Here is a 144,179-nt window from a genome sequence, read left to right on the forward strand (position 1 = left end):
CTTACCTTTTCTTAAAATATCTTGGCCATTTTGTTTGGAACCTCGGGTCATAGTTTAATGGACTAAGAAAAATGTATGCCTCTTAATGAATTGGTTCAGCTTGGGGCATACGTCAATGCAACTATTATTATTAATGCTTTATCTAATGAAAATATTTTGTCATTGACTCCTATTTTAAGTTTCATTGTGAAATTCGTATCATTCAATTATAACAATTCTTATAAGAGGATATTTATCTCACATCAATTTTAAATGAGAGTTGAAGTGTATGAATGAATGAGTATGTAATATTATTCAACAATTTAAGTTTTTTGATAAATAAACAAGCGACTATCTATTATAATTGATAATAAAATTAGATTTAGTTTCTGATCCAGTATTTTGCCGGACACCAAATCCAAACCCCGAGTACGCATGGTGGCCCCATAATAATCCCTCCGTAAAACGTGTTATCTTTATTTCCGCGAAACTTCCAATTCTGCCGACCTCTAACTTTTGGGTTGATGTGGAATTACGAAAGTGACATTTTTGGTTTTCTTCATCATCCAACAGATTTCATTGGTGAACATAATAAATGAGTAATAATAATTGACAGTTGGGATTGAAAATAGGACAAATCATTTGGTTTCTTTCTTTGATCATGAACTAGGAAGGTGATGGTAGATTTCCCTTAAAATAATCCATTCATTTATATCTTTTTAACGCAAAAAAAATTATTTGACTAAGAAACATCCAAACATTTTTTCTCTTTTTTCTTCTTTTGGTTTTTGGAGCAAGTTTCTGTCTCAATTTAAGTGGTGAGGAAACTTCTATGAGGATACATTTAAAGGTGTTTGGCCAATTACTAAAGCATAAAAGGGAGACCAGGAAAAGATTAGTCTTGCTCTACTGCCCAGCCTGTTTTTTCATTCGCTAACTCACCTCACTGTTGATTGGTATGTGACTTCTTCTTATATATATATATATATATATATATATTGCAAACTTCAATTTAATTAAGTTTGGTTAATTAATTGCCCTTAATTTTACTAAACTTGGTTGGTTGTACATTTAAGCTCCCACTTTTCTGAATATTTCCCCTTAAGTTTTTTATGACTGGTTGAGCATTGATGTTGTATGTTTGTGCATGCTCTCAAACTAGTTTTCCAGTTCATAAGAAAAACAAAATAGAATTAAATTTATATTCCTATATGTGTGTGTATGAGTCCACAAGAACTTTGTGTAAGTGAGATTTAGAATGATAAAGGGATTCATATGTATGCATGTATCTATATATATATATATATTTGTATTTTCTTTTTTCTTTTTGGTTTTACACATCGTGATGCAGACATTTTGTGAGGAGGCTTTTGTATCAGATTGAATTTATCGGAAATTCGGAAATCAAATTTTGTTTTACCACACTTGGAATCTAATTTAATTTTATTTATTTAGTTTTTTTAAGGTCTCTTATGTCCATTTTAGTTTTGAATGATTGGTTTGCAGTAAGAAAGAATATGGTAAGAAGAGAAATAACTGATGGTTCATTTGAGTATCAACATGGCTTGAATAACTGATGGTTCATTTAAATTTGATTATATTTATTGTTGAAAATTTCTTATAATATATTTTGGAAAGATGAGCTATGTCTCACTCAAAAATTGAGCTTGGATACTTCTTCAAATTAGTATGTGCCGTTGAAGTAGTTTCATATTTTAATATTCAATGTTGGTGATTAGCTCCCTTGCTTTTAAAAAAATATAACGATAATAATCCACTTTAAAAAGTGTCATCTTTACATCGAAGAAACTTCAAATTTTTTTTTTTTTACTTTTTAATTCTCTATAGAATTCCAATTCTGCCGACCTTTGGGATGACTGAACAGAATTAATTGATATGGAATTATGAAAGTACCATTTTTGTTTTTCTTCATCATCCAGCAGATCTCATTGATGACCATGAAAAATAAATAATAGTAATTAAAAGTTAAGATTGAAAATAGGTAATTTGTTTTTATATTTATAAGCTATTTGTTTTGTTTCTTTGATTATGAACTAGGAAGGTGGTGGTTGATTTCCCTCCAGATAATGCATTCATTTTTATCCCCGGATAAACAATTATTTGACTAAGAAATTAACATCAAAGACTAGTATGGACAAATTATTTTTTATTATAAACAATTATTTTTGTTTTTGGAATAAGTTTCTGTCTTAATTTACATGGTGAAGAAACTTAAATGAGGATATATATTTAAAGGGGGTTGGCCAAATACTAAAAGCAGAGAAGACTTGCTCTACTGCCCAGCGTTTTTCATTCAGTGACTCACTCCACTCTTGATTGGTATGTGACTTCAACTTAATTTAGTGAATTAATTGTTGTTCTGAAAATTATTGCAATCCTATCACCATTTTTATGCCTCTAGTTTTGTTTAAATAAAGTGGTTTTCTTGTATGTTTGTGCATGCTCTCAAGGAAGTTCTCTGGTTCATGAGAAAAACAAAATAGATTTAACATTTATCTTCCTATATATCTGTGTATGTAGAGATATAGGTAGATTTTAGTCTACAATATATGTATATATATGTGTGTGTGTGTGTGTGTGTGTGTGTGTGTGTATTCATTTTACAATTTTGGGGTTTTATAGATGGTGATTCAGAAATTCGAGTATGGATCAGACTGAATTTATTAGAACATCAGGAATCAAAAAATTTTAACTTGGAATATATTTTACATTTTTTTTTCTTCCTTTTTTGTAGTTAGTACTTCATTTAAGTATCAACTTAATTAGCTTGTTTAAAAAAACCATCCCTCTTCTTCTGTGTTTTCTGAATCAAGTCTTAACCATATTTGTTCAAAACCTGGACCATCTTAAAATCTCAACAGATACTAGCTCATACATTGATTCTCTTTTTGTCAATAATAATTCATTTTTTCAATCTCAGAGATGGAAAAATAAATAGATATCTAGATTAGGACTTGGAAAAATACCATAGCAAAAGTCTGATTATTGTGCAATATCCTCCAAAAATTAGTCAAGCAAGCGCGATTTGAAATTCTTTTCCCATCTTTTTCGCAAGCAACAAAAATCCTGTTCTTTGCTTCAGTGCATAAGTTTTACATCTATTCAATATCATTATATATGCTTCACTGTCATTTTAGTTATGGAGATAAATAGTTTCATTCATCTTTAAAAGACTTGCATACAAACTTTACTTTATGTTTGAGCTATCTGTATCTCTATACCACTGCTCATTCATATAATAGTACTGGTAAATAGGTTGACTCATATGGTTCTAGTTGCCACAATTACATTTACAGTTTAGTTAACTGTTTAAAATTATATTTTCAAATTTTGATTTTAAAAACTCCTTTTCTTAGATTTTTTTTTTTTTCATAGCTGAGGATTTGCGTAGATCATTGGTGTACAACAATACTAATGCTACCAACAGTTGCAAATAGATATATTATGAAATTGACATATTACACATGAAATTAAAACTAACAAAGGCTAATTAACATTCAGAAATGCAGTCAAATGGTACATTCATTATAAATGAGCATACAGCCGGATTGAATAGTAGTATTGTTTTTAATCTCAGAGATGTCCGATGCCTACTACAATCCCCCTCCATTAGAAGTTAGTGGCGGGACAATAGCAGCTGGTAAGTTCCTACACAGAAATGAAGAATTACAAGAGAGAGAGAGAGAGAGAGAGAGAGAGAGAAAAAGAAAAGAAAAAGAAGAAAAAAAGAGTAAAGAAAATGAGTACATTTTGCTTGGTTTGTAACTCTGAGGACACTTTTCTATTTTCTGTATTTTTTTAAAACAGAAAACTGTACAAAAACTTTATTTGGTTCAGTTTTCTGAAAACTCCGTTTTAAGATAAATGTCTTTTATAGTTATGTGAAAACAAATTTATGTTTCTGAATTCTTGAGAACTGTTTTCACAGTTATAAACTAAGTAGGTGTCATTAACATCAAATTTGAGCCTTAAAAGTCACCATTTTCGAGTTGTTTGAATTTGCAGCCACAATAGTGAGTTTGATAATACTGGCAATTATCAGCATTGTTTTTGTCTATTATGCAAAAAGATGAGAAAAGCAATTATAACAGAACTACAAGCAGCAGTTGCTCCACCACCACTCAATGCAGTTCAAGTTTGGCAAGTTGATGGACCTACAATGCAGAGGATCCTAGAAGACCTGGCAGGGGACAAACCGGTTCGATTCACAGCTCAGGAGCTATGTAACTTCATGAATAACTATTCAACAACATTGGGTTGTGGTGGTTTCGGGATAGTTTACAAAGGACAGTTTCCAACTGGAATGAAGATTGCAGTGAAGGTCCTCAACAGGAGCTTAGACAGAACAGCTCAAGAGCAGTTCACTGCTGAGGTTGCCATTATTGGCAAAACCTACCACATAAATCTAGTCCGGCTCTACGGATTTTGCTATGATCATTTCATGAGTGCATTGGTGTACGAGTACATGGAAAACGGATCACTTGATAAGTACTTGTTTAGTGACACACAAGTAATTGAGTTGGATAAGCTATATGACATTGCAATTGGCACAGCCAAAGGCATTGCTTACTTACATGAAGAATGCGAGCAAAGAATCATTTACTATGACATCAAGCCCGGTAATGTCCTCCTCGACGGAAACTTCTATCCTAAGGTTGCAGATTTTGGCCTAGCAAAGCTTTGTAATAGAGATGACACTCACATAACTATGTCAGGATATAGGGGGACTCCCGGTTACTCTGCACCAGAGTTTCAGCTAAAAAATTTCCCTATTACCTATAAATGTGATGTTTATAGCTATGGTATGTTGTTGTTTGAGATAGTAGGAAGGAGAAGGAATGCTAAAATTGGTTCTACTGATAGCCTGAATTGGTTTCCGAAACATGTTTGGGACGAATATGAGAAGAACGAATTAACAGGGATGACATTGTCTTGTGGGATTGAAGAGAAGGATAGGGAGAAAGCAGAGAGAATGTGTATGGTAGCATTGTGGTGTGCTCAAGACTCGCAAGAGGCTAGGCCTCCGATGAGTGCTGTGGTGAAGATGCTGGAGGGAGGAGTGGACATTAAGCCACCTCCTAGACCATTTCAATACTTGTTTTTGGTAAGCATGCTTAATCCTGTGACCGGTATTGGCAACACTTCAGACTACTCAACAAATGAGGGAACTAATTCGTATTGGTACAAGGACTCGACTCCAATTATGACCAAATATGAGATACAAATGGCTAGTTCTTCATCAAATACTCGAATCTAATTTTTCATATGTTGGTTAAAGATTTTAGATATATATTAATGTGATAAATTGTTCTTTTTAGTAGTGGATATGTTTGATATTTGGTTTAATCTTAACAACCACATTTGTCTTTGGGGATTCATGGTACTTGTTTGCTGAGGCAGCACCTGTGATATATATATATATATATATATATATTTTGGGGAGATTGTGAAAAATATATATTTTGTAATTGGCTAATTTTGTTGTCAAAACAAGTCCGATCGAGTTGTAAAATTTCGGTTTAGAATTTCAAGATTGAAGATCAGATACGGATTTAAAGAAGTTCAAGTGTTCGTACTTTGATAAATTCCAGGATGTTGAGAATAATGCTTTAGGAAGTTTTGTGAGTGTGTGAGAACCCTTAGCAAGTTTTGGAAGTTTTTAGGGAGAAATTACATTCTGCCTAACTTGAACTGGTTCAAAAATTTAGCGAACATGTTCAACATCTGAGTGAACAGGTTTAAGAATCAAATAAAATCTTCAAAATTCACTCTGGCCGTCTTGAACTGGTTCAAAGAATCCTGAACCGGTTTAAGGCTTCAAATATGCTTAGATAACTTTAGTTTCCTGATCTGGTTCGATTCCTTTTTCGTCTAAACTTCCTTCCAAAATCCTATGCACGAATTTACCTTATTTTCAAGCATATCTAGGTTTTTGAAAGTCTATATAAACATGTTTTCTCAATTAGGATTTCACAGCTTTTTGCATACAAAATTCAGATCTAATTGAGAGCCATCTTTAAGAGATATTTTTATTTAGAAAATCAATCTGATTTTTCTGATTTTATTTTTTTGAGCACACACATAAACATAAGAGTGATTTAGGAGTGTTGTTCTCTATCTCATCGGAATTGGAGCATAATTGAAGATTCAGAGATTCCGAAAAGCAAAATTCATTTTTTTTTACAACAAATTCATATTTAAAGAAGAAAGGCATTTAGATCACACTTTGAAGGGATTAAGGTGTTTTGCGAAGTGTTGTTGATCTACCAGCAATCCTTCTAAAAGGTTAAAGGAGTAAGTCTAAAGTCGAAAGCTGTTAGACGGGGAGTCGCAAAGCCAGGGATGTTCAACAAGTTGGGGTCTTGTAGAGTGAAGGGGTGTGAGCCTGAGTCATAGTTTGGTGTACTTTACTTCATACATAGTAGATCTTTTTTACGCTTAGGATAGCGCACAAAACCTCAGGGTTTTTCAATTGGTTTTTTTTTGCTAAAATCCAGTGTCACTCTAACTTTACACATTTATTTTTGCTTTGTGGTTTAATTTTAGTTTTATTTCGGTAAAATTAATTTAAACAAAAATCAGATAAAAGAGCAAGTTGAACCTATTCACCACCCTCTAGGTTATTTATCCATATTATATTCCACAACCATTCTGCTGTGTACAACTCACAGCACCTTGATTCAATGTTGGGAATACTTGTAACATTTGTAGCTGATCTGTTCTTTTACAGCCTAGATCTTTCTAATTTGTAGTACGATTATTATATTTTATTGGTTAATTTTTTGGATTTTGTATACATGCATTGTTGTTCAAGAAGCAAGGAGAGTATTAAATAAGATTAATCCTATTTTTGGCTGTTATTAATGCATACTTTCGAGTGAACATTTTTAAAGCTCTCTATCTAAAATGTTCCACAAATAAAAAGCTCTTCCTAAGCTCGTCCGTATTAAAGTTGGAGTTGGTTCGAGCACTAGGCTGGTATACATATTTTTGTAAAAAAATAATTTAAACTTGAACATATTTAGGACAAAATTGGTAAAAACAATTTTAATATTGACTGTAACGACCCAAACCTGGGTCTGGATCATTAATCGGGTCCCTACCTGACTCGTAAACACCTAAGGGTAAAATGGTCAATATGAACCGTACAAGGCATTAGAAGCTTAAATGAAGTCTTAGAGGTCAATTCTAACCATTTTGAATCATTTTTTAAGGAGAAAATCAACCCCAATCACTAATCGGGTCAGTAGGGTAACAAGGGTAAATCAGTCTTTTTAGAAAGTTCATTGTATTGGGGAACTTATAACTGCCTTCTAGGCCACATGTGGTCAGTTAAGATCTGTGACGGCCCTGGTTTTGCAACCTAGTACGTCAGTGATGACCCTAAAGTTGACCCGGTAACGGATCTAAAATGCTAAAGCAAAAGATAAACCAAGGTCTCTAGGGATATAAATCATCCCTAAGATACCAAGGTGATATTCCATGAAGTCACGGAACTTAAAGAGAGTGAAATAATAAACGAGAGCCAAAACGGGCAAAATCCGTCAATCAAGGGCAAAATGGTCAATTTATAACTAAGAAGAGAAATTTGACCCTAAGCAAGTCAAATAAGGTCCACACAACCTAAACTAATCATTTCACAACATTCCAAGAGGTTCTAAGAACTTTGGACAAGAATCCCACAAAACGCCCTTTCCCGGTTTAAGCGAAAGCTGACACCATCTCACTAAAATATGAATAACTCTCACTGTGATTTGAATCTGAGAATGACATTTGTACCATTGGAAAGCTGACTCAAAATATTTGAGTTTAGGCTCAAGAATCATCCTATTTGGTTTAGAAATGAAGAAGTTATGATCGTTTGAAGTCAGAACAACAGTGCTGTTTCAGAACAAAAGAGTTATGAACCTGAGTCATTTAGGTTGACCGAAATGGCATTTCGGTCGATCAAAATGAATAGAAAATGGCCAAAATTTTTGGAAAATGGAGGAAATCATTTAAGTCGACCGAAATGATGAATCGGTCGACCGAAATAGCCCTGAACAGTACTTTTGGCTACTGGAAAGTGATTTTTTTGGTGCAATGAAATTCCCAAAAGACATCGGTTGACCGAATTAGCATTTCAGTCGGCCAAAATGACTCAAGAAGGTACTGAAACACCTGCTACATGTCAAAAACATTAAGGTTTAACTCAAGCCTCAAATCCCCTCAGGAATTGGTTCAAAAACAAAGGTTTAAAGCTGATTTTCAAGGAAATATGAGTATGTGAACATGTCAACAACCTTAATTTGAATAATTGAATGTAAAACAATGGCTCATAGCTTCATACATGTCAATTACAAGAATTTCATATGCCAAACCTCCAAAGTTGGTTTAAATACGCTTTTAAAAGCAAAATATAGTACCAAATGAATACAAGTGCTAAAATAAGCATGTTTGGCCCTTGGCCTCATGTCATGCATACAAATTAAGCATCAAAAAGTGTACTTAGGTACACATTACATATTTCTAAGGTAAAAATAGCATTTTACACCAAAATAATACTACATGCTAACATTTGTATGTTTTTCCAAAATGCTTCAACGTATCAAGGCAACTTAGGGATGTGATGTATCCCAAAACAAAGTTTCTTTACTTGTAAAATAATCCAAACAACTAGGGTGAGTAATCAAGTTACTCGTAGGATGTGATGCATGTGCATATCCTATAGTTTCAAGTATAATGTGAACCAAACATAGATCATCACAAGGGTGCATTCCACCTAACGTCTATGTTTTCAAGGTACTCTAAAGGATCATCTCAAACTATACAATGATTGAATTGATAAATACATAGCATCCAAGTGCACATAAACAAGTATTCTAACCGCATTGAAACTAATATCACCAAATCACAAGTTACAAGAAATCCATGATTTACAACTTGAAAAGAAAAAAAAAATGCGAAATCAAATAATGGAGAGACTAGGATATGTGGCCACGAGACCATACAAGTTATTTTGGGTAATTATAACCCACAAGGTACGACCTAGTGCGTACTATGACTTAGGAGAATTCTTATTCTCCGTACTAGAGCCAAACCATACCTATCAAATATTTCATATCCTTACAAGCTTCCAAAAGTCAACAAGTCCATGACATTTATATCATCTCAATGCATGAAACTACCTACCAAGCACAAGTAGGGTGAAACCACACAAACCATGCCTCTATGGTTACATGTCTAAAGTGGCAAGTTAATGATACAAGACATCATGTTACATCAACTTACTATCAATGTAGGCTACTGTTACTAATTATGCAATATAATAATCTTCCTACAAATAATTACAAGTACCACATACAAGATTTTCATACTAACTCTCAGTGAAATCTATCTTACTTAACAACATATGTGCAATTTCAAGATATTCATTATAAACCCTCAATGAAATTATAAGTATTAGACAAATCATTAAACAATAATCTACCTATACAACTTAATAGTCATATACATGCTTTAAATCTACAAATCCTAAGTTAAGCATATCAAATCTCTATTTATATGCGAATACAATAATTAAAGAAGCATGTAATCAATATATATATAGCTCCAGTATATATATAACCTAAAGAAAATAAACATACAACCACCCTTACCTCAATAGAGAATTGAATCTCTATAATCCAAAGCAATCAAGCTTAAAATGGAAAACCAATTCTAGGGTTTTGTAGAGGAGAGTAAGAAGAAGCTAAAGTATTATAAGCTCAAGGGTCTAAGGTGAGTGGAAGGAGGCCAAAAGTGAAGTCAAAGCTCTAAGTCAAGCGTTTCCTTCAATGGAGGCTAGGTTAGGGTTTGAGAGAAAAGTGGTGAGGAAGATATAATAAAGTGAGGTGAGTGGAGGAATTAGCATTCCTCCACTCATTATCTGCTCTTACACTATCTCTCACATATACACATAATGCAAGACCAAACACGAAGCTTACACTTATCATTAATCCATGGATCCTTCCTAGGCTTAATCCTAAGCTTACACTTGTCAACCATCCAAGCCAACAAGTGCACCTATCCTAGGCCAACAAGTGGGTGAATCTCCACCCTCCATGTGTCATCATACTAAGCCTTCAAGTGGTTCCACCACAATGTCAACAAGTAGTTCCACGGGAATGTGACACTTACCACACTTTTCAAAAATTACAAAAAGGTCATTTTCTAAAATATCTTCCAAATTAAATTACAAAATGGTCCCTAAGACGAAAAATAATTACTTTATTTAACTACACTAAAACCCCAAAAGTCAAGAATATTTTCAAGAAGTTATGCATCCATGCCCTTTACAAGAAAAGTAAACATCTAGTATGTTTTTCTACAAAAGTAAAAATGTAGATATCATAGAAATTAAATATCATGGATGTATGCAAAGCCGAAATCAAATCCGAGTACTAAAAGTGAGGTTATATAAAGAAAAATGATAAACGAAAAAAAGACGAAATAGGAAAAAAGACGAAAAAAAAAATTATCAAAAAAAGAAAAGAAGGAAAATAACCAGGTCATTACAGGATCATTTAGAATTGAAAGAAAATAATTTGGTTCAATGTCGCCCGATTTAGGGCTAAAAAGGGTTTAAATGACATTTTGGACCATCCAACTCGCATCCGGATGTGACTATTGCATCTTATACATCCTAGGGACCATATAAGACCTATACGGTGAAGCTTGGGCCCAACCAAAAAAAGTTAAAAAAAATAGTGCCTAAACCCTAGCCTCGAGCGCTTGTGGTGTGTCTACGAACGCTCGTAGGATACCCATGAGCAACCCTGCGTGCGCGATGCATGCCACGTGCGAGGACCCTTGCCAGACGAGCGCTCGAGCTGCCTAAAAAATTGGGGCTTTGCCCCCTCTTGCCCCTGAACCTATTTTCAAATGTTCACTGGTCATTTTTTACCTCATTGCCCCTTTCCCAACCCACAAGCATGCATAAATGCAAAACATAAAACATTGAAATACATTTTTGAATCGTTTTTCATTTACAAACTTCAATGTATATACGTGGTCATAGTTTCATCACTTACAAACCCAAAATGAATTAAAGGTAGTTCAAAAGATTATAAATATAAGTTCAGACCCTTACAGTAATAATTACAATGCTTTATAAAAGTTTACATTGACTTAAGTGTCTAGTACAAAATATTATAAAATGGTGCTCCAGTCAACCCTAACTACGCTTATGAGGGTCCGTCATCAATCGCGCCATTGCCATAACCTGAAAAATGTTAATGAAAGAGGTGAACACGGCGTCTCAGTAGAGTTACCTAAGGCGTCAACTTTGGACTCCCTTGAGCCACATAAAACGTATATATGAGGAGTAAAAGATAGCCGGGCTTATGCATTGGGGATTTTACGGGATTTAAACCACATTTCAATCTAATCAATGGCATAGATATAACTTAGGCACAATGGATGCAAATGCAATGCAATGCATAACCATTCTTAAGCTTGGTTTCAAACCAACCCCAATCCCCCCCTACACTAACCAACTTTACCAAGGCGAGATTGATACTATCCCTGGTTCTAAATCCAACAACCATTTAGAGCCTAGTACGAACATTATACGTCCTACATTGAACCGTACTCCCTCTAGGTTAAGTTAGCCCTGGGCTCGCGATACCTGGTTCTATTCTAAATTCCTCTTTTCTGCCTATTCCAAGATGGCTCACTTTTCATTCTTATTCAACTTTCTCCCATGCTAAAATGGCCTAATGTGCTTCTCATTCAATTCTCCCCACCATGCCATGCATATGAATGCAATTGCATTTACTTGATTTCAACTTCACATGTATGATGACCATAGCATAAACACAGCATTTCCAATACAATGGCATTTTTTCACAATTTAGCTACAAGCATGGTACTCATCATAGAAATCAATTACAAGCATATCATTTGCGATAACATGCTTATCAAATAAACCACAACATTTCGCATGAAAACACAATTTTTTCAACACATATAAACGTGTTTTTCCATTCATTAACATAGCAACATCATCATGTTCATAACCTTACATTAGAGAATAAAAATTAGAGAATTCAAAGCATAATTACTCAATGAAAGACAAAGAACAATGCATTAAGAAAATCCCTACCTCAAATTAGTGCAACCAAACAAGCCCCTAAGCCAAGCCAAAATTCGAAATCTTCCTAACCCTTGCAATATAGGTGCCAAATGGAAGCCTTCTCCAAGCTCTTCCACTTTCCCTTCTTCCTCTTCCTCAAATTCTCACCCTAATCCTCTCAAATCCAAGCTTGAAACATTGGAAACATATAGTTGTATAGATATAGAGAGAGAAGGAGGACGAAAACTAAAAAGAGAGAAGAGATGGCGAAGTGGGAAAAGAAAGGGGGGTTGGTTTTCCAAATGGTCCCATAGCCCAAATTATGTCATGTGTCACCTTGTGGGTGATTACTAATTCTAGGCAAGTTACCTTCTTGCCCTCCTTCATCCTTTACAATTCCCTCCAGGTCTCTAAAATATCTCTTCTAATATATAGATACATGTATATGTATATATGCGTGAAAAACCACAACGCTTCTCAATGCAAATGGCAAAACTAGGAGAAATTCCCGAATCCGAATATCGTACCGACTTCCGAAAATTTTTAAAAATTACCCCGTTAACTCTAATTGACTTTAAATGATTAAAATGCACTTCAAAAATGCTCGACTCAATAAAATGACCTAAACAGCCCTCAGGGCCCGCGTGGCACATAAAATAAATGAAATAAAATTTTTAAAAAATTCAGAAAAATTTAGGACATTACATTAACAAATACTTAACAATCATAATAAAAAATTTGTAAATATTTAAAATTATCAAAAAAAAAAAAGGAAAAATTTTAGCTAATAAAAACATATTTATAGATATAGTTATTATTAATTCGAACAGATTCGAACTTTTAAATTTTATTTATACCCATCTCCATCTTATTAAGATGATTCAAGACCTGTCCCAATGGAAACAAGTCTACGAGTTAAATTGACATCAGTTGCCACATCGCTTGTATTCTCAAATTTAATTTTAGGGTAAATGACACTGACTTCCCTTGAGATTAGAGCAAATTACATATGAGTAGTCAACGTTTATTATTTTGACTCTCTTGATATTACCATGTAACAAATGATGTACTTTTGTTAAGCTTGCTTAATTGATGGTTATTCATTTTTTTTTTTTTTTTGAGAGAAACGATTTTGAGACCTATGAGCCATCTTTGGCGATTTCTTAATGATTTTTACTTCTTCTTGGAATTTCATAGCTATCTATGGCTGTAAATTGAACTTATTTTGACTATGAATGGTGTAATTGGATTTAATATGATGAATGAATAATGAAATTGAATCTATTATGACGTATAGATACTATTTCATTGTTGTTTCCATTTAAGTGAATGTTTTGGGTTAGATTTTAAGTTATTTGGATGTCATATATATCATGTTTGGTACAGGTTGGAATATTTTTTAATGACCTTTCATGGGACCAAAGTAATGTCCATGACCATTAGCACTCAAATTAGGTCTTTTGGGGCCATTTTTTGGATTCTAGTCAAGATGGACCAGTTCAAGTAACTCTCGAACTGGTTCAAGTATGAATGTTGGTTCTGGAATGAGCTATTGCCCTAGTTAAACCGGTTCAAGTGCCCCAGAACCAATTGACTTGGGTAGATTCCAGTTTTGGAGCCCCATCTTCGAGCAACAATAACTTCTTTATTTTATATCCAAATGGATTGAGTTCAAATTAAAGCATTTTGAGTCAAATATCCAATTATACCAACCCCATATTCAGATTCCCATCATAATGAAAGGTATGTGTGTTTAAGTGAGACAATGTTGGTTTTTCTCTTGAACCGAGTAGGGGTATTTTTGGCAAACACTAATGTCCTTAAAACCCTCTTAGAATGTCATGGAATGACTAAAATGGATTGTATAAACCTTATTTGACTTACTTAAGGTCAAATTATTCCTCTTGATGTAAAATGACCATCTTACCCTTAGTGTATCCTCGGATTTGGGCACGGACTCGGTTAGCGATTCGGATCTACGGATTCGGGTCATTACATGATAGGTATTATCAGTTTGCCAGTTGAGCTTTTTACCTTGACACAGCTAGTACTGTCTACTATTTCATTTATATTGGTTTCCCAATAACTTTTGCCTATGGAGAACCAATCGACTAATACAACACTAAGTTGTATATTGACTATCTCTTGGTCTCAGGTTCATACTTGGTCACATGATTTTGTAATTTGACTTACGATCATGAAGGAGGGTGATGTAGATGATCATGTTACAAAAATATGCATAAGTCTATGCATGATCCTAATGAAATGAGTTTCAAAGAAATTCATTAATACTTTAACAAAAATTCTAAAACACTCACCAACCTATCTACCCATTTGTTCAAGCTTTGGCTATGATATTTTTAGCTTCGAGATTTTTTACTTTCTTCGAGTGGACTTCTGTTAGGCCCTTGCAATTTCAAGTCTTCTTTGTAAAACTTACTTGACATGATGTGTTCCGTGGATACTTGGATGGTGACTTGTTTGTCTTAGCTTCCAGTGTTTCTGGCATTAAACTCAATGTATACACTAGTGTATAAAACACTATTAATGGTTAGTTATCATCAAAAGTATTAGATTGCGCTCAAATGAAATCCTTAGGGTCAACAAAAATTATTTGTACTTTTATTTTACTTTTTAGGAATTGAAAGTAAAAAATAAGAAGTAATTCTGATTATCGATATTTTTTAATATTTTAATATGTGTTCTCAATTGTATTTTTCTTAATATTATGTGTAATGCAATGGGTCTAAATGAGTAAATGAGCTTTATTTATCAATGAGTCTAAATGGGCTCCTACTAAAATATTACTTTCAAGGTTCCTTAATAAAGAAAGACACTATTGTTAAAATAATAATAATAATAATAAATAAATAAATAAATAAAGACATTATGAAATTCTCAATTGGGCTCCTATTTTTCTTGGGTCTAAATGGGCTCTCGTATTTTTTTTAATGGGTTTAAATGGGCTTTTTTTTCATCATTTAATATGTATATGTCTTAATATTTAGAGTTTAATTTTAGCAATTTTCTTAATATTATTATATTGGGTTAATTCCACCTACACCTCCTGACGTTTGCCTATATTCCACTTACACTCCCTCTAAATTTCAATATTCCATCTACCTCCCTTGAGGTTTTGGTCTATGTAACAAACTACCCCCTTCCGTTAAGTAATTGACGATGTCAGCATGAACAAATCATTACAAGGTCAATTTTGCCCTTATAATACTTGAAATGGCATTTTTAACCTCACTGACCATTGCAAATTTACAAAATTACCCTTACCTTATAAACTCAAAAGGACAACTGTGTCCTCATATCACCTTTGCAACCGCGCTTCATATTGACAAACCTTTGCAAATCTCATTGATAACGGTCACCACCATCGTACAATCCATCCCAATTTGAAGAAATTTCTAATGGGTATCTTTCAAACACAATACATAAGGATACAAAGGAGAGGAAGCAACGTTGCTACCATTGCATCACCACCATCACAGACAGCAGGGGAGCGCCTTCAAGCCCTGATTGTCTCTACTTCACCGGCGATGGTTACTACAAAGGCAAGCCGAACCGAAAGCACCACCATCGGAGTCGATCAAAATAGCTTAATCGGCACCACCATCTCCAACCCCACAGTTGGTAGCCGAAATAAATGGAGAGAAAAAATAAACACTCTTTCAACCACAAGCAACCACCATTGGAGCACCACCATCTAGTCCATCCCCATCCCGGCTCCCGCAATCGGCAACACCATTCAGTCCATCTCCATCCAATAATCGACACCACCATCCCCACCAAACCAATGGCAAATAACATATTCAGGCAAAATCGACGGCTATAGTGATTGTGATGAAAGGCTGTGACTATGAGGTTGGGTTTGTTTGGTTGTTTGGGTATTGGATTGTGTTCGGTGTTGAGTGGAGGGCGGTACATATAACAATCTGTGATACCCCTTGGATCCGATATACAGGTTAATCAGGCCCAGGCCCAAACCCGAGGGAAATATCAAATAATTAATATTTAATGAACACATAATACAAACTGAGATAATAAGAAATAAATAATAAATAGCTGAGATGAATTCTAATTGAAAATCCTCAAAAATAATTATCAAAATCCAAACTCCAAAATAACTTCATAAAGTTAACAACTCGAGAATCCCTCAAATGGACCCCTAATAATAAAGTCTCAAACTGGAAAGGAAAAACTGTAATCCAAATTCAAAGCTAAATAAGATAGTAGTCCTACGTAGTAGGAGGAATGGAAGTCCGTATCTGCTCTGTACGACCAAGCTCTAACCCTGGAACTGACGAACACCTGAAAAATAAGAGAGTGGGTCACGCCCACATGCAAGTCCTATTCTACTACAATCCAAACAGAAACCCGATACGCAGATACATCCTAGATGGGCTCAATAATATCTAGAGTAGCCCATATATGTATAAGTACATACTATAGGACGCTCACTAGTCCAAAAGGTCTGTTTCAGCTTGAGTAGAGATACCATGCAAATCATACATAATGTGGTTATATGTATCTAAACCTACCAGGGAACAACACCTTTGTCCAGTTATCCATCCTAGGCGATATACGCACCCTAACCATGATCCTGAGACTCAGGCTCATACCATGGTACCATAACATAGTTATATAAAATCCGCACTCCTAATACAAAATATCATCCATCTGTTATAGTGGCCTGATATATGTACAACAAATCATCCAGAAGCCAAAATAGGTCATTCAATTAGTTTATTGACATGACATAAGTATGAGTTGGACTTAACCTATATCGTTAATCCATACTTCAATCCAGATTATGTAGGACTTAGTATTTGAACTAATCCATACTTGGTATGGCACCATCCCATACCGGTGCATATAATCCTCTAACTACACAAGTCTGTATAATTAACAATACAAGGATAAACACCTATCAAGTATACTCCTGAATAAGCATAAACAAATTCTATTATGTGTACGACCAAATTATGCATCCAATATAAGATCTGTAAATCCTATTCCAGTCCTTTAAATTGTTAAACTAAAACACAACATTTACCTCATCCAGTCAGTCCATAGATTGATGCAGTTTATATAAATTATAACATCCAATGCTCCAATAAAAGCATAAATATTTCAGATGATAAATTATGCTCATTACAGTGCTGCAACATGATTAACAATAATAAACCATGTAAAGAAAAGAAATTTCTAACAAAACCAACAAACAATTTAAGTTAACTGCTCATATTAAACATGCAGACTTATTATTTCACTACGTATTGTTACATTCATTAGCATATTGTTGAAATCATGCTTCCCAGTATTTCCACATGCTCAGAACAGTGATTTAGATCATAGACTACAAGCTAAACAACTTAAAATTAATCCAGTCGGCCAAACAGAACCCCAAACCATCGAAAAACCAAGAAAATAAAGAAAGAGTCGTCTCCCAAAAGAGGGAGCCGGATCTCCCCTTGGTGGAGCCAGCTCCACCCTAGTCAGAGTCAGCTCTACCCCTTGTAGAGCAGGCTCTACCTTTGTGGGAGCCGGCTCTCTCATCCCTAGAGCCGGCTTCCTTTGGTGAGCCGTCTCTTCTCCGTTGAGGGCCGTAACGCCTTTCTGGTTGTCTTCTTCGCCTCCAACGACATGCAAGATCCTCAGTACAGTTTTAATATGTGTTCTAAGGTTCAATTATAGTTCCAGACTAATCATAAAGCAGTAACAATCCAACCATGACAGGGAATTAAACACCAGTTTCAAGTAACAACAGTAAGATTACAGTTAGAGATTTGAAACAAAACTCAAAACAAAGTAATTCAATGCAATTACATACCATTTAAACATGCATACAAGTTATATTTTAGCATCAGATTAATCCCCTGGAGTCTACTTTAGGCATGCATAGAACACAGGCTTAAGGGAAAGAACAGAATAGAGACTTGCCTCTGATTTCTGGTTAGAAATCTAAAACTATCGTCTCTAGCAACTCTGGCAACGTTAGTTATTGTTACCCACCTTTGCTACTCCTAGTTCAACCCACAAGCACACGCCAAACTCCTGTCCTTGATTCAGCCTTAGCCTAAGCCAAAACCCTAGCCTTCCTCTTTTATCTCTCTCTGTTTCTCTCTGTATCTCTCTGTTTTATGTGAACAGACTACGGTTGTATGTTTTTTAAAACCCTAAGCCTAACATAACAACATATTTATAGACTTAGTAAATCTACAACCCTAATCCTAATGTAATCCGGAGAAGAACAGACTATTGCTAAGTCGGCAGTACATAAAACCTAAAACCCTAAATAATTAAACAGTTATAATACATAAAACCTAAAACCCTAAATAATTAAATAGTTATAATAAAACACTTGAAGACACCTAATAAAACAATTTAAACCATTAATTGAATGAAGACAAATAGTCAACCAATTACACGTCATTAAAACAATAATTCAATAATTTAGATAATTTAAAACAACAATTAAAACAACAATAATTCAATAGTTAAACAAATAACCATTTAAACAAGCAAATAATTAAAAATGCAAATTAAATACTTAGATAAATACCAGGACTATCCTTTTAAGAATTAGGGGTATTACATAATCAAAGGAAAACCAAATTGGAAGCTTCAGTGATGATCCAACTGAACTGAAAGCTCCATTAGCAATGAGCTTTAACGACCCACGCTGACCAGTTTCAATAGGAGTTCCACCATGACAATAGGATTTTTATTTTATTTTTTATATCATTACAAACACCACCAACAGCAATATTCGGTAATGCACGACATCGGTCACCAAGGAAGGGGAATGTGTTAACTGGTATCGGGAATGGATCAATAGGTTTGTGAAACGGAATCTTGATCAACATTCTTCACCTTCTTTACCCCGTATTTTGTCAGGAATTGGAATGGAAAGAAGCATGAAAATCCAGTTGTGTCTCCGACGGACAACTGGGTTTTCTGATCTTGGTCTAAGAATATGTTAACAGGTCTGTGAATGAGGGTTCGTGAGTGGTCGAGTGGACGACGAGATCAATGTGTTGCTTGGAGGATGGCGAGCCTTTTTCCAAGTGTTTAGAAAGTGAACTTTTTAATGCGAGAGGTCGCTTCGCAAGGTCAAAATATGAATGTGGTTTCGGAAGCTTAGAAGGTCAAATTTAAATTTATAAAAACCACTACTACAACTAATGAAGTATAGTGAGTAGGGATCGTCCACAGAAATTATACGTGCTGGAATTTAACTTCGACTCTAGCGTATCAAAAGATTGCAAAGGAGTGTTGTTTATTTGATTACACTAAGATGCAAAGAAATTAAAATGCAATTAAAGTAAACTAGTAAGAGATATGGATTTAAGAGATATAAAGAAAGGTCTTGGGACCTATTGGAATTACCACCAAGCTTGTTCACCAAACCACACACTTTCAACTAATTTGGGGAAAACATTCTTGTGAACAAAATGTGACTACCAATTGCAATATTAAGCATGGACTATCAAATTAAAGAATGAATTGTCTACCTAACCGACAAATAAACTAAGTGTAGCACAACCCATCAATTCTAAACATGACCCTTCAAACTAGTCACAATTGTAGCACACATCAATTTAAAGAATTATGGAATTTACAATAATAAGCCTTGGAAAATCAAAGCAAGTAAAGATTGTCTACCTACCTATAAATATAAATTAAATTGTAAAACAACCCATCAAGAATAAGTATAATCCATCAAATTAATTGACAAACCCATCTAATAAAAACCATGTCTAGCCATCACTAGATTCTCAATCAACCACACATGGACATGCAATTAATATAGAAAAACTAATGCAGAGATCAATTCCCAAATAATCACACATAAGACAACATGTAATTAAAATCGAAAATCAATAGAAAGAATTAATCCATATGAATCATGTGAGACATAATTCCCAATTTAATCACACATAGGCATGTAAATAAACTAGAGAATTAATAAGAAGAATTAAACCATAGAAATCATAGAAATATACCAAGATCCATTAAATTCACAAGGTTAGAACACTAATTACAAGATGTTATTCCCCAAAAAGTATGAAAAAGATAGAAGTTTAGATTATAAACTTGGGGCTCATCCAAGCCCCAAGGAGAAGTCTAGCCAATCATGGAGAAGGTAGATGTGATCTTGGAACCCTCAAGGGCAATCCCCAAACATGGCTCAATCTTCTTCCGCTTCTTCTTTGATGAATTCTAGAGAGAGCGTGTATAGATCTAGAGATGTGCCTCCACTCTTCTTTTTTCTTCTAACCCTAATCTCTAACTTTTCTAGAGAGAAAATAAAAATTACAATGTAAAAGTAAAATGATAAAAAGCTCCTTTTACAAAATGGTTCAATTCCCTTTAAATATAAGGTCCTTTTCTTAGTCACTAAGTCAGAAATATAGCCCAAAAATATCTAATCCCGCAACTTTTTGATAGGTAGAAATCGGCGCGCTCGGGAATAAAACAGCTCACTGCCAGCACATTTTCGATCGATTAGAGAAAAGTTAAATCGATCAGAGTTCGATCGATCTCACTTGGCAACTTTTCAATATCAGCCTCTTTTTGCTCCAGATCAGCCTCATTTTGCTCTAAACTCTCTCCAAGACTTAGTTTAACTCCAAAAAGGCCTTAAGAAGTAATTTTTAGCTCGTTTTAACTTTATTGACCTAAAAAAGGAAATAACACGAAATTAGTCTAAAATGAAAAAATAAGATAGATAAAGGTCCTAGAATACTCTAGCTTAAGGGGTTTAAAAGCGCACTTTTCAGCTCTCATCAGAGGACTCCTGTGGGACTGTTCGGCGGGAATGAAATGTTCGATGTGAGGTGGATCATGAATGTTGCAATACTTCAATGGAGGACGCCGACGAGACTGTTTGGTGGGAATGAAAAATCAAGCGTGAGGCGGACTGTGACTAGGCCAGCGGATAAAAAGGACGGCGATGCTCTGAGCTTTGAATGGTTGGCAATGGCAACATCCTACTGGCGCTAAAGCTTGTAATTCCAACAATGCCGACAAAGTTACAGAGCTCCGGTGAGTCCATGGCTGTCTTGTACTGGGTTTCACCGAGGTAAATCAAGGAAGCTTGTAGCGTCACCGTACTAAAGCACATTATTGGGTCATTGTTTGCCCGCACTTAAACACGCTTGTAGCTTCACCGGACTGAAGCACGTTGTTGGGTCATCGTTTGGCCGCACTGAAGCATGCTTGTAGCTTCACCAAACTGAAGCATGTTGTTGGGTCGTCGGAGGAGGTTGAGAGGGGTTGTGGCTATGGCTTTTTGAGATAGTGGTGGCTGTTGAAGAAGAAGACGGTGGTGGGAGGAACCGATGGTGATGGAAGAAAGGGCCTGTTAAATATTCATTTAAATGGATAATTAAAGGGCATTTTGGTCTTTGAATTTTATAAACAATCTATGGATAGATATTCATATATAATTGATGGGTAAAATTGTAAAATCACTAAGTTCCGTTAGTAAAGTAGACGGCGGTTACACACAGGGGAGGTAGGTGGAATTTTGAAACGTAGATGAGTTGTAAGTGGAATATGGCCAAAGGTCAGGGGGTGTAGATGGAATTAACCCTAATATTTTTGTTCTCAATAGGCTTTATTTTCTATTCAGATTTGGGATTGTTTCAACTGTATTAAAGGGTTCAATTTTTTTTTTTTTTCAAACTCACTATAAAGAAAGGCCCATAACTAAAGGGCTTTGAAAAATTGAGCATTCAATAGCAATTTGTAATACCCATTGGGCTTCTGTTTTTTCATGTCCATCAATCATCAAGAGACTGCATTCTCAATATTTCTTTGAATTTGAATAAGAGGAGTCTCAATTTTTTCAAGTAATCTATTTTCCTCACCTGTCAGATAAAATACACAGTTGCAAAATTATTAGTTATGCTTAATAATAATTGAGAAGCTTTGCAATCACGTGTCTTTGTACTTTTTTTTTTTTTTTTAATCACAACAAAAAAACTCATACACCCACATTGCATTTTAGATAACGAAATTCCTTTAAATCAGCCTATAACTTGTATTCCCTGTACATTGTAATTTCCACAAATATTTTGATCAATATATTATAATAACACAGAAATTTCTCCAAATTTTGTTTATGTACCAACTAAGTCTGGTCAAAGGTCAGGAGTTAGTGTGGGTTAGAGTACAAACTGTCAAGGGCGGAGCCAAGATTTCATTTGAGAGGGGGCGTAGTGTATTTGACAGAAAAAAAAAAAAAAAAAAAAATCATACTCCATCTCTAAGTCCAAGCACTTTGTGAATCCTGAGAACCAAAGAAAACAAGATTTCATTTAATTAATTCAATCTTAAACTAACAAGCAAATTAACAAGATGTTTTTCGGTAATGATAATGAAAATTTCAAATATTGTATACTGCATACATGTCAATTTTTAATAACTATTAAACACGCAAAAATTCACGAATCACGCAAAAAATTGGTTGTAAACTTGTAATTGTAAATTGCAATTACTGAGTCCATTATGTCCATATATCATATTAACTAATAACTATTAAACATACAACATATTGTATACTGCATACATGTCAATTTTCCAATGTGCAAATTAACTACTTAGTTTCCTGACTCCCCTTTAATATATTTTATGGGATAAATGAACAATAAACATTTGTAAATTAGAACCATAATTTTTAGAAATTGAAACCCTAAATATTAGTAAATTGGAACCATAATTTTTGAAATTCAAGCCCTCAAAAGTCAAACCCAAAATCGTTGACACATAGTATAAAAAAACCACATATTGTAAAAAAAATAAAAATAAATAAAAACTAAATTATGTAAATTATATAATTGTATAAAAAAAATAAGTATTACCTGTAAATTGTATAAAATAAATCAGGTATCTAAATTGTATAAAATAAAATAAATTTTACCTGTAAATCAAAGAGTGGATCTTTGATCTTTTCTCCTAAGTCCTCAACGGAGATTTGGAATTTCTTTCCAAAACTAGATGAAAACTGAAAGTTGACTTAATGACTTAGGGCCCGTTTGGATCGTGATAGCGTTTTATGTTACGGTTTGGTATGATATGAAAACAACCGTTTTGGTATTGGTATGTTTTTAATAGAAATCGGATCCATGTTTGGTAACGTGTTTTTTGTTTTTGTTAATTGTATATCAAAAATATGAAAACGCATTTGCTAATGTCATGCATTTAAGGAATTCGAAAACAAAACACGTTTGGGAAGTTAGTTTTGTTTTCAAAAATTCTGAATCAATAACAGAACACCTGTTTGGTAAAGACTGTTTTGTTTTTGTTTTGAATAATTATATATATGAATACAATTATAAGTTTACATGTAATAGTCCATTTTTCTTTATAATTTGAGATAATTTGTTAAAATAAAAAAAATAAAAATATTCTGCATTAAAGAGTTGGGGAAAAAAAAATTATGAATAAATTTACATGTATCAATAAGAGCATGTGGGATATTTATGAGGCATATACATGATTAGTGGCAATCAAAGTACAAATCTAACTTTGTAATAATCTTTCAATGAGAGCGGATATTTGCACTCCATTTATCTTTTTCTTTTGGTTTGCGCTCCATTTAACTTTGTTTTGTTTCATATATATATATATATATATATATATATATATATATATATATTATAAATTCATTATGAATGAGAGAGAGAGATCCTTGTAGTTGAAACTAACAAGAAGTAAAGCCAAAACGTTGATCTTCTTGATTTGGTCAAAGTTGAGATTTGGTGGACATTGAAGCTTGTGAATGGGTTTACTTCACTGAGATTAGTTTGAAATTTTCTGTTGGAGATCCTTGAAAGTGATAATATTTTTATTATTAACTCATGAGACCATTTCCCCCTTTCCTAAGTATTTATTTTGATAACCAACTTCTAAATATTTCATACAATCTCCAACCATAACTAGAATTGATAAATAGGAATATTGTTAGAAGCAAGCAATCAAGGAAGCTAGACATGAAACGACAAGTTTTTTTGGTACATCACAAACTTAATAAATTGTTGTTGCACCATTCACATATATACTTGCACATATAGAGAGCTAGACATTCCTTTAAAGTATGCATGTGTGTACATACACACTTCATTATACTTACATAAAATGTACACACCTACATCTAGAAATCACTAAAATTCATTCTATAAAATGTACACACACTTCTTTATACTTGCATAGGCCTCCATTTGATTAAGTTAGAGATCACTAGCTTCCTGGAGTTGCAGCAACTAGAGAATGCTTCCTATAAATCCCACTGGTGCCACTGCCCACAACTTACTGCCATGTTCTTCAACTCCACCATGAAACAGCAGCATTCTACTAAGCCTGAAAAATTGTTATATGTTTCACAGTTATATATTTTACATTTTTCCTACCGTCATATATTTTAAAAATCCATTTCAAGTTTAAAAAATCAACCACATGCCTTTTTGGAATAAGAGTTTAAATTCCAATTTTTTTTTTTTTTCGAAAATCCGACATGGTTTCCCCTTAAAAATGGACATTTCCAAAATTAAACCTAACACAATAAACATAAGGGACACCGCCCACAAAATGAATTCAACAAGGGACACCGCCCACAAAATTAATTCAACAAGGGATATTGCCCACAAAATTCATTCAATCAATTCAATAAGGGACACCGCCCACAAAATTAATCCACAAATCCAAGTAAAATTGTCCGTTCTCCTCCTAAACTATTCCAACAACCACAAGATATATCTAACCTTTTTTCAGGCTAAGTTGCAAATTTGGAGTGTAAATAACCTCATGCAAAACCAAACACATGAACAACATTAGAGATAAACAAAATAACACATGGTAGGAATGAAGTAATTTAACAGTACTAAGTAAGATTTTAATCAATCATAAATAACACACCAAACCACAAGTTTTTTTTGTACATCACAAACTTAATAAATTGTTGTTGCACCATTCACATATAAACTTGCACATAGGGAGCTAGAATTTCCTTAAAAATAGTATGTGTGTACACACACTTTATTATACTTACATAAAATGTACACACAACTGGAGATCACTTATATTCATTCATAAAATGTACACACACTTCTTTATACTTGCATAGGCCTCCATTTGATTAACTTAGAGATCACTAGCTTCCTGGAGTTGTAGAAACTGGAGAATGCTTCCTATAAATCCCACTGGTGCCACTGCCCACAACTTACTGCCATGTCCTTCAATGTAGTGCCAGTTCTTCCAATAGCATATATGGATTACATGGTACTGGGTTGACAATAGTTTATGATTTTACAAAAAATGATATAAGAAAGCATTAGGAAAAAAGAAAAAAGTGAATTTACACTCAAAAGCAAGACATTAACTATAGTAGCAAAATATAAACCAGAGTTAGGTTTTCCCATGGAACAGCTGCATTCTACTAAGCCTTGAAACAACAAAATTCCATTTCAAGTTTAAAAAATCAACCACATGCCTTTTTGGAATCAAAGTTTTTTTTTTTAATTTTCGAAAATCCGGCATGGTTTCCCCTTAAAAATTGACATTTACAAAATTTCTCCTAACACAATAAACACAAGGGACACCGCCCACAAAATTAATTCAACAATGGACACCGCCCACAAAATTAATTCAACAATGGACACCGCCCACAAAATTCATTCAATCAATTCAATAAGGGACACCGCCCACAAAATTAATCAAAATTAATTCAACAAGGGCATCGCCCACAAAATTCATTCAATCAATCTAATAAGGGACACTGCCCGCAAAATTAATCCACAAATCTAAGAAAATTGCCTGTTCTCCATCTAAACTACTCCAACAAGCAGAAGATAAATCTAACCTTTTTTCAGGCTAAGGTGCAAATTTGGAGTGTAAATAACCTCATGCAAAACCAAATACGTGAATAAGATTAGAGAAAAACAAAATAACAAAATTGTTTATATAATTCTAATTGATAGCAGCAATTGATGCCTTAGAATTGAATTTGTGGACTGACTTAATTCAATCTTTAGGTTTCTAACTCCAACTCGTGTATTCTATGTTTCCAAAGGTAGTGACAAAATTTCATTTGATAAACTTTGGTTGATTAGTGAATGCAATTAGATCAAAAGCAAAAAATTTCATGATAGCATTAGGTTCCTCATGCAACTTAAACATATTTTAATCTTTTATAGATACTAAAAAGATTGAAAGAGATTGTTGAATAAGGTAGACTAGATAAAATTTTATTCTCTTAAATTTTTTACCTTGTATGTTAGTTTGTGAGAGCAGTTAACGTAATTTATATGTTGATTATAATTGCATATATTTCTGATTTCAAATGGATGCCTCTCCTCATTGCACAACAAGCATGAATTTAGTTCATTGCCTAACAAAAATCATAAGTATGCTCTGCGTCTCAAACTAGTTATGGTTATGATCATGTAAATTTAATCTTTTAAATTTTTTGAGTTTCATAACGAAACCGACATAATTAATAACTTGAGATTGTGTGGTCAACTATCTTTGGATTTATAAACTTTTTTTTAAGATGTGCATTTTAATGAGTTGTCTCGTATTTTGAGATTTAAGTATGTATATATACATATATAATCAGTATAAAAGAGAACTTGTATTAGAAATAAGCTTATACGAGTATTTTTTAATTCTGCTTACAATTTAGGAAGGGTGGAAGTTACAAAATACTACTCCACTGTAAATATTAACCGGCTATCACATTTTTCATGAGATGCTATTTATAGTCAGAATTTTCTATTTTATAGTTCATATACATATAAAAAATAACAAGTCAACAATTACAATCTTTAAAAAAATAAATAAATAAAAGAGTCAACAGGTTACAATTTTGGGAGTAGAGCGGAAGAGAGAATGAAATGAGCAGGGGTGGAGCCAGAATCTGAAAGTTAGGGGGGTTAAAAACAAAATTTAAAATTGAGAATTTACTGGAAAAAAAAAAAATAAAAAAAATAGAGTCATTAACCAGTGCAATGGCTATCTCAACATGTGTCATTAAACAAAACTGGAAGCTTAAAATCAATTAACCGAATCAAAAGCAAGAGCGGCATCGTCAAGTTTTGAACCAATAATGAAAACGCAATAAGATCTAACAGTGAATCTAAATTCATAAGAATCAAAAGCAAAATGAAAGAAACTCAATTATTACCCATAATGTTATAATTCTCTATAAATAACAACACAAAAAGATATGAAAAATAGAACGTTGTTGCATCAATTTCCAGTTTCTAGTTTCTGATTTTCATATCTCTGAAAATTAGTTAAATTAAAATTTTAATTTAAAAAAATTTATTTCTAATTTTAAAAAGGAAAAAAAATTCCCTACATAGATCTGAGAATCGAGAATACCAATAACATAATTAAAAAAAATCCACATACAGAAACTGGAAATCGAGAACTTGCAGATAAATAAATACAGTCCTAATTAGGGTTAGGGTTTGGTAGTGGCGTTACCTGCAGCAACTTCAAAGACCTGGTTGCACAAAAGCCTCGAACTACCTCGCACAACGACTGAACTGAAGGGTTGAAGTTGAAACCCCAAAATCGCGTCACACAGATGCCTGAAAACAGAGAGAAATGAGACAACAAAGAGGTACGAGAGCCACAACTGAGGAACAGATCGCACAACGACTGAACACATTAGGGTTGAAGTTGAAACCCAAAAGTCGCGTCAAAGAGATGCGCGAAAACAGAGACAAATCAGACAACAAATATAAATCTGAGAATCGAGAATACAAATAACATAATTAAAAAAAAAATCCCACATACAGAAACTGGAAATCGAGAATACATACAAAGACCTACTTGCACATAAATAAATACAGTCCTAATTAGGGTTAGGGTTTGGTAGTGGTGTTACCTGCAACTCCTTCAAAAACCTGGTTGCACAAAAGCCTCGAACTACCTCGCACAACGACTGAACTGAAAGGTTGAAGTTGAAACCCCAAAATCGCGTCACATAGATGCGTGAAAACAGAGAGAAATGACACAACAAAGAGGTACGAGAGCCACAACTGAGGAACAGATCGCACAACTACTGAACAACATTAGGGTTGAAGTTGAAACCCAAAAATCGCGTCAAATAGATGCGCGAAAACAGAGACAAATCAGACAACAGAGAGGTACGACAGCCCGACTGGTTTTATGTTGGATCTACAAACTCTCGAATTTCTGCAAGCACAACCTTTGTATATCAAAGGTAGACATGAATCGCCCCAAATCGCCTCTCATACATGCGGGAGAAGAGAGAGAAACGAGAGGCACAAATGACCTAATTAGAGAAAAATTAGATTTTATACCTCATATCACCGCTACAGTGTTTGGTATCACTTGATACCAGCGCTACAGTGTTTGGCCCAATCTGATATCGCCGCTCTAGTGCAAAATCAACCAACATTACCAAATTCTTGATTTGGGTTTTGGCCCAAATCTAGTATTGTTTTGACACTATTCAATACCACATCAGCCCACACCAAACGAGATATGGGCCCAAAACCAAAACCAAAACACCAAAACCAATATCATTTTGGCCTTCCAAACTGGCCCTTATACTTTATGCCTTCTGGAGTTGTTTTTTACGGAATAAAGAATGCAAAAATTGTTTTCCAAATAAACCAAAAAGTATGTCTAAGTATCAATGCATCATTGAGTGGAGAAAAGGTCATTCAATCATTAAAATATTATTTATATTAATACAAAATAAAAAGAATGAAAGCACATGGAGACTGGAGTTGTATTGCAGGTATATGCCGAATCAGCCCTTGGTGTATTATTATTATTTTTTCTTCAATGGGGGCATATTTGAACTTTAAAAAATATATATATATATAATAATACTAAATTTTTTTTTTTAGTGGGGGCATGTGCTCTGGCCCCTGCAAACTGTACTTTCTTGGAGAATTAAGTGTACTTTCATGGCAATGGCACCTTGAGATCACTCTCAGAATTTTTTTGATAATTTTTCTGAGGCAAGTGAGATATAAGATTGCGTCTGTTCGATACTACTATCATCATTAAAAATTTCTTATAATTTTAGAAAGACGAGTTATATATCTCACTCAAAATTTGAGTTTCCAGACATTTTCAAATTATTGTGGTTGAAGTAGTTTCATATTTTTATTATTCAATGTACGTTGGTAATTGGTTCCCTTACTTTTATTTAATTAAAATTCTTAGCCCTCTTTTGTTTGGGTCATAGTTTAATGGAGTAAGAAAACTGTACGCGTCTGAATGAATTTGTTCAGACTTGGGACATACGTCAAAATAATAAAACAGAAAAAGTTGATTTGACAATTATTATTAAGGATTTATCTAATGAAAATATTTTCATCATTGACTTTGACTACTACTTTAAATGTGAACGATAAATTCGTTTCAACGACAATATTCCAAGTAATCCTTTTTAAGACGCGTTATCTTTATTTCCGCGAAACTTCTTTTTTTGTGGGTTGACTAATGGGAAAATTGATATGGAATTACAAAAGTGACATATGTTCATCAACCAACCGATCTCATTGATGAACAATAATTGACAGTTGGGATTGAAAATAGGACCATTTTTTTTTATATTTATATTTCATTTGGTTTCTTTCTTTGATTATGAACTAGGAAGGTGATGGTAAATTTCCCTTAAAATAATGCAAACAATTTTTTTTTTTTTTTTTCTTCTTTTGATTTTTTCTTCTATGAGGATATAAGAAAATTGATATGGAATTACGAAAGTGACATATGTTCATCAACCAACCGATCTCATTGATGAACAATAATTGACAGTTGGGATTGAAAATAGGACCATTTTTTTTTTATATTTATATTTCATTTGGTTTCTTTCTTTGATTATGAACTAGGAAGGTGATGGTAAATTTCCCTTAAAATAATGCAAACATTTTTTTTTTTTTTTTTTTTTTTCTTCTTTTGATTTTTTCTTCTATGAGGATATATTTAAAGAGGTTTGAAGTCCAGGAAAGGATAAGTCTTGCTCTACTGCCCAGCCTTTTTTCATTCGCTAACTCACCTCACTGTTGATTGGTATGTGACTTCAACTTCTTCTTCTTATACACACACACACACACACACATGTATATTGCAAACTTCAATTTAATTAAGTTTGGTGAATTAATTGCCCTTAATTTTACTAAACTTGGTTGGTTGTCCATTTATTAAGCTCTTACTTTTCTGATTTTTTCCCTTTATTTTTTTGGTGAATGGTTGTACATTGATGTTGTATGTTTGTGCATGCTCTCAAGCTAGTTTTCCAGTTCATAAGAAAAACAAAATAGAATTAAATTTATATTTCTATATATATGCGTGTGTGTGAGTCCACAAGAACTTTGCGTAAGTGAGATTTAGAATGATAAAGGGATTCATATGTATGTATGTATGTATCTATCTATATGTGTGTGTGTGTGTGTGTGTGTAATTGTATTTTATTTTTTCTTTTTGGTTTTATACATGGTGATGCAGACATTTTGTTGAGGAGGCCGGCTTTTGTATCAGCTTGAATTTATCGGAAATTAGGAAATCAAATTTTGTTTTACACTTTTACCACACTTGGAATCTAATTTAATTTTATTTATTTAGTGTTTTTTTAGGTCTCTTGTGTCCATTTTAGTTTTGAATGATTGGTTTGCAGTGAGAATTTGGTAAGAAGAGGAATAACTGATGGTTCATTTGAGTATCAACTTGGCTTGAATAACTGATGGTTCATTTAACTTTGATTATATTTAATGTGCTATTTTCTTGTTACTTCATATAAGTATTAACTTAGCCTTTTTGCGTACTGATCAACTGTTTCTTCTATGTTTTATAAATCAAACCCTAACCAGGTTTGGTAAAAATGTTAAAAACCAGGAACATCTAGAAATGTGTCTCATACTATGCCAGTGACTAAGGGACCAAGAGATTCTTATAACATTTATTCTCTTTTTGCCGATACTAACTCATTTTTCGATCTTAAGATATATAAAAAGAAAAAGAAAAAATTGAATTCAAACTAAATACTTGCATACAAATTTTATTTTATGTTTGAGTCAATCTGGCATCTCTCTGTACCACTGCTCATTCATAGGTTGAATCAAATGGTACTAGTTGCCATAGTTACATGTATAGATATTTTTCGATCTTAAGATATATAAAAAGAAAAAGAAAAAATTGAATTCAAACTAAATACTTGCATACAAATTTTATTTTATGTTTGAGTCAATCTGGCATCTCTCTGTACCACTGCTCATTCATAGGTTGAATCAAATGGTACTAGTTGCCATAGTTACATGTATAGATATTTTCGGCATGAAGTTAAAACTAACAACAAAGGTTAATTGACATTTAGAAATACAGTAAGATATTACATTCATTATAAATGAACACAAATGAACACAAAACCGGGTTGAATAGTTCATATTGTTTTTGCTCTCAGAGATGTCCACAGGCGTCTCCAACTCCGACAATCCTCCTCTTCCATCAGGTATTAGTGGTGGGACAAGAGCAGCTGGTAAGTTCCTCCATAGAAATGAAGGATTAACAAGAAGAAAAAAAAGAAAAAAAAAAAAAAGAAAAGAAAAAGAGTAGCATTAATTTTCATTGACATCAAATTGAGCCTTGAAAGTCACCATTTTGGAATTGTTTGAATTTGCAGCCATAATGGTGAGTTTGATAATACTGGCATTTATCGGCGTTGTTTCTTGCTATTGTGCAAGGAAGATGAGAAAAGCAATCATAACAGAAATACAAGTAGCAGTTGCTCCACCACCACCACTCAATGCAATTCAAGTTTGGCAAGTCGATGGACCTACAATGCAGAGGATCCTCCAAGACCTGGCAGGAGACAAACCGGTTCGATTCACAGCTCAGGAGCTATGCAACTTCACGAATAATTACTCGACAACGTTGGGGCGTGGTGGTTTCGGGATAGTTTACAAAGGACAATTTCCAACTGGAATGAAGATTGCAGTGAAGGTCCTCAACAGAAGCTCAGACAGAACAGCTCAAGAGCAATTCACGGCCGAGGTTGCCATTATTGGCAAAACCTACCACATGAATCTAGTCAGGCTCTACGGATTTTGCTATGATCATTTCATGAGTGCATTGGTGTATGAGTACATGGAAAACGGATCACTTGACAAGTACTTGTTTAAGGACACACAAGCAATTGAGTTGGAAAAGTTATATGACATTGCAATTGGCACAGCCAAAGGCATTGCTTATTTGCACGAAGAATGCGAGCAAAGAATTATTCACTATGACATTAAGCCCGGGAATGTCCTCCTCGACGAAACCTTCCATCCTAAGGTTGCAGATTTCGGACTAGCAAAGCTTTGTAATAGAGATGACACTCACATTTCTATGACAGGATATAGGGGGACTCCCGGTTACTCTGCACCGGAGTTTCAACTCAAGAATTTTCCCATCACGTACAAATGTGATGTTTATAGCTATGGTATGTTATTGTTTGAGATAGTGGGAAGGAGGAGGAATGCTGAAGTTGGTTCTACTGATAGCCTTAATTGGTTTCCGAAACATGTTTGGGACGAATATGAGAAGAACAAATTAACAGCAATGACAGTGTCTTGTGGGATTGAAGAGAAGGATAGGGAGAAAGCAGAGAGAATGTGTCTGGTAGCATTGTGGTGTGCTCAAGACTCGCCAGAGGCTAGGCCTCCAATGAGTGCTGTGGTGAAGATGTTGGAGGGAGGAGTGGACATAAAGCCGCCTCCTAGACCATTTCACTACTTGTTTTCGGTAAGCATGCTCAATCCTGTGACCGGTACTGGCAACACTTCAGACTACTCAACAAGCGAGGGAACGAATTCGTATTGGTACAAGGACTCGACTCCAATCATGACCAAATACGAGATACAAATGGCTAGTTCTTCATCAAATACTCGAATTTAATTTTTCAAATGTTGGTTAAAGATTTTAGACATGTAATACTGTGATAAAATGTTCTTTTAGTAGTAGATATGTTTGATATTTGGTTTAATCTTAACAACTTCATGTGTCTAGCTTGGAGATCAGAGTATTTGTTTGCTAAGGCAGTACCTGTAACATTTGTAGCTCATCTGTTCTTCCATGAGTGCCTAGATCTCTCTAATTTGTAGTTTGATTCTCATTTTTGTAAGATTAAAGCTATTTTTGGCTGTTATTAATGCATAACATATTTTAAACTGTGTTTCACAAATAAAAAGCTCTTCCTAAACTTGCCCAATATTAATGTTGGGGCTCTTCCTAAACTCGCCCGATATTAATGTTGGGGCGGATTCAAGCATCTCGTAAGGTTGGAATACATATTTTTGTAAGAAAATAATTTAAACATCAACACATTTAAGATAAAATTTGCAAAAACAATTTAAATACGAACAAAATACTTAACAATCATAATAAAAGAATATTGTTAAAATTATCAATAAATAAATAAATAATTTTTTTATATAACTAATAAAAAATATTTATTGATACCATTATTATTAATTTATACAAATTCGATACTTGTCCAACTTTAAACTTTATTTTCACACCGTCTCTAACCTTGTTAAGAAGATTATAAACCTGTTTCAATAGAAAAAAAGTCTCACACAACAAGTTAAATTGATATTGGTTCCCTTAAACTCAAAGAGCTTGAATTCTCAAATTTAATTTTTTGGATAAATTACTCTAACCTCGTATGAACTTTGAATAAATTACACACGAATACATCGTTCAACGTTTATTATTTTGACCTCTATTGAGATTTGACGCATGTGCTTAACAACACTCCTTATATTTTCTTCTCAACAAACCTATTGACTAAATTTTATAAAATGACAAGTTTACTCTTCTCTTATATGAAAATCATGTCATTCCTTCTATGAAAATCAGGATATTACTTGACTTTTTACACTCAAAGTTATTTTTCGGCCACTTAAAAATGGAGGGAGGTTAAAGTAGTAAATGCTGAATGATCAACCGTATGTAATTTGTCAAAACTATAGGGGATATCAGTGTAATTTGTCCAAACCAGTGTGTACAGCCTTGTCATTATACTGCAACTTGCATTTGCAGCAGAAGTCACTCCCCAGTCCCCTCCGAGATGAATTGGAAATGCCTGCTTGAAGTAGCCTGCACAAACTTTTCTCTCTCCACTACTGGCGTCGCAAACAATGTCCACCATTTTTAGGGCTCGCCAATCCGGTGGAAAAATGGTGAGAGACAGGCGAATGGCCGCTCCGAAAAGCCCTTACGACCGCCCAACTCCTCCCCAAAACCACCCACATTGGTTCACCGGACTCGTTTTCCCTGCAACGCGGATGATCGCTACCGGTGCAGGAAAACTTCTCTCCTCCGTCCTTCTCGACACATCGTCATCTTCGGACAGGGATTCCGGTTCTGGTATGCCAATGCCAACCCTCTTCAATTTCTTATGTTGCATTTTGGTTTCAATTTTCACCTTTCGTTATCTGCATATTTGTAGAACAAATAATGTGCTATTAGAAAATCGAAGGACTTCACTGAAAAACCTACTTTAGAGTCAAAGTTGCTATTAAGTCACAGACGTTCTGTAAATCTATACCGTGAATATGTATGTATGCCATGGTTTGCATTTGCAGGTGTAACGGAATAGGTATCGGCATAATGTAATGGAATCAGTTTCTCTTAATGTAGAACCTCTAATACTTCCCTTAGGTGCTGCCAATGAGAATCTTATGATAGACTGTAAATAAAAAATGTCATCGAAATACACCATTACAAACTTCCCAATAAATGGCTTCAAAACTTGATTCATCAAACGCAAAAAGGTGCTGGGTGTGTTTGACAACCCAAAAGGCATCACCATTCACTCGTAGAGCTCATCTTTCGTTTTACATGATGTCTTCCATTCACCACCATTGCGAGTTCTGATTTGGTGATAACCACTCTTCAGATCAATTTGGTTGAAGACTTTTTCCCCATGCAACATGTCATCTAACTGTGGAATTTGGAAATGATAACTTAATTGTAAATTTGTTGATTGCTCCATTATCAACACACATGTCGGTATTTGATACATGTCCAACACAGACATCACATATTCACAGAATTGTTTGTACTATTACTTTTGCGGCTATAATAAACTATAATATGAAGTTGCCATAACTTTTAAGCCCTATTTTTCTTCTCGTAATTAGTATGCATTTTAGCCTTTCTATATGCATTGACACTTAATTTTGTTTTCATGCTTGCAGAGGATGACATCGACAATGATAGTGATGATAATGATATGATTGATATCCCTCCTCTTGAGGTTGAAGAATTGATTAAGGTAACTAACTGTGCTACTTTTATGTCTCTCTATTTGTGTTAGCTCCATGATTATGATTTGAAATTGAATGATGGACAAACATGCTTACTCATATGTGCTCAAATGGCAATGTATACTCATAATTATACTAGCCATTTTTTCAGGTTCATGATTAAATACTATGATTCCATTTTTTCTTTCTTTTTTTTATTTTTTATTTTATCATACACCAACTGCCCTATTATATTACTTTTTAAAAGTTATTTCTAATGACTATATAGTATGTTACTTTTAAGGAAACTAATCTACCTTTCCTTACTGGTGGTCCATGGGTCTACAATCTACATTGTATGTGTCTACACGAACCTAGCCTTTTTTTTCATTATTGTATAACTAATAAGCTCCAATCCTAACTTCTCCTTCACATGTTGATCATTCACCCTATCACTTCTTGTCACTTTGATCATCCATCTCAGCATTCTCATTATAGTTACATTACTTTGTTCTTGTTTCTGTTTTATCTGAGAGCTGGCCTAGTGTCCGTCTTGTAGCTTTTCCTCTATACTTGCATGATATTCTTTATCTCATGAGACACGACTAGCTTGCCTCCATTTTATCCATTCTGATCTATTTTTTTCTTCTTCTTTTCTTTATAAATAAGATTTCATTAAAGAGCACTCAAAGGGGAGCATATCTTAAGAATAACTACACACAAAAGAAGCCAACTCTATACTCTATATACTCTTTATCCACAAAATCTACAAAGTCCTCCACAGATTTGCAAGGCTGCCCTTTAGCCCTAAAATAGAGAACTCAAATTTAAATGCTTTAACACCGAAATTTCCAGATCATCGAAGGACCTCATGTTCCTCTTGCATCACAAGCCACACCACGTACAAAGAGAGGCTATCCTCCAAGCATCTTGAAATTGTCTTCCCATTGTACATTCCCTGCAAGCCTCAAGCAGGATCATTACTTATAAATAAAAAATAAATAAAAGGAAAAAAAAAACCGCCTCAAGCATGCTCACCTTGTAAACTGGCACTACTCAATGCACACCAAAAATAGCAAAGAGCACAGCCCAAACATCCCTAGCTATTGGGAAATGCAAAGGAGATGATTCACGGACTCCTCATCTCTTTTGCACATACAACGCCAATTTATTACAATCTGGTGCCTCGTCCTTAAATTGCCTAGCATCAAAATCCTTCCTAAGGGTGCTGTCCATAAGATAATACTAATAATAATTAAAACAAATCCCCCCTTGAGGGGGACTCTTGTTCTGCAAACTGCTTTCTTCCAATTCTACCACTTATGTTGTCATCTATAAGGTAATATGCCTCGTTAGCTGACATACTTCACAAAACACTTGCTATGATCACTCAAAGACACCTGAACGGTACTTATTATGACAGTATATATATTTGAAATAACGGACAATGATATTACTAGTATGATGCACTTATCAAAAGACAAAAAAAAAAAAGAAGCTATTATAAGGCAGCTCTGATTGTACATTTTGGGTCGTGTATGAGAAAATAATCTTTTGGCATTATTAAATATGTGGCACTTACTTTATATTACATCAGAAGAACGGAACTTCATCAAGAACAGCCAAGCGCTTTAGGAAGGAGCCTCACCTAACTGTTGAGAAGAGTGAAACGAAGCGTGCAATTGAAATTATTGAACCGCTACTTTTGCAGGAGACCTTTTCAAGGTAATTGCGAAAAGCTGTGTCTCTTCACCGTTCTGGTTTTCTTACGTGTGAAGTCTTTTTGGCTGCATATTGCTGATTCTATTTTCTTTTATCTGTTGTTTGACTGCTAGGATCTTGTTTGCTTCTTGTTGTAGCTTTTCTTCTTTCCATTTTTGGCTCTACAAATTCATGTAGTAGCATAATTAATGTATCTGATAGCCTTTTAGATTGAAGTATTCTTATTATCTTTCTGCATCAAGCTTTACATGGCTTCATTACTACCTGCTAGAAATATCATGGTTCGTAACTTTCATAAACTTGTATTGATTTCATTCACTTTTGGATCAATCTGAGTAGAAGCCCAAAATGGTTTTTCGCAAAACCTTTATCATATATGATTTTCTGCTTTCTGCTTTCATCTTTCATAGTATTTTTATAATTGCATGAATTTGTTTTATTTTCAAGTCAAGGGGCCATTTTTTGGTGCAGTGGCAAATTATTGGTCTGGAAAGAATGAGGAATGAGGATCTGTTTCGAACATGAGTGCAGCTATTTTTGTGCAAAATAAATATCAATCAGTTAGGTCTGTCTTTGGTTTTTTGATGATAATCTTGACCTTTATTACAGATTAGGATTTGAAGGATAAAAGGAAAATGTGGAATTAGAAGAACTTAAATTGGGGTACAAAGGTTCAAAGATTAACAAGGGTAAAAGTGGAAAATCTAGAAAAGTTGGTTTGTTCAGACGAGACAGAGGTTCAGACTAATGAACCATCCAGATGGTGAAATATCTCCATCATCGCATGCAACCCAACCCTATATAATAAGTGCAGGGAAGGAAATAGGAAATAAAAGGAAAAAGGAGATAAGAAGGAAAGAGATAATAAGATTGGTCTACCTTTGTCCCAGTGGCTTTGGGTCTTAACTCTCAATTCCTAGGTCAACGTTTTATGACTGGTAGACAGCAAAGAAAGGGGAAAAAAAGAGAGGAGAGATTAAGAGAAGCTAGAAAGAGAAGAAAATAAAAGAAGAAAGAGGAAAACATCAGCGGATAAGAAAAGAAGGCACACACTCCAATGGGTTAGGAACTTCTCTCCTAAATTGCTATTTCCATTCTCCCAGATTATATGTCTTGCCTGTGTGCTTGTGTTGTCTATTTTGTTTATATACCTTGCTGGATATATGATTGTATTTCTGTTGAAATACATATTGATTGTGTTTTAGGTTTTGGATGATCAGGGCTTGAAGAAATAAGAGAAAGAATAAGTGACCAATGAAAAAAAGGGTCGTAGACCCACATATTTATATGAATGATAAGTAAGAATTACAATAACATCCCACGTTATAATTTTTTGCTTATTATGCCTGTTACAAGAGCATTTTCACATATTCCACTACTTCCCCTCAAGTTGGTGCATACAATAGAAATAGAAATACAAAATATTACTACTCAAACCCTTAGAGAACACATCCTTGACTTCACGAAGGGCATTTAAATCACTCCATTATTTAACTTTTCGTTGATAAAGTGTTTGTCAATCTCAATATCCTTCGTTCTATCGAGTTGGACCAGGTTATGCACAATGCTAATGGCTGCTTTGTTATCACAATATAGTCTCACAGGTCCATCATCAATGATACCCAAATCACTGAGGAGGGGAGAGGTTCGGGCCCGGGTGTGGGCAAAAAGTATGTGAGTGTGTTTCTTGCCAAGGTAAAAAAAAAATATAAAAAATTCTTGCAACCTCTATCCCAAGAAAATACCGTAAATTCTAAGTCTTAAATCTCAAACTTTTGGGCCAAGTGAGCTTTCATCTTGAACACCTCATCAGTATCATCTCCAGTCACCACGATGTCATCTACATATACAATGTGGACAGTCATCTTGCCCTTAATTCGCTTGATGAACATGGTATGATTGGCATTACTTTCATACCATCTTGTACCCAAAGTGGATCACGGCCTTGTGAAATCAGTCAAACCAAGCCCTTAGAGACTTCTTCAAGCCATGAAGCACCTTCTTTAATTTGCATGCCTTTCCTTCTGTAGGATTTGTAGAATGTTACATATCTACACCCACATAGTTATATTAGTGATAAGTAAAAATTACAATAATACCCATTAGGAATGATAGTAAATACGTTTATTTTCCTTGCTGGATATATTTATTTGCTTGTGTTAGTGATTTCATTTTCTTGCATGGTACATTTGGAATGGTAGTAAGTACATGCATAATCTGTTGTCTGTGCATGGGCATGGATGGATGTGCATATAGGTCTGGGATTTGAATTACAAGGTTTTATCTGACTACAAGGATTGAATGGGAGTTAATTTTGTTCTGAGAAAGGCATACATCAATTTAAATTTATAATTTTTTAATATATGTGATATTACATTCATGAGAATTTGTAGTTCATATGATATTTCTTATTAGTGCATAGCTGTTTGGATGTCTATGATTTTGCAATATATGTACGAGTTCATATGAATTTAGTGTTGTGATTGGTTGTTAATGTTGGATTGTAGTGGTCTTGGCTACAAATGAGTTTGTATGAGTTTAGTGGTATTTGGCTCTGAATATTGGATTAGTTTGGCATTGGGATGGATGAGATTTAGACATGTATTTGTTTGAGATGGATTGTGGCAGTTGGTTAGAAAAGTGACAATTTGCAGTGTTAGGATTGACTCCTGGAAGACCTCAGGGGCGGTGTGTTAGGGATGACTTCAGGAAAAGTTCTCAGGAGAATGATCCTGGAGAAAGATGCTTGTACAGTTTACTTGGAGGATAATGTTAGTTGCCTTGAAAGGTTTGGCATCCCAAAAAGATCCGTACTGCAACTCTTCTTTTAGTGGCTCATCGTGCCAGAGGATCTCTCCACGTACAGTGAGAGTCACCACCTGCTTTTGTGGCACAAACCAATTCTTAGCACATTATATTGCCATGTCCTTGTCACAACAATGCCATGGACTCTAAATCCACTTCACATCATATAGCTCCATGTATTCCGATCCACAGTACAACACATAGGGTCTCGCAGGCGATAATTCCATGTTGCATCATATGGTCCCATAGACCCAAATCAGCATCACAACACAATCGTTCTCGTGGGCAAATAATTTCTTGGATTTGACTAGTCATTTTGTCAACGCGAACATATTGCATTAGATCCACTTTGCATCATATGACTCCAGATCCACTTCGTCCTCAATTATGGTTCAGACTTCACATCCATGGCTCACAAAGACATCGTACTAAATACCCCAAAGCTATATGTTGACAATAGACATGGTCCTCTGGAACCCAATTAATTTCCCTTACATGCAATCTACCATAGAGATCACAAGAACCCTGATATATGTAATACTCACAAACTCCAATTAACATGCTATTCTGATCATTCACATAAACCTTAACATACACAATTAGTATCACAAGCATCACATGGAACCCAATTAATTTCCCATACTTGCTCCCAATCACACACCACTATGGCCCCAAAATCACACCCAAATCCATTGACTCAAATTTAATTGCACATTCTATAAATTTAGCCATAGTTCATATCATTACATTGATTAATCAGCCTTCTTTAATTTTCCTTTATGTGATTACCCAACTGCAAGCCTTAATTGAATTTAGTTGATATTCTTAATCTTACTACGTCTTTACCAAGCTTTCATATTATGGACTGAATAATTTATTCAGGCTGAGTCCCGATCGGGACTGATCCATGTTGCTGTGCAATTTGTGAATCAAATTCTTTTTCTTTTTTTATTTTCTGAAAAAGGTTCTTTTTAAATCAAATTTGGAATTGTGTAATCACCTATTTTCCATTTTACTTTCTGGGCCACTTTCAGACTGATTCCAGTTCTGATGGTACGTTGAACATTTTTCTTTGGGAAGGTGATGGTATGATTGTATGCTAATGAATGTATGCCGTGTTTGTTAAATTGTGGATCCTTCGGAGGGGAGGAATATTAGGATATCTGGTAAATGTATTCCTGGACTTAGGCTGTACTTCACAGCGTGGTGGGTTGAACTATTAAAGTTCTAACTAATTTCTGTCCTCCACTTTTTGTTACTTCAGATTTTCTGTTTCGGTTTTATTCCTTTAATGCCTAGGGTTAACTGCAAAAAGCCCCCCGATATATAGGGTTTGTGCAGAACTAGTCCCTACTTTTTGAAAATGTGCATTTTAGTCCCTAAAATTCAAAAAAGGTGCAAATAAACCCCTCTGACCACATTTTGTCAAAATTAACATAAAATAAATTTAAATATCCTATTTTGCCCTTTTCTCTTCCTATTCTACCCTTTTCTAAAATAAGTTATAAGTCCCTCTGAAATTAGGTTTGGAGGTTTCAATTTCTAGAGGCAGTGGAGAATCTGATGTGGGTTCGGTGGATCTGGAATTTGGAATTTGGAATTTGTATTATGGATCTCAGGAATTTGGAATTTGGAGACGAGAGAGATGGAGGGATGGTGGGAGCGAGGGGGGCGGTTTGGTGGCAGGCTAGAGGTGGTAGTCGATGGTTCGATGGAGGAGGCTGGCGGAGGTTTGACAAGTCGCGGGGTTGAGTTTTGAGACGAGAGAAAGGGAGTGGTGGTGGGTGCCAGCGACGAGTTCTTTGATGGGGACAGAGACGGAGCCGATTTTTTAGTGGCCGAGGACGCTGTGGTCGGAGCGGAGTTTGAAGAGGAGGAAGAGGTCAGTGGGGTTAGCCAAGTTTCCGGCTATTTTCATGTTTGCCGATCTTCTCTTTTCCGGTTACTTCCATATTCATGGACTCATACAGTTGTCAATACCATATTTGCTTTCTCTCTACAATGCTACTAACAGAAAAATCTGAGATTACCAAAAATAGAAAAAAAGAAAGAAACATATCAGATGGCAAAAAAATTGAAATCAAAGGAAGAAATATACGTGATCTCATATTGGAAACTTCTCAGATTACCAAGAATTGAAAGGAAGAAATAGACATAATTATTGCCAAAAATTACAATTAAAGGAAGAAATAAACACATATATGTGTATATATATATGTATGGATATATTATATAAGTATAGGTTTTGCGTGAAATCAGAAGAGAATGAGATCATTTGGGCAAAACGACTCAAAATAGCTGACGGTGAAACTGCATCCAAAAGGATATGTTATTTATTGTCAGTTCTTCCACTCGATTTTGTAGCTAATGCCTAAAGAGAAGTCAAAAAATGGATTTTTCCCTCAATATACCAAGGCAGCATAAAAGATTCTTAATTTTTTTGTCAATCCGGAATCACGATTGGGGTAGCATATATTTTTAAGGTTTCAGGTTTTAGCTCTTTTTACCTAACTAAAGGCTCCAAAATACATCTAAAGAAAGGATCCAATATCTATGGGAGTGAACCAGGTAATAGCTGCTAAAGCAAAAAAAATACTGCCAAAGCCACACAAGACATAACAGCGAAGGTAGATAATAAAAGGGTAAAATGGTCATTTTACATAGTCTGAATTTAAAATTATTATTTTATTTTACTGAAATGAGGGTATTATCGTCATTTTAAGTCTTCAGGGGGCTATTTTCACCAAATCAATAGTATAGGGGTGTTTTACACTACACAGGGACTATTTTGCATTATATCGATAGTAGAGGGGTTTTTTTTGCACTTAACCCTAAATGCCTGTTGCATTATGTGGATGTTGTGCTGGTATTCAAGATATCAATCCAAGTAAAGACATAAAAAAGAAAATATTTGAACCTACAATCAAGGCTGTGAGACGGAACCTGAAAGTCAAGGAACTGAGAGACAGGCTACTCTTTCTGTACTGTTTAACTGCCATTAGCTGTAAATCTGCACTTCACCTTTCAAATTGCATAAACTTAATTTTGAGATGTTTATGGGTTTCACTCTGCATTTTGGTTTACCAGATGAAAATTGGCTGGAAAGAATTAATATAAATGTATGTCTGGTGTTAAGTTGTACTTTATCAAGGTGGTGGATTGGGATGTTGCCTGGTGCAATGGGATTCTTGGACTGTCAAGTGTGAGTATTCCTGTTCGGATCCTGAGAGCTGCCACTTTGTGCAAACAATGGCAAAGTTACGTCTGTTTCCAATTTTCCCCTCCCTACACCCTTGATTAACTGTGACCACACTGGGGAATGACCCTTTTGTCTATGCTCCACTTTTTTGTTACTTTAAATTTTCTGTTTTAGTTTGTTTATTGTTCTGCCTTTTGCATTAAATAAATGGGGAACTGCTATTCAAGATATCATCTTCTCATGTCTGTGGGTATGCCTGTTCTCTTGTATATGTCTGCATTGTACATTTTCATTAACTTTAATCATGCAGGCAGCAATTCGATCACTTTAATCATGCAGGCAGTAATTCGATTAGTTTTACTTATTTCTCTGACAAGATTATGTTTTTTTCTGCCTATCCTGCACTTTTTTCTTTTCTTAGCTACAGTCAAACCTTTTGAATTCTGAATGGTATTAACCTTTGACCAGGGAAGAAAGTGACAGACTTATAAAGATCATTAATTCACGAGCTGTGGATTGTTCCAATATAAAAGTGGGACAGGATGGAAGACTAAGTGAGATACCAAGCAGAACAGTTGCCAATGGTATTTCTTTTCATGGACTCTGAAAACACAAAGAAAGACTAGAATTCTGTTGCACAGTACTTATATACGACTAATGGTGTTAATTATACTGCAGATATTCCTGGTCTCTGCAATAAAGCTGTCATGGAAGCAAAAAAATGGTTAGAGGAAAAGAAAGAGGGATCAAGTTCAAAATCAGACTTGGATTATGGAACCTGTACTTTTAATTTGGTTGAGCAACCACACGTTAGTAACTCCGTATCTGATATTCTAATACCATCATATTCTCTCATGTGCTGCACTAGGTTTCAAAGATTTAGTGTTATGTTAGATTCTTGTTTTCCTATAACTGAGATTTGTGAATTCATCTTGTGACGGATCTTGGCACCTTGGGATCAGAGGTTTTCCTTTTCATTTTGTTTTTAATTTTAATTCCAGATACTTGTCATCTTGTTTAGCCCCCATTGTCACTCTATAGAAATATTTGTGCTGAGTATTTAAAATCATCTAAATCTTGATGAATCTTTAATGCTCATTTTTAATCATAGTTTCCCCTATTTACAGGCACGGCAATAATCTCGTTGCTTGCTTGAATTATATTTCTTAACTCTTTGTCCATTGATGCATATAGATGCATGATGTATTTGGGATTTTTGTTTACTCAGTCCCTCCGTTCCTCCTCTCTCTTATAGGAATGGCAAACTTTTTTACCTTGGCAAGAAACTCACACACTTACCCACTTTGCCCCTGAGGGGACTTGAACCTTTGACCTTCTATTTTGGAAGGTGAGGAAGTGCCACTAGAATTTAAATAAGACCTTGGTGGTGCATCTTGCTTTCTTAGAAGTATAATTCTTCACCCTTTTTTTCTACTGCACAGTTGTTCTAATTAGAATTAAAATAAAGCCTGTTGCTTGGTCTCTTCAGGCTAAAGGTTGGTTGGGTATGTTTACGATGACCTTTTTTGCATAAATATGTTGCATATTTATTGAAAGTTCTGGAGCTCGTGGTGTTGGACTTGAGTTAGTCATTAACTCCTCACTGTTAGTGATTGTTTTTCTTTTATTTATTTTTTATTATTATTTGGACTTGATTTTTTATTGTATTTCTCACTCTCTTGAAGGAATCTAGCAGGTAGGGGAAGTAATGGGATGAGTTTCACCATTGGTGTCTTTACCTTTTGCTTACCACACAGTAGAGGCATAGCATTACGATCGCGATATGCCACTATGAAACAACTTGTAAATTAACATATTTTTCTATTCAGAAGAGAACAATTATGCATGGACATGGTACAGAGTCTGCTGACAATTCTGAAAGGCCTTGTTGCCCTGTGAATGGTCTCTTTAAGGTTAAAAACTTAGTGTAAGGTGTATGCATTAATGCATTAGGGACATGCCTATTGGTTAGTATTGTAATATACTAGAAAATTGTTCCACTAATGGAATTTAAAATGAAAGAGAAAATATTGATGAGCAACAAACAACTTACAACATATTTAAACAGTTTCTCAACTTTCAGGAGCATAGGACCCATTGCTTGGTTAAATGGTAAAAGCTTAGCAGATAAGTGTGAGGACACCGAATTTAAGTACGAGAGGAGCCACTTTTTACTAAATAATGTCAAAGTTTAGGCATATCTCCAGTCTTCCACTCTCAACATCCCTCATAGATGGGGCTAACCTTTTGTCAGCCCTCTCAGGAGGGTGTAGCATAGCTAGAAAAGAATAATTTTTTAAATTGTGGAATAAATTATATGAAATTTTGCGTGCTAAATAGTGAGTAAAGAAAATGGTTAAATATGTAAGAAGGTAAAATATAATTTCGTGCAGAACTTTTTTAATACAACAAAGCCATACTGTCATGTTTCAAATATGTCCGATGGGCTATATGATGACTACTTTTTCATGGTTTTAATTATAGACCATGTGTCTTTTCTCCTTGCTTTGATCAATATTATTTTATGGCCTGTGTCTTGCCTTAAACTTGAATCACATTCCACTTGTGGATGTGCTCGCCATTGTTTTTCATTCCCTGGGAGCGTATTCTCATCCTGTCCTCACTATATGCATATACTACCACTATCTCATATGCACAAATTATTTTCTTTTCTTGCATGTCTGCTCAACTATTGTACACCATCATTTTATCTGGTCTTTTTATAGACATTAATATTCTTGACTGCTCAACATTTTGTTTCCTAGAGCATCTTTGGTATTGTGGCTGTAGCCTATAACAAGTGTAGTACAATTTTCCTCCACTTCTATGGGAATTCAACTTTAAAGACATTTTAGAAGTACATCGTTTTCCACTTCATCTATTCTTCATGAATTTATTTATCAATGAAGATGAATTGTTGTTTACTAATTGCTCTCTACTTTGTCATGGATGATTGATGGAAGAAAACTGAATTGCCTACTAATGGTATTTCTTGGTTAGTAAGCTTGACTATGATTTTGTTTATAATCCTGAAGTTATATTTGACCTATTTCTTAGTCTTTTTTCTTTAAACCTTTATGCTACGACTAGCATGCATGAATGAAATGAAGCAGCCAGAGCAGGAATGCAATGCATCATGGAATTGAACAAGAATGATACATGAACAGAATGGCCCTTTTATTCCACTGTTTGGGCTTTTTATTCATATTTTTTTCTAGCAACCACAACTAAGAGAGATATAATGAAATGTTTGGGTAATGAGAAAGGAAAGTAAAAAGCTTTATATATATATATAAATTATGATGGTAGAATTTCTTTAACATATACACACACACACACACACACATTTATATATCCTGACAAGAAACTCACACACCGACATGCCCCTATGGGAACATAAACCCTCGGTGGATATCATGATGAGTGGAGAATAAAAGAATAAGTACTTTAGGGTGATAGAGACCCCTTATACGGGTTGGACTATATTGAGTGACATAGGAGAGCTCACAAAATGGACTTAAGTAATAACATTTTTCATCATCATTAGATAATGCTGTGAGCAACAATGTAGCTGAAACAACACATAAAATGTTCTAAATTTACCTATTACGCGAAGTTTATTTCATTTGAGCTGATGTTGTCATATTGTTAATTTACTTGAACTAGTTGAATAATTAACATAAACCAGTTCTATTGGAAAAATTGAAAATATTTTCAGTAATATTAATTTTTCTCAACTATGACATGAATTGTACGTCGGATGTCGCTGAACATTTAAGTGTAGAAAGAGAAATATACCAAATGTTGTTCCTTATTAGTGGGATTCCACCTATGAACTTTAGAAAGTAGCTGTGAAATAGAAAAAAGTTATAGATTCATATTAGTTTGAATTAATTCAAAATTATTGCAGGTCTCCACTGCAAGCCCCCGAACAATTGGACAGGAAGGTTGTAGAAATTTTAGAAGTTTGTTTTATAGAAAAATTTGAAAGTACAACAAAGGATTTTCTTCATTACCTCACATCTTGTCAGTTACTTCATTAGTTAACCAAGATTTGTATGGCATACAAATATCATTCTCAACTGGACATATTTGAAACTGCAATGCAAGAGAAATATTAGGGCTTATCACGGATCGGATCGGTTCAGTTCGGTTTGGGGATAAAGTTCAATCCAATCCAGTCCCCATGGATTGGTGAAATTTGAAACCGAACCAATCCGTGGGGACCTTCAATCCGAACCAAACCGATCCGTGAAATAACGGATCGGATCGGTTCAGTTTCCGCGGATTGGGCTTTTCAAACAGCTCAATATGGTTACACTTTATGGCCATTAAAATCTCAAATTAGTAATTAAAAACCTGTAATGACTAATGACTTTGGTGACCTAGGGTTAACTTAAAGTCTTAAATAATGAATTTTAAAAAAGAAAAGAAATACAGTAAGTATATATATGGTTATATATATATATATAGTATTAATAAATAATTAAGGTAATGGTTCGGATCGGTTCGGTTAACGGATCGAATCGGTTTTTCCAGCGCCCAATCCGTTAACCGAACCGCGAATAGCGGATTACTATTTTTCTAAACCATCACCGAACCACGAGATCTGAAAACCGAACTGAACCATACGGATCAGATTGGTTCGGACTAGATTGACGGATTATTTGCTCACCCCTAAGAAATATGACAAATATTGGAAAAATTATCATCAGTTTTTGGAATTGCCTTTGTGCTGGACCCAAGGTGTAAATTAGAATGTCTAAATACTTATTTAGATTTGACAATTTTAATTCTAACTCCTGTAAAAGAAAGCAAAACTATTTTAATTATATGAGCATTGTAAGAAAATGTAGGTCAAGATAGGACACCTTCGTAGATCACCTCAGGTTCATGATCCTCATAACATTCCATCAGATATAGGTTATACAGGAGTAGTTTTTGGTTGGAAAATATTCATAAGTAGAAGAAAGAGGTCAAGCAATGTTTTTGCCTCCTCAGAATTACGACGATACCTAACTATAGTTGAAGAGGTTGATGACAAATTATTTGATAGTTCTGGCTGGTGGAGAGTGCATGGACCCTGTGCTATCCATCATGGCCCATGAAATGCTAATGGTTTTGCATCAGAAGCAATCTTTAGTGCAAGTGGAAGTTGATCTCTGATTATTATTGCAAATTGAATCGGAATGTATAGAAGAACAAATTTGCTTGAAAGATTTGCATCTTGCAGAGAAGAGGATGCAACAAGCAGAGAGACGCAAAACTTGTGAATGAGTTGGCACACTTGAGATTATCACAATCAAATGTGGATGGAGGACAACTCATTAGAAGAATAAAACTTAGTTGGGGAAAGGCTCTGTTTTTTGTTGTCGTTGTTGTATATACATATAATTTTTTTTAAGTATATAGCTTTAGCTATGTTTGGGAGCATGGAATCATCGTCTTGGAAATGGAATTTGAGCAAAATTTAGTTTAAACTTTGCACTGATTTTTTTTCAATTCTGAATCCGAGGCACCAATTCCATATTTCCATGCTTTCCAATGCAGCGTTTGTAAATTTATAAGTGTTAGAATATTTATATGTAAATATATATTTATGTTGGGGTCAGATTGTATTTAGATATAGGGTTTGTGGCCATTATGCAAATAGGCCTTTCTTGTATTGTATATTTACCATTTTATGTTTAGGGTTGAATTAATTAATGAAATATAGAGGCAGCGCCTCCATCTTTGCACTCTCTCATTGTATCATCTCTATCTCTCTCTCTCTCTACTCTTGCATTTTCACATGGTATCAGAGTGTCATCGGTCCGATTAGTGCCGTTGCTGTTGCGAGTTGCATAATCGATGGCTAGGGTGTGTACTAGCTTCGAGAATCAGTTGCGGCTGTCAAGTTTTTTTTGGAGTCATTGTTCCTCTGTTGCTTTGTCGGTGGTACTCGTTAGTGCCATTGCTGTTGACTTCATTATCACTGCGAAAGTGAGTTCAGAGTTTCATCGTCGGCTGGTTCGCGATTGCTGTGCACTAGCCTCGCCACCGTCACCTCTCAAGAACCCCGAGAGCAACAGCAGCGGCGTCATGATTTGATGCCGACGAAATCGATCACCGTCTGATTTGGGTTTGCCCAGCCCTTGAAATTTCTGTCAGATCCTGAAATTTCCGATCTGTTTCTTCGTGTCGCGACCTCATCCTTTGCTATTGCTGGAGTTCCCTTGCAGTCGTTCATTGGTCAGTGGCTGCCGACTCGGTTCTTTTGTTTCTGGCCCGAAGTTGCAGCGTTCGTTGAAGAAGAAGAAGTGGTTGGGTGGTGTTTGGCTGCAGTCGTAAAGTTATCCCAACCTTGGTTTACTAAAACTAGGTTTGCAGAGATCGGGTTTTGGTTCAACCCGGTTCTGTCGACTCGTTTTTGGCCCCGTGCACTCTATTTCTTCTCGGGACAGTAAGTTTTTTTTTTTTCGGTTCATCATGTAAGACTCTTCTCATCCCTTTCTTTGCCACGACAATTCACCTCCTAAGGCTTCTGTATTGCTGCCTAATGACAACGTCGCAATATCCCGAGCCGAGATCCATGCTTTAGCCCATTCGACACAACCCACATCTCTTGACAGTGTTGCCACTTTGCCCAAACAGGTAATGTTATGTGTTTTTCGGAATTCCAGTCTTCCTCTTTGTCTTGGATTCTTGACTCTGGGGCATCTACCCATATAACGGTAATCAACCTCTATTTTCTGTTTTTCAAAAGTTTACTTCTCCTTCTTTTGTTACTTTAGCCGATGGCAGGACTCGTCCCATTATTGGACAGGGTACACTTCAATTAACGCCTTCCATATCATTATCTCATGTGCAACTTGTTCCTCAGTTTCCTTTCAATTTATTATCTGTGAGTAAGATTACTGAGGCACTCAACTGTTCCGTGACCTTTTACCCCTCATTTTGTGTCTTTCAGGATCTTAAAACAAAGATGACAATTGGTGGAGGCATTGCGAAAAATGGTCTCTATTACTTGGATTGTGAGTTGCCTACTGGTGGTACTGCCCTCCATTCACAGGTCTCTGCCAATGCCCACCAGTGGCATTATCGGTTGGGTTATCCATCGTTAAGGTACTTAAAGGCTACCATTCCTTCTCTTGGGTCAGTGTCTACTTTAGAATGTGAGTCGTGTCAATTAGGCAAGCACCATAGAGTCTCGTTTCCTCCCCGAGTTGATAATCGACGGTCTTCTTTATTTGAATTGGTACATACTGGCATTTGGGGTCCTACGCGTCATGTGAGTAATTCAGGTTTTTCATATTTTGTTACCTTTGTTGACGACTATTCAAGGATGACTTGGCTCTTTTTAATGAAAGACCGGTCTAAACTTTTTTCCATATTTCAATTATTTCTTAAAGAAATTGAGGTCCAATTTGGCTACGTTATAAAAATTCTCCAATCTGATAATGCTATGGAATATGTCAAAGGTGTTATTTCTACATTTTGTGAGTCTCGTGGTATTTTGCACCAAACTTCTTGCTCTTATACTCAACAAAATGGCGTCGCAGAACGGAAAAATAGGCATTTAATTGAAATAGCTCGGACTTTAATGATCCATATGCTATGAAGCACGGACACTCCTCCTAGGGGTCTCGTACCTGTGTCGGACACTTTTCAAACAGGCGTGTCCGAGGCTCTGACACGTGTCCGACACTTCTGTGAAGTGTCCAGAAATTATTTTTTATTGGACATGGGATGGACACGGCTCAAACATGGGTGGACACGGCTCGGACACAACGGGGTATATTTTGTAATTTTTTTTTAAGATAAATGGGGTAACTACTGTAATTTTTTTTTTAAGATAAATGGGGTAACTAATGTAATTTTTTAGAAGTTTAAAAGTAAAATTTTGAAAAAATAAAATAACAACTACAGGCAAGAGTACTACACAATAAATTTATTTTCTCTCACTTCCTCTCTCAGTCTCTCCTCTTCTTTAATTATCTCTGTACATGAACAAAACATTTTTTTTTTTTTTTTTTTTTTTTAAAGTTACATGAACAAGACTTTGTGAAAGACTGAAAGTATAGATGTTTATTCATGCACATATTTAGCCTATTATAACTATGTCTCTTCTGCACATCTTTGTTTGGAATTTGGATCAACTTTATTTTTTCATTTATTTTCTATTTTGTCTAGTCTATGTTTTTCTTATAACAAAGATAAAATTATTGAAATTGGTCATGTTATTTGTTGTTGTTTTATTTGCAATTTTGTATTTATATATACCTGTTTGTTATTAAAAAAAAATGAATGTGCAAGGCTCTACTAATTATATTTTGAATATATAATATATATATATATATATATATATATATAATTTTAAAGGCGTATCCCCGCCGTGTCCGTGTCCTATTTTTTTTTAAAATTTGCCGTGTCACCGTATCCGTGTCGTGTCGTACCCGTGTCCCGTGCTTCATAGTCCATATGCATCTTCCAAAGCCATTTTGGGGCGATGCAGTTTTAACTGCTTGTTATTTAATTAATCGTATGCCATCTTCCGTTCTTAACTAGAAATGCCCTTATTCTGTTGTTTTTCCTACTCGACCGTTATTTGCATTTACTCCTCGTGTTTTTGGGTGTGTGTGCTTTGCTCACATCTTACGTCCTGGCACTAATAAATTGTCTCCTCGTGCCATTAAGTGTGTCTTTATTGGGTACTCTCGGACTCTCCTCGTGCCATTAACTATGAAATGTTGGGACCCTAACACTCGTCGTGCTTTTGTGTGTATGGATGTTACCTTTTTTGAGGACACTCCTTATTTCTCTGCCCGTGGTTTATCTTTAGATACGGAATTGTTGCTTCCGCTACCGGTTGTGTCTACTTCTTTAGAGTCTGTCACACCACAACCTCTTCCAGTGTCACTGCCACTTCAAGTGTATAGTAGACGACCACGAGTAGCAGCCCCCTAATTGTCTACTTCTATTGAGGCTCCTGTTGCTGCTGATAATCTTCCTATTGTCTTTCGCAAAGGTACTTTATCTTGTGTTACTGCACATCCTATTTCTAACTTTGTCTCATATAATCATGTTTCACCCACTTTATCTTGTTTTTTATCCAAACTATCTGATATACTTGTTCCCAAGACTTTGCAGGATGCTCTTTCTCATCCTGGTTGGCGACAAGCCATGATCGATGAAATGGATGCTCTTCATTATAATGGGACATGGGATCTTGTTCCCTTACCCCCTGGTTCCAAACCGGTTGGTTGTAAGTGGGTCTACACTGTCAAATATCTCCACGATGGTTCTATTGAGCGTTTGAAAGCTCGTCTTGTTGCAAAGGGGTACACACAGACTTATGGTGTTGATTATGATCAGACTTTTTCCCCTGTTGCAAAGATTTCTTCTATAAGGGTCCTTATTTCCATTGATTTTAATTGACACTGGCCGTTGTTTCAATTAGATGTGAAAAATGCTTTCTTACATGGCGACTTAGTTGAAGAAGTTTATATGGAGCAACCACTTGGGTTTATTGCTCAGGGGGAGTATCGTCATACTGTTTGTCGCCTTAGGAAGGCCTTGTATGGATTAAAGTAATCTCCAAGGGCTTGGTTTGGAAAGTTCTCTGCGGCAGCATTAGCATTTGGTCTTAAGAGATGTCAGACAAATCATTCGGTGTTTCACCAGCGCACTAAAGCTAGTTTCATTTTCCTTGTGGTATATGTAGATGACATTGTGATCACAGGTGATGATTCTGAAGGTATTGTTAAATTGAAGTTGTTTCTACAAAATTAGTTCCACACTAAAGTCTTAGGTCAACTAAGATATTTCTTGGGTATTGAAGTTACTAGATCCACAGAAGGTATAAGTTTATCTCAAAGAAAATATGTGTTGGATTTATTAAAAGAAACAGGTATGTTGGGTGGTCGTCCTGTTGATGCTCCTACGGATCCAAATACAAAACTCTTGTCAGATGAAGGTGATCTATTTGATGATTCTGGCAGATATCGACGGCTTGTTGGAAAATTAATTTATCTTACTATCACTCGACCGGATATCTCATATGCAGTTAGCGTTGTAAGTCAGTTCATGGGATCTCCTAGGATGCCACATTGGAATGCAATTCTTCGGATTATCCGATACCTCAAGCAAGCTCCAGGTTTTGGGTTGTTATATAAACCAAATGGACATCTTTGGATAGAAGGTTTCACAGATGCTGACTGGGCTGGTTCTCCCTCAGATAGGAGATCTACTACAGGCTACTGCACATTTGTTGGTGGAAATCTTGTTACATGGAAAAGTAAAAAGCAAACAGTGGTAGCACGATCTAAAGCTAAAGCAGAGTATAGGGCCATGGCCCATACCTCTAATGAGTTAACGTGGATACAACACTTTCTTGAGGAACTTGGGTTAATAGTCAAGATTCCTATTCCATTGTTCTGTGATAACCAAGCAGCTGTTCACATTGCATCGAATCTAGTATTTCATGAAAGAACCAAGCATATTGAAGTTGATTGTCACTTCATTCGAGATAAAATATTGAGCGGGAACATTTCTACTCTATTTGTGAAGTCTGAAGATCAATTAACTGATATGTTTACCAAGGCTCTTGGTCATTGTTAGAATGTTTATATATATATATTTATGTTGGTCATTATGTAATTACCCATAGTTGTTGGGACCATTGTGTAATTAGGTAACCTTGTACAATTAGGTTATTTGTTTTCCTTTATATAAGCCACTGTAGGCTTAAAGGTTGTGCAAGAGATATACAATACATACACAGTTTAGCTCTCTCTCTCTCTTAAAATCGAACATGGTATCAGAGCAATATGAATTCATGGGTGTGGGAAATGTCAAGTGTGTTGTTCTTGTATAAGATCGGAATTGCGATTGGAATCGCGATCGTGGTGTTGTTCTCTCTGCCGGAAGTTTGGTCGCCGGTCGGATTGAGAACTCCTTATTCGTCGTCCTCAGATCTGAAGCCTCATTCGTCATCGGCAGATCTGAAGCTCGTGTCGTTGCCGTTTTAGTTGTCAGCGAGCTCGCCGACTTCTACCGTCGTTAGTTGCAGCGGTGAGTTCAACGATTCGTGGTTCCTTCTTGGCTGGAAGTTGCAGAGGTTCTGATTCGGTGTGGTTGATTCGTCTGCTACTTGTAACTGGGTCGCCGAAGCCTCTGCTGTGTTGTTCCCTGGCATCCGTGAAGGTGTGAAGAAGAAGAACCGTGTTTGGTTAAACGGTTATGTTGTTCCAACCCTGGTTTACTAAAACCGGGATAACACAGATCCGGTCCGTTTGACCAGGCTCGACCCGGGGTTTCCAGATCCGACACAGATCCTACTCGTTTTCCAGATCCGACCCAGATCCCGATTCTGCAATTTTTCCAGGTTCGTTTTTTTTTTTTTTTTTTTACCTTATCCATGGCCTCTAGTTCAGACTTGTTATCTTCTACCTCCTTCAATCCTCCTTTGACTTCAGTTAAGCTTAATGGCAAAAATTACATTTTATAGGCCAAGTCAGTGGCCATTTTCCTGAAGCATTAAGGAGATGATCTGAGCATCCCTTTGTTCCCATGAACTGAAATCAGCATCACTGCCAAGGAGATATGGACCCGACTCCAACAATTATATTCCGGTGCTGGTAATATAACCAGAATTTATGAGGTGTGTAGACAATTTTTTGACCTCCAGCAAGGGGACTCACAGTTTAGAAGAATACCTTTCACGGGCAATGAGTCTTTGTGAAGAAATGAATATGTATAACCCATCACCTCTGATATGAAAAGCATGCAACAGCAACGTGAGGATTTTAATGTTATTCGGGTTCTCACAGGATTGTCACAAGAGTATGAACCTATTCGTGCACAGATTTTGGGTAGTTCTGCACCTCCCTCTCTACCTGATATGTTATCCAGACTCCAGCGGGCCACTTTATCTAGTGGCGCTTCAGGGGGTGCTTCAAGTGGTGTCACTACTCCACCTAGCAGTGAACGTTCTGCCTTCGTTGTGAACCAGGGTGGCTTTCAGTCTTCTCGTGGCAATGGTGGTCGTTTTACTTGTGGCCGTGGCCGTGGTCGAGGCAGAGGCAAGGACTCAAAGCTTTGCACTCACTGCGGTCTTACTAATCACACTGTCAATTACTATTGGGATCTTCATGGGAACCGCCACCTTCTTCCTATTATGCACGTCAAGTGACTTATAATGATGGGGATTCTTCTCTCTCTGCCACACCCACTGCTCCACATGTGGCTGTTGAGACTGCTATGGTCACGATTCCCCGCGATGAGTATACTCAGTTTCTGTCTCAACAACGGCCTTCCACCTCATCTTCCATGGGGTCTTTGGCCCAATCAGGTAGTACCCCTGCATGTCTTTTGTCCTCTAGTTAGAGTCCCTGGATTCTCGACTCTGGCGCATCCGATTACATGACTGGTAGTTCTCATCTCTTCTTTAATTTTCAGTCTGTTCCTTCCTCTCAAAGTGTTACTCTTGCTAATGGATCATCAACTAAAGTTTTGGGTTTGGGAACTATTCATCTTACCTCTTCTATGTCCCTTTCCTCTGTGTTATATGTTCCTCAATTCCCTTTTAACTTGTTGTCCATCAGCAAAATTACTAAATCTCTTAACTGTTCCGTTACATTTTATCCCACACGTTGTCTTTTTCAGGATCTCAAGACGAAGAAGAGGATTGGTACAGGACATGAAGTAGGTGGCTTGTATTACTTCGATCTTGCACCATCTCCCACGGTTCTTCAATCATCTTTGTCTTCTTTCCAGTGGCACTGTCGTCTCGGCCATCCATCACTATCAGTTCTGTAGCGTCAAGTCCCCAGTCTTAGTCATGTTGAGTCCATGTCTTGTGAAACATGTCAGCTTAGTAAGCATTGTCGTGTATCTTTTAAACCGAGAGCTAATAATCGTGTAGCTAGTCCTTTTCAATTAGTTCATTCAGATGTATGGGGACCAATAAAACATATTTCTATTAATGGATTTCGTTATTTTGTGACTTTGTGGATGATCATTCTTGGATGACTTGGTTGTTTTTAATGAAAAATCATTCTGAGTTGTTTTCTATTTTCTAAATATTTCGCAAAGAAATCAAAACTCAATTTGGGTGTTCCATTAAAGTTTTACGTTCTGACAATGCCAAAGAATATTTCTTGGACCCTTTTGAGACTTATTTTCATGCCAAAGGCATCATTCATCAATCCTCTTGTACTTTTTCTCCGCAACAAAACGAAGTAGCTGAACGTAAAAATTGTCATCTCCTGGAAGTCTGTCGTGCACTTTTATTTCATATGCATGTTCCCAAACGATTTTGGAGTGATGCTGTTCTTATGGCATGTCATCTTATTAATCGAATGCCCTCGTCAGTGTTAAAAGGTAAATCTCCTCATTCTGTTCTATTTCCCGACTCCGTATCGTTTAGTCTGACTCCACGGGTCTTTGGCTGTGTGTGTTATGTCCATAACCTTGGACCAGGTCTTGATAAACTCGATCCTCGTGCCACTAAGTGCGTTTTTCTTGGGTATTCTCGCACTCAGAAGAGCTATCGTTGTTACAATCCTCATTTTCAACGCTATTTCACTAGTGCTGATTTAACATTTTCGTAGTCTCTCCCATATTTTTCTGCTTCTACTCCTCTCGATATTACTTCTGAGCCACTTATACCAACGGTTGCATCTCCGTTTCCTGCTTCCGCACCTCCTCCCTCTGTTGTCCCATTGTAGGTTTATACTCGACGACCTCGACCGCCTACTTCGTTCCCTCCATCTCCTTCAGAGTCTTCGGATCCGACGCCTCTACCTGATGATTTGCCTATTGCTCTCCGAAAAGGTATTCGATCGTGTGTTACTGCACATCCCACTTCTAACTTTGTCTCCTACCGTCATATTTCATGATCTTTATCTTGTTTTTTATCCAAAGTATCTGCAACTTTTGTTCCCAAGACTTTGCAGGATGTTCTCTCTGATTTGGGTTGGCGACAAGCCATGGTGGATGAAATGGATGCCCTTCACCGTAATGGAACATGGGATCTTGTTCCCTTACCTCCAGGCTCCAAAGCGGTTGGTTGTAAGTGGGTCTACACAGTTAAATACCTTCACAATGGGTCAATTGAGCGGTTGAAAGCTCGTTTAGTGGCAAAGGGCTACACTCAGACTTATGGTGTTGATTATGATAAGACTTTTTCCCCTGTTGCTAAGATTTCTTCTATTCGGGTTCTTATTTCCATTGCTGTCAATTGTAACTGGCCATTGTTTCAATTGGATGTCAAAAATGCCTTCTTACATGGTGACCTGGTTGAAGAAGTTTATATGGAGCTACCACCTGGGTTTGTTGCTCAGGGGGAGTATCATCACACTGTTTGTCATCTTAAAAAGGCCCTGTATGGATTGAAACAATCTCCACGGACTTGGTTTGGAAAATTCCCTGAGGCGGCATTAGAATTTGGTCTTAACAGATGCCAGACCGATCATTTGGTATTTCACCTGCGCACTAAAGCTGGCTTCATTTTTCTTGTGGTGTATGTAGATGATATTGTGATCACAAGTGATGATTCTGCAGGCATTGCTAAGTTGAAGTTGTTTCTGCAAAATCGATTCCACACTAAAGACTTGGGTAAACTTAGGTACTTCTTGGGTATTGAGGTTGCTAGATCCAAGAAAGGCATAAGTTTATCTCAACGAAATATGAGTTGGACTTGCTAGAAGAAACGGTTATGTTAGGTGGTCGTCCGGTTGATTCTCCTATGGATTCAAATACAAAACTTGTGTCTGATGAGGGTGATCTATTTAATGACCCGGGCAGATTTCGTCGCCTTGTTGGGAAATTAATTTATCTCGCTATCACTCGACCTGATATTTCATATGCAGTTAGTGTTGTAAGTTAGTTCATGGGAGCTCCTACAATGCCACATTGGATTGCTGTTCTTCGGATTATCCGATATCTCAAGCAAGCTCCAGGTTTTGGGTTACTATACAAATCAAATGGTCATCTCAGGGTGGAAGGTTTTACAGATGCTGACTAAGCTGGTTCTCCTTCAGATAGGAGATCTACTACAGGCTACTGTACATTTGTAGGAGGAAATCTTGTTACGTGGAAAAGTAAAAAGCAAAGTGCTGAAGCTGAGTACAGGGCAATGGCCCATACCACTAGTGACTTGACATGGATATAACATTTTCTAAAAGAACTTGGATTGACAGTTGAAGCTCCTACTCCATTGTTCTGTGATAACCAAGCAGATGTTCACATTACATCAAATCCTGTGTTTCATGAGAGGACCAAACATATTGAGGTTGATTGTCACTTCATTCGGGAAAAAATATTAGGTGGGAGTATCTCTACTCCATTTGTGAAGTCTGAAGATCAACTAGCTGATATGTTTACCAAAGCACTGGGTCATAACCGGTTAAGGACTATCTATTCCAAGTTAGGATTATTTGACATATATTCTCCAGTTTGAGGGGGAGTGTTAGAATGTTTATATATATATATATTTATGTTGGGTCATTATGTAATTACCCATAGTTGTTGGGACCATTGTGTAATTAGGTAACCTTGTACAATTAGGTTATTTGTTTTCCTTTATATAAGCCACTGTAGGCTTTAAGGTTGTGCAAGAGATATACAATACATACACAGTTTAGCTCTCTCTCTCTCTCTCTCTCTCATAAAATCGAACAGTCATAATCGGTTAAAAGCGATTTGTTCCAAGCTGGGATTATATAATATATATTTTCCAGCTTGAGAAGCAGTGTTAGAATTTTTATATGTAAATATATATTTATGTTGGGGTCAGATTGTATTTAGATACAGGGTTGGTGGCCATTATGCAAATAGGCCTTTCTTGTATTGTATATTTACCCTTTTATGTTTAGGGTTGAATTAATTAATGAAATATACAGAGGCAGTGCCTCCATCTTTGCACTCTCTCACTGTATCATCTCTATCTCTCTCTCTCTCTACTCTTGCATTTTCACAATAAGTAAAGAAATTATATAACATAATATTATAAATATATAACTAATAACTTATAAATATATACTTCTGAAGATGCAAGAAACTCCTTCTATTCTTTCTCTCTCTAGAATTCTTACACCTCAACCCCTAAAAAGATCCCCCTCCCCTTCATTCCAACTCCTATTTATAGATACTTACAAGATATTTACAAGATATTTACAAGATATTTACTAATTGCTGGACCTGGGCCTATTCCTCTGTAAGCCCTGGTCACCCTTGATGGGCTTACTCCCGCCCGGCTCATATGGCAGTGTCTTTCTATGGGCTGACCCAGCTGTTCGGACTGAAGGTTGTGTTTTGCGAGTCGGACCTGGCCCATGTCATCCAGGGCCTCCTCAACTGCCCCCATAATTGCCCCTTATTTAATAAGGGGTAATTATTGATGGCGTCTCATCATGACGCTGACGGCTCGAGATAACCACGTGGGGGAGCGAACGGTCAGATCCAGAATCAATGTTCCGGGGTTCGAGGGATTTCTTGCCTTCCCGACGCTTCGGCCCTCGGGCCCCCTTGCCTTTATAATGCTCTAGAATTCCACTTCACTTCCCTTTACCGTCTCCATCATCAGCCAAATCTCCCTCTTTCTAGAACTGTGCTAAGCCTTTTCCGGTGAAATCCTTCGAGAGTCATTCTCCCAGCGATCTTGCAGTCCTCCGAGGTTAGTTTCGTTCTTTTTACTTTCGGCAGGCTTCCATTTTCCCTCTTTTAGATTCTTCTTGCACTTCCACCATGGTTGTAGATCTGGGTGTTCTTCGTATGAGACTTAGACTTCCTGACAACATCGAAGTTAGGGTTTGCCCCCAAGACGTTAATATTACGACCGGCGCCGGCCTCCTGCCCGGCGAAGTCTTATTCACGAACCTTCAACTGAATGTTGTTAGGTTCCCTCTGCACCCTTTCTTTAGTTACGTCTTCAACAGATTGGGGATATCCCCTCTGCAGGTCAACCCCAACTTCTTTAGGATCATATCTGTTATGCTATTATTGATGCGTGACAGAAATCTGGACCTTGACCTCATAGACCTCCTTCTGTGCTATAAGGTCAGTAAGATCCGTACCAACGAGCCCTTCTACCACCTCTACCCGTTCGAGAGGATGTCCATATGCACTGACACAATAAAATCTGAAAAGGGTTGGAGGGATAGCATAGTGGGTATTAGTGGGGCTTGGTCTTCGCCGGCTGCAGAGGATTACCCAATCCCGAGCGCCTTTGGTGTCTGCTCTGTCTCCTCCTATAAAAAATTCAAATCCCATAAACATGACTGCCCCTGTGAAACATGCGTTCCTCGTTTTTGCACTTACTTATGCCGCTCCTTGGGAATTCCTTGTGATGACTTGAGCTACAGTGTTTGCAGGGATAGGAGTAACTACTTGAAGAGATACGTTCTGAACGATATTCCTTCCTGCTCAGATCTCCTCACTTCAGACAACCTCTTTGCGCTCTCATCACTCGGCTACAATATGAGCAGACTGCAGATTCCCTCTTTTGGCAGGAGGAAAAATACTCCCCCAGCCATTCCTGCTGCTGGGGCGACCTCCTCTCCAGCGTCGGCTTCTTCTTCAGCCACCATATCTGACACTGTCCCGAGCGCAGTGGCTACTAACCCTGTTGCCAGCGCCCCTGCTGCCAACCAGAACGCGCCCTCCCCAGCTACCATAGCTCCTGCTGCTGCGGGGGGCGGTCGGGACAAAGAGCGAGGCAAAAGGCCTCATCCTGACAGTGAAATCGATCCTGAGGAGGAGCCTCTTATTAGAAGGACCCGAGTCTCTGGGCCGGGTACTCTCTTGCACCGAGCGATCAGAGCTCCTTCTCCCTCTGGGTCTCCTGCAGCTGGTGGCTCTGCTTCTGCTTCAGGCCCCCCTTCTATCCCCAGCTTACCGCCATGGGCCCCTCGGTACACTCGAACGGATGGGACGTTCGTGAAACCGAACGAGACCATGCTGAAGGATGGCCAGACCGCTATGGCCTACTACAGGAGCATGTGGACTCCGAAGGACATTGAGGCGGCAAAGGGCCTTTCCCAGAAGGACGTGTTCAGTCGCTTTCCCCAATCTGCTATGGAGGTGACTTTTATTTTCTAACTCATGAATTCTCTTATATTACTTGGTCTTGCCTTCGCCCGTTCTGACTATTGGTTTAACCGTTCTTATTGTGCACCTATGCAGACATTGTTCGGGATGATGGCCATGCAGAAGCAGGTGGAAATGGGGAACGCCAGGGCCCGAAAGTATTCTGACAGCCTGGAGGTGGCTAATAAAGAAAACGACCTCCTTGCCATGAAGAATACCGAGGTGCTGGTTCGGCTTGACAAAGCCGAGCAAGAGAGAGATGTCCTGAAAAAGGAGAATGATTCCCTTCAGGATGAGAAGGACGCCCTCCAGCTTGAGAAGAGCGTCTGGCAGACTGAGCAGGAATCACTCAGAGAAGAGAAGGCAGAACTCCAACGCCTTCTAGCTGATGAACAGTCTGCTCGGATGGCTTTTGAAAAAAGAGCTCTGGACGAGCGTACCGCTCTGATCGACGCTATCAGCAGAGTGGGTGGTGGGATGCTGGCCCTTCACGCTCGGTTCTCCAGGGTCGGTGCTCTTCGGTATGCTCAAGGATTCCGGGAAGGTTTCGCCGACCGGGTTCCGGATGAGGGACAGACCAGCTCCACTCCGGATGAGGTAGACAAGGATCTGGGGATCGAACCCCTGGGGGTCTATGTCGACCCAGAACCCACCGAAGCGGAACGTATATTTGATGAGTGCCAGGACATCGCATCCTCAAGGATCATCACAGCTCCTCCTACCGCTCTGCCACTGACCGCTCCCCAATCGTCAACCGTGGCTCCCTCTGTAGCCACTGCTGACGCTGAACCCCAGCCGAACGACTCAGTTATTCACCTGGATTCCCCACCTCATGAAGGTGAGGCGGCTGATGGGGCCGAAGAGGCGAGTCGGCAAGACCAGGATGCTGTTGGTACTGAGGCGTCTAGCTAGGGCTCCTTCGAATTCTTCCAGTTCATATCTTCTTGTAATAATGGACATCTCTCTTTTGTAAACTAAATGTTCAATATTAATGAAATGGCCGAACTCTTTTTCTCTATGTGTTGTGCTCTGTTCAACTTATCTTCAGTACATATATATCTTTTCTCTCTTTTTCTTTTTATATTAGCTTCGCTGTGTGTTTGTACGGCAAGTGCCTGGCGCTCGGCTAGAATGCCACTTGCCACTTGGCTTTAAATTTTTAGCAAGTGTCTGGCGTTCGGCTTATAGTGCCAGCTGCCACTTATCTTGCTTAAGTGCCTGGCGCTCGGCTAGAATGCCACTTGCCACTTGGCTTTAAATTTTTAGCAAGTGTCTGGCGTTCGGCTTATAGTGCCAGCTGCCACTTATCTTGCTTAAGTGCCTGGCGCTCGGCTAGAATGCCACTTGCCACTTGGCTTTAAATTTTTAGCAAGTGTCTGGCGTTCGGCTTATAGTGCCAGCTGCCACTTATCTTGCTTAAGTGCCTGGCGCTCGGCTAGAATGCCACTTGCCACTTGGCTTTTAAATTTTTAGCAAGTGTCTGGCGTTCAGCTTATAGTGCCAGCTGCCACTTATCTTGCTTAAGTGCCTGGCGCTCGGCTAGAATGCCACTTGCCACTTGGCTTTAAATTTTTAGCAAGTGTCTGGCGTTCGGCTTATAGTGCCAGCTGCCACTTATCTTGCTTAAGTGCCTGGCGCTCGGCTAGAATGCCACTTGCCACTTGGCTTTAAATTTTTAGCAAGTGTCTGGCGTTCGGCTTATAGTGCCAGCTGCCACTTATCTTGCTTAAGTGCCTGGCGCTCGGCTAGAATGCCACTTGCCACTTGGCTTTAAATTTTTATAGTAGACCATTGGAAAAGAAAATTCTTTTTTTTTTGTAAATTCCAGTAACTTGCTCATTCATACGTATTTGATTGACAACAAATAACATCCAATTAAAGCCAGAACTTAGCTTCTATTGGTAGTACCTCTTCAGAGACGTGGCGTTCCAGGGCTTGCTGACCAACTTTCCCGCCATGGTTTCCAACGTATATGCCCCTTTGCCAATGACTTCTGCAATTCTGTATGGGCCTTCCCAGGGTGGCATCATTTTTTTGACCATCCCCACCTTTCTTTTCAGAACCAGATCGCCCGGGGCAAAATCCCTGTGTTTTACTCTCTTATTGTGACTATTCGCCAGCACTTGCTGATACGATGCTAGCCTTATAGCCGCTGCGTCCCTCCTTTCGTCTATCATGTCGAGGTTCAATCTTAACATCTTGTCGTTCTGATCCCGACTCCATGCTAAGCTTCTGATAGTGGGGACTAAATGCTCAACCGGTATAACTGCTTCGGTACCATACGCCATTGCGAACGGGCTCTCCCCAGTCGGCCGCCTTGGGGTGGTTCTGTAAGCCCATAGAACGTTCGGGAGTTCATCCAACCACTTCCCCTTATGATCTTCCAGCTTCTTCTTAATGCAGGCGAAAATGGTTCTGTTTGTGATTTCTGCTTGTCCGTTAGCCTGAGGATGACTTACTGCAGCCAACTTCTGGTTGATTCCATACTCCTCCAGCAGCTTTCTTACTTGCCTGCTGTCGAGGTTTGTGCCATTGTCCATGACTATTGTTCTGGGAACACCGAAGCGGCAGATAATGTTGTTCCAGATAAATCGTCTCACCTGAGTCTGAGTCACGCTAGGATACGGTTCTGCCTCCACCCATTTAGTGAAATAATCCGTGGCCAGTAACACATACTTGTTCTGAGCTCTTGCAGTTGGCAGAGGACCGACCACATCCATCCCCCATTGCGCGAAAGGCCACGGCGAGGCCATTACGTGCAATTCCTCAGGTGGTTGGTGGATCATTGTCCATATCGTTGGCACTTATCGCACCTTCGAGAGAACTCCTCCGCATCTCTTGACATGTTTGGCCAGAAATACCCTTGTGTCATTGCTTTATGCGCTAACGATCTTCCCCCAGAATGATTGCCACACACACCCTCATGAATAGCTCGCAATACCTGCTGCGACTCCGCGGGGGTGACACATTTCAAGTACGGGCCAGAATAGGACCTTCTGTACAGCTGGTTCCGCACGATGGCGTACTTGGCAGCATTCTTTTTGAGTTTCCTAGCTTCATCCCTTTGCATAGGCAAAACGCCATCTCGAATATAGGTAATGATTGGGTCAATCCAACTCGGTTCATACGGTATGACGTTGACTTGCCAAGGGTCCGAGTCCATCGGTTCTTCGAAAATGGACGGCTGGGTCACTACTCCCACTGGAATCACCCTCGCCAATGTTTCACCGCAACTCGAAGCACTGCATGCTAAACGGTCTGCATCTGCATTCTGTTCCCTCGGCAACTGTATGAATTCAATCTTTGCAAAGTCCTTGGCTCTACGCAGAACGGCAGAACGATATGCCCCCATCATGTCATCCTTGGTTGCGTACTCACCATTTACCTGCCGAACAATCAGCTGCGAGTCACTATACACTGTCAAACTTTTGATCTGTAGCTCTCTGGCCAACTTTAATCCATTTAGCAACGCCTCGTATTCCGCTTCATTATTGGTGACTCGGAACTCAAGTCTGAGTGCTTGGCTCAAGGAAGTACCCTCTGGGGTTTGCAGTTTGATCCCAATCCTAGCCCCCATCTGGTTAGAGGAGCCATCCACAAAAAGTTTCCAAGAGCCGCTTCTAAGGTCCTCTTCCGTATCTTCGGCATCACATTCTAGTAGGAAATCGGCCACCGCTTGCCCTTTAATAGCTGTTCTCGGCTCGTACGTTATGTCAAATGAACTCAACTCTATGGCCCACTTTGTCATTCTGCCCGAGAGCTCTGGCTTGTGCATGAGCGTTCTGATTGGGAAAGTTGTTAGAACAGCTATGGGGTGGGATTCAAAATAATGCCTTAACTTTCTCTTTGCATTTACAAGTGCGAGTACCACCCGTTCGGCCTTTGAGTATCTTCTTTCTGCCTCTATCAGTGTTTTGCTTACATAAAATACCGGGTATTGCACCCCTTCCTTGCAACGAATCAGAACGGCACTCGTCGCGACACCAGATACTCCAAGATATAGAAATAACTTTTCTTCCGGTTCTGGGGCTGACAGGACTGGTGGATTCTGCATATATTGCTTCAAATGAGTCAATGCCTGTCGTTGCTCATCCCCCCAGACCTGCCTTCCATGGCTCCGAATCGTGTCAAAGAATGGTTTGCAGTGGTCTGACAACTTTGAAATAAATCGACTTAATGCAGCTATTCGTCCTGTTAGGGCTTGCACCTCTCTGATCGTCTTTGGCTCGGCATTCTTAATCAAAGCCTCTACTTGAGCGGGGCTAACTTCGATGCCCCTACGGTTGACCACGTGTCCCAGAAACTGCCCGGAACTCACACCGAACGAGCACTTGGTCGGATTGAGCCTCATCCCATATCGCTTTAGTACATCAAATACCTCTTGCAGATGCTTCAGATGATCATCCTTTTTCCTACTCTTTACCACCATATCATCAATATAGGCTTCGACAGTCTTACCCATTTGATTCTTAAAAACTTTGCTGACAAGTCGTTGATAAGTTGCTCCCGCATTCTTTAATCCAAAAGGCATAACTTTGTAGCAGTATGTTCCTCGCTCGGTGACAAAAGAAGTTTTTTCTTCATCTGCGGGGTCCATAGGAATCTGATTATAACCTGAATATGCGTCCAGAAAGGTTAAACGCTCATACCCCGTGGTGGCATCCACCATTTGATCAATCTTAGGCAACGGGAAGCTGTCCTTCGGACAGGCTTTGTTTAAATTGGTGAAATCAATGCATACGCGCCATTTCCCATTTTTCTTCTGCACCACAACGACGTTGGACAACCACTCAGGGTAGTGCACCTCTCTGATAAATCCCGCATCAAGCAGCCTATCAACTTCTTCCGTTATGATCTGATTACGTTCTGGAGCAAATCTTCGCTGCTTCTGTTTCACTGGTTTGAAATTAGGATTGACATTTAGGGAATGACAGGAGACGGAAGGACTAATTCCAGGCATGTCGAGGTGACTCCATGCAAATACGTCGACATTGTGGGACAAGAAATCCACTAGCTCTTGCTGCTCTTCTCTGGTCAGTCTTATACCCACTCTGGTAGTTCGTTCTGGCCTGGACTGATCGATCTGCACATCCAGAAGGGGCTCCTCGGTCAAGTCGGCTGACTCCTCCACCCTATTCTGCTCGAGTGGAGGTTCCTGTAATTGCTATCTGGGGCTTGTCGACCGGACGGGCGCCTTTCCTTTCCCTGCATGCTTTAGTGTGACGGAATAACACTCTTTGGCTGCGACCTGATCCCCCCGAATGTCTATCACTTTATCTCCATCGGGCCCGAGGCACCTCATGACCTGATGCAGAGTTGAGGGTACACCTCGGACTCTGTGAATCCATCCTCTTCCCATCAGGAGATTATACGAGGGGTGAATTTCCACAACCACAAAAGTTTCCATAAGAGCTCGCTCTGCAGCTTGAACTTCTACTTCCACCATCCCGACGGGTTCCACCCTCTTCCCATCGAACCCTAATAAGGGATTTCCGGTGGGCTTGAGCCTCTCTGGTTTAATGTCGAGCCTGTCAAATGTGTCCCTCGGCATAACATTCGCACTGCTCCCAGGATCGATCAGAACTCTGCGCACCAAGCAATCTGCCACTGTCAAACTGACTACCAACGGGTCGTCATGAGGCAGTTGAACACGCTGCAGGTCTGTCCAGTCGAACTTTATCTGCATTGACGGGCTCTGTTGGTGTAGAGTGGTCACATTGCCGACCCTTTTCTTCATCTGCGCCTACCGCAGGCGCACCCGTAGCAGCTCATCTGACTCTTCACTAGGCTCGGGTCGACCATGGATAGCATTGATTATACGAACTGGTTGCGAATTGTGGGAGCTTTGTTTATGACTCCTTTTTATTTGTTCCACTGGTCGATTCTGCTCCATCGCCGAGCCTTGAACATAACTCGCAAACTCCCCTCTAGCTATCAACATCTCCACTTGCCTCCTCAGGTTCCTGCATTCGTTAGTCTGATGTCCGAAATCAGAATGAAAAGCACAATGTTTAGTTTGATCCCTCTGTTCGAGGGGTTGTCTAATTGGCAGTGGTGTATGAAACTTGTCCTTGTTCTCCTGATACAACCTCGCCAGAGTGACCTTCAGCGGAGTAATCAACTCTTCCTCCCTGGACCTTTTTTCGGCCTTCCAAGTGGTCTGACGTTGCGGCTGAGCCTGCTTCTGCCTGATCTTTGCCTTGGACTTTTCCTCGGTCGACACAAGCGACGTTGTCCGAGCATTAGCTGCCTCCTCTTCTTCGAGGCGCACAAAGCCATCGGCTCTCTCATTGAGTTCATCCATGGTAGCTGGCGTATTCACTACCAGACTGGTGTGAAACGGAGTTCCGCGTGTCATGGCTAACTTGAAGGCTTGAACTGCCGTAGAAGGATGGCATTCGATTACCATACTCTTAGTGAGATTAAACCTGGTAAGAAAGGCCTGGAGCCGTTCATCCTTGTGTTGCCGCATCGTGAACAGGCTCGAGATGTCCTTCGGCGGGTGTTTGTTCCCATAGTACTGGCTTATGAACCGATCGCACAGGTCCCTGAAACTGCCAATGGAGCTCCTAGGCAAGTTTTTGAACCAGCTGAGCGCCGGTCCGGCCAGGCTTGTAGGGAAGCATTTGCACATTAAAGAGTCGTTTTCCGTATTCAGGGCCATTTTCAACTGGATATGATACACATGATCGATCGGATCGGTTGTTCCGTCAAACAGAATAAAGACTGGCATAGCAAACTTCCTTGGATGCGGCGCATTCAAGATCTCGTCGGTGAATGGTGAATCCACCGTCCGAGCTGCGGATCGGAGAGCTTCATTCTCTCTCTGGAGTCCAGCGGTAGCTCTGTGAGTTACGGTTCTGCCCTCCGAACTGTGATGAGTGACAGTAACCATGGAGGGCCGGTAAGACGGATCGAACGACCGTTCCTCTATGAACTCTCTCTGCCAAGGCGACGCTACTCGACGGCGATCTACCTCCATCACTTCCTCTCGGTCAAACCTTTCCCGCTGCGGATCAACGTGAGTCGAGCCTTCGTGATCTTCAACTCGACGAACATTTGGCGGCAAATTGTCCATCATCCTTTCATCACGGTGGTGAGCTGACTGATTGTTCTCGTTCTGATCGCCTTGATGCGCGATACTAGATGGAACACCTCCTTCTCCGACCGGAAGCGGATGCGAAACTGCGGGTATCTGCCAATGCTGCAGTCCAGCTTTCAATTCTGCATTTTCTTTTCTGAGAGCTTCAATCAAGTTCATCAACTCTTCAAGCTTTGTTTGCTGGATAGCCTCCATCGGATTGGAGCTTTCACCTATCATTATTCCCGAACGGAGTAAAGGCATTAATCTCAAGTTCGCGAGTAGATCTGAGCTTCGTGAGTAGGAATTTTTAGATCTGGCTTCTAATTCTCCGAATTATGCTCACTGTTTACAAGATCTGAATTGTCTGAACTCTAAATCCGTCAGATCCTGCCACAATCGAGCAACTCGTGGTTGCGTAGATCTGAAGTCACTCCTGCCAAAGCTTCAAGAATCGTAATTCCTCCAGAGTAGGTCACAATCGCTCAGATCTGGATTCAAATCCGCAAGATCGAGTCTCGATCAACCGAATTGGTTTGAATCCATTCGATACTCCTCATTGATCAACCAAACTTTCATGCGCTTCCCACAGACGGCGCCAATTGAAGATGCAAGAAACTCCTTCTATTCTTTCTCTCTCTAGAATTCTTACACCTCAACCCCTAAAAAGATCCCCCTCCCCTTCATTCCAACTCCTATTTATAGATACTTACAAGATATTTACAAGATATTTACAAGATATTTACTAATTGCTGGACCTGGGCCTATTCCTCTGTAAGCCCTGGTCACCCTTGATGGGCTTACTCCCGCCCGGCCCATATGGCAGTGTCTTTCTATGGGCTGACCCAGCTGTTCGGACTGAAGGTTGTGTTTTGCGAGTCGGACCTGGCCCATGTCATCCAGGGCCTCCTCAACTTCATATACAAGTTTAAATTCATAATTTATATATTCTATGTGCTTAATTCTTATGTAACTTATTTACCTATAATCCTATATACATAATGTATGTTACATAATTTATAACTATAATTTAAGTTATAAGTATAAGACATGGCAACAAAAAGTTATAACTATAAAACTTAGACTTAAACATAGACTTACAAAATATAACTTACAAATATACAAATAAGATTAGTTGTATAACTTATAATTATAGCATAAGCCTATAATTTATAAGTTATGTAACCATAATACACTTATATAGTTATAATGTTTATTATATACTTGTATGAGTAAAACATAAGTTATAAGTACATTACTAGGTATAAATATTCTGTGGGTATATATTTCCTAAGTTACTAAAATTATTATTCTAAGTGATATATACTTACAAGTTATAATGCCTATCATATTGTGGCATACTAGTTTAATTAATGTCTAATAAGACTAATATATATTAGCGTTATTATATATATATATATATATATATATATATATATATATATATATATTCACAATGATATAAGTGTAAAGTTAGGGATAATTAGAGTTAGAAATTAGTAGGATCGTGGCACAGCTCACCATCAGTCCTGCGGTTTGTCTTGGCTTAGCCTGCAAGCCTACCTTTTAGTCCGGACTACCTATGTACAGATTGCTTACTGTTTCCTATTTGTGCCATTAAATGCTAACATGTGCTTGAGATGAAGAGTTTCTGTAGTATAAAATTTAATGCCGAGTCAGTTGCATCAGAATACTGATTTTTCATCAATGCAGGTCACTGAAGGTGAAGTGGGCTCACCAGCGGATGTGGCCAAATCGTATATGCGGGCTCGTCCTCTATGGGAGTCTCCTTCTGTAAGCTTTTTTGACATAAAAACCCCTTTGCAAGTGGGGATTGAACTTTTTAAGGAAGAAACACCATATTCAGTTGGTGGAAATTCTCTCTCCACATCTAAGGTATTCTTTGGAATGTTTGTTTTCTTCTTGATTTATTGTAATTGTTGCCTTTTGTGTTACTCTTGTTTGTATTTGAAGGAATGAAGGATTTGTTTACAATGATGTTCCCACTTTTATATGAATGTTTGGGATCTTGATTAATGATAAAATTGTGGGAAATTTATTCTGGGTAAAAAATTTGTTTAGGTTTCATTAGAAAACCAATTCTGCGAGGAAGATGAACTTAAAATAGACCCAAGATTCAATCAAACTGGTGTTCACCAAAGTGGGAGGTCTGATTATGAAAGGAATAAAGCCCAAGACAAATTTCTTAACTGCTAATCATGCAGTAGTCCTTAAGTAAGGAATTAGGAGGAAAAATAATAGCTACATAATTGGGTTGCTGATTTTTCTCAGCAGACTTTGGGGAATGTTGGTTCAAGTGCAGGACAAATTGAATAGGTTTACAAACCTTGAAAAGGAAGTAGCCAAGTGAGAAAGGATAAGGTAATAGGTGGTCTGTAGTTTACTGACATAAAATAGAGGACAAAAGTGAAGATAATAAAAAGGAATTTTGAGAGTTCATTATGTTGACTCAACCAATCCAATCCAGAACCATCGACCAAAGTAGAAAAAAATGAATAAAATATAAAAGTTCCATATGAAAGACATTGCTTCATGTTAGATTGAAATTAATGATTTGAGTTCACCAACTATGTGTGAGGTAAATATGCAGGCTTTCACATGCAAGTTGTCGGAAATGAATTTAGTGTGCAAGCTCTCAAAGCTCTTGGAATTTCTCAAGACAATGAGTGAAGAAAAAGACAACATACAATCAGCATCGATTCTGGTTACTAAATCTCCATATGTTAATTTATCACAAGGGATTTGTCCATCATATTGTTCTCTAAGTTTGGTTCTAACCTTTTCAGCAAATAAATTTGGAGTTCTGATTGTATGTTGTCTTTTTCTTCACTTATCGTCTTGGTATTTGATGTTTACCTACTATGGATGAGGTAACTAGGATAGATTTACCCCATCCATAGTTGGTGGTGAGGAAAGGGAAGCTGTATTTATTGTACCTTCCAGAGCAGAGCAGAAACTTCTTATATCAGCTAAATTATCATTGAAGATGGTAAGTTAATGAATCTTTTGCTATTCCTCACTAAAATAGATTTATGTAGGTTGCCATAATCAAGGATAAAAGTTTACTTTGAGCATGTTGCATTTAATCTTTGAGTTCATGGGCTCCGTTTTGTCTTTGTATAGTTTGGGATGCGTTCCCCTTTTGAACGCTTTTAATACAATTTACTTATAAAAAAAAAAAAAAAAATTATGATGGTAAAGCCTGGACTTGTTAGACATACATTATCTCTTGATAACTAATGATAGTAATTATATCAGATGGAGATTACAGTGTGGACTTCTTGCTACTAATATTTTTTTATTTATTTATTTTTCCTTTTCTTATTGAATCTCACACACCCACTTTACCCCTATGGGGCCTTGAACCATCAACCTTATATTATATGTTGCAAAGCATAAAACAGAAGTGAAGAGATAAATAAAACAAGTAGAACACACAGATATTACGTGGTTCAGCCACTATGGCCTGCATCCACGGCACAAAGGGCCCAATGGGCTACATCACTTATATTATAATCTCTCAACTCATATACAATACAATGGTGGAGGCTCCTTTATATAGGAGAAGATATTATGAGAATGGAAAGAATTAGAAAATAGGAAACAAGGAGGATTTTTCTCCACTGATTCCTCTAGTAACACCAAATCTTCAATAATAGGAAACAGCATCAATTACTGAAAGAATTTTCTCCACTAATTCCTTCATTAAATCTTCAATATTAAGTACTTCTAGGCTATAGCCCTTGGTGGTCACTAATTTTTTATTAGATTATGCCTTAGTTGCTCTTGTTGGAGTTTGATGTAGGAAGCAGCTTTAAGAAAGGAGAATAAGACTCAAGTTATGGTCGGTAGGCTTAAATAGGGTGACTGGTATCTCCTCCACCTCCCTAAGAAGAGGTGGTTGAGGGTTCAAGTCCCATTTGCGACGAAGTGTGTATGTGTTACCTTTCCAAAATAAAATATAAAAATATAACTAAGTACATGAATACATTATGGTTTATGATTTTCGACAAAATATTTGAGTTTGATGGATTGAGGCTTGATTATGCAGACTTTATTTTGAAAGATACAACTTTCTGGTATTTCTGAACATGGTGGGAAAAAGGAAATTTCTGGACAGAATGGAAAAAATGGATTGATGTGCTATAAATTTGGTTAAATTTAGAAGAAGAAAAAGAAGGCGTATAGGACAGAAACTGAAAATGTACTTGAATAATCGATGAAAATATGAATTAATGTGCTAAAGTTGAAAATTATATTTGAAGAGAGTAAAAGAAGAACAGAGCAGTTAGGCATTAGATTTAAATATGGGCTTTGGAATGTACCACACAATTTCTCTAGAGCATCAATACCTGTTGAAAAAACTCAAAAATTCTTTCCAATTAATTGAAAGAAAAAAATAATAATAATGGCAGCTGGGCATCTCTTACACCCATCCAAGGAATAAGCTGAATTATTTTTTAATAGTTTTTCATATATTGTAGTATTCTCTTTTCTTATTGCTTTTTTTAGTCTTGACATTTTTATGGCTTGTAACTTCTTTGTAAAAATAATTTGCAAAATTAGATAAAATAGAAAATATATGAATGCTTCTCTCTTCCTTAGATTGCTGATTTTGATTTAGTATGGCTTACTTGTAAATTCAATGCAGCAGAAAAGGGATTCTCTTGCCACTGGTTCATGGAATATCCTGGAGGAGATACGAAGAGTGCGTTCTAAAGCGACAGAAGATATGTTACGGAACCTCCCATCTGCAAAAATTGATCTATCATCATTTGCTTCAGAACCGAAAAGAACCCAAATTTCATTGGTTGCTGATGTGAAAGAAGCAGCTGTGGGAAATAAATTGCATCACTCAAATTGTTTAGCAACTGCAGAGGCAATAGATGCATCTGCAGACTTGGCCACAGATCATGTCTTCCCAGGTCATTGATTTTTTGTATAAGAGATAATTTGCTATTCTATGTCGGTGATCAGTTGTCATCTGTCGCTGAATAGGCATCCTAAGGCGAAGTATCAAAATCGTATTAACTTTCAGAATATTAGATATTTAGAATGTAGAAGTTCTAAGACATAGAACCTTGTTTTTATGTCCCTTCAGTTCTGGAGATGAGAGAAGATGGTTCACGGAATGAAGCTTTCTCATCCAATCCAGCAACATTTGTTTCGGAAAAAACTCAGGTACCTGATTGTTGGAACTGGATTTTATACAGGCAAACTTATATGAAATATTGGAATCTCTATCTTGCATTAATAATATTAGATTTAATCTGATAGGTTTGCTACTGTGTTACACAGATCAAAAGAGCAGCTTTTCTGTAGTTCAAGTTGTACAAACATGACTTGTTAATGTCTTGGATTTCTTTATGTTTCTAAGGATTTGGATGTGATTCATATTATTGGGGGAGCTGAAGATGCTGCTTCTAGATCTAGTCACTCAATTGCTTTGGATTTTGCCTCAAAGCAACATACTGGTACTTTTACCTTTTACTCTTTTGGTGGTCAGTCTGCAGCTTTATCGTGCATCTTTTTTTATCTTTGAGTAATGGTACTATATATTGCCTTGTGCTGCAATGAGACTTCAATAATTTATCTAAAAGATTATAAAGAAGTATCAGCAGGCAAGGCACACATCTTTCCATTTGCAAGGAGCTAGTGGTAAAGCACTGAAGTTTAATTCAGTGGTCTGCAGGAAATTCATCTGTAGTCATATAGATAGCAGCAAAGGGATGTGGTTGTTTTATGATTAAGATTCATCTGGAGTGTGTTGTAAGTTCTGAAAGTTCGTATTAGATTCTGATTGACTTATCTAGAAGCTATGAGGTTTTTTTTTGCTAAAGGTTAGGAAATTCAAAGATTGTTAGGTTGAAGGTGGTAAGTTCAATAGGATTTACATATCAAAAAAAAGTTCAACAGGATTTACATGGCATTGTTGATCACTCTCTGTCATACCCTCAAATTTAAATACAGAGCATCTTAGTCCAATACCTATATTAAGTGTGTGACTTCAATCCAACATCAATTAGTCCATCCAAAGCAACATTAAGTAAACATTGTACCACCAACTAATATCATTATTCCATAAAATAAATCCACAATAGATCCAATGTGAAATGATAAAATCCAATTCCATCTGTTATATTGTGATCCTCACTACAAAGTCACTCATGCTAGTAAATAAACTGAAATGACAAAATAACCAACTAAACTCTAATATTTGGCTTCCTAAAAAATGGCCAAACTTACCGTCTTTATAAATGAAACAGTTGCACTGCTATGAATGGCCTGAAATGAGCCAAATCTGAACATGGTCAAAACCAAAAATTTCCTCTCTGTGGAACAATGCATCTTGAACAAAACAAAATAGGATTACGCTGTTTCTTTCTTAAGAACATCAGTTTATACATAGACTTTGTGATGTAGCCCTTCCATTCAAGGATTTGGGTAGTTCTCCTTGTTCGGGCTAATCCTTAAAAGCAGTTACTTCCTAGCAAGATTTCTCTGATATATTTCAAAAACTAGGGGTTCCATTTTGTTCCGTAAGGGAACACTCATATGGGTGCTTCAAAATTTTCGGGCCTTTGGGCTCCACTAGATATGGTCTCTGTGATTTAGATTTCCCATTGTAAAGATATCCACCCATTCACTACCTCCTTGCGCTCTCTCTCTCTCTCTATATATGTGTGCGCGCACGAGCGCGTCAATTACTAGTATGAAAATGAAAAGTTGCGAAAAAAAAAAAAAAGGAACCAGGAGGTCGGTTACATTTCTTTTTGGTTCTTATGTTGGTTCCATAATGACTGTTATTGTGTGAGTGTGAGCTTGCTGGCCTGTTTATCACACTCTCTCTAAAAGCATCTGCAGATTCAAGATCAAGTGAGAGAAATTGTTCTATGGCGAAACATGTAACTGAATTGGGAGGCACACCAAAAGCTAGTAGTTCCCAATCTTCAGGACCAAGGTGAAAGGGTTGCTGATTCCGTCTTGTTTACCTATATTATTATACCAAATGAATTCTAAATAATGCTGGGTTCTTTTATTCAGTTTCTCTGCAGGATTGGGTTCAGAGCGAAATCCTAGATCATTTGATGGGAACTCAATGCCAGTCAATTCAAGCCATAACAAGTTGAATAGTAGCATTCCTATTGAAGGGACCTGTGAACTACTAAGTGAAGCTTCCATTGAGGTCCCAGTTGTAAATGAAATCAACAACGTAGCCAGCGGCTACCGGAACAGTTCTAGCTTGCGATACGAGGAATTATCACTGCAACTGAGACAGCAAAATTTGAAACGCAGCATGACTGGCAAGATTGGCAGCATGGTCGAGAAGCAACTGCGGGAAAAAAAGAGCAGATACATTAAAAGAGGCCAGGGATCTCCATTGTGACCTAGAGGTCACGGGTTTGAAAGAAGGAAAGAGCCTCTCCGCATGCGGAGGTAAGGCTGTGAACATCTGACCCTCCCCAGACCTTGTAATGGTGTGAGCCTCGTGCACTGGGTTTGCCCTTTACTATAAATTAGACTAGAAAAGATCTTTCCATGTAGGGCAATTGCAAGTCTTAGTGAGAATGATGCTATTGTTGGGCTCAAATATGAACATCTTGAGTTGCAATTTCCTCATCTACAAAAGTAATATTGTTAATTTTCAAGACTCATGCAATCATATTTTGCAGCTTACTGGGGTTATGTTATGTGGAACATGGACTGCATGCGGAAGAATGAACACCCAGCTTGGTAACTCCCTCTATGTTGGCAACTCTAGAGCACTTGGTGAGTACTAATCTGAGACAGCTGCTTAGGGGCTAGTGAATCTGGTGGTGTTGATGGATAGGGTACAGGTGGTAAACAGCTAATCCCGGAGTGCCATTTAGGATCGTTGTGTCAAAGTCAGGTCACCGTAGGAGATCATGCTGGTCCGGGTCACATGATCAGGCAAGGGGTTGGTCTTTACATTAGGTTAACTTACTCCTCTAGCCTTATATTTCAAGGATACATCATTATCGGAGTGGCCAGCTCCTATTGAGTGATGCATTTTTATTTAGGGTTGTACCCTTTCGGAGGTGGATGCAACGGGTCTCATTGGCGTAGGCTGAAGTTGCTTTGGAGCTAGGATGGAGAGAGCTTGGGAATAAGAACATCCTAATGGAGCGAGAATTGAAATGAAGAGAATGTGAAGAATAACTATTTCACTTGTTCCTTCAGTGATTTGGGTTATTTTCTAATGGAGGGTTCAAATTCGCACAACGCAAAATGGTTGTATGAGTTCCTTCACAGCCCAAAGACAAGCACATTGGATCGTGTAGCACTTAATTGCGTTTGGGTCTCCCCAAGTTCCACACAAAGCCCAGCCCAGCCCATGCCCGTTGTCATGTTGCTAAAGACAATGAATATTTTAGTTAAACATGATTTGTCCAAAAATATGAAATGTAATTAGCTATATTAATCTATAAAACCTAATTAAGCATATTTTCCCCAAGTAAAGCTAAATAAGCTTTTAATATGAGATGAAAATCTAACAGATAAGCAGGCTAGGCTTAAAATGATGCACTGTGGTTAGCTGTTTTAAGATATAAAATGAAAAATACATTATCATTCAGATCAATTTTTGCAGATACAATGTCATATTCTTAACATCCAAATGGTCAATGTACCTTTAAATAACTTTCCCCTAGAATAATTCATTGTACCTGTTTATAAGATGCAACTTCTGAATGAGACTGGTGGGAACCCCCATTACTTAGAATTAAACATTTTTTTTTTTTTTTGTTTTTCCCTCTGTGTTGGTACTCACACACACGTTTCTAGGGTTTGAACCTTTGACCTCTCTTTAAGAAATGAGAAATAAGGGATTGATACCGCTAGCCCATTAGTAGAATTAATATATGCAACAGAATATTAAGAACTTGCTTAATCAGAGAATTAAACATTTTCAGATGACGTATGTTCTTAATACCCTGTTAAATATATTTAAATACTCTAATGATAGGTTTTATTATTATTATTATTATTATTATTATTATTATCTAAAATGATATAACATATTGAACATGTCATCCCAATTGCAAGCACTGTTTTTTTGTTAACCTATTATAAAAGAGAACAACAAACTTGAAATAGGCAGGTTCATTTGGGAGAAAAAGATAGCATCTGTGGCTTTAGTGTTGTTCACATGCACAGAAGCAAAAAAGCCCATGAGACTCTTCTCTTTATTGCAAGTATATCAGATTACAAAACTAATTTTTGGATGCCAAAGTATGATGCCTTTGAAAAGAGGTATGGGCTTTTCATTGCTGTCACCCATCAACTATAGGGTATAGGGTAAAGGGAGCCAAGAGGAAAAGCATAGCCAAATTAATTCTATTTTATATATATATATATTAATTTTATTTAGTGTCTTTTGTGGGATTTATTAGAGATCATGCCATTCATGACCTTATCCCAACCCTTTTTTTTTTTTTTTTTTTGTTTTTTTGGTTGATTAGAATTAGATTCTTCAAGCATGACATGAAGCTTTGGTCTCACAAGAAATGCTCATCTTCACAAGGCATGGTCTCCTTGTGGTATAAACTTTGATGTCTTTTCATCATTTCACATGGGGGGCTAACCTTCCACCACAAGAATCTCTCATTCTCTCTCTTTCCCCGAAAAACACAATGAATTTTTTTAATGCGGCAACTATACTTGATGCGATGCATTAATACGATTCGAACACGGCATTTGATAAGTAAATTTGAATTTTGATTTAATCATGTTCGCATTGTAGTCTCTATTAGTTCATTTATAATTTAATTAGACCCGTTTAACTAAAAATATCGCATTTGCGTTAGTATTAACTCGTTTAACTAAAATTTTAATTAAACATGTCGTGTTGTGTTAAATTCTGACTATTTTTATTCAACAAACTATGCAAGGTGTGTCTTATTATCTATTTAACAATTATGTTATAATTATGTCTAAATTTTTTGATACGGATAATAATCATATTATATTCACGTTAATCCTTTTAAAAAGATACCAAATCATGAAACGACACGAATGCAATGACATTTATGGGCATCAAAAAATCAAAATTGATGTCTATTCATGAGATGATTCTTAAAGGGGTACAATTATACCACAATACTAAAAGCACTGGTGCACAATGAAGTGGAGGGCCAAAGGTAGTGAGGTTTATTTCTGTACATCTATTTACTTGTCAAGTGGAAAGAACTTCTCAACAGTCCAACAAAGGAGCTGATGGGGCCAATAGAATCTCTCATGGACGATTTACAATCTAGAAATCACCTGCCCTTCATTTAACAAATATTGTTAGACAACGTTTAAAAATATCTTGAAATTTAAATATATATTTTTTTTTGACAAGAATTTTGGACACTTTAAAGATAAGACTGAGTGGTTTTATATATATATATATATATAAGATTAAGATTCAAAGCAATTTAAAATATATTTATTAGTTAATTAAAAAAATAATACAAAATTTAAGAAAATAAAAGTAACAAATATATAGCTTTAAGTTTTAAATTAATGATTTTATTCATGATTGTATGAATAAAAATAATAAATTGTTTTTTTTTTTTTTTTATACATCCACGCCCTGTCGTGTTCTATTTGTATTGTTTGTAATTGTATTCAGCGATTGGAGAACGCTACAATTGTCCAAAACCCAAATCCTTCTAAGTGGACCTGGATTTTGTGGTCCACTGAAAAGGTTGACACTATCCCACCGAGCTCCATTGGGTTGTGAGATGATCCTTGTCACTGGTCCATGGGGGGACAAAAGTTAGGAATTTGAAAAGAGTATTGATTTAATCCAAGGTTTGTTACGAGGGTTAAAATCATAAAATTCCTTTTTCATTTTCAAAAATATCATATAATCTTTCTTAATTATTAAATTCTCTTAACTAACAAAAACCATCACCTTGTTTCATTTGTGTGATAAAATCGCTAAGTTGTTGTGAAATGACAATAATGCCCTTGATAATATATTAATATTTTATTAAACTGAAACTATAGTGTTAGAAGGGTAATTTTGTCATTACGAAATACAGTGTTATTTTGGTCAGCAAAATGATGCCACTGTTGCACGCGATTTTCATGCGATACGATCCCGTTAGTTTTAAACAAGAAACTAACGCGGAGGGGTGATATGATAGATTTTTCAAAACATCTAGTAGTAATATGATAGTTTTTTAATTGAGTGTGTTAGTTGATAGTTTTTAAAAGCCAGAGGGGGTTTATGATTTTAGCCCTTGTTATAATTACTCAATTTTTTCTTTTATTTTTTTCACAAAAAATACACTAATCTCCTATGCAAATTGAAATTTCAAAATATATCAAATTTGCCCTTATTTTGCAAATTATTCCTTATACAATTGTAAAAACTTGATCCATATTGTAAAAACTTGAAACCCATTACAACTTTTTTCGACTCTATTAGTTGATTTGTAAAAATCCCTTTATTTAAATTTGGATTAAAAAAATCATAGCCTCAACTACCCTCTCTCTCTCTCTCTCACTCACTCACTCACTCAATTTCTCAATCTCTTCTGTCTGTCTCTTTCAATCTCTCTCTATTTCGACCCTAAAAGTAGCTTTCTCTCTCCGAAAGACCCCTAAATTCACGTTTTTGCCATGTGCTGAGACGTTCATCAACCAACACCACTGAATATAAAAAAGCAGTCATTTTTCTCTTTTTCTTTTGGTATGGCAGAGAGTGCTTTCGTCAACACCGTGGTACGGAAAAAGAAGTACATGCGTATTGACCGTGCAAGCTGTGCTTGATCGCCCGTTACTTGTACGGTTTCAAGTCCGCGATTAAATTTTTATATAACACGTTATGACTTCATCTGTTCCATAAGAAATGTTGTATTTGAGAAATCGTAAATATGACACTTTTTATGAGAGGAAAAAAAATATTTATTAATTATGTCCCATCCGCATTAAAATTATTTATTAGTTTATTAAATATTTGGGTTCCTAGTTAGGTCAAAGAAAATTTGCTTTGCTTGAATTATGATGTTTAGATTTGGTGTGCATAATTATTTTGCTATTAAAAAATTTTAAGCTTCTTTACTAAACTACACATGAATCATGCAATTCTTGATATTTAGTGTGTGAGATTTTTGTGGTGTTAGTGATTTGTGGTTTTTATGTTGGTTAGGTTAGTGATTTGTGTTTGGAACTGATTTTCATACTATTACCTCTTATAGGCAATGAATTGATTGAAGGTTATTATCTTACCAATCTAAATGAACTATCCAAAATGATGACGAGAGTAGGTGCTATCAATATTATTACACGACAAGAAATTCAATTCCTTAACGCTTGTTAGTTTTTCTATAAGAAGTAGAGAGTTAAAATGGATTTCTTAACAAATAACATATTTACCTATTTTGTCTAGACAACTAGTCCTAAGTCCCGATAAAGAAAGAGAATTATGTTAGGAGCATGCATTCAATGTGTCCGACGATTGCAACGTTTGTGTGTACAACACGTTCGGATATGGACGAGTGTACTAACCTGATGCACCAAACACACACCGAATATATAGTTTGACGTGTAAAACTCTATCATGAAAAATATGAATATTAACGTGAAGAGATTTGAATTTATGAATCGTTACAAAAATAAAAATAAAATTTTAATCCACTGAATTACCCGTGCAGAATACATATGTACCCCGTGTTCTTTGTTGATAGAGTAGGTGTAGGGTTAAAATGGAGAAAGAACACAACGGGAGGGAGGGAGAGAGAGAGAGAGAGAGAGTAAAGAGAGTTTGTTAGATGTCCCAATTACAAGAAAAATCCAACCTTTTCCATTACAAAGTCATAGGTCAACACCACCCTTCACTCTTGAACAAATCTCCACCACAATCAATTGAGAAGAAAATCACGGCAATAGGCATAGTCAATGCAAGCAACAACGATGGACACGTGTACGGTTGAGATGCAAACCACACATCAATCTTATTCCTCTTTCTCTACTCCATTTATTATATTTAAATTGCCAAACTGAAGAAAAGGGAAGGAAAGAGTATTAGGATTGGGTTCACTTGGGGGAGGTAGATAATCGTCATAGTAGTTATAATAATGAATTACCCCACTATGATCCCTATTTATTGAAATGTCAACATGAAATATAGCCGTTAAATTAAGACGATTCGTAATGCCACATTTGACCCTGATCAATTACCCACATGAAGGAATAAGAAGTAAGTTCGTACTTGAATTGATCAATTTCACGATCTTATTTTAGGACCATAATCTTATCAATATCTTAGCAATGCGAATGGCATTAAATCCATTTGGGAAAATGTTGGTGGAGTACGTTGAAGTTTATGTCTTTTTGCAACCTCCATTTGGTCCTCAAATAGAAAGTTTTGCCGCCTAAACCCTTGGAGTGTGTGTGATACGTAATTGATATATTATGAAAGGCCTTAAGAGAGGTCAAAAGAGAAAAATGAAATATTATTCATTATTTTAAAATTGGTGGTGAAAAAGAAAAGAACTTGATAAATAAGCAATGAATATATGTTTTAAATAAGTAACCAATTTTGGGCGTTGTATCGAATTGAGATAGAGAGAGATGATTTTAGTGGTGAGTGGGGAGGGAATGCAAAAGATGCTTCAAAGAAAATGGGTAGAAACTCAATTGGCAGTGTTACGAAGGTCTTCATATATTATTGATATGATCAATTAATAAAAATACATTATATTAATTTATTAAAAATAATTTTTATAAATAAACGAGACCAATTTCAACGTATGGTGCACTAACGTCATTCTTACTTAACGTGCATGCCAATAACATCATATATCAAACTCATCCAATATCTCCACGAGTACACGATAGTAATGATTTAATAGAGATATATAATGTATATGAGAAGCGTTTTCATCATACCTTGAGTGTTGAGCCATGGTTGGTGATATATACTTGTCTTTATGGTTAGTGGGAACTCCGGAGGCAATCATACCTCTAAATGTCCTCTAGATGGTATTGTAGCCAATCTTTATAAAAAAGAAAAAAAGTGAACGAAATTGATTTTAAAGTGAAAGACGGTAATCCATTTAGTATAAGAATTGTCCACTTATCGATAAATAAATTATTTATAATTTTTATTTATTATCTTTATAATTTTATAATTACAGATTATACGTGCATTTGTGATTGAAGTGGTGGTTCAATCATAAATACATAAAATCACAAATATACTGAATAGAGACAATAACTGTTTTTTTTCGAATAAATTCAGTTACCCTTTTTAATTTTTTTATTTTGTAATTATATATTATGTATACATATATGATTGTACAACATCAGCAAGCAGACAAGCCTTATCACTTAATTTGAGATATGACCTCTAACTAAGACAAGTGTGTGTGACTGTGTGATTTTTTAATCTGACAATAAATTAATAAAATTAATTAAAATCACACCGTCATGAAATTAGAAATTGAGGTAGATATATTGCTTAATCATAGATACTGGATATATTACTTAATTTTTTCTTTTTTCCATATTCTTTTTCTTACTTTTATCCTTTCTATATTTATTTATTTATATTCTTATTCCCCACATACTTTCTCTCGTCTGTCTATCTGGATAGCGCCATTCAAACGGAATGGTTGTACAGTAGTTGGTGTGCAACTTGTCCTCCTTTTTACGAAAGTGATTCACATCCCTATTTCCATTATGAAATTATATAAATTTTAGCTTTATTCTTTTATTTGATATTATTCTTTTTTGAATAATACTTGCCTATTCATCCATCGATATCTATACTAACAATTAATGTGGTCTAATTACAATTGCACATATCATTTGTTATTTCAAAATCAAGAAATTAATAAATAAGAAAAATAATTTTTTTAGGAATAAATTCAGTTACTCTATGTGTTGCCCTTATTTATTATTTTTCCGATTTTATAATTACAGACAATGTGTACCTTTGTGATTGGACCACATCAGTCACTAAAAATCACCTATTCATTAGTTAGTAGACAAGTATGATATATATATATTTTTCATAAGTACAATAATTAAAACTAAAATGAAGATTCCATTTCCAAACCTCTATAAAAGCTCCATCCACAATGGCATTGTGAACTCAAATGGATATTCAGTTTTAATGACTACGAATATTTATATAATTACTATAATCAAAAAATATATTTATATAATTATTATTTCTTTTGGAATACGCAATATAAGTCTTGCTAGTTGTTACTAATTTTAGAGATTATTTATGATGCGTATATATTTTGATGCACTAATGATGATTTAGCTATTTGTTGCATGTATGTTATCTCGAACTAAATTTGAACAACCGTGATGCAACCATAACCATACAAAAATCATGGGCAGCTACACAAGCTCACGTGTTTCTTTTTCGGGAAAAAAAAAATAGGTAACGTGGCGTAATGTGATTGGAGAAAAAAATGAATTTGATTCGGTTGCACCTATGAATTGCAAGTTAAGCTTCAAACCATAGAAAAATTGAAATCTTACCCAACAAAAAAAAAAAAATATATATATATATATATATATATAATACGCATTTCATAAACTATTTGATTCTCCAAGGAATAATTGAGGTTAAATAATACGTATGGTGTTGAGTTTGATCATATAAATTGAAAATCTATAAATTATTCCAGTGTTAAAATTGACTAGCCGTAAATAAGAAAAAAATTATATGTATTATATATATATATATATTCGGTATAAAGTAGAGTAGAAGACTAGAAGGAAAAAACAAGGTGTAAGTGTAGTATCCGCCCAACAGTTTGTTTGTTAAATTTTAATGCTTAATAAACTCAAGGTCTAAAATTTGAGTCTCGCTAATTATTTTTTGTGACTAGTTTTCGCTACGATTCACGTGAAAAAACGTCTTTCCGGATTCTCATAAATTAATCGAGTTGTTGAGTGTTTTTAAAATTCGTGCCTTAATCAGAGACTCCATATTAAAATTTAAAAAAAAAAAAAAAAAAACAAGAGCGCAAAAGTTGTCAACACTCAAATTATACATGGACTTTGGAGCATCCCCTTTGCACGCGCGAGACAGGAGGGTAGAAACAAGACAAAATGGCATAAAGTGCAAAGGATTTTGGTCCCACAGAGGCGTTACTAAGACTGTTTTGTTTACTTTTATTTTTTTATTATTGGAAAGTAATAAATGCAATTCACATTTTATACTGTGTCCCAAAAAAAAAATAAAAATAAAAATTTGTATATTTTGGAAAAGTATGACTCAAACACTACAACAGTTCCCACATGTTTTGCGGGGACTGGTGTGTAAGTACCAGAAAAATACACTTGATTTTAAAATGAAATGACGTCATTGCCCCTAATTTAATCTATGAGAATCAAATATGAAGACTATTTACGTCATAAGCTCAATATAAAAATACATTTATTAGACATTTAGACCCCTTTTATTTGACTATAAATATATATATATAAAAACATATATATAGGAGGGTAAATGAGACTCTCATCTCAAGCTATTTGCGGATGGAGGCTGCAGGTCCATATGTCCATCCTCACAAACTCACATGACACCTCCACAACTCCCCTCCCCTCCCCTCCCCTCCCCTCCCTCTCTTTCTCTCTCTAAACCACTTTCTCTCTCTAGACTTTGTTCCTTCTAGTTTTTTAGTCCAATTTGATGACTTCTAGTGATTTTTTTGCATATATTTTACTCTCCCCCTCACCTCTCCATTAGCTCACAGCTCATCCTCTCTCGTGTCTGTCACTCACCTCTCTCTCTCCCTCCCTCTCTCTCTCTACCAAGATGGGAAGCAATAAGGCCATCAGTCTGGAGGAGATCAAAAACGAGTCCGTTGATCTGGTATATACATATATACTTTTCTCTTAATTTCCTTCTACACACACACACACACACACACACACACACATATATATATATATCTCTAGTGATTTATATATGGGTTGTCTTCAGATATGTTTTCTGATCAATCTAGTATAATTTTCAGATATCATTTGGTTGACATCTATAGCAAAATTCGACTTTTTTAAGGTTTTTTTTTTTTTTGTGTGTGTGTGTGTGTGTGTGAGAGAGAGAGAGAGAGATCTCTACGAGGCAATATTTTAATCTTTTCGGTAGTAGACGGTGCTCGTAATCTTACTTTAGTTTAATAACTTAACCTTCTGATATAACGGTTTAAAATTTATATGTGTATATATATATATATATATATATAAAGATTTTAATCTCATAATCAAAGTCAGTCTCAGTTCATATCTTAGAATTTAGAGTTGGATTTAATCTTTTTTTATAATTGTGTGATTAGTATAATTATATATATTCTGTGGTGAATTACGGTATAATTATATATATATATTGTGGTGAATTATGTAGTAAGAAAAAAAAACCGACACCATCACCACAGTCTAGGTCCCGGAAATGGAGCGCAGAAATAGTTTGGTGTAATCAATTTGATGATTACAAAAAGAAAAGCAAAAAAAACGTTTGACACACGTGCACAAATATATACACGCTTGTGTTGTATATGAATTTGTGTAAGTATATGTGTGTTTATATATATTATATATATATATTGTTGAAATGAATAGCAGTGGTTGGCGATTCAGTTCCGTTAGATTGGCTGTGTAGTTTTGTCGCTTGTGCTTCTGTTTAAAATCAAAGCTGGGTTTAAGGGAGAGAGAACAACGAGTTTGTTCCTGAGGAGCGTAAAATACACGCGCTCTGTTGCTTGGAAAAATGAATGATCCGAACGTTTCACGATGGACCCTAAGTGATTGGGGTTCACGCGCTCAAATTTATTTATTTATTTTCCTAAGTATTAATAACGTTATTAATTATAAAATTCAATGTTAAAATTGACGGTCCATCTGTTACGGAATCAGGATGTGATGATGGACAAGAATGTCAACATGATAAACCATTTGATTTTGACAGTGATATTCCAATAAGATACTAATATAATATAATATTCCACGAATGACCTCAGTGGGTATTTTTGCCATTTGAAAGGGATATTTTCTATTTAGGGATTTGGGTTTTGGTGGTAATTCTTTAGTGGAGTAGTATTTGTTTTTTCCTCTTTTGGTAAATAAATATATTTCTTTAGTACATTCAGCGTTTTAGTTTGTTACATTAAAATAGAGTATTTATTTGTGATTAATTAATAGCCTAATATGTCTCCTCTTTTTTTTCTTTTTCTTTTTTCCTATTATTAGATGTATCCATTATTAAACAATTAATTAATTTGAAGTTTTGAACCATGTTTGCTGATCCATTTGTAGCGTCTGATACATTCATGTAGGATCCACACGTACGGGTCACACATGAAAGCATCAAATGGGCATAAATGGCCCGGTTTGAGATTTTGACTAGTTATCTTTGTTTAATTATTTATTTTAAGGTTACCTTCCCGCAGGAAAAGAAATTTAATTTATATAAAGGACAATTTTGATAACATCAGTCTAGTAGAAGAAAATTACCAGTTTTAGTGATATATATTAGCTTGGATTTATTTTTTTTATTTTTTTATTTTTTTATTTTTTGCAATGACTGTTACTATATTGAATGATATTTCGTGGAAACTGTTTACATTTGAACTCTATAATGAATATAAAGGTTTTTTTTTTTTTTTTGCCTAAGCAAGTTTGATTATCATGTTCCATTAAGAATGTAATCAAAATTTTCATAATTTAATGTGCTTTTTTCTTTTTTCTTTTTTTTCCCCCCCTTTTTTTGGGGACTTCTACTGATTTTTCAGTTATAATCTGAAAGCCAGTTACTTATTTTATTGTTCTAATATGGAGAACTAAGGTGATGTTTGATTACTCTCAATCGCTTAATTCTGAACAAACTAAGCGCTTAGGTCACTTAAAATAAAATAAAATTTTAAGTGATAGGACATCACTAGTCATTGAATGCTGAATATTAAAAATTCGAAAATATATCAAATATTATTATTGTATTTTTTTAATTATCACTTAAAAACTTTAGTACTTAAAATTCATCTCTTCAAATTTCCCGTACTTATTTTCAGTTTTATCATACAGCACCTAAAATATTATTGTCTTTATTTTTGCGAGTTAGACAAGTATCTGTGATATGTAATGTGAGTTCATTGTGTTTTATGTCGAGCTACCTGTCTGTCGAAACTAGTAACAACACAAGCAGTAAGACATGGCTACGTTAGTGTAACAATCATTTATTCGAAGCAAAAACGAAAGCAGATTAATGGGATGATTTCCAAACAAAGAAAACTATATATGAACTATCTTCCTAAATAGAGACATGACTCTGAAATTGAAACCTTAAACCATGTAAGAACAATTGAAGTCGGTATTTTTGCCTGTATTCTTATGTTTTTCTTCTTGTTTAGTTGTAAGTTAACAAACTGTTGTGTAGCTTCTTCATGTTTATTTGGGGATACTGATCGTGGTTTCTGATTGCAGGAAAGAATTCCGGTAGATGAAGTGTTTGAGCAATTGAAATGTACAAAAGAAGGTCTATCATCAGACGAAGGAGCCAACCGGCTTCAAATTTTCGGACCAAACAAACTAGAGGAGAAAAAGGTCTAATTCAGCATATCTGATAGTTGTCTAGTGTTCTCTCTTCTTCTATGTTTTTTTGTTTTATGAAGTTGCAGCATATGATGGTTTGATGATTTTACAAACAGGAGAGCAAGGTCCTCAAGTTTTTGGGCTTTATGTGGAACCCTTTATCATGGGTGATGGAAGCTGCTGCTTTGATGGCTATTGCCCTAGCAAACGGCAATGGAAGACCACCGGATTGGCAGGATTTCGTAGGTATCATTGCGTTATTGGTCATCAACTCTACGATCAGTTTTATTGAGGAAAACAATGCTGGCAATGCAGCAGCAGCACTAATGGCTGGACTTGCTCCAAAAACAAAGGTGAAACAAAATCTATACGAACACGAAACATTTTCACATGTTCTTCCTGTCATATTCAGTATTCTCATCTTTGTTGACTTATTTGTGGGTAATGAAATGTAGGTTCTGAGAGATGGTAGATGGACTGAGCAGGATGCAGCTATCCTAGTTCCGGGGGACATCATAAGCATTAAGTTGGGAGATATAGTGCCAGCCGATGCTCGGCTTCTTGAGGGCGATCCCCTGAAGATTGATCAATCAGCTCTCACCGGAGAATCCCTCCCCGTTACTAAGAACCCCTCGGATGAAGTGTTCTCTGGTTCAACCTGTAAACAAGGTGAGATTGAAGCAGTTGTTATCGCTACAGGAGTTCATACTTTCTTTGGTAAGGCTGCACATTTAGTGGATAGCACCAACCAAGTTGGGCATTTTCAGAAGGTTCTCACTGCCATTGGTAACTTCTGCATTTGCTCGATTCTTGTCGGGATAATCATTGAGCTTATAGTCATGTACCCAATACAGCACCGAAAGTACAGAGATGGAATTGACAATTTACTGGTTCTTTTGATTGGAGGAATTCCGATTGCTATGCCAACTGTTTTATCCGTTACCATGGCCATTGGTTCCCACAGGCTCTCTCAGCAGGGTGCAATCACCAAGAGAATGACTGCCATTGAGGAAATGGCGGGCATGGATGTTCTCTGCAGTGACAAGACCGGAACTCTTACCCTGAACAAGCTATCTGTTGACAGAAGCCTGATTGAAGTGTTCGCAAAAGGCGTGGAGAAAGAGCAAGTAATGCTGTATGCAGCAAAGGCTTCACGAACCGAAAATCAAGATGCTATTGATGCTGCCATCGTAGGGATGCTTGCAGACCCCAAGGAGGTATGTCTGAATTATATCCTTCCATTGATGATTGTCCCATTTTTTATTATTTTCTGCAAGAATTAATCAAGCATTATACTCTTATAGTTGTTTTATTTTTATCTCTTGTTACTTTGGGCAGGCAAGAGCTGGAATTAGGGAGGTTCACTTTCTTCCCTTCAACCCTGTGGACAAGAGGACTGCTCTGACCTACATTGATGCTAGTGGAAATTGGCATCGAGCCAGCAAAGGTGCCCCCGAGCAGGTATGATTATTTTTCTTTATTACAATAAATGAAGCCTGAGACTTTCAGGATGAGATAATTGAATGGTGTCTTGTTTCGTTCTAATAATTTACGAATAGATACTAGCCCTTTGCAACTGCAAGGAGGATGTCAGGAGGAAGGTTCATTCTGTGATCGAGAAGTTTGCTGAACGTGGGCTTCGATCTTTGGCAGTTGCTAGACAGGTTTAGAAATACAACCCTGATGCATTTGCTCTAGCTTATTTAACAGAATGCTTTTGTCTTACTATTGCTTTCATGATTTGTTTGCAGGAAGTACCTGAGAAAACAAAAGAGAGTCCTGGGGCACCATGGCAGCTTGTTGGCCTATTGCCTTTGTTTGATCCACCAAGGCACGACAGTGCAGAAACCATAAGAAGAGCTCTTAATCTTGGTGTTAACGTAAAGATGATTACCGGTAATAATTATTATATGCTATTCCTCTTAATCTAGATTTTATTTGCTCCTATTGTTTTTGTTTATATACTTTTCTCCTCAATGCTCAGGGGATCAACTTGCAATTGCCAAGGAAACTGGTCGCAGGCTAGGAATGGGAACAAACATGTATCCTTCTTCTTCATTGCTCGGCCAAGACAAGGATGCATCCATTGCAGCCCTCCCTGTAGATGAGTTGATCGAGAAGGCTGATGGATTCGCTGGAGTATTTCCAGGTGGGATTTCTGTTGCCATATTTTCCATCCGAAAAAAATAATAACACCACTTTTCTCTTGTATAGGTCATTGAACAATTCCCTTCCAATCCCTTCTGATTATGCTGTGAATTTTTTGAAAATACATCAAACTATACCAAAACTTTCTGAAGTTTCCTAGATTCTTCAACTCTCAGACATTTACCATATTGTGGATAAAACAATGCATTCATTGCATTTCTTCAAGTTTGATTTAATCCAAAATTCCAAAATTTTCCAATGGCAAAACCTCAGATTTTGAAAATTTGAATGTGCTTTGTTGTTCTGATGGGCTGCTCTCTGTATGATAGAGCATAAATACGAAATTGTAAAAAGGTTGCAAGAGAAAAAGCACATTTGTGGAATGACGGGAGATGGTGTCAATGACGCCCCTGCTTTGAAGAAGGCCGATATCGGAATTGCTGTTGCTGATGCCACTGATGCTGCTAGAGGTGCGTCCGACATTGTCCTTACTGAACCGGGGTTAAGTGTCATCATAAGTGCAGTGCTCACTAGCAGGGCAATTTTTCAAAGGATGAAAAACTACACGGTAAGTCAACTCTTTTCTTCCTAGAGAGATCAAAGTTTTATGACCTACTTGTGAAGTGCCTAACTATACTCTCTTTTGACCTTTCTCCTTTTCAGATCTATGCTGTTTCAATTACCATCCGAATTGTGGTAAGTGTATTGGTTTTTTATTTTTTTTTCAATCTACAATTCAGCTACTTTGTTTATAAAACTTGATTGATTCTTTATTCTCTTTTATACTCAATGTTGCAGTTTGGGTTCATGCTCATTGCTTTGATATGGAAGTTTGATTTTGCTCCTTTCATGGTTCTAATTATTGCCATTCTAAATGATGGTAAGATCAGATCAACTATTGAACATGGATTTCAATCAAATATAAATATCCTTGTTGCTTAGTTTGGTTTTTTTGTCATGTTCATGATTGATTCGTCGTATAATTCTAGGAACAATCATGACAATCTCAAAGGATCGAGTGAAGCCATCTCCAATGCCAGACAGTTGGAAACTAAAAGAGATTTTTGCAACAGGCATTGTGCTTGGTGGTTACCTGGCACTAGCGACAGTTCTGTTCTTCTGGATTATGATAGATACTGATTTTTTCCATGTAGGAAAATCTAATTTACTACGCGAAAAATATTGTGGTTACACGAATGTCAAGGATTCTTTTTATTTATTTATTTTGTTCAAAATCAGGACAAATTCGGTGTAAGAGCAGTGAGAGACAACCCTCGTGAAATGATGGCATGCTTGTACCTACAAGTGAGCATTGTGAGTCAAGCTCTCATATTTGTTACAAGGTCTCGCAGCTGGTCCTTTGTAGAACGCCCTGGATTACTCTTAGTCACAGCTTTCTTCGTAGCTCAATTGGTAAGAATTTTCCTAATCTCGCGATCTCTATATGTCGAAATCCATCTAGAGAAGGCCAAGTTTTTGCTCGTTTAAACACCAAAGTATTAATACCACTGAGGCACGTGGTCTGGTGGTATCTCCTCTCCTTTCAAAGCGAAACAGGAGTGGACTTATTTAAATGCGTTAGGAAACTTAATGAAATGCAATGTGAAGCGCAATGGACTTAACTGATCTTCATTAAAATGTGCTAGTACTCTGTACTCTATGGTGAATTTGGTTCTATGCATATATTGGATGTTAATATTCTGACACTGAAATCAGGAAAACTATTTGGATAGCTTGGTCTAATGAACATGTAAATTATTCTGTTGTACTTGATAGGTTGCGACTCTAATAGCTGTCTACGCCAACTGGGGTTTTGCAAAGATAGAAGGATGTGGCTGGGGTTGGGCTGGGGTCATATGGCTTTACAGCGTGGTAACATATATTCCACTTGACATTCTCAAATTCGCCATCCGATACATTCTAAGTGGGAAGGCTTGGGATACTCTCTTGGAAAATAGGGTATGCTCGCATTTCAGTTAATGAATCGGTTGAATCTTGGTAATTCGACATGGTTTCTGACTCACTAGCTAATTATGGTGCTTTCTTCTTGTAACAGACCGCCTTTACTACCAAGAGTAACTACGGGAAAGAAGAGAGGGAAGCACAATGGGCAACTGCACAGAGGACTCTACATGGCCTTCAGCCACCTGAATCCTCTAATATTTTCTCCGATAAGAGCAGTTATAGGGAGCTTTCGGAGATTGCAGAGCAAGCAAAGAGACGGGCTGAGGTTGCAAGGTAAGAAATGCAGTTTAGTTTTTCTACATTAGTTCATTGAAACACTCTCATGCCTAGACCACTCAAGTTTGCTGGTGAAAATGATTTCAGAAACTTCTTTTATCGAGCCACTGACATCTAAGCCTCGGCTCTTTGGACACCCATGTTATGGTTCCTAAGCGTCGAAAGAAGCAACTTAACTAAGTCACACAACAATAAGTCTGATTTGTGCCACATTGAGATCTTCCCTTGGAAAAACCATGATGTTTGGAGTATTTTTCAGACATCTGATTGAATACTTAAAAAAAAATAGGGATAGTAATAAATAATCAAATAAAAAAAATGTCTAAAATGAAACGGAATACTGAAATTCTTGGAAATCAAAATAACATACCTATCTCTACTATATGTTAATGTGTTGGTTTAAGCAAGCAGATTCAAGATTTGACATTCACCTTACTTCCATTTCCGCTTAATGCGGATTGGCTTCTTGTTGCAGGCTTCGGGAGTTGCATACGCTGAAGGGGCACGTCGAATCGGTGGTGAAGCTGAAAGGACTAGACATTGATACCATCCAACAGCATTATACAGTCTGAGCAAGCGCTTGAAAGAGAACGTTGGACCCTGTGTTGGTTGAACAAAAAAAAAATGACATAATTAAGAAGCATTGGAGGCATATGTAAGACTAATATTATGTCCAGACTATAGTAGGTTAGAGTGATGTCTCTTTTGATAGCTAGTAATTCAAATGTCAGTTTTACTTGGTGCCTGTCCTAAGTGCAGAGTTTATGCCACTTCTCCTTGCAACAAAACAGCATCAGTTAAACACACACACACAGCAGCAGCGACAAAAAATACACAAAACAAAATTACATGGTGCACCATGGACTTCCAAATATCTATAACTAAATTAAGAATTATGTGTGAGAAAATATTTTGCCTTTTAGGTATATTGTATATAATTAAAATGCAATTCAGGACCAAAAAATAGAGCGTAACATAGACAAACTATTTGACTTCCTATCTGTTATTCAAATCCCATCCAGTTCAGTAGCATTAATTAAATTAGGCTACTTTTAAAATAAAAAAAATAAAATAAAACTGTTCTTAAAAATTTGGTGACTACACCAATATAGTATACTCGATGCTTCCTTATCTTCTTTGACCATAGCGAAATAATGCCCTTGTTGACTTATCTTATTTTTGTCATGGTAAAATTATACTAACCTTCACAAGGCTTCCCAAGTTCCCACACAACACATATACATATAAAATTTCAATTTATCTTGTCAATCAACACATAAATTTGTTTCGTGGTGATGACATCAGTATCATTCATAAGTTGAAATTATCCGACTTTCATACTCCAAATCGTTACCGATGAGGTTTGCCGCATGGTCCTGCTAAACATTGTCCACTCAATAAAAATGCACAATCCAATAAAATTTGCCCCAACTACTCTCAATAAATTGATGTGTATTTTCATTGGGTGAACATACCAGCACGATACCCGATATATGTATGTGTTTAATCCAAAAATCATTATTCTTTATGGAAGTGCAAGAATTGCCATTCATTTTAGCAAAAAGACATATATATATATATATATATATATATATATATATATATATATATACCTTTGTGCAATAATTGACACAATTTTTTCATTTACTATGATTCTTAAGAGCACATACCCTGAACTACAATTTTACAATTTTTTTATATTTGTATCTATGTTACAAATTAAATTAATACATACATACATATATATATATATATATATATATATATATATATATATATGACAAATATGAAGTGTATCATCTCTATTTTATTTAATTTCATTTATACCAGCAAAAATCTGCTAGTTATACAAACACCAAATTACACAATCTGCAATATATAAACAGAATTTTCTGAATACACTCGTTGTAACACTCATAATATCCCATAATCCTTCATTTAATATCATTCAGTTAAATAAACAAAAAAGGGACGACAGATCTCGTGCAACTCTCTCACATTGTGACTGAAGTTAATGGACAGTTAATGGACAAATGTGCGCAAGATAACGGATCGAGTGAGAAAAAACAAAGCCATTAATTATTTATAGCAGACGCATATTTTTTAATTATTTATATAATTCATGTTGGGGCAATAAAGAGAGGACATGAAGAATACGAGAAGAGAGAATATCGACAGAGGGCATAACTTTATTTATTTATTTATTTATTTTTATATTCAGACATGCCATTTAACATTTTCCAACAAACCCCAATGCGAGTCACTATAAACATCAAAGGGAGAGGAAATTAATCTAATTACACATTTCTACAATGAACCAAACAAAAATATTATGACAGCTTCCAAGACATAGTAATCATATTGAAAAAAAAAAAAAAAAAACATAACATAACAATTTAAATGATAAATTGTGTCATATATGACTAAATTGCATTTTAGTTCAGTGACTAACATTTGACTTTCCAGCATCATTTATTGAGTCGGGGAAGGGGGATTACATTATATACACATCAAGTAAAACACAGATTGAACTTGCAGCCAGTATCATCTCTGCAATTGCTTTGTATACGATATAGAGAGCACTTCTCCGGCGGAAAGAGCAGGCACTAAGCAGGATTCCTGTGCGGAAATATTTGTTGAAGAGCTTGGGGCAGGTTCAACACAATCTCCGCGTACGCTGGGACACAGACAAAAATATTTTAATGTCAGTAGGAGCTACTTCGTCGAATGCACTTAATGCATGGCAAAGGCATAAAGACCATGAAAACATATTTCCAAGCTCTCGACAACTGAATGGCTACAGGTTACCTCAAGGTCACACACCAAATGCAGTCCTACAACTATATGCAGATATATTTTTATTAATATAGACTTTAATGACGGCATAAAAACTATGTGTCGCTGTGACAGGTGATCCATAATAGTTCCACAAGAATGTCAGGGAAGACCTTGTCAAAGCTTTTACTATTAGTAGACAGCCTAGATGAATAAAATTTCATTCAGAGGAAGTAAACCTTCTGGTAAACTCAAAGTTCGTAATGCCTCCTCCGCATAAGATAAACGTGCTGGTATAGGGTGACTTCCTACAGCTCCATTTCCCTTCCTGATCATTGTTGCAGGATTTGAAGATTTCTTGGATACATGCATGGGCCATGCCAGGGCACTGATTCGAGTTGGAAGTACGGATAGGAGATCTGCATATCTAAGACTAACCGTTACCTTGCTGCAACAAGAAAACTCAATTTAGCACCATAGTGTGATTACATTGTTCTTTCCCATAGCAAATGAAACACACAATCACTTTGCCCTTGTGGGGACTTGAACCCTCAAACTTCCACTTTGGGAGGTCGAGGATAAACCACTAGGCTACACCCCTTGGTGGTAGCGTAAGCAATATTTTAGATGCTAATTTTTTTAAAAATAGTTAATTCTATTCAATTTTTTTGAAGCAAACAGTAATTCTGATATTAAAATAATCACAAAATGGCATCGCCAGAGGCAGCGGCCCATGTTTTGTTTTGTGCCGTCATTAAATGAATGATCAGCCAGTTGCCCAATATAATAAAAACCTACTACTGGACGATATGATAACTTTTATCAGTTTTTGAGTGGATGAGTATATAGTTAATGAATAATCCAACACTATTGTTGGAATTTTTGAAATTGTTGAGTATTTAAACAGCCACATTGTCATGTTAGATGCACTGATGTACATCATCCCATGATTTATGGGTTGAGTTGAGTAATTAAATTAAACCATAGGATAATTACTTCAGCAAAATAAACCCATTTTATGATAATAAACACAGTCAATCAGAAGAAAATGCACCAACCAATCAAAATCCTCTAGTACAAATTCAACCATGTGATAAGGAAGACTATGATAAAGCTCTCCAATTTGATTTCCATACAATTCCTTAATAAGGCGAACCTGCGTGAGAACATGCAAAGGATTGTGAGAAGAATGTAGATCTATCCTGGATTCACAATTTTAAAACAACCTAATGTAAGAAAACATAAGCACATCAAATGAGTTGAACATATTAACACCTCTTTTAGGATGGAAAGAACAATAGAATCTGGTTGGTGTAAATGTGGTGAAGGCTTAAATCATTAACAAGGTAATTTGATGGCGTTTTTGCATTTCAGATTTCAAAGGACATTATAAACCACAATATCCTAGATCTGAACCCTCTCTATGAAAAAAAAATTCCTTAAATACTTATCGACATGAATGATAAAATAGCATGTACACTCTATTCATGTTTATGGATTTCAATTACTTACTACCTTTCAGCTTCATTACATGGACTCTCCTATTTTCCTTTACGTAACCGTGTCGACATGACATGGCTATGGGTATGGGTATAAGATATGTGTCTGACACACGAGCCAAAACCAAACACCCTGATCCTTCACATGACATGATTAAAGAAGAAGAAGAAGAAACTCAAATTTAATAACACAGATGAATTTCCTATCAGTGAGATAGACAAAAAACTTTTTTTCTTTTTACCACACCTCATTTAATTTGAGTAATAATTGAGTACATCCTTACAAAACAACACTAAACATTACACTTTATTATAACAGTCAACGTATCCAACTTCTAGACACATTTCCCGTATCCTAATTATTGAAATATGAAAGGTCCAACACTTAGACACACAGCTGCAGCCAAGAGTCCAAGACACTAATCCAACTCCGGGTAACATAGCTTTTCAGACAAAAGTTACAGTTACAAGAGTACAATCTAAAATCCAATTTACCTAAGTGACATGGATATATTGATTGATCAAGTTTGTCTTTTGTTTTAGAATCACTACTCCAATTTAGCCTGATGCTAATAAAAATGATTGCTGGTAGCAGTGAAGAGTGAATATGTTTTACAGTTTCTCTTGTGCAAAGCTGAGGGGTGCACCATGGAATCATTTCAACACAGTTACAGCTCAAAGGTTCAAAAAGGAAATATTGTCCTTCAGCAAAAAGCAGAGGCATCACAAAAACAACTTCCCTACAACTTGTAAAAAAAAATGTCAACCATTTTGCTCATGCAAGTCAAAAAGATATTGACGAAGACCCAAAAAGTGGCACTTGAGAATTAAAATTGAAAAATACATGCCTAAGATCTGGAACTGTACCAGCTAAAGCTTTCACATATGACTCCAGTTTGCAATCGATGAATGGGAGAAGAGAGACTTGCAGGTTGATTTGTGTGAGTTTGGTGAAAGAATAGGAAAAATTGTGCGTCTCACAAAGGTGTAGAAATCTTCATGGAGATGCACAGCCCATTAAAAGTTGCACTGTAATGAATAGTTCAGGATAGCAAAGTTAAGACCATGGATAAAAGCAACCAAATTTGGAGTCCACCTACCGAAGGTTGGTATAAAGTCAAAATAAAGGCCATGCTCATTGAAGGCGAGCATTGGCATTTCTATTAGGGATAATAAAGAGGAGTTATTTGCTACTAGGTCCAGGAATGTGACCAATGGTGGTCTATGGTAGTGGCCGAGGCATTAACGTTTTCGAAAGAAGACTTCGATGAATCTAAATTTAAGAGAGGACATGATGTATACTAGGAAAGAATGGGAAGAGAATTCATGTGGCCGACACCACCTCTATGGGATAAAGGCAAGGATGAAAATGATGACGACTTTGATGAATCGTTTGGGAGACTCTTGCGAAGTAAACCATGCAGATGCTAGCTTGGTTGGTCTATCTTTCTATGTCCTTAAAGCATCACATAGCAAATATAGGGTAAATTAGGCTGCTTATGGAATCATTTTTGCTCAAAGTATTGAAGACTATCGAATTTGGTTTAAAGATTCCAACAATTTTTCTCACATTTTTACTTACTGAATCATCCCATTTCTTATTCATTATTCTCGTCCCCTTTTTCCCCCTTTTTTCAACTTCAGTTTTGTTCCAATAATAACTGTAAAGCTTGGAAGCAGAATAGTATAGCAAGGACAGAGCATGTTGGTGGCAGTTAATGGTTCCTTAGAAGTTTTGAAGGTTGGATTTGGAGCTATAAAATGTGTCAAAACTTTGTATTTAGAGCAAAATTTTCACAATACAACCAGCATTTTAATGAAAATTTTGAAGGCATAAAAAATAGTTGAGAAATTTGGCACAATGACATAGCTATCTTTAAAGAAAATGCATAACTGCAACTATGTGGACTACAGATACCAACAATATACCTGCTCTCGTCTATCGACATAAGCTTGCAACAGTTCTCCAACATGATCTATGAATTTCTGAAACCAAATTATTAAGATGCTATATTGAGAACAAAATTAATAGGCCATATATATCATAGGAAGATCTTTAAGCAAACAACCTCACCATTGCATTGGAAGAGAGAAGATCATTTTCTGTTTCACGTATTGGCAGAAAGAATGGAACTGTGTGTTCAAGGACAGTCATCTTTTCAAGAAATGACTTGCTCTCGAGCACACAATGGTACAGCTCACAAGGTTCTCCTGCAAATATTAGAGAAACGGATCAATCAGCTTCCCAATTGCTTAGTAGACGAGGATTTTCAGTAGACAGACTAAATAATTCTAAATGTGTGTCAGTGGGTTTTAAAAAAATAAAAATAAACCAACACTAGCTACAAAATGATGTAAATAATCTACCTTGCAAGAATCTCCCCACCCCAAAGAATCAACTCATAAATAGTTCAAAATTCTTGAAAAGCATAACTAACAAAAAAACGTTAGACTGAAGCCTAATGTCACGGGTATGGACCTTTCCAAGCTCGCGTGTGTAACACTTAGCTCTGGTAAGAGTTGTGCAAGGTCCCTGATCTAGACTTAGAGGGAATAATGAATAGGTCTACACCATTTATCAAAATTTGCTCTTAACTAATTTAAACAGAATTTCAAATTAAAACTAAATAAACAGAAATTTCTATTTAACTAACAAGAAAGTGGATTAGACTCATCAAAGTGATAATCATGCTTGTCACAATTATAAGCAATAAAGTAAATCAATTACACAAAAATATCAGATTTATCTGAAAAACCCAACGGGAAAAAAAAAAAAAAAAAATTTATAATAACAATAAAAAACAATAAAAATAAACCATGGGACCCAGGGAGGCAAATAAAATCCACTATGCATAGGTTACAGACTAAATTACAGACTAACATCAAGAACCTTAGCCCTCCCGACTCAAACTTATGCAAGACCAATCTGAGATTTCTCGTCTGCTGATCTGTCGACAGACTTCGTTCCCCATGAACTCTACTTCTCTATGGATCTTCAATCTCCTTGCAAGTAAAGTCCAACCGTGTCTGTAGGTTTTGTTGTTGAAATCCTTTAAGCGCAGAACTGATACTTTAACAACTCACTGATCCACTAACCATGCTAGTTGCATTGATGATGGATGCAAAAATACGAATCCTAGTAATACTATAGAGCACAAGCAATATGGATGAAAAGATTATATGCAAAAGCATACCCTAGAACTTGCACTAGCTACTCTCTCTTATTTTTCTGAACATTGGGCACCTTTATATGTCGAAGAATATGGTTCTAGTGTAGTTGAATTGAAAAGGCCGACTCAGAATCCTGACTACTCAACCAATCGGGCCGAGTGTCGATCAATCAACACAAATCCAGTACACTTAAATTGAAGACTACTGTACTAATTGGATTCGGATTCTCATTTGATTTGTTTCAAAAAGCACTTTAAATTCATATCAAATAGGATGTTGAAGATTGTTAGTATTCATTCTATGGGACCTAAGAACAGTCTCAACACATAAGAAGAACACCTTCTTTTTTTTGACAAGTAATGATTCATGAAAAGAGTTCAAAAGGGGAACGCATCCCTCAAAAACAACACAAGGCCAAATAGGGCCTCTAAACCCTCAATAAATCCAAGAACTCTACAAGCTCTTCCAAGGATTTATAATTTCTACCTAGGACCCAACAAAAGAGAGTGCTAAGAATGGAGAACTTCAACGACCCAATATGATTTTCCTTTCCTTCAAATGATCTTCTATTTCTCTCAAGCCACGAACAGCACCAAACGCACAAAGGAGTAACCCTCCAAGAGTCAAAAGCTTCGGCCCCCACTATAAAACCTCTCCAAGCCTCAATCAAGCCTTTGTTAGATCGTGGCATAACCAAGTGTGTGTTTGTATGAGAGAGAGAGAGAGAGAGAGAGAGATTGATAGCAGCATAATAAACAAGTGCGTCAATGAAAGCCAAATAGGCAATTCAGCTAAGAAAAGTATAAATAATTCGATTCAAATAATAAACAACGCTAATTGAAAGGAAATTCCTGCAAATGATACAGGATATAAGGAAGATTATAGGCAGGCTGGACCAATCAAATGTACAGACCACAACCAACCTAACCAGGGATAACCCAACCATAACCTGAATCAGAGAATTGCAGCATAATTGGCTTGGCTTGGCTTGGACTAACCATGAGTTGACTGCTAAGCATCAGATTCTGTATATTATGGTGCTCGTCTATTATAATAAGATTGACCCTCAAAAGCATGTTATGGATTCAAACATAAGTATTAGTGATTCAAACATAGCAGAAAGGGGAACCAATATAATATTGTGAACGACATTCCTTTACATTCAGAGCAACAAGCAAGGGTTTTCCCTCTCAATATTTCTACCAAACTTCATCTCAACATGATAATATCGATTTTAATCTTACAATAAAATTTTCGGGACAAAAATCTATAGCATCATTCCAAATCATTTGGCTCTTCTCATCCCCATCCAACAATGATTAGACACTTGAATCAGAATAACTGGGTTGAATGAAGCAGGGAATCAGGGATCCGTGTATCATAGTCATATATAATAAAATGATGGACAAATACTACAAGAGAAAAATAGGAAGGAAATAGAAACTCTTTTAGAAAATTAGAGTGCGCAAGTAACAGGATATATACATATATATATATAAATATTGTATGATAGAAATGGATGCACTCGTAGAGAGATTGTCATCAATATAGTGCACATAAGATGGTTTACCAAATGACATATAATAAAAGGATCAAATAACAAATATCAGCTTACCCTAATTTGTTACATATTGCTTAAGTTAATTTCACGGAAACAACACTAATTTGTTGAGAAAATTGATGTTTATAAAATCCAAGAAACTCGTAAGTTGTTGAAAGAACCAATATCAGCTTACCCGTCAGAAAAAAATAAATTAATCAATATCCGTTTGATAAAGGTCATCCAAATAGTTATTGTTGTCAAAACATGAGATGAGAATATAAATTACATTATCCTAGACCATCTGATTCAGTAAAAATGATGCCGCCTTACCAAGAGGAGATGATAAAATCGCCTTCACAGCAATATTGAAACGAAATGAAAGAACGATGCAAGAGAAAGGAGAATTGCAAAGCAAACTTTATTTGCTGTAAAAATATAATATCTTCAACTAAACTGTAAACCCTAGCAATTACAAGGCTTTATATAAACCTAAGACTAGCTAATTACCAAATATAAAATAAAATCAAAATAGGAAAACTGCTGAAAATCATAAAACTACTCAAAAGGGAAAGTAGCTGAAAATTAGAAAACTACTTAAAATAAGGAATCTTTCAAAACATGGAAAGTTTATGGAAAACACAAATTCCACTTGCAGAAATTTAAAATTCTGCCTGAATCAGTCTCCCCGAGTTGGAAAGAACTCGCCCTCGAGTTTGGAGCAATTTTCCACTATCAATCAAAAATCCAAACACGGCTTTCCATCCCTTCTTTCTTCTTTCCGAAATCGAAACAAATATGTTAATCTTCTTATACTAACAAAGAATACAATTGCATAAGACTTTCTTTGAAACTGAGTTGATTCATAAAACTTAGTAGAACACGTATTTGGAACTATAAATTTAATCAACTTTAATTTTTGTTCCAACAATCGCATAGCCAGTTGTAGTGCGCTCCAAGAATTCATCCCAAACCATATCATAAAAATAAAATCCATTATTTTTCATCTTCATGGATCCAAAAGCTTCATGATTAACCACGTATACTTCATCTTGAGATCCTTCTTTTGTAACTTCCTTATCATCCTCATGTTTCGGAATCAATAGTGGCTTTTGCATAACCAAGAATTCACCTATATCACCATATATGATGTCATCCTCTTCCTCCGGGTAATCATCATATTTAGGCTTGACCATTGGGGTTGCATCATCTCCCTCGATCAAAAGTAGTTTTTCTTCCCCACCAAGATTTCCTACAAATTCAGGAATTTCCTCCATAAAGCCACCATTCCAACGCCTTTCATCAAGTGGAATAGGTGCTTGTCTGGATGTTGCGCTACTGCAAAAAGGATTGAAAAAGTCTTCTTCATAAGAATCAGAAATCTGGAAATTGATATTTGTCAGCCAACAATGATCAGTTCATTCATCGAGTGATCTATGGCGACGCAAAAAAATACGAATTTTTCGCAATAGTCTCGGTGTCTGACACATCATCATCCACCAAAACATTGTCATCAACCAGTGGGTTGACAACATGTTGACCCAATAGTTGAGTCAACAACTCAACTTGTCTCCGCAAAAACTCTACCTCGCCTTCCTGTTGCTTGGGTAAGGGTTCAGTCAGATTCTGCATCCTACAATTTCCTCCTCTCGGTTGTTGTCGTGGAGACATGATTGAGCAGTCAGAAAGCCGAAACCAAAGCTCTAATACCAAACTGATGCTGCCTTACCAAGAGGAGACGATAAAATCGCCTTCACAGCAATATTGAAACGAACTAAAAGAACGAAGCAAGAGAAAGGAGAATTGCAAAGCAAACTTTATTTGCTGTAAAAATATAATATCTTCAACTAAACTGCAAACCCTAGCAATTAAAAGGCTTTATATAAACCTAAGACTAGCTAATTACCAAATATAAAATAAAATCAAAATATGAAAATTGTTGAAAATCATAAAACTACTCAAAAAGGAAAGTTGCTGAAAATTAGAAAACTACTTAAAATAAGGAATCTTTCAAAACATGGAAAGTTTATGAAAAACACAAATTCCACTTGCAGAAATTTCAAATTATGCCTGGATCAAAAATTCATGGACGGCTTTATTATGAATTACCAGCAAAAGATGTCTCATATTGTATGCCAATCCTTGCTCCTTCTAAACAGCAGATAACCTGCACACAAAAAATATCAAGGTAAATTTTACCTTTGAGTGCTTTTTAATAAAAATTTACCCATAAAAATAAATAAATAAATTCAAGGTAAATTTTGTATTGAATCCAAAAGGCATAAACAATTAAACTTTAGAACCTATATTACCTTTTACCAAATACATCTAATTGTAGCCAAGAATTGCAAGTAAAAAATAAGACTGCACTCCCAATTAGAAAATCTATCTTCGCTCACATTATATGTATTTTAATAAAGGTATGAGATATTGTGTGATGCAAACCACTTCACGCTCAGCAGGAGTTAAGAGAATCTCAATGCTTTAATCTTACATGAAAGTACATATTACTTGAAAGCATATCCATGTAACTTAATCATTTAGTAAAAATATTTTGAGCTAACACCATGTGAATTAATATTTTTACACATTCCTGCAGTTGCAAAGTTCATCATTAGTGGATTAATTAATTAATAAAAGACGGTGTCGAATTGAAAGAAAACAATAATGATAATAATTACAGGGTCGAAAAACTAAGGTACATCCATTCTAAACAAGGATATCCATAATTAATAGAACAGGAATCCTGTAGATATCCATTCTACACAATGACCCAGAAGTAATTTGAAATAGGAGACCCTAAGACAAACAGATAAACGGTCACAAGAATCTCTAATCGTTGGAGTTATGGCATTTCTTCCATTTTTCAATATTTATTTCCAATTATTACAATATAAGAGAGCAATTCTTTCAAGACACGCTCCACAAGCGTCCCAATCAAGTCTTGAACCTTGCACCTTCCCCTTTGCGGGCGACAGCTAATAGCTGGTGGTAGTACAATATTATTCAACATTATCACTGATACATATTAACATTTTCATATTTGAAATTTCGGACAAGCTGCAGGTAGCAATTGTTCTCTCAAATTTTAGTCAGCTCCAGTATCTTACTGCAAAGAAACTTTCCGTGAACAAGTACACATTCCAGCCATAATAAAAGTAATCTATGCAGGCATTGAATACCTTAGTTCCAACTTTGTAAGTAATTTTTTCGTGGAAATGAAGACCTTGCATCATGTTTGCATCCCCTGGCATTGCCTTTCTTTCAGCCTCCATGTGAACCTTATTATGCCAGATCAATTATATTAATTTAAGTGAACTTGATGCATAACATGGAAACTCAAATATAGACCAAATAGCCTGTTTTTAAGAAGCAGCAGCAGGAAGAAGAAGAAGAATTTGATAACCGGGTATCAGATTTTCAATCATTAATTTATATGGTCAAAGGAGAAAGAGAGCAGGGAGGAAAACCCAGCCACATAAAAGTATCACTGAAATTATACCCGCTCCCTTATCGTAGCTAATAACCCATCATTCCATTGTTCGCCATCTAAACAAATTTCTGCGAAATAAAAAAATTTCTTATTCAAAGCATCAATAAAACATATTTACTTAAAGCAATATGTAAAAGAAAACTTAAACAAAGTAAATTTAAAGAGAGAGAGAGAGAGAGAGAGAGAGAGAGAGAATGTTAAGAAATGTGGCATAAATCACATGGCAACAAAACAAGCACAGATACAAATCTGTAATTCATTCAGTACAGCATATCCAGCATATACATTAAAAGCAGTCCAGAACAGAAGGCCATCAGACACAACAAGCAACACCCAAAAGTAAACCAGCAGGGGACTCAGAAATTGTTTATTACCAAGACATCCCCAGTAAGCATGTCACAGAGGGGAGAGAAACAAAAAAAAAAGAGTCAATGATGATGGTAATAATGATAATGATGACAAAGAAGCACTGATTTAGAACCAAGGCACCGGTAGGAAGTTGAAAAGTGCATACATTGACAGAAACTCCACCTGTGACCCATGGTGTCAATGTATTCTGTTATTTATGGACCAACAGTCCCATAGATGACACTCATTTTGCCCTCAAGGGGACTTGAACCCTCAACCCTCCACTTTGGGAGGTAGAGGAGACTTCATTGGTGGTGAAATATTAGTACTTCTGATGTATATATAGTATATACGCACATAATCAAATACAACAACTGTATACAACAATTAGGAGTTTGAAGATATTTTTACTCCAGATGGGATTGGATACAAGATATAATTGAAGTATTTAAAAAACAAATCACTTTAATCGATACAATCTTAATGCATAAACAATTAATTGCAATCAACATTTCAACTTCTTAAGTAAAAAATTTCTTGCCCTTTCTAAGTCTTTAGATTCCCCATTCAAATTTTACAATCTTTCAGTTCTTTATATTGCACAAGGCTTTTCGATCCAACTCCAACAAAAAAGCTCTAGTCAACAATATATTACTTTCAAGAGATATTCCCAGATGACACATAGGCCCATGAGACAATATAAGATTTTGCCCTACCATCTGCTGTTATGACTAGTGACCCAAAATGATAAACCAATTGCTCTATTTTGATCACCCACCCCCTTCAAAGAAATGATTTCTTTTTAAACGACACATATAGATCATACACATTATGAGAGAAGAGTACTGGGTTCTCTTTCCAAATTAAGAATTTTGGAGATAAAAGGCACCAGAAGGGGCACAATTAATGCACATATAAAGGATACAAAAGCACATCTATGTTCCTTTACATCTCAAAGCACCTGTAAAATTAACACATGAAAATACAAAATGAATCAAGAAATTAAAAAATGTAAAGAATTTAACATCAACTACTTAAAAGAACACTATATTCTGCATCCTCAAAATATCATACTTCTCCCTCCAAAGACTTAATAAAGGACACAAAGGTGTAGCCTGCCAAGCCTCTCAAATCTTCTTATTAGCACATCCAGGGTGAAACAAACAATCCTCAACCAACCCTGCCATAACCCATTAAACTCCAAAAGGGGGTGATAACATGTACCACATTTCTTGGGCTATTCATACTGTAAGGGAATATGATTGTGCTCTCTTCTGCCTCCATACACTTACAATTGAATTAGGAAGCATCTTCTCCGATGCCCTAGTTTGTCCCATATGAATGGGATCAGCCACATGAATTCTCGTTTTTCATTCTTTCTATTACAAAAAGTTGTCTCACATTACATTTAGTTTTTTAAAATCATTTCTAATTACTTCATCTCACATGAATTTTGGCCAGCCTCATTGTCTCTTACCTTCTATGCAAATAAATCTATCTTTTACAATCTATACAAAATAATATACCTTTTTCTTACCCCATGCATCCATGTGTGTCCATTTTATATGACCACACCACATAAGTCTACTTTTTCTCATTTTATCATCAATAGGTGTCACCCCTAGTTTTCCCCTCACTTGTTAATTATTAATCCCATCTTTTCTGGTCACTTCTATAATCCATCTTAACATTGACATTTCAACTACACGTTCTTGTTTCTATTTTAGCATCGAATGTTTTATTCCATATGATATAGTTGGCCTAATAACTGTGCTATAGAAATAATAAAATTTTCCTTTTAGCTTATTTGGTATTGGTTTGTCACATAGAATACCACTAGCTTGTCCATTTTGACCACTATGCTTCAATCCTTTCTATTACATTGCCATCTATCTCTCACTCTTCTTGTATAATCATCATCCTTGCCTTCATCCCATACGAATAGACTTGGCCGCATGAATTCTCTTGTTCCATTCTTTTCTATTGTACTTCATTTCACCGATTATATTTAACTTCTTAAAATCGTTCCTAATAACTTCATTACACGTTAATTGTGGTCGGCCTCTGTCTCTTACCTTCTATGACAACTAATATTTCTCTTCTAACTAGTGCATCTACTGATTCGTTTATATTTGTCCATACCATCTAACTCTAGTCACTTGTTTTCTCACTAATGGAAGCCACACCTAATTTTTCTCATACACTTCCATTAGAAACCACAGTGGGTGTTGACTACAAAATATCAAGAACTTTTATCCGTATGTACTTATGCCAAAACACGGTGAGGTCAATGTACTTTGCTTAAGTTTTCTATTCTTTCTACTCTTTTTTGTTGGGTTTCAAGGAGAGATCATAGATCTTTTTTTTTTTGATAAGTAGGGAGAGATCATAGATCTTTAGAGGAGATTGTTGATTTCCTGGCCTCTTTGCAGGCTTAGTGGCCCTTTGTGGGCTTTTGTATTCCTTTTGGGTTCCGCTCCCCTTCTGAGTGCTTTAATTTGATTTTACTTATCAAAAAAAAAAAAAAAAAAGGTACTTTACCCTTGAAGCTATCTAGGCAACTAGTTGGAAAGTTATAAGTGGATCCTTTGTCCATTACCTGAATAGTATGTCCTAGATGGTAGTCACCAGCCAACTTCAGTCCAATATGTGGTCTTACAGTCAAGCTCCCATCTACCTTTGTGCTCAATGACGATTCTTTGCTTGGCTCCATGAAACCTTTGCACACTTCCATTACCTATGGGGAAGCCTACACACATGGGAACGGTCTACCTAAGACTGTTCCTTAGCACTTAGAAGTCGTTGATGGCTCAGCCCCAAAAAATAAGTCTCCCTTCAACCTCCACTTAAGAAGTATGGAAACGGACATATGACATGATATAGACAAGACGATATGACAAGTGTCAGAAAAATAGGACATGGACACGGGCGCGGACGCGGTAGGGATACATCAAAAAATAATAATATAATACATTATTATATATAAATAATAATAGAGGGGGGAGGGAAGGTCATACACTTCTATACCATAAAATTGATTTTTAGCGAAATGAAAAAGATGTATATAATAGAAGCATAATCATTGAAACAATTTGTCATATCAAGAGGGCCATGCAACTCCAATATAGCCTCCCTTTCACACAACAAGGATCAAGATAAAGTGAACACGTGTTCTCTTTCTTTCAAGCGAAGATCCTTCAGTGACTAATGCTCAAGCGAGATTTAAAAATATAAAAAAAAATGATTCACATTTGATATCTACTTCCCTCTCAATGCCGCTTAGATCCGACTCTAAAACTCCTCCTTTGTTCCACTAACTACTATGACTAAATAACATTTGGTCTACATACGTAGATTGTCTAAAGACTCTAAACAATAATTCTTGAACAGTGAATGAAAGCTCAACCTATACGACACAATTTTTTATTTAAAGGGAACTTTTTCTCTGCTAAAAGTATTCCAGCAAAGTTGATACCTATATACACTTGTACGCCCTTCATCTTTTTTAATGAAGGCCAAGGAACCATGGCATATATGGAATAGAACCCATTTTGAGAGAGCTGAAAAGGTAAGACTGTTAAGACAAGAAGACATCACAATCCTCCAGTTACTTGTTGTCACACCCAAGGGCAATTACCCAAATGCTCTAGTAACCAAAACCCACAAAAAAGTTAATGAGCACCCTACCTCGCAAGTCCTCTTCGATAGAGTCAAACCACTTAAAAAGACTAGAATTCCTTTCAATCCAAGTGACCCAAATAATAGTCAATATAGCACAACCTAAAGGGTCTTGGCTTCCACTAGAACCAAACAACATTAATTATGTTTCAAGGAGGAATATTACATCCCTAGACGCAACCAACTTCCCCAATTGATATTTAGTAAGCTGAAAGTGCAAGTCAAAGACAAGATGAGACAATTATAAGAAGTGGCTGCAAGTGTCACAGTTCCACACATACCACAAATGACACAGATCGATTATCAATTGTCAGGGAGGATTTATAACCAATATGAAAGGAAGAGAGGAAAACAAGTAAGGATATTACAGAAGGCTCAATATTTTGATGCAACTAAATGTGCAAGTATAAGAAGATGAAAAGGAAAACAGAAGCAAAGTTTAATACAAACAACCATCGTTCAGAAATATAAAGCAAAAATCTTGGACAACAAAACTATCAAAGCTTATGTTTAAAAGTACCTTGAGTTTGAGAAGCACGTGCAGCTTCAAATTCCTTTTGTAAACGCTCAAAAATTGTCTTGTCAGAATCCCTATTGGAATCAATCACTTTTAGAATTTTACCCTAAAAGATCATAGCAGTCATATATAACTGAAATCAAAATCTCAGACAACTACAGCCACAAAACATGTACATCAGAATTAAACATGTACGGGAAAAAAATAAGGTGCATCATATTTTAACGAAACAGATTCAACATCATGGCTGAAATAATCTCGAATCAGTGTGCATCTTATTTTACAGGTTAATACATAATTTATTCAGAATTAGTTAACCTAAGGATGATAAAATTTATGGATGCTTTATACAAGTCAGTGATTTTGTGAATGCTTTATAGTTTATACAAGTCTGCACTTTTACAGTGTATTCAGATTAATTCTAAACCTCCCACACTACACTTGCTTCAGTAATTTATAATACGATTGCAAGTGATATAAATCTGACAAGTGAGCACTCTGGAAAAGGCAATATTTTGTTGCAATTGATACAGTTTATCAAGATTGAAACTAAATTTCAATAACTGCATGGAAACTTGGAAAGAGCTATATGGAAGACATTCATGACTGATCAAGACAGGAATAAAAAATGAAGAAATTTGTTGCAGCTGAGATTTTACAGAATGTAGGTTGAGGTGGTCATAAAGCTATCAGTCCTATAAAACATCTCACAGGAAAGCAGTCTGGCATACCAAAGCTCCATTGAAGGTGGCTTTCTTCAGTTGGACGGTAGCCCTAGGAAAGATTTTGACAATTGACAACCTAAGAAGGAAGACTTATCATAAATAAATAAAAGAAGGAAGCTTCAGATTATAAAAAATTGGTGCTGCATGTGCAAGAGAGGTGAGGAGTCAGTGAACCATCTTCTATTACATTGCCCAGTGGAATGGGGATGGTTGGCCGATGCTTATTGCAGTGCTTGGTGTTCATTGGGTCGTCAAGGGATCGACGAATAGCATGCTTGAGGCTTGGCGGGGATGTTTAGTGGGGACACAAGCCCGAGAGGCTTGGGGGGCAGCTCCTCTATGTTTGTGGTGGGTTTGTGGAGGGAGAAGAATAGGAGGTCCTTAGTGGATCCATTCTTCTTTTCTTTTTTTTTGTGGGTCGGGGGATGTTGTGTTAATGGGTTTTATTGTAAAACTATGGAGCAGATTGTGGATTTTGTGGATAGATTGAGATTATAGTGTCTTCATCGGATGCTCTTTCCGCTTAAGCGTCTTTATATGAATTTTACTTATCCAAAAAAAAAACATCCCACAGGAGGTCTCCAAGCAAACCCAGTAGCTCCAAGCTAAGTTTGCAGGCCAAAAAGAAAAATAGAGAGAGCAACAGGTTAAGGGAAAAGAAGTTGGAAGAAATTTAAAAAATCTACACTACTCTGATTTGATAACAAGTATCGCATAAAACCAAGGTTGTTACGATCGGGATCCTAAGTTAGACTGCTTCGAGACCATAGGACCGGATTGTAGGGATCGGAACGAGGATCATAAGATCCTACAAAATGAGAAGAACGCTAAAAATATATTATAAATAAAGAATTCCAGTAATTGTTAGATAACAATTTTAAAACCCATAAAAAATATAAACATTATACAAACATATTTCAAAATGCATTTATACACAAGCAAGCCAGTACTTGCCCGAGACCAGCTACCAGAGCAGCTACAGTGAATCGGTTACAGAATCAAGTCAGTGAGAACTCTGCTGCTACCTCAACCTCTTGAATATAACAATGTAGCCCAAAAGGTAGAAGTAGAACTCTAACATTACATAATTTTCAAGTAAGGTTTTATATGAAATGTACGTTTAGCTCTATTTTAATTTTTCCTTATTAAATGTATACTATTCAATGAAACAAACCAAGAAACTTTTGTAATACACTCTACTAAATATCAATTACATGAGCCATAACAACCAACATTTTTTTTCTAAAAGGTTTAAAGTCGATCAACATATTCAAGTGCCATATAAAAATATATGTAAAAAAAAAAAAAAAAAACATATTATCAGTTTTTTTCATACTTGCACGATCCTACCTCTTTGTGATTTCATGCAATTCAAATCGTTTTGATAAGTTAGGACCACGCAATCCTACCATATGGATCGCGATTTTGATAACCATGCAAAAGAACTGAGAAAACAATTAAATACCTTCTAAACTAATATCAAAAGAAAAAGAAGAAGACGAAGAAGTGGTCGAAGGTGGGTTTCTAGTTGTTTAAGTTCCCTTGAATGAGGCATTGCTCTTCCACATTTCTGAGAACCTCAAAGGGAAGAAAAGAGAAGTTGGGATGAGGGGAGATTAAATTGTCCCCCTAATGAGAAAATTAGTACATGAAGGGGTGCAAGGTCATTACTCATTCATAATCATACCTTGGTCAAGCGAATAGGTTACCATGATAAAGAGATGCTAGCCCCCCTTCCCCACCCCCCTCTTCCACAACAAAAAAGAGTGATGTGTGATGTCTGACCATTTTCTGATTATGACAAAAGAACGATGAATATCGATGTCCTTAAGAAAGTAAGAACTATTAAGGAAATGAGGATGGATTTGTTTCATCAACGGTAAATGTAAGAAACAGAGAGTTGTCCAATCCGTTAAAATTTGGTTCTCAACTGTGTGAACTTTGGGGAAGACAATATTTGCTTAGCCTGGGATAGCGATTAGTCCATCTGCCTGAAGAACAACTGCTTGAGTAGAGTGGACTAGTGGTTGAGTGCTCCTTGTTGTTCGGATCTTGACAGGGTTCGAGCTTCCCAAGCTCTATGCTGTTGGGGAACTTCACAAGGGTCTTACCACCTTCTAAATCAGAAAAGATGGTACTTTGGGTATCCTGGGGCTGAAATGCAAAGGGAGTCGTGACACCATCTTTAGTAATTTAATTTCGCACACTCTATAAATATCCACTCTCTCATTTCCCTCCACTCTCATAATTCTGTAAGTACAACTGCTAACAAACATCAGTATACCTACCAAAATTAAAGTTACGTTACCTCGTCAAGGAAACAAGGAACTAGTTAAAGGAGAGAAGTAGAATAGTTCGCTGTTTCTTTTTTTTTTTTTGGATAAATAAAAGGTATTAGAAAACGTTCAAAAGGGGAACGCATCCCAAGAGCTATACAAGGCCGAAGCCAAAGAGGGAGTCATATGGACCCAAAGAACCCAAATATCCACGATTTCATCTAAAGATAAACAATTTCTCCCCATCACCCAACTAACAAGAGAACTAATAATAGAAAATTTCAGCGTCCCAATGAAGGATTCCTCCCCATCAAGAGATCTTCTATTCTGCGCTTTCCAAACACACCACCAAACACAAAAGGGGGTCGCCCTCCAAAAATCATGAGCATGGGCCCCACACTGTAGCCCCTCCCAACGTCAATCAAATCCCTTGGGGACCGAGGCATAACGCACTGAATGCTAAACAGACCAAAGATAAGACTCCAGCAATCGTGAGCCATGGCGCAATGCAGAAGAAGGTGATCCACGGACTCTCCATCAAATAATTTTTACACAGACAACACCAGTTGACTGTGAGAATAGTTCAGTGTTCATTCATGATTCAACACTGTCCGAGGCTAGAGAGAGAGGTCCAGGACCAGAAGATAAATTGCTATTACGAAATCAACAGCTACATAGGATGGAAGTCTACAAAAGTAGCTAATGAGACCTAGAAACCACTTTTAGGAAGTAACTGAATCACATGTGCCTGCGCAAAATGAAAAGGACCATCTCGGAAGAGCTTATGTGAATATCATGTTTTTGCCAGTATTTCACGCCGTTGGACTGCAGGAAGACTGCTTCCACCAATACATTAGCATCCAGGGTTCGATAGACACAAGCGATGCATCTTCAGAATAATAACATTTCATGTGAAGGTTAGAAATATCATAGCACTAATAGGTTTCATTCTATTGCGGGAGAGAAACCTTACCAGCTACTTCTAAGAAAGACATAGATACTGATTCTAACATAGCCACCTTACCGGCAAATAGGTTTCACACCCTCCCCCTACCATCAACTACCGAAGGAGAACAGAGAAATGATAATAACTCAGGAAGTTCGTCTATTCGATGCCATCTCCTTCAACGAGTCTAGTAAAGTGGAGTCTTATTCATTGAGAACCTGTGTTTATGATACCCTAGGTCACACTTCCATGAGGGTTACCACTTCTGTGTACCAAGAACGAATAAGCACAACAAGAAGATCCACCCTCAATTCATAAAGTGAGGTTTAACAATCCACGCTCTGAACATTTCAACATGTAGATTCTACTTCTTCATTCATTCCATTGGCCATTTTCGGCTTTTTTGTGAATTCTCTTGGGAGTGCTCCCCTCTTGAGCACCTTTAAATAAAATCTTACTGATCAAAAATGAATTAATCTTCAATTTATAGTCATTTCATACCACGATATGATGCCATGAGGATTTCAGATCATTGATGGAATTTTAAAGAAGAAGAAACGAAGTGTATAATGCTAACTAAAAATGGCTGGGGAAATGAGGGGTTTTTTCCTTTCGACGAATGAAAAAAAAATGACATGGATGGTGATTAAATAAAATCGTAGTTTTCTAGGAATTTCACCGAATCGCACATTCGCACCTAATATACTTTAGCTTAACCCCTAAAGTTTGGTTGCATCATACATCACAATCTTCAACATTCTAAATGAACACCCTTGAATTAATAAAGCACATAAATATTTACAAATTGTTGGTTATATTGTTAGTTGTCTCTTATTACTAAGACAAGAATTAGAAAATTTAGAAATTACAATCTTTGAATTGTAAGACTATACTTGAACTACTAAAGACCATAATGAAAACCCAAGAACAAAATTACACACAATTGAGACCCATACAATACGATTACTACAACCCATGTGCAGCAAATCAATAAATTATCATTATATGAAATAAAGTTCTTAGGACATGCCTTGTGGACCATGGGATGATGGAGTGATATGTGATAATTCTACATTGATCAAGGCATAGATACATACTGACAGCTATTAAATTATTCCTTGTTATAAGAAACACTGTTTTTGGGGGAATGGTTTTCTATATAAATCTGCAGACTAACGAGTAATACCTTTGCTATCTGTGCTAAACTGAATACAGGTTAGCATATTGATAATTAACGAAATTCAGTTTCTTTAAAATCCTCTGACCGCCCACATTATGAGGGAAAACAAGTTGTGTCAATAAACTAAGGCAAACATGGGTATTGCAGAACCAGCACATAGATTTTAAATATGTGAAAAAGATATATAAAAGTTATAACCCTTCCAGGAAACCCTTTTTGTCATTTAGGCATTAATTCTCAAAATTCATACACTCTTCTGACCACCCAGTTTATATAGAAAACTTGTGTCAGAAAACCAATGTTTTGATACGTGACTTATGTCATTAAACCAATGCAACCATGAGTACTACAGAACCAGCACACAAATTTTAAAAAGGTCTGGAAAGAAACTCACACACACACATACATAAATAAGCATTATGACCCTTCTGGGAAATCCTTCTACATGAAAGTTTCACATTCTACAGTCATTTAAGCATGAATGCTTAAAACTTTACACTTCAATGGCTTAAGAAGCACAAAAATAAAATAAAATAAAATAAAAATAGAAAAAGGTTCCAGAAGGGTTCCTAGAGACTCCACAGAACATGTGATGTAGCTACACCGAGAAATACGCATTAGTAGTTTCCAAAAGTGTACCTGGAAAGACGCTCTGTTAATTCTCCATGCCTTTTGAGTACATTTGAAACTGCTAGGAAAAAAAGCAACTTCATTTCTCTTGAACATCGCAAGGATGAAGAAAGGAAAAACAAGTTTGATCTAAAAATGAGAAAAGATATAAGAAAAAACTAAAAAAGTACATCTAGCCCGTGTAGTCTCCAATCGTGCATCCTCCTCCTGTATAAAATTCTGTCACACAAAAAGGTATATTAATTACAATCATGGAAAAAAGAAAGAAATGAAATTAAAAAAAATTAGCCATGATAAGGTTATAACAGATATAGTACTTATTTTTCTTTGATAAGTAAAAATTTCATTAGAAAGCACTCAAAAGGGGAGCAGAACGCGCCCTAATACAACTGCACAAAAGGCAAACAAAGGGCCCACTAAGCTCGCAAACTATCCACAAAATCTACAAATTCCTCTTTAAATTTACAACACCACCCTTTGACACACAAAATATAGAGAACTCAAGATGGAGTATTTTAACACCCAAATAGAGCCTCATCCCCATCAAAGGATCTCCAATTTCTCTCACACCACAAACCCCACCCCAAGCATAGGGAGCTACCATTCAGGTATCTCGGACTTAACTGCCAACTATACAACCTCTCCAAGCCTCAAGCATACCCATTTTGGAATCCGGCATAACCCAATAAATAGCACAAATAGCAAAACGCACAGCCCAAACATCCCTAGCCATAGGCAAATGCGAAAAGAGATGATTCACTGACTCCTCATCCCTTTTGCAGATAACAACACTAGTACACAACAATCCGATCCCTCGTCCTCAGATTACCAATAATTAAAATCCCCCTGAAAACTACCTTCTCACCTTTAGAGGAGTTTTGGTGCACCACATTGCCTTCCAAGGGAAAGAGGGCCCCCGAGCATCCAAAAGACTCTAATATAATGATGGCACCTCAAAACCCCAATGACTGGAACCCACTCAATACCACTCATCAAACCCCTCCCATCCACATTCTTTTGATAAAGTAAAGCGACAAACTCGAAAATATCCTCCAACTCCTAATCTGCACATATCAAGTCACCCTCCCATTATCAAGACGATGAAAGTAATTTGTTTATCCACTGCAATCCTAAATAACCTCAAGAAAGTGTATGCAAGTGATCTATCCCCACACCAAGAGCCCTCCCAAAACCAAATATGCATCCCACTCCTCACCTTGAACCAAACAAGCTTCAAAAATTCGTTCCAGCGCTTCCAAATGAATTCTCAAAATTCAATCCTCGCTGAATAACTCACCACCTACTCCGTCCACCCCTAACCTCCCCAACTTTACTCTTTACAACCCTCCTCCATAAACTGTTCCTCTCTACCCCAAACTGCCCAAGCCATTTAGCCAACAAAGCTTTATTAAACAAATCAATCCTCCTATCACCCAAACCACCTAGCCGGATACGGCAGCACGCATTCTCCCAATTCATTGGATAGAACTTAAATTCATTCCTCATGCCACCCCACAAAAAATTTTCTTTGCAGTTTCTCAATCCTTTTCATAACAGAGGAGGAATTTGAAACGGTGAAAGAAAACAAATTGGAAGACTTGAAAGGGTACTCTTAATTAGAGTTATGTGGCCTCTTTTTTTTTTTTTTTTTTTGATAAGTAAAAATGAATTAGAAGGCGTTCAAAAGAGGAACGCATCCCAAGAGCTGTACAAGGACCACGAACAAGGACCAAAAAAGCCTAGGGATCCAAAGACCCCAAAAACTCCTCAACGAAAGAACAATCTCTCCCCATGCCCTAACTAAAAAGAAAACAAATAATAAAATACTTAAGAGCCCCAATGGCTAATTCCTCCCCAGCAAAGGATCTTCTATTACGCTCTTTCCATAGACAGCACCAAATGCATAGGGAAGTCGCCCTCCAAAAGTCACAAACTCAAGCCCCCACCATCTGTCCCCTCCAAATATCGATAAGACCTCGTGAGGTCCGAGGCATAACCCACTGAACGCCAAAAAGACCCAACATAAGACTCCAACAGTCATAGGCCACTGGGCAGTGCAAAAGAAGGTGGTCCACAGACTCTCCATCGGTCATACACAGACAACACCGATTAACAATGACCTGTCTCCTCTTCCTCAAATTGTCCAGAATCAGGATCTTGCCCCAAGCAGCAGTCCAAGCAAAAAAAGCGACCCTAAGAGGAGCCTTCGAATGCCAAACCGTTTTCCATGGATAAGAGGGAGACTGAAAACTGGAAAGACAGAAGAAGAAAGAACGGACCTGGAAAGTCCCCAGCGAAGAAGGCACCCAAGTCAAAAGGTCCGCCCCCGTGCCTTCCACCTCCTGACGATACAAAAGATCCAAAAAAGCAGTGACATCATCCAGCTCCCAATTCTGGAAAGCTCGCCGGAACCGAATATCCCAAGAAAACCTACCGCTATCAAGGCGATAGCAGTCAGCAACCAAAGCATGGCAATCCACAGCAATCCTGAACAACCTTGGAAACTGTTGACACAAAGGACGTTCCTCGCACCAAGGATCCTCCCAAAATTGTACACTCCGCCCTTCTCGAACTCTGAATCTAATATGCTTAGAAAACTCATCCCAACCCTTCCCAATAGATTGCCACACACCAAAGCCAATAGCAGATCTAGCCTGTCTAGCAGACCAACCCCCTCTATCCTCCCCAAACCTGCAAGCAACGATCTCCCTCCAAAGTCTATGTCTTTCACTGCCAAACCTCCATAAGCCATTTGCCAAGAAGGGCCCTATTGAAAGGGACCAACCTCCGAATCCCAAGGCCTCCTGACTTAAACGGCTTGCAAACCTGCTCCCACCGAACAAGATGATACTTAAACTCCTCCCCCCTACCACCCCAAAGAAAGTTACGTTGAATCATCTCAAGTCTCCTGACAACAGAAGTAGGAATCTGGAACAGGGAGAGGAAATAAGTTGGTAGGCTGGACAAGACACTCTTCACCAGAGTAACTTTTCCTCCCTTCGAGAGATATTGTTTTTTCTATCCAGCCAACCTTCTCTCGAAGTGCTCAATAATTGGATCCCAACAGCCCGCCCTTCTTGAGGAGACCCCCAGGGGCAAACCCAGATAAGAGATAGGGAAGGAACCCATCCAACATCCAAGAACAGCTGCCAGGGAATTCACCTCCTGAACCTCCCCCACAGGGACAAGCACACTCTTGCTCACGTTGATTCTCAAACCAGAAACAACCTGAAAACAGACCAGGACACATCTCAAATATCTCAATTGGGACGCCTCTGCCTCACAAAAAACCAATATATCATCCGCGAACAGCAAGTGAGAAATCTCCAATTAATGAACTGCCTCAGGACCTATCTTGAAACCCCGAAACAACCCCAATGAAACAGCCCTCCTCATCAGCCTACTCATCAGCCTACTAAGAGCCTCCATAACAATAATGAACAAGAAAGGGGAGAGGGGGTCCCCTTGCCTCAAACCACAAGAATTACCAAAAAACCCCGAAGGGGAATATTAACCAGCACCGAGAATCTGACTGACGAAACGCAAGTAACAATCCATTTCCTCCATCTCTCATCGAAACCCATCCTCTCAAGCAAATAGAACAAGAAATTCCAGCAAACATGATCATAGGCTTTCTCAATATCCAGCTTACACAAAACTCCAGGAACACCACTACGAAGCCTAAAATCCACACATTCACTGGCAATAAGAACGGAATCTAGAATCTGTCTGCCTCCAATAAATGCGTTTTGAGACTCTGAAACAACACCTTCCAAAACCCCCCTCAATCTGGAGGCCAAGACTTTAGCGATGAGCTTATACAAACACCCAATCAAACTGATAGGACGAAAGTCCTTAATGTCAGAAGCTCCCCCTTTCTTTGGAATCAAAGCAATAAAAGAAGCATTCAGCGACTTTTCGAACTTCCCAGTGGAATGAAACTCATGGAAAGTGCCCATAATCTCTTGTTTGACCACCTCCCAACTTTCTAGTAGAAAACTCATAGTGAAACCATCCGGGCCTGGAGCTTTATCACCATTACAACTCTTCAAAGCCATCAGGACCTCCTCCTCCGTAAACGATCTCTCCAGCCCATCCCTATCCTCCACTGAAATAGAGTCAAAATGAAGACCATCAAGTCTTGGCCTCCAATGGAGAGGCTCAGTATATAACCTCTGATAAAAAGAAACAATCCCCGTTCGCACCTCCTCATCGGAAGTCAACAGCGAACCATCCACCCGAATCTAACCAATATGATTGCCCCTCCCATGTGCATTAGCCGTTCGATGAAAAAACTTAGTATCTTTGAGCCACAAAGCCCGAGATTTCTGTCTCCACGAGATCTCCTCCATCACCGCAATCTCAGCACATTCAGCCTGACAAGCTGCTCTCCAAGACCGTTGAGAGTCGTCAAGACCTCCCGCCGCATCCAAACGATCAAACTCTGCAATATCAGCGAGGGCCCTATTTTTCCTCCACTCCAGATTGCCGAACACCTCCTTATTCCGGATTTTAATTTTATCTTTCAGAATACGAAGCTTTCCTGCAAGGATAAAACTCGAAGTACCCACCACCATGTCCTCCTCCCACCAAGTCCGCACCAAACCCTGAAAGTCCGCCGCTCTAAGCCACATATTTTCAAATCTGAACGGAGTACGACGAGGGCTCAAATCTCCACAATCCAAAACCAAAGGAATGTGATCCGACGTCACCCTAGCCAACGCAGCCTGAACTGCATCCGGAAACTGCTCATCCCACTCACCGGAGATCAAGAATCTATCTAGGCGTGAAAAAGTAGGCATCTCCCTACCACAAGACCAAGTAAAAGTAGCTCCCTCCAAAGGGAGATCAATAAGTTGATGATCATTGATGAACTCCGAGAAAAGCCTCATAGCCGGAGTCCATGACCCACCTGTAGACCTCTCCATCGGGGATCTAATCACATTAAAGTCACCTGCCACACACCAAGGAAGAGACCACATCTCCTGAACCGCACTAAGCTCCTCCCACAGCATAGGCCTCTCACAATCATCCACCGGCCCGTAGACACCTGAAAAAGCACAAGGAAAGCCATCCTCTTCCAACACAAAGGCACATGACAAAGAGAACATCCCCCTACACACATCTACCTTATCCATCCATCTCCTATCCCACATCAAAAGAATACCTTCGGAAGTCCCAACTGAATCAAGCGCCTCCCACTCAACGAATCTACTACCCCAAAGGCTCTTGACAACTCTGTCAGTCATAGAATCAATCTTCGTTTCTTGGAGAGACACCAAATGAACCCCCCATTTCCTCACCGCCCTCTTCACCACCTTTCTCTTGCCCGGGTCATTGAGGCCACGGACATTCCAGGATAATAGTCGAAGCTTCATGGAAAAACAATAGCGCCCTTCACCCCCTTACCCCTCCCTCCCTTCATAACACCCCCCTTCACCTTCTCCTCCACAAAAGCCCCATCAAAATTCACATCACAACAGAGATTACGCAGCGCCCTCTCCCCTTTCCAAGAGGGTTGAGTCTTCTTTCTCCTCCTCCTAGAAAACTGAATCATCTTCCCTTCTTTCCCCTCCGCCGTAGCTTGAAGAATAGCTAAAGCCTTCTCCCGGTTGCCATTGCAAGAAACACCCAGCAAATCACTTGTGGGACCAATGTTATTCAAAACCCAGTCCTTGCCAAGTTCATCACACTCCTCCCTAACAAGATCAATGGCCACCCCCTCCGGATGAACAACTGCCAAAGGGTTAACCAAACCCAAATCCGAAAAGCTGTCCTCCTCCCACAAAACCATATCTAAGGACCAACTCTGATCCTCCCAGTTCTTATTAGCCTCCCCATTTTTGCTCTCCTCAATCACATCCGCACAGGTCTCCCATTCAGCACCACTATCCACCACACTATCATGAGAAAGGGATGTTGAATCACACGAAGGCACATCAGTCAGGCGTCTATGATTCTGTAACTCCTTCACCAACAGAGAGGCTGATTCCTCATTAAGAACAATACGGATATCCTTTCCCACGCAAACAGTCATCAAGTCAGGCTCACAAACTGATTGTCATGGCACCAATTCATCCCCCTTAAGGAGACACAAATCCAGCTGAGGCTTGACCAAACCCCCCATGTCACATCCAGACTTAACCCTCTGATGAGAAGAAGAGGAAAGTTCCGAGCAAGAATCCTCCGGCCCTTCGCTAGCACAATCTGAACCCCCATCCACAACCAAACCGACCGTCCCATCCCTTTCTAACGGTCCAAAAGACTCACACCCCATAGCAGCCGTAACAACAGTCTCATTTCCCACCTCAGCCACTGGTGAGAGCCTCCGTGACAAACCAGCAAATTCATTCCCCACCTCCTTCCTCCTCAACCCACAAGAATGAGAGGAGAGAGAAGACTGAGAAAAGGAAGAATTACGAGAGCAAGAAGGGGGGGGGGGGGGGGGGGGGGGGGGTTTACTCGGTTCAGGAGTGTAGTGGGCGACCCATTTTGCTTATCCTTTCTAGTCCATCTTCTCCAGGGTGGCACAGCTGCGAGTCTCGTCCTCACAAGAAGGGCATGAGTGGAGCAAACCAAATCTGTTTCCAGATAACAATTTCTAACAACAAGCACCATGCCTGAAAGTCTTCGTTCGTGGACCAGGACCCTTCATCATCTTCGAACTCACAGAGACCCAATTCTCCTTTTCCACCTGATTCCAGTGTCTCGCATCATTCTTCGGTTGCTTCGGAGCAACTAAAATGTGAGAATCGCCTCTAGAAGCCGTTATAGAAAATGGCTTAGGCTGCATCCCATTAATTGAAATCGAGAGGCTTCTATTTGGACCCCATGCAACTTCTCTAAAGCTAGAAAAATTGGGCTTAGCAAGAGAAGCCCGAGAAGAAGAGAGAGGCTTAAGATTGGACCTGACCTGTCCATCCCTATTCATGGCCCGCGAACCTTCAAGCCCAGATCCATAAGAAGATGAGCACCCAACCGAATTGGGCCTAAAATGCCCAACCCTGCCATCAGCCTTCAAGGCACCCTTCACAAGCCCACGTTGGTTAAGCCCTTTCCAACTAGATCCGTCAAGAGAGGAATTTAAATTCCCGACCACCTCACGTGCCAAGGCATGTGCACCCTTAGCTGGATTCTACTCACAACGGGGGGGAAACATCCTCCAACCACGTGTCCCACTTACCAGGTGTTCCTTTCTACTCGTCTCCAGCGCGTGGAAATGCACTCGTCCCTGTCCCTGAATCCGGCGACTTTGTAGAGTCTTCCTAGGAATCACCGGTTCACGCCCACCACCGAAAGCTGATCTGTGAGACGAAAGAGCCCCTTTAGTCGTCACCTCCGAAGAATTGGAAATACCAGATCTAGCACGAAACTTAGAGATCGGCTCAATAGAAGGGGCGATTTCCTCTGTGAGAGAGATGCGAAAAGCTCGCTGACTATCCTCCACGATAATAGACTCCGGAATCACACCACCTTTTAATCTATTCTATGGTGAAGCATTCGAAGCATAACTGCACAATCACATGATCTTTGACGAGAGATAGGAGACGAAAGGAAGCCTTCTATTGTTGAGGCTCTGTTACTTCTTCCAACTTGCAAGGCTCCTCTCAAACCACTCCACAACTGGATCCCAAGAAGACAGCCTCCTGAAGCCCCAAGCCCCCATGGGCAGGCCCAAATAAGTCAAAAGAAAGGCCCCAACAATCCCAGAATTTAAGCCAAGAAAGCAATCCCACCTACCTCCCCTACCGGAACCTCTAATTTGTCAAAGTTACACTCAATATATTCAGTTTTACTTCAACTTAAAGTTACACTCAATATATTCAGTTTTATTTCAACTTATCTTAAACCCTTTTAGTTCTAAAGCTTCTCTCCAAACCTCTAATTTGTCATTAACTCCTCCTCTAGTCTCATCAACTAAAACAATATCATCGGCAAATAACATACAGCACAAAATCTCATCTTGGAGGTGTCTTGTCAACTCATCCATAACCAAGGTAAAAAGGTATGGACTTAAAACTGACCCTTGGTATATGCCTACAGTAATTGAGAATTCACTTGTTTCCCCTACAAGCGTTCTAACTATAGTAACACGACCATCATACATGTCCTTTATTGTGTAAATGTATCCCTTTGTGACTCCTTTCTTTTCTAAAACCCTCCATATTAGGTCTCTAGGTACTCTATGCTTTCTCCAAATAAAAAAATATAAAAAAAAAACAATATGGAGATCTCTCTTCTTCTCTAGCTGTCTTTCCATTAGTCTCCTTAATAAGTAAACCTGCCAACCCTAAAACCACTAATATATTCCAATGCTTCAGCTCTACTTATCAATCTGCTAAACGCCTCCATCACAATGATAAACAAAACCGAATAACTATTTCTTTTTCTTTTTTTTAAATAAAATGCAATAACCAAATGACTATTTCACAGTGGAAATGCATAACAGAATCCTGTTGGGGACTCATTCACCTGACTATTTCACAGTGGAAATGCATAACCGAATCCACCTCCTCCACATCAAAAAGTTCAAATTCACAAAGTCATATACCTTCTCGATATCCAAAAATGACTATTTCACAGTGGAAATGCATAACCGAATCCACCTCCTCCACATCAAAAAGTTCAAATTCACAAAGTCATATATACCTTCTCGATATCCAATTCGCATACTATCCCCCATTAACCCACTACTGATCCCAAATCCACACACTCACTAGCAATTAGCACTGATTCCAGCAATTTGAGACTTTGATATCACACCGTCTATAAAGCACGGACACTCCTCCCAGGGGCCCCATATCAGTGTCGGATACTTTTCGGACATCGACACCCGTGTCCGAGGCTCAAACACGTATCCGACACTTCTGTAAAGTCTCCAAATATTATTTTTTATTGGACACGCGTGTCCGAGTCTCTGACACACGGTCCGACACTTTTGTGAGACAAAATTTATTTTCTCTCACTCCTCTCAGTCTCTCCTCTTCTTCAATTATCTCTCTTCATGAACAAGATATATATATATATATATATATATATATTCAAGTTACATAAACAAAACTTTGTGAAAGACTGAAAGTATATATGTTTATTCATATACATATTTAGTTCATTATAGCTATGTCTCTTCTGCACATCTTCGTTTGGAATTTGGATCAACTTTATTTTTCATTTATTTTCTGTTTTGTCTTGTCTATATTTTTCTTATAACAGAGATGAAATTATTGAAATTGATTCTGTTCTTTATTGTTGTTTTATTTATCTGTACAAGATTCTAGTAATTATATTTTGAATATATAATTATATATATATATATATATATATATAATTTTATAGGCGTATCTCCGCCATGTCTGTGTCCCATAGTTGTTAAAGGCTCAAGGCGCACAAAAGCGCAAATGCCTCCTGGAGCCTGAGGCGCAAGGCGAGGCGCAAGGCGAGGCGCGCGCCCGACTGAAGCAAGGCGCACGTTGAAAAAAAAAAAAACAAAACCCACCCAATAAAGTATTAAAGATGCAATAGTATATATAAAGATGTAAAAGTCAACTAAATGAATTACTTAAGTTAAATATTCAACATAAAATGCCAAAACCAAGTAAAGTCCAATTCAAAGTGTCTACTTGCATTAATCTTATTGTGCCCAAAATCATAATGTTACTGCATTTTGCTGTCATTATTACCAAGTAAAGTCCAATTATAAAGATGCCAAAACCAAGTAAAGTCCAATTATAATGTTACTGCATTTTGCTGTCATTATTACCAATTCAAAGTGTCTACTTGCATTAATCTTATTGTGCCCAAAATCATGCAGAAGGTTATGTATGATGGAGAAAGATCAAATTTTGTCTTCACCTTAAAGTCCAACATCTTTCTGATACCCACATGCACAAAATTGTATATACAAAACGCAAACAACGATCTTTTTATTGCCACGTAGTATGAAATAAAGAACAATAGTTATAGTACATAACAAACACAGATAACTGAAAAAAAAAAAAAAAAAAAAAAACCCGACCACCTTAAATAACAACTCCAACTCTACAAACAAACTAAACTCTTTCAAATAAAAAGAAGAGCTGTAGACAGTCTAGAGTCCAGACTCGAGAAAAAAAATAAAATAATAAAATAAAGATAAATAAAAAAATAAAAAGAAGAAAAATAAAATAAAAAATCTGCCAAACTCGACTCGGCCGAGAGAGAGAAGAAAAGAAGAAGAAGAAAAGAAAAAGAAGAAAAGAAGAAATAAAATATCTGCAGAGTCGCAGAAGAGAAGAGAAGAAGCAAATCTGAGAAGAGGACGAGAGAAGAAGGAGAGAAGAAGAAGAGAGAGAAGGAGAAGTTAGAGAACTTACCGGCAGAGTCGCAGACGCAGATCCGACACAAATCCGGCAGATCTGACTTCCGAGACCGAGAGTCCAAGTCGTCGCTGCCTCTGTTGAGTCTGTCTTCTTTCCTTTGCTTTTTGTTCTCTTTTCTTTTTTTTGTTTTTTATGTTGTAACAATGTAACTTGTAGGTTTTCTATTCAATTAACTAATAATATAATATAAATAATGATAATATAACAATACATAAAAAAAATAAACAAACAGAACTAAACCAATAAAAAAAATTGCATTTTGCAAGCAGGCGCGCCTTTGGGACCTGGCGCCTGTTTGGTAAAGGCGCACGCCTTCTTTACTCCCTGCGCCTTAAGTCACTAAAGGCGCTGAGATGGCGCCTAGAGGCGCCTTGCGCCTCAGGCGCGCGCCTTCGGCGCCTTTAACAACTATGCTGTGTCCTATTTTTTTGAAATTTGTCGTGTCGCTGTATCCGTGTCGTGTCGTACCCATGTCCCGTATCCGTATCCGTGCTTCATAGCACACCGTTAATAACTTTTCTTAACCACAAGGCAATGACTTTAGCTATTAGCTTGTACATGCTACTCACCAAACTGACAAGCCTAAAATCCTTGGCTTCTATAACACTACCCTTTTTAAGGATGAGAGCAATGGATTAAGTGTTCATACTCTTCTCAAATTAACCATGCACATGAAAAAAACTAATAGTGTCCATCACTTCTTTCCTAACCACCTCCATATTCTGTTAGAAGAATACCATGGTAAAGCCATTCGGGCACAGGGCCTTATCCCCATTACAATTTTCCAAGGCCATTACCACCTCATCTTCTAAAAATAGTCTTTCCAACTAATCTCTATCTTCTTCTGAAATGCTCTCAAACTTCAAACCATTAAGCAAAGGTCTCCAATGTGAGCTCTCCATATACAACTGTTGATAGAATGAGCAATCCCTCTTCTAATATCCTCCTCCTTACTCAACAAATCACCAGAAGAGCGGAGTGTCGGACTCGGGCTGCATTAGAGAGAAACATAGCTAGGGACGGGAGGAGGGAGACAATAACCAAGCACAATGCATAAAGATAAAACTATAAAATAATAATAAAGTGCATAACGCCATTCACCAATAAAAACAAATGTTAAGCATTTATGATAAAGAAGATATACGAAAATATTTTAATTTCCAGGATTTGCAGAAGAATGCGAGCTAAAATGATTTGCAAATTACATATGTTCTAGGGTTTCCACCTAACTCAAATTACAAGCATAAAAAATAAATTATAATAAAAATGAAATTCATAAAGGCCTCATTCTTTTTGGCATTATTCTGAAAGGGTTTAAGGGAACACATTTTTTAAGTCCAAACTTTCCTCTTCTCAATTCCATAAGCTCCAAAATTGTAAGAGAATAAAGTAAAGGCTGTGAAATGCTTAAAAAATGGCTGCATTTTCTTAACCATTTTCCTTTCTAGCCTCATTCTTTATGAGAGAAGCGTATCTTTCCAATTACCCAAACCCTTTTCTCATTTGTTACATCTTACCCAAACATCAAAGAAAATTTTTAGTTTGATACATCCCCACTCAAAGCTTTTTTTTAAACTTGGTACCACTCCTTGAATAGATGTTGTACATGAAGGTATCTTCAATTAATTAACATTTCCACTTTATTTCAATGACACATACAGCAGAAAGAATATTTAAAATATTAATTTTCAATTCTTATTGTGTTGGGTAATGCCACGTTCTTCTAAGGAATTGATTCATGCTTGGAGAGGATGTTGTGTGAGTAGGGGTGTACACGATTATTGGAGAACTATCCCACATTGCGTCTGGTAGTGCAACTGGAAGGAGATAAATAGTAGAATGTTCAAAGGGAATGAGTCGTCTACAGTGACGCTGAAACTTGTTTTTATTCGTTCTCTCTTTAGTTATGTGAAGAGGAGTTCTTGCTCCTCTTCTGATGATTTAATTAATTTTTTGGATTCTTTGGGGCCTTAGCCCCCGGTTCCACTAATGTTAAAGGGACGCATTCCCCTTTTGAATGCCTTTTTTAATTCATTATTACTTATCAAAAAAAAAATTATACTAGTTTCAGCTGGCTGTTAGTTGTAGCGCGCATTTGACTAATAACATAGTAACTCGTAGAGAAAAAAGATTGTTTTGCACTCGTCTTTGCTTGAGTAGTTCATTTATCCATTCAAAATTTCCTACAACTTACCATAGGTTTCTGCCAGACTCTTCCAACCAACTATGTTGAATAACTAATATTCATGTTTCTGTTTTTGATAATATGTATATATATGAAAGGACTTATTATAATGCATATACATATATACTATGCATGTTGTGTGCATGTGTTTTCGTGTCATCATTATGAGATCTGATATAGCATTTCAGCATCTGAATCAACTTAGTCACTGTCTCATTATTGGTGCTACCTCTACATTCCTAATATCGTATTTATTCCTCGCTCTATATTTTGTCTTAACTAGGGGAGCCAATATTTGGCACGATATGCTAACATGACTTGAACACAACATGGGATTAGTGGGTTTGAATTTGGCTTATAATCATGTCAACCCCAATAAACACGATAATTAAGCTATGCTGTGTGAGTGCTTGACCTGCCTAACCCGTTTATAACTCGATTACACCCCAATAACTAAACATGTCAAATGAACGTGTCGAGCTCGTGTCTGAAACAATCCTAATAGTATGGAATTTCAATTAAATGTGTCTTGTCATGTCATGTTAGGTCTTGACTGATTATTTTAAACAAATTACACAGGTCATGTTGTATTACCTGTTTAATAGTGTCAACCAATATAGCCATTGTATAATTTCCGCAAGCAAGGCAGTACCATTGTTAACTGGTGTTGCCTATGTAAAACAGAAGGAGAGTGCGTGGACCACATTCTTATGCATTGTCCTGTGGCGTCTGATTATTGGAATCTCATTTTTAGTATATTTGGCGTTCAGTGGGTACTGCCTAAGCACTATATCCAATTTATTAACGCTTGGAGAAGATGCCCTGTTACTAGTCATGCTCGTGATTTTTGGAGGATCGTCCCACACTGTTTCTAGTGGTGCAATTGGAGAGAGAGAAATAACAGAAATTTTGAAGGAAAGGAATCGTCTCTTGCAAAATTAAAATCTCATATCCTTCGTTCTCTTTTCTGTTATGTAAGAGGCAGCGCTTGCTCCTCGATTGATGATTTATTTGATCTATTGGACTCTGTTGGTCCTTAGGTCTTTCGTTTTTGTGTATTAGGGACGCGTTCCCCTTTTGAACACTTTTCTAATATATTTTTACTTATCAAAAAAAAAATAGTGTCAACAAATATAGCAATATACCTATGTCATAATTCGACATGAATACATTGCAGAAACATGAATTGCCACCCTTGGTCTTACCCCAAATCCTACATTCATTCCAACATCCTCATTTCAACTACTCCTTCTACATGAACTCTTGTTTCTTGTTTACAATTACACCAGATTCACCAAAAGGTTGTAGCCTTAGTGGTATTTACTCTACGTCCCCAAAAGTACAGTGAAGGTTCGAGCCCTAGTAGGGGGCAAATGGGTGCGTGAGTTTCTTGCCAATGGAAAAAATATATAATAACAACTTACACCATATTCTTCCATTTACCTTTTAATTTAATGTGCATGCATTGGTAGAATAAAATTTATAAATCCAAGAAGAATAATAGGATTGTGTTCTAACTGTTTTTCAAATATAATTTCACTCACAACTACAAAAGATCCCTAAGGACAGAGAAGAATAATCTCTGCAAGTTTTCCCTTTCCATAGGTTTATTATCTCAGATGAGAGCCCAATACACCACATGTACAGATCAAAACACTAAAGGTAGTGAAAAACCAACTATAAACCATACATTTGACATTTCTTCAAAGAAAAATGAGCATAAGAAGGTTGTCAATCCTTACCACTTCTCCCATTTCTGTGAACGGCCTATCATCAACTTGTTCAAGTTCCTGCACTATTCCATAATGTTGATAATCTTCAGTGCATATATATCAGGCTAAAAACTACATAATCAACAACAACAACGTTATTAAATAACATGACACCAGAAGCAACCTGTTCGGAGTTCCCAAATTAAAGATAACCGTCACTGAACATCATTGATGTACAATTCATATCAACGCATATATGCGCACACAAATATATAGACATACATACATATAAAGAGAGAGAACTATAAAACATCCTCTTCTCACTGCAAAAATTAAGAAATGAAAAGGAATAGTTCTTGTAGTACCAGTTTCAATTAGGGCTATTTGAATTTGAGAGCTTAGAATGATTGATCCAAAGCTTAGAGTTACTGATCCAAGCCTTAGTTGCAGAAAAGTGAGCGTAGAATGAGTCCAGTAGATGCTAGAGCCCTAACCCCAATTTTGTTATTTCGGGAGTTTGAATTTGGGTTTATTCTCTCTCTCTCTCTTAATTTATTCCTATTTTTGGGCTTCACTTTGGTATCTTATTAGTATTTTTTTTTCCTTTTTTTTTTTTTTTTAAGTTTGAAATCTTATTGCATAATGTCTCCAATAAACTTTGGAGTCTTAAGTATCTATCTATTTAATATCTAACATTTTTTTCTTAAAAATATATATATATATAAAAAAAAATTCCATTTTACCAAAATTTAAAATTTGGTCACACGATAGTGCCTTCGGAAGGGTCATGCACTTATGCTAGTACTGAGTATATTTAAAATTGTAGATTTATTTTTTACAAAATTTTAAAATTTACACAATGCAGTTTGACTATGGCCTTCCAGGCCATTATTTGATGGAATGATATAAATTTTAAAAAATTTGAAGACCCTCACAAGTAAAAGTTGGATTAGTTGATTTTGTATGTATTACCATTTTTACCCATATTATAACCAAAAAAATAGGGTAAGTGCAAAAAAATTATGAACTATATCCGAATTTGTAAAGAACCCCTTGAACTATATTTTGTGCATAATACCCCCAAACTATCTCATTCAGTTGCAAAATGCCCCAATGCCAAGACTTTTTTTATTACATGACCATAATACCATTTCTTTTTTAATTACACTTAATTTATTTTTCTTATTGAAATAAATTATGAAAAAAGAACTAATACTATATTGATGACATATTCTCCATTAAATTTGCATAAATTTATCTCTATTTTTTATATTAATTTTTTAAATAAAAATCTTCAGTAGAAAATTTTAAAACAATTTAAGTAATTTTTATTTTTTTTTCATAAATATATTGCATGAAAATGAAGGTATTTTTTATTTAAATAGTTTCTTAATTTTTCATGAATATATTGTATGAAAAAAAAAAAGGTATTTTTTATGATTAAAAAAAAAAAGTTTAAACTGAGTATAAGAAATTTTATTATAAATCGTATATTTTAATTATAAGTTAATCATATTAGAAAATATGATTACAAATCTATTTAATTTTTTCCATTTTTATGATAAATTGATACTAATAATAAAATTAAGGTAAATATTATAATTAATATTTAAATAAAAGAAAATATAATAAAAATAATTTAATAAGAAATGACAAATTTAATAAGAAAGGGTAAAATAGTCTTTTGTGATGATTTTGTCCTTAACTGCAACAAATCAATAGTTCAAGGGGGTAATTTTTAGTTCAATGGGGTTATTTGTAAAAGGGCAATAGTATATGGTTTATGCACTTTATCCTAAAAATAATTCAAATTGACTCTCACCTTCTCTCTTCCCACGAATCACATTCTTCCTCTTTCCCTCCATCTCATCGACCTTCATCATCTATGTGTTCATCCTCACTCAAAGTCCACCTTTTTGCCACTAGCGTTCCAATACAATAAGATGTGTGGGGACAATTTTGCAAAGGCAATTCACTCCAAGGTAGAGGAGTATCTCAAGAATTAATAAGTCAAGGCTCAAATCTCAAAAAATATTTTCTAAAAGCCCATTAGACGAAAACAAATTATCTTTATGAAGGAATTGTTGAATGAACTCGGATCCTCTCACATGTCATTTTATCATTTTGCAACAACTTACATCACTTATATAACTTCACATCATAGAACAAGTACATCATTTATGCACATCTACGTTATTTCACTTATGCAACAACTATTGGAATATATTTTGATAATATTTTTTAATATATATATATATATATATATATATATATATATATATATATATATTAAAGTCTAATTATTTTGATTCATATTCCCAATGAGCGATAAAGTTTTAAATGTGACCTTGGCATGATTTGGGAGTTGAAAGTTAAACCTAAAATTAAACACTTCCTTTGAAGACCTAGCTTGGTTCAAAGTTATGTGGCAACATCTTTATATCATAAAGGAATTGCTCAAGAATTCTTGTGTTAATTTTGTTATAATTTTGAATATATAATTAGGCATTTGATTTTACATTGTGATAGGGTGGTGAAGATTTGGAAGCTTTCGCCTTTACTTTGGAGACGTATACAACTTAGTGTGCCTCTTGCTCTGATTAATGGGATGTTCTATGCTTTAAATGGAAAGTTATTGATCAGCTAGAGAATTTGATAAGAGCACTGCTATTTCACCCGACTTAAAAAAACCTACTTAGTACTAACTCCTTCTTAATGTCCAAGTGTCATGTTATAATTAGTGGAGCCGTTTATAGAAACAAACACGCCTCTTTCCTCTTCGCCCATGCCCCCAAGTCTTCTCATTCCCTATCTCTATGTATACAAATGTTTACATATATATATATATATATATATATATATATATATATATATATATATATTCATATGTATTCCCTCTCTAAACACTCTCTATTTTCATCTTTTTCCAGATGAGTTATGGAGACCTGATTAACCAATGAACCCCAGTTCTTCAATTCTAAATTATTGTTCTTGGTATCTAAAAAAATAAAAAAAAATTCAGATGACGAAAAAGAGAAACGAAATAGATATGCAAACCCTTTTTTTTTGCTTCCTCTTTTTGTTTCTTGGGGTGAAAACTATAGTTGAAGATAATAGCAAAAGACAAAAATTTCATTCCCTGCAACAAAGCCTTTTAATGGAAAACATATTTTATAAAGAGAAGGAATTTTAAGAAAAAATACGTACATATGAGTAACTTGTACACAGAGAAAAGAAATAATAGAAAAAGAAAAGGAAATCAAAAGGAAAGGGTAATTTTGTCTAAAAAAAATGTATTGCATTTAATATGCCATATGAGACTTGGTATTGCGATTAGTGTATTGCCACGTGAAAGTCGATTTTTATCAGTAAGGAAAAGTCGTCAAAAATATAATTTTCCATTTGATAATGATGGCTAATATTAATTGTATGGTACAGATGGAACTCTCGAAATGATTGGATTTTTAAGAAGAACAGGGGGACTGAATTAAATGCAGTGAATCACACTATATATTAATATCAGAGTATTTAGATATAAATTATGGGAGGTGTATAGTGCCATAGAATTCAGAGATAATGTATTGGATAAAATTAGTCAATTTCTTAAGAAGTTCTCTCATATTCAAATGTTGTATACACCAAGGGAAATCGATGAAGTAGTTCATTTGATTGTGTTGCATGCTCTCAAATGCACTTTAAAATTTGATGATTGTGTACCTTTTTGGTTGAATTGAACAGTGGTGAGTGGGTTATAATTTATAATGATTATATGCCTCTTTGGTTGGTTCATATGTCAATAAATGAGATGTTCTTACATTCATTTACACCTCACATTTGGTATATTCTCAATCTGCTTTTTTCCTAAACTCTCAACTGTTCGGTATATGAAAAAAGTCCGGATAAGAGGTAAGGAACACCTAATTTTAGGTTGGACCATTCGAAATTCATTTATCAAATTTATAAAATATATTTTAATTAGTTTTGTATATGAATGAATTTATGAAAATTCATTATGGAACTCGAATTTTCTTAATTTATGTATTTTGATGACTGAACACATTTATGAGACTCGTCTTGAGATATTTATATAAGGATTACACTTTCCTCACTCAAACATGTATCAAGTTCAATCCTAATGCATAATCAAATTTTTTGAACTTAAACTTTAAAAGTTTCTCTCTTATAATTTTCATATTTGTTCTGCCTTCTGAAAAGAGAAGTGTTGCACACAATAGTGTATCGTGTAAATATATTATGGTTAGGTCAAGTCAAGGCTTGGTTGAATTCCAAATATGGAGTTGGCATAATCCCTTAGACCTTGTGGGAGGGTTCGACTATCTTCAAAAAGCGATTATGCACATCCAATCTATAGTCCTGGTTTCTTAAAAGTTATATTTTTGCTATAATTGAGATAAGTCTTTCTCATATACGGCTTACTAGTATTGCTTGGAATTGTCTTACCACAATTAACTTGAGTTGTTGAATAAATGGTGTATAATCTATATATATGGTTGCAAATGTTGAATTCGTTATAATATATTGGAGTATAAAACATTATTATAATGTTTAAACTAGTGGGGTTTGAACAACATGGAAGAAGTAACTTCTCCCATCTCTCATGCAAGGTGAGTAAAAGTCTTTTTACAACCATTTTGACTCATGGTAAACTTGTTCTCCACAATGCTCTATGTATTCCTAAAGAAAGATCTACCATAAAATTTATCATCCTTTGAAATCTTGCATTTCATTATGAATAAGTATTATCAAGGTCAACGATCTACAAAGATGAGGGGCTTTATTGGAAAGTAAGCCTAAATGGAACCTTTCTTCCATGCCCTTATCTGAATAAAGATCAATTGAATTGAGAGAAGAAAGGTGGAATCTACATCACTCAATCTTATTACCTTGAGAAGATTATTAAGAAATTCAATCAGATTGAGAATAAATCAATAGCCGCTCTACATGATTCTAGAATAAAAGGTTAAAAACTACAAGGGTTGCAGTGCAACTCAATTTGAGTATTCTCAAATTATTTTCAATCTTCTGAACTGTATTAGGCCGAACATAGACTTTGCATTTGGAAAGTTCAGCACATACCTTGGTAACCTAAGAATGAAGCATAGATGCTTGAATTGAGTCCTAAGATACTTCAGAGTTACAATACATTATGGGAAGTATTTTTATATGCTTAAAATGATGCATGATGCAACTTGGACTTGGATTTGGACAAGTTAAAGTTAATTCTTCTCGGAGTTTTGCCTAAGATGTGGTGTGTTCTCCTTGAAGTATGAGAAAGAAACACGTATTTATTTATTTATTTATGAAATTTGAATCAATTAATGATCTCAAATAGGTCGAGGGGAATGGAACTAAACCTAAAACTAAACCGTACTCGGTGATACCGAACTTGATGAGTTTTTCATGTTCATAGAAAAACGAACCAAGATCACAGTTGTCGCTAGTACACTATATTATGAAATTTGATAATCTTCATATAGTGTAAGTAGTGTAATGTCTTGTAGTAATTAGAGGTTGAAATTTGATCTCTTAATGGATCTAATGACATATATAATAAATTCACCTAATTGAAGTTGGTCACATTCTATTAGCCTTTTAAGGCAGTATTTGGAGCTCTCAATGAGAAAATGGGATGAAACACATACCTTAAAGTATTATCTATATGCACAACAATATTTTAAAGGAATGTGTGTGTGGTAAGTCCGATTTGTCCATAGGGGTTCGTTAGTTCATGGTTTCGTCCACTAACATTCTTAGGCAAACTTTGATCTTTTGCACTAAGTAAATATTTAAGTCCCCAACACCTTTATTTATGCACACGACTCTCCTAAATGCTTAATTAATGAGATTTATTTTCAAATTATATTTTGAAACAACTGGGGTTTTGTTGGAATATGTTTCAAAATATTTTTATAATATTTTAATATATATATATATGTATATAATTAATACACTTTTAAATGTGTTCATATGTATATGCATGTTTGGATGGTTCATGTAAAGGAGATGTTTTACATTCATTCACACTTGATTTTTGGTATTCTAAATGAATTTATTTGATTTACCTAATTTTAGGATGAATCTTTCTAAATTCATTCATCAAAATTTATAAGATACATTATGATTAATTTGGTACACAAATGAATTTATTCAAATTCATTATTTTGAAACATGAATTTTTAAATTCATGTTTCTGAGGTTTGCACACATTCATGGAGTTTCATTTGAGAGGTCTATATAATGATTACTTTTCTCTCGCCCAATGATACTCATACTTACGTTTTATGAACTTAAAGTTTAAGATTTTTTTATTTTATTTTTTTATTCATTCATTTTTCATATTTGGTCAAATCCTGGACATAGAACTACTATAATCCTTTGCACCTTGTGAGAGGCTGTGGCAATCTTTAAGAAACGAATACGTGCCTTCAAGCCATGGTCTAGGTTTATTACATATTCTATTTCTTTTATGTGTGCAGTGCATGTGATTTTCGTGATTTATCATAATCATTTTTCAACAACTTTTTAATGTATATGTTGTTACACTACTCATATACTAGCGGCACGGGACCAAAGCATAAAATCCCCTCGCCGTGGGAGGCGGGGTTCCGAATTTTATAGTGTAATTAAGGTCATTCTCATGTGGAACCTCAAGAATACATGGTGTAATTAGGGTTATTCTCCATCATCGAATGTAATTAGGACAAAACTTAGGGCTGGTAATGTAATTTATTTAAATTTTTAGTGATTAAGATTTACCTAAAAATTATTCTCATTAACATGACAAAACGTGTTTAAATTATGAGTAATTCATCATATACATAATCTAAGCAGTAATTTAAAATAGAAAATAGTATAATTTTTTTCTAATAGAATTATATAAGAAAAAATAAGTAAGAATTTTAAATAATTAACAAGTGTCCTTATAATTTATGTGCATGTTTATATGTATAGAAACGCATGCAATTGATTCTTCTGAACAAAAATTATTTTTTTAAAAACTTGTTTGAATTTTTTTTATTTAATACATTTATCAATGTCAATAAAAAAAAAGGAAAAACAATATGTGATCCATATGAAATGGATGGCATAGAAGAATTTGTTATTCAAACATATAAGGATTCAATCACGATCCTATAATAAGAACAATAGATCTTTCTCGATCAATCCCATTTCCCTTCATTTTTCAAGAATAATAAAGATTATTTTCATTGAAATTGTTCATTTGGAATTTGGATTCTTCTACTTCAAATTCATTTATTTTATTTTTTATTTTAGTATTTATTCCTCTCATTATTTTTTTTTCTCCATCATTCCTTAAGCCCCATAGGTTTAATATTGTAATTCTTTTTACCAAGCACATTTTTAGCAATTTTTATTCGGCATTAGGTAAATTTTGGTTTGTTAATTGTATAATAAATGTTAAATGTGGTTTTCTAATCATTCAAGGAATAAAAATTGTTATGAAATTAATGATTGATGAATTAATTTTGCAAATCGGAAAAGTCTTTGCTCTCTTAATACTAATTCAAGTATTCATGGGGAAAAAAAAAAATCAAGTATTGAGCGTGAGAGCGGATACCACTTATCTAAATAATGTAATTTGGATAGTTTACTTTTATATGTTGAAAACTTTCAAAATAATAGGATAATAATGTAAAAATAAAATTCAAGCTTAAAAGCTTAACAAAAACGTAAGTGTGTAAAAATAAAATTCAAGCTTAAAAGCTTAACAAAAGCATAAGTGTATTTGTATATTTGTTTGTTCTTTCATGTGAAATTTTGTTCTCACTTCTCATTAAAATGCAAGTCAAATCAATGAGAAATAGCGAAAAAAAAAGAAGGAGAAATAGAACAATAAAAGAAAAAGTGGTGACATCCCTTAGAATGTATATAGTATTATTGATAAATTGAAAATAAAATATTTTTGTATAATAATATATTTTTATTTATTTGTTTTTGAGACGTATCCTTGCCTTATTTATTTATTTTTAAAAATTTGTCATATTGCTGAATCTGTATCGTAATGTACACGGTGTTCCCTATATGTGTTTGCGCTTCTTAGCTTTCAAACTTATCCCTGTTGATGTCATTTGGTTAAGAATGTTTATTTGATTTATATTATTAAACATGCCTTTTAAAAAATTGAATGAAAAAATTAAGGGGAAAAAGTGTTTGGAGATCCAATTGTACACAGTGGGGGAACTAAATGTTGGGATTTATATGCCCTGGCATAACAAATTCCTATTTGGATTATAGTGACATATATTCCTGACATATCTGAAATATTTAGGATTTATATAATTGGTGAATTCCATGTATTATGTTTCGATTCATTATGGAATTGGTATTGTCCACTTGATTACAAGATATATATATATATATGTGTGTGTGTGTGTGTGTGTGTGTGTGTGTGTGTGTGTGATGACGATCAATACATAAATAGTAATCATAAATTGTTCATAGTCGACAATTATGGATTGACTCATTATTAATTAAGGCTTGAACTAGATTCGCGTTAGGTTGAGATATATTGTGATAGCTGTCGTATACAATTGCTCCCTATCATTATCATGGCATTTGACTATCAAGCATGAGAGAAGTATAGACTCTTTTATTAATTAATAATTACTTTGATTTGTTCGGCGGATACTTTGGGATCCATAGATCGGCACTTTGGGTAGTTATGTAATTAATAATTAGAGAGTTATATTTTCAATATTTGCATCAATGCTACTTGTATTTATTTTATATTGATTATTATTGATCACAAATTAAATTCGAAGGCTTTCGTATGTTTTAGACAAAATATTTTCTATATATTTATTTAGTAAATTATTCTTTTTGTCAAACAAACTTTTATTATGATCAAGCCGGAAATAATCAAAGGTGGCAAAATAATTATATTAATTATGTTGTTGGATTGATGATTTTATAATCTGATAAATAATTATGCATATAGGGGTCAAAGTGCAACATTGACTTAGATGTTATTTACTATTTAATTGGAGTGCAATTAATTTTTTTTAGTAGAGTATAAATTAATTTATGAATTAATTGAATTGGGTCCATGGTTTAATGGACCAGACCAATTATTAATTTATAGTAGCCAAGAAAATAGTAAGCTCAAAAGGATTCTCGCCCATAGCCTAAGTTGATATTGGAGTCCTATTAGAATTGAGATATGTGAATTAGAGATTGAGAAGGATATATTGTTTTCTTTCCTTATCTTTATTTTGCCAATATATACATGGGTCTATGTATATTTTAGGAGTGACTTTTGAAAGGAAAATGAATATATTTTCTCTCTCTATTTGTAGGGTTTGCTTTCTCTTATAAAGGAGGCTACCACAAGCCTTGCCTATAACGTCATTCATTAAGGTATATGGGTGATTTCTAAAGGGAAAATCACTATAAAAAAGAAGGAAAAATGATCTTGTTAAGGGATCTACAATAAGTGAGAACATTCACTTTAGAAGAAAAATTTAAAGGTTTACTAAAACCTTTGATGTAAGTATTCAATCTATTAATTGAATGATACATCATTTTTTATTTTATTTTTGCATAAAACTTGTCTCTATGTGATAAATCAAGATCTATGTATGAAAATCCCTTAAAAAGTTTTTAAAACTTGTACGTTTCCCAACACTAAGACATAAGCGGAAGTGGAAAGGGAGGTTTGATAAACGATTTTGGGTAAGAATGGTGGCGGGAATATGGAAAGGATCCTGTGATGACCAATATTGTCTGGGGAAGAAGTTGTTGAGACTTATACGTGTGGACACCCCTTAATTATGTAGACGTATCTAGAGCAAAATTGTGAGCACTAAGAGGAAAATGTACAAAGCACACAATATTTATAAGGTGTGGGGTGAGTCGTGACAAATGGCGTCATAACTAATCCCAAGGTTGTGATAAGTGCACACAAATTGCTATTTTGTATTCAAAATATATATTTAATTTATCTTTTATATTAGTTAATCGTTCTTATACTTGTTTTTCATGTTTAGGGGTTAATTTCGGAATAAGAAGAAGAAAAAAAAACAGAGGCAAAAATATGAGAATTTGTATGAAAATGATGAAGAAGAGCATTAGAAGCAATGTATGAGAGATGGTCTAGTGCATAACCAACTTTACAAGAGGTATTGAATTCAAGACTTTATTGCAACATAAATGTTCTATTTTTTATATTATACACGGCCAATTATTTCAAATTAAAAATTGAATTAACATTAGATTGGTGGAAAAAGTCTTTAAAATCAAATATCATCAATTCAAATTCAAATTGGCGCTCTAACAAATCAGCAACAAAAATCAATTCAAATTGAAAATATGCAAGATTTAAATATATTTTTGATTTTTTTTTTTTTCATTTTCCCTTATGTAAATTGATTTTAATTTTGTTTCCCTCCTAAGTTTTTCCTTCTAAACTCAATAAATAGGGATTCTCATAAGGAAGGAGGGGGAGAGAGAAGAGTAGTGTAAAATATAGTAAAGTTAGAGAGAGCTTGTTATTTTCTTCCATATTTTCTTGTAATTCTTCTCATTCAATGAAAATTTGTTTTTTATTTTTGTGTGTCATTTTATCATTAATATACTAACTTAAACACCCCTTTCAAGGGAGTGATGAAGAAATCATGGCTGAAATATAAAAATATATATTTCATTTCTTGTATAATTTCCCTTTTGAGAGTATTCTTTTATGAATCTCAGTAACAAAGACCTCACAATAGAGTTTGGACGCCAAAAATATAGAAGAAGGATTCTTCATGTTTGCCAAATAATGGTAATTCGGAGAATGCCTACCACTATTAATTTCCTAACAAGAGTTAGTCATGAAAATTTTGCAAAGAACATTTCTCATAAATAACCAAGTAATCTAATGGCATAGTTCCTTCATCTTTTTAAGTTGTAAATCAATTGGTTGAGTATTTTTACTTATTGGAGGAAAATCATATAAAAAATAATTTTTATTTTATTTTATTTATATTGATCCATGGTGGTGGATTCTCATTCCTTAACATTTATCTCATCATTTGATCACAACTATTTAGTGTTAGTTTTATTTATTTATTTTATTATTCAAAAATTAAAAACTTGTTTTAAAATATTATTTTTCCATCCCATAAATTGGCATTTTCAATGTTGCTTATTACCATACAATTTTTAGTTAAGTATTTGCATGTTCTTATTTTTGTTTGGAGTATAGAGAAATAATGATGATTTCATAAATTTAGCTTCGTTACCCCGTTCGGTCGCCCGGGGGAGGGGGGGGGGGATGTGATGGGGAAGCATAAGCTCATACGGGTTAGGCCAATAAGAACATTGGTTCCAAGAGGGGGTGATTGTGACGTTTTACATTACTAGGGGGGAAAGTTATTGAGACACACACACATATACGGACACCCCTTAATCATGTAAAAGGTGCCAGGCAGGTGGTGACAAATTGTATTATAGCCAATACCCAACTAGATATAGGGGGCATGCACAAACCCATGCACGTCAGCCTATTGAGGACGCTCGTCCCAAGAGGTGGTGATCACAAGAGGGGGAGAATTGTTAAGGCTCCATTTGGATACATAGGAGAGAGAGAAAAAAAGGAAATGATAACATTAGTTATGAGAGAAATGAAAAGAAAAGAAATAAATAATAGCAATAAACTCTATTCATGTTTAGATAGATAGGAGGGAAATAAAAGAAATAATAGTATTCTTGTTTGGAAAAAATAAAGGAGATAAAAAGAAAGAAAGAATAATAACAAAATTACTATCACACCCTTTTAATTAGACATTTTTAGGTTGGTATGGGCAATTTCAAAATTATAAAATACTACTTAACACACTATCATTTTCCTCTTAATCTTCTCATTTTTGGGAGGACATCATATATTCCTTTCTCATTTCAAACAACCCAAACACAATTTACACTATCATTTCATTTATTTTCCCTCATTATCTCTCCAATTCCAAACGAAGCCCAAGAGTTATATATGGGGATATCTCGCTATGTAGATGTGTTTTGAGCAAAATCGTGAACATTGAGAGGGTATCATGCAAAATAAACAATATCTTACATGATACGGAGGCGGGTAATGACTGAACCCAAACTCGCTCGATTCCATCCCCAGGCAACATGGATTTCAATTATATATATATATATACCCATAACATATTACTATTACCTCCCTGAAATTATTAAAAATTTCATTATTCCCCTAGCCGAATTTCTAGGTCCGTCCTGCTCTGCAAGAAAGATAAAATTATAAGTTTACAAAATTTTCACAAAATCAGCTTTACAAAACCTTTTTCAGTAAGGCGTAAAATTTCTATACAGAAACTACCTGTTTCCTTTGAATTTGCTTTATATATATATATATATATATATATATTTAGTCCTCAGAATTGCACAATTCACTTGTATATACAATATCATTATTTTAATAATAATAGTGCAATGAGATTTTTATAGAATTACTAGAAGAAATAGTAAAATTATTTGATTATTAGTTATTTAATGGATATATATTCCTAAAACAATAAAGTAAATTACAATTACCTTCCTAGAGTTAATTAATTAGTTATATCTCATACACTCGACAAGTTACTAATTAAAGAGTCCTACTCAACTGCAATTATTCAGAAGTGCAATGTTACTCCCTTGTCATAAAACCACTAACACAAAACATAAATTTTCAACTTTTTGTACCATTTATGAAAGATAATATATTTTGAATTTTAAAAAAATCAAAATAATTTAATAAGTAAAAAAAAAAAAAAAAATTGAGTTGAGACCGTGACAGAGAGAGTTTTAGCAGCGATGGAGGGTGCAATCTAATTTCACAAAGAAGAGCGCGATAAATCAGCAACGAAAAAGAAAATTCAAAAACAAAACAATGCTGTGAACAATCAAAGAAGAGAGAGAGAAAAGCCAAAGCAAAGCGAAGGAGCAATCGAATTCGAAGAGAGAAGTTGCGAGAAGAAGACCTGTAAACAACAACAACAACAACCAAGTCACTGAATTTTTGAAGACTTTTTGTTTTTCTTTGTTTTCTACAAGAAATTCGAAGCTCAAAGGTTAGAACTTAAACAATCCTCTCATACTTGCAATTCTTAGCTTGTTATTTGATTACTCTCTATCTCTGTTATTGTTGTTCAATTTTTTCTGTGTGTGTAAAATCCGAACGACCTTTCAAGTCAGCGTCGATCTCTTTGTATTCAACTTCGTTTTGTGATCTAGGCTTTAACAGCATAAATTGTCACTGCAGAGACGTCGAATTTTGAACAAACGAGTGTCTTTACGCCGGGTGCAGTTATCAATTTTAACGGTTTTTACAGTTGGAAGCTCACAACACGTGTTTTTTTAGTGATGACAAGTTAGGGTTTTGATTTACGAAGAATTTGAATGTGGGTAAGTGATATTTGGGCGTTTTAGTGAGTTTGATCTCTGGTGGAGGGTTGTCATTTGTTTTCTAGGGTTTTGGTTTTGTGAAGATGAGATTCCACTGTGCATTGTGTGCTGTGTGTGTGGATGAATCCTTTGGTGTTGTTTTGATAAGGAATTGACCATAATTCAGATCGAATTTGGGGTTTTCAACTGGTTATATGTAGTAATTGTTGGTGGTATATGAGCGGGTTGAGAAATGCAACCACATCAGAATTCTCGAATAGATGTGGCGGAATTGAAAGCACAGATAGTGAAGAAAATTGGGCCTGAGAGGTCGAAGAGATATTTCTATTACTTGAATAGGTTGTTGAGCCAGAAATTGAGTAAGGGTGAGTTTGACAGGTTGTGCCTTCGAGTGCTTGGGAGGGAGAATCTGCCGTTGCATAATCATTTTATACGTTCAATCTTAAAGAATGCTTGTCATGCAAAGACACCGCCACTAGTTCACGAAGTGGGACCCACAAAACCTGTTGTAGTAGCAGGGAAAAGTTCTTTTAAAGAAGATGGCCAAGAACAAAGTGGGTCTGTGGTTCCGAATCAAAGTCCAAGGACACCGACTTGGTCGAATGGGGTTGTTTTGCCGATGTCGCCACGAAAGGGAAGGTCTGCAATTCACAATCGGAAGCTCAGGGATCGACCTAGCCCACTTGGACCTAATGGAAAGGCAGATGGTGCGTCACATCAATCAACAGCTGCCGAAGATAGTGGTCTGAAGACCGTTGTGGAAAATGGGACTTTGAATCCATGCGATTATCAGAGACCAATACAGCATCCTCAAGGACATGCTGAGCAACCTGATAATGAAAGGCCTAAAATAAAGAATTCAACAGAGGCTTCAGTTTCTCTACGTAATAAAGACCTACTCGAAGTAGCTGTGGTTGAAGATGGGGAAGAATTTATTCAGGCCAACCACTTGAATATCTCCAGTAGTCCTCTTCTTGCTCCTCTTGGAATTCCTTTCTGCTCAGCTAGTTTAGGTGGGGCCCACAAAGCTTTGCCTGTAGCAAGCACTAGTAATGTTGTTAGCTATTTTGACAGCGGGGGGTTGTCAGATACAGAGACATTGAGGAAACGAATGGAGCAGATTGCAGCAGTACAGGGCCTTGGAGGGGTTTCTATAGAATGTGCTAATATGTTGAATGATATGTTGGACGTGTACTTGAAGCGTTTGATCACGTCTTGCATGGAGTTGGTTGGGGCGAGGTCTGCACACGAGCCAAAGAGAAACACTGCTAACAAATTGCAAGTTCAAGGCAAGCTTATTAATGGCATGTGGCCTAGTAATCACTTGCATATGCAGAGTAGCAATGGACCCGTGGAAGTTATGCAGGAAACAAGACCCCGTTGCTTAATATCTTTGCTTGATTTTAAGGTTGCAATGGAGTTAAATCCACAGCAACTTGGAGAAGATTGGCCATTGCTGCTGGAGAAAATCTGTATGAACA

At 36.4% G+C, this 144,179-nt stretch overlaps 6 protein-coding genes and 1 long non-coding RNA gene across 19 annotated transcripts in view; 5 read left to right on the forward strand and 2 right to left on the reverse strand.

The window, feature by feature from the left end:
- Nucleotides 1-705: 705 nt before the first annotated feature.
- On the forward strand, nucleotides 706-33,326 carry LOC132282599 (rust resistance kinase Lr10-like). 5 transcript variants are annotated; one of them, XM_059784328.1, is made up of 3 exons: nucleotides 706-935; nucleotides 2,208-2,319; nucleotides 3,578-5,429. In XM_059784328.1, the coding sequence occupies exon 3, from the start codon at nucleotides 4,070-4,072 to the stop codon at nucleotides 5,255-5,257; it is 1,188 nt and encodes a 395-aa protein (XP_059640311.1). In that variant the 5' UTR covers nucleotides 706-935; nucleotides 2,208-2,319; nucleotides 3,578-4,069; the 3' UTR covers nucleotides 5,258-5,429. The 5 variants fall into 5 exon arrangements, with proteins under 5 accessions (XP_059640311.1, XP_059640312.1, XP_059640309.1 ...); XM_059784329.1 differs by having other exon boundaries at nucleotides 2,236-2,319; XM_059784326.1 differs by lacking the exons at nucleotides 2,208-2,319; nucleotides 3,578-5,429 and adding exons at nucleotides 31,560-31,634; nucleotides 31,779-33,326 and having other exon boundaries at nucleotides 918-935.
- LOC132282780 (uncharacterized) lies at nucleotides 24,101-28,427 on the reverse strand. Of its 2 annotated transcripts, XR_009471854.1 has the most exons (4): nucleotides 28,005-28,427; nucleotides 27,599-27,705; nucleotides 25,161-25,393; nucleotides 24,101-24,472 (listed from the first exon to the last, which is right to left on the reverse strand). It is a non-coding gene; the product is annotated as an uncharacterized LOC132282780 (long non-coding RNA). The 2 variants fall into 2 exon arrangements; XR_009471853.1 differs by lacking the exon at nucleotides 24,101-24,472 and having other exon boundaries at nucleotides 24,983-25,393; nucleotides 28,005-28,425.
- An 850-nt stretch (nucleotides 33,327-34,176) lies between the features above and the next one.
- On the forward strand, nucleotides 34,177-75,927 carry LOC132282850 (uncharacterized). 4 transcript variants are annotated; one of them, XM_059784661.1, is made up of 11 exons: nucleotides 34,177-34,507; nucleotides 35,341-35,417; nucleotides 36,989-37,113; nucleotides 43,583-43,698; nucleotides 43,793-43,923; nucleotides 69,978-70,160; nucleotides 72,937-73,210; nucleotides 73,387-73,466; nucleotides 73,663-73,759; nucleotides 75,141-75,246; nucleotides 75,330-75,927. In XM_059784661.1, the coding sequence occupies exons 1-11, from the start codon at nucleotides 34,279-34,281 to the stop codon at nucleotides 75,670-75,672; spliced, it is 1,761 nt and encodes a 586-aa protein (XP_059640644.1). In that variant the 5' UTR covers nucleotides 34,177-34,278; the 3' UTR covers nucleotides 75,673-75,927. The 4 variants fall into 4 exon arrangements, with proteins under 4 accessions (XP_059640644.1, XP_059640642.1, XP_059640645.1 ...); XM_059784659.1 differs by having other exon boundaries at nucleotides 34,178-34,507; nucleotides 36,986-37,113; XM_059784662.1 differs by having other exon boundaries at nucleotides 34,178-34,507; nucleotides 36,986-37,113; nucleotides 75,150-75,246.
- LOC132282852 (uncharacterized) lies at nucleotides 60,975-62,127 on the forward strand. Its single transcript, XM_059784663.1, has 2 exons — nucleotides 60,975-61,177; nucleotides 61,280-62,127. Exons 1-2 carry the CDS (start codon nucleotides 61,052-61,054, stop codon nucleotides 62,093-62,095), a joined length of 942 nt encoding a protein of 313 aa, XP_059640646.1. The 5' UTR covers nucleotides 60,975-61,051; the 3' UTR covers nucleotides 62,096-62,127.
- An 8,859-nt stretch (nucleotides 75,928-84,786) lies between the features above and the next one.
- Nucleotides 84,787-92,985, forward strand: LOC132287012 (plasma membrane ATPase 4-like). The gene is made up of 16 exons (XM_059789471.1): nucleotides 84,787-85,140; nucleotides 87,744-87,863; nucleotides 87,968-88,204; nucleotides 88,307-89,068; nucleotides 89,190-89,312; nucleotides 89,411-89,515; nucleotides 89,603-89,747; nucleotides 89,836-90,000; nucleotides 90,329-90,567; nucleotides 90,663-90,695; nucleotides 90,798-90,879; nucleotides 90,989-91,149; nucleotides 91,239-91,412; nucleotides 91,776-91,958; nucleotides 92,056-92,237; nucleotides 92,716-92,985. The coding sequence occupies exons 1-16, from the start codon at nucleotides 85,084-85,086 to the stop codon at nucleotides 92,810-92,812; spliced, it is 2,865 nt and encodes a 954-aa protein (XP_059645454.1). The 5' UTR covers nucleotides 84,787-85,083; the 3' UTR covers nucleotides 92,813-92,985.
- A 1,568-nt stretch (nucleotides 92,986-94,553) lies between these two features.
- Nucleotides 94,554-129,825, reverse strand: LOC132287013 (uncharacterized). Of its 3 annotated transcripts, none has more exons than XM_059789473.1 (13): nucleotides 129,639-129,825; nucleotides 129,304-129,351; nucleotides 115,189-115,237; nucleotides 115,028-115,076; nucleotides 109,265-109,335; nucleotides 104,728-104,786; nucleotides 104,408-104,506; nucleotides 103,335-103,392; nucleotides 98,589-98,725; nucleotides 98,444-98,500; nucleotides 96,074-96,171; nucleotides 95,255-95,463; nucleotides 94,554-94,917 (listed from the first exon to the last, which is right to left on the reverse strand). In XM_059789473.1, exons 2-13 carry the CDS (start codon nucleotides 129,313-129,315, stop codon nucleotides 94,847-94,849), a joined length of 969 nt encoding a protein of 322 aa, XP_059645456.1. In that variant the 5' UTR covers nucleotides 129,316-129,351; nucleotides 129,639-129,825; the 3' UTR covers nucleotides 94,554-94,846. The 3 variants fall into 3 exon arrangements, with proteins under 3 accessions (XP_059645456.1, XP_059645455.1, XP_059645457.1); XM_059789472.1 differs by having other exon boundaries at nucleotides 129,304-129,356; XM_059789474.1 differs by having other exon boundaries at nucleotides 129,304-129,405.
- Nucleotides 129,826-142,080: 12,255 nt separating this feature from the next.
- Nucleotides 142,081-144,179, forward strand: part of LOC132284802 (uncharacterized) — a 4,296-nt gene continuing 2,197 nt past the window's right edge. For all 3 annotated transcript variants that reach the window (XR_009472368.1, XR_009472369.1, XM_059786927.1), the window contains exons 1-2: nucleotides 142,081-142,364; nucleotides 142,556-144,179. The exon at nucleotides 142,556-144,179 is cut by the window's right edge. Coding sequence is in view for 1 of the 3 variants with exons in the window: in XM_059786927.1 (XP_059642910.1) it covers nucleotides 142,931-144,179 (1,249 nt within the window). In the remaining 2 variants the exon portion in view is untranslated. The remainder of the gene's footprint in view (nucleotides 142,365-142,555) is intronic.

This window comes from Cornus florida, unplaced genomic scaffold (assembly GCF_030987335.1).
Source record: "Cornus florida cultivar Cherokee Brave unplaced genomic scaffold, ASM3098733v1 CherokeeBrave_3.0.0_Hap2_Chr11, whole genome shotgun sequence".
Taxonomy (NCBI): Eukaryota; Viridiplantae; Streptophyta; class Magnoliopsida; order Cornales; family Cornaceae; genus Cornus; species Cornus florida.

Coding starts and splice junctions, on each gene's coding strand:
- LOC132282599 (XM_059784326.1), top strand. CDS start 31,562: ATGTCCACAGGCGTCTCCAACTCCGACAATCCTCCTCTTCCATCAGGT. Junction 31,635..31,778: donor TGGTGGGACAAGAGCAGCTG/GTAAGTTCCTCC, acceptor TTGAATTTGCAG/CCATAATGGTGAGTTTGATA.
- LOC132282850 (XM_059784659.1), top strand. CDS start 34,279: ATGTCCACCATTTTTAGGGCTCGCCAATCCGGTGGAAAAATGGTGAGA. Junction 43,699..43,792: donor AAGCAGAACAGTTGCCAATG/GTATTTCTTTTC, acceptor ATTATACTGCAG/ATATTCCTGGTCTCTGCAAT. Junction 73,467..73,662: donor TTGTTTCGGAAAAAACTCAG/GTACCTGATTGT, acceptor TATGTTTCTAAG/GATTTGGATGTGATTCATAT.
- LOC132282852 (XM_059784663.1), top strand. CDS start 61,052: ATGCTGAAGGATGGCCAGACCGCTATGGCCTACTACAGGAGCATGTGG. Junction 61,178..61,279: donor TTCCCCAATCTGCTATGGAG/GTGACTTTTATT, acceptor GCACCTATGCAG/ACATTGTTCGGGATGATGGC.
- LOC132287012 (XM_059789471.1), top strand. CDS start 85,084: ATGGGAAGCAATAAGGCCATCAGTCTGGAGGAGATCAAAAACGAGTCC. Junction 90,880..90,988: donor TATTGCCATTCTAAATGATG/GTAAGATCAGAT, acceptor GTATAATTCTAG/GAACAATCATGACAATCTCA. Junction 92,238..92,715: donor AGACGGGCTGAGGTTGCAAG/GTAAGAAATGCA, acceptor TTCTTGTTGCAG/GCTTCGGGAGTTGCATACGC.
- LOC132287013 (XM_059789473.1), bottom strand. Junction 109,336..115,027: donor TTAACAGAGCGTCTTTCCAG/GTACACTTTTGG, acceptor TGATTCCAATAG/GGATTCTGACAAGACAATTT. Junction 104,787..109,264: donor ACGTGCTTCTCAAACTCAAG/GTACTTTTAAAC, acceptor TTTATTTCGCAG/AAATTTGTTTAGATGGCGAA.